At 41.1% G+C, this 144,179-nt stretch overlaps 3 protein-coding genes across 7 annotated transcripts in view; 1 reads left to right on the forward strand and 2 right to left on the reverse strand.

The window, feature by feature from the left end:
• The window catches only part of srm (spermidine synthase), a 16,765-nt gene extending 3,800 nt beyond the window's left edge, over positions 1–12,965 (reverse strand). Inside the window, exons 1-26 of one of the 3 annotated variants that reach the window (XM_087781823.1) lie at positions 12,810–12,965; positions 11,886–12,022; positions 11,341–11,464; positions 11,152–11,256; positions 10,858–11,017; positions 10,672–10,780; positions 9,843–9,918; positions 9,670–9,780; positions 9,461–9,604; positions 8,912–9,102; positions 8,692–8,848; positions 7,828–7,976; positions 7,692–7,742; positions 7,504–7,615; positions 7,193–7,240; positions 6,567–6,639; positions 6,399–6,502; positions 6,241–6,333; positions 6,107–6,175; positions 5,937–6,042; positions 5,791–5,864; positions 5,351–5,519; positions 5,217–5,281; positions 5,002–5,096; positions 3,606–3,726; positions 1–25 (exon numbers count right to left, since the gene is read on the reverse strand). The exon at positions 1–25 is cut by the window's left edge and continues 68 nt beyond it. In XM_087781823.1, coding sequence (XP_087637949.1) covers positions 1–25; positions 3,606–3,726; positions 5,002–5,096; positions 5,217–5,281; positions 5,351–5,519; positions 5,791–5,864; positions 5,937–6,042; positions 6,107–6,175; positions 6,241–6,333; positions 6,399–6,502; positions 6,567–6,639; positions 7,193–7,240; positions 7,504–7,615; positions 7,692–7,742; positions 7,828–7,976; positions 8,692–8,848; positions 8,912–9,102; positions 9,461–9,604; positions 9,670–9,780; positions 9,843–9,918; positions 10,672–10,780; positions 10,858–11,017; positions 11,152–11,256; positions 11,341–11,464; positions 11,886–12,022; positions 12,810–12,932 — 2,791 coding nt within the window. In that variant the 5' untranslated portion in view covers positions 12,933–12,965. Of the gene's footprint in view, positions 26–3,605; positions 3,727–4,051; positions 4,245–4,753; positions 4,935–5,001; positions 5,097–5,216; positions 5,282–5,350; positions 5,520–5,790; positions 5,865–5,936; positions 6,043–6,106; positions 6,176–6,240; positions 6,334–6,398; positions 6,503–6,566; positions 6,640–7,192; positions 7,241–7,503; positions 7,616–7,691; positions 7,743–7,827; positions 7,977–8,691; positions 8,849–8,911; positions 9,103–9,460; positions 9,605–9,669; positions 9,781–9,842; positions 9,919–10,671; positions 10,781–10,857; positions 11,018–11,151; positions 11,257–11,340; positions 11,465–11,885; positions 12,023–12,809 lie in introns of those variants that run through there. The other 2 variants (XM_087781821.1, XM_087781822.1) reach the window with 2 other exon arrangements.
• Positions 12,966–20,181: 7,216 nt separating this feature from the next.
• Positions 20,182–77,915, reverse strand: cntn3a.2 (contactin 3a, tandem duplicate 2). The gene is made up of 23 exons (XM_087781398.1): positions 77,698–77,915; positions 64,111–64,215; positions 62,618–62,753; positions 53,201–53,376; positions 52,104–52,199; positions 51,596–51,799; positions 50,431–50,533; positions 49,907–50,091; positions 44,550–44,686; positions 42,889–43,018; positions 41,777–41,927; positions 41,458–41,585; positions 38,852–39,021; positions 36,701–36,818; positions 28,795–28,953; positions 27,549–27,698; positions 27,053–27,123; positions 26,447–26,681; positions 25,191–25,300; positions 24,581–24,767; positions 24,069–24,181; positions 23,728–23,896; positions 20,182–20,654 (listed from the first exon to the last, which is right to left on the reverse strand). Exons 2-23 carry the CDS (start codon positions 64,163–64,165, stop codon positions 20,557–20,559), a joined length of 3,081 nt encoding a protein of 1,026 aa, XP_087637524.1. The 5' UTR covers positions 64,166–64,215; positions 77,698–77,915; the 3' UTR covers positions 20,182–20,556.
• A 42,201-nt stretch (positions 77,916–120,116) lies between these two features.
• chl1a (cell adhesion molecule L1-like a) overlaps positions 120,117–144,179 on the forward strand; it is a 39,155-nt gene continuing 15,092 nt past the window's right edge. For 2 of the 3 annotated variants that reach the window (XM_087780646.1, XM_087780647.1), the window contains exons 1-23: positions 120,117–120,232; positions 123,445–123,587; positions 124,160–124,268; positions 124,337–124,524; positions 124,588–124,710; positions 128,408–128,578; positions 128,787–128,816; positions 129,301–129,409; positions 130,792–130,973; positions 131,031–131,165; positions 131,238–131,378; positions 132,249–132,360; positions 132,523–132,689; positions 132,940–133,105; positions 133,513–133,637; positions 133,699–133,803; positions 134,278–134,475; positions 134,766–134,836; positions 134,901–135,123; positions 136,295–136,410; positions 136,477–136,681; positions 137,073–137,195; positions 139,363–139,545. In XM_087780646.1, coding sequence (XP_087636772.1) covers positions 123,518–123,587; positions 124,160–124,268; positions 124,337–124,524; positions 124,588–124,710; positions 128,408–128,578; positions 128,787–128,816; positions 129,301–129,409; positions 130,792–130,973; positions 131,031–131,165; positions 131,238–131,378; positions 132,249–132,360; positions 132,523–132,689; positions 132,940–133,105; positions 133,513–133,637; positions 133,699–133,803; positions 134,278–134,475; positions 134,766–134,836; positions 134,901–135,123; positions 136,295–136,410; positions 136,477–136,681; positions 137,073–137,195; positions 139,363–139,545 — 3,052 coding nt within the window. In that variant the 5' untranslated portion in view covers positions 120,117–120,232; positions 123,445–123,517. Of the gene's footprint in view, positions 120,233–123,444; positions 123,588–124,159; positions 124,269–124,336; positions 124,525–124,587; positions 124,711–128,407; positions 128,579–128,786; positions 128,817–129,300; positions 129,410–130,791; positions 130,974–131,030; positions 131,166–131,237; positions 131,379–132,248; positions 132,361–132,522; positions 132,690–132,939; positions 133,106–133,512; positions 133,638–133,698; positions 133,804–134,277; positions 134,476–134,765; positions 134,837–134,900; positions 135,124–136,294; positions 136,411–136,476; positions 136,682–137,072; positions 137,196–139,362; positions 139,546–144,036; positions 144,076–144,179 lie in introns of all 3 variants that reach the window. The other variant, XM_087780648.1, reaches the window with a different exon arrangement.

A 144,179-nucleotide genomic window follows, 5' to 3' on the forward strand; every position in this document is an offset into this window, starting at 1 on the left:
CGTCGCCACCGCCGATGATCAACACCTGTGGACACAGTTTAGGACAGTGATGGCTACACAAAGGTGTGTGTGTGTGTGTGTGTGTGTGTGTGTGTGTGTGTGCCTTCTTAGGACAGTGATGGCTACACAAAGGTGCGTGTGTGTGTGTGTGTGTGTGTGTGTGTGTGTGTGTGTACCTTCTTAGGACAGTGATGGCTACACAAAGGTGTGTGTGTGTGTGTGTACCTTCTTAGGACAGTGATGGCTACACAAAGGTGTGTGTGTGTGTGTGTGTGTGTGTGTGTACCTTCTTAGGACAGTGATGGCTACACAAAGGTGTGTGTGTGTGTGTGTGTGTGTGTGTGTGTGTACCTTCTTAGGACAGTGATGGCTACACAAAGGTGTGTGTGTGTGTGTGTGTGTGTGTACCTTCTTAGGACAGTGATGGCTACACAAAGGTGTGTGTGTGTGTGTGTGTGTGTGTGTACCTTCTTAGGACAGTGATGGCTACACAAAGGTGTGTGTGTGTGTTTGTGTGTACCTTCTTAGGACATTGACGGCTACACAAAGGTGTGTGTGTGTGTGTGTGTACCTTCTTAGGACAGTGATGGCTACACAAAGGTGTGTGTGTGTGTACCTTCTTAGGACAGTGATGGCTACACAAAGGTGTGTGTGTGTGTGTGTGTGTACCTTCTTAGGACAGTGATGGCTACACAAAGGTGTGTGTGTGTTTGTGTGTACCTTCTTAGGACAGTGATGGCTACACAAAGGTGTGTGTGTGTGTGTGTGTGTGTGTGTGTGTGTGTGTGTGTGTGTACCTTCTTAGGACAGTGATGGCTACACAGAGGTGTGTGTGTGTGTGTGTACCTTCTTAGGACAGTGATGGCTACACAGAGGTGTGTGTGTGTGTGTGTGTGTGTACCTTCTTAGGACAGTGATGGCTACACAGAGGTGTGTGTGTGTGTGTACCTTCTTAGGACAGTGATGGCTACACAGAGGTGTGTGTGTGTGTGTACCTTCTTAGGACAGTGATGGCTACACAGAGGTGTGTGTTTGTGTGTACCTTCTTAGGACAGTGATGGCTACACAAAGGTGTGTGTGTGTGTGTGTGTGTGTGTACCTTCTTAGGACAGTGATGGCTACACAGAGGTGTGTGTGTGTGTGTGTACCTTCTTAGGACAGTGATGGCTACACAGAGGTGTGTGTGTGTGTGTGTGTGTGTGTGTGTGTGTGTACCTTCTTAGGACAGTGATGGCTACACAGAGGTGTGTGTGTGTGTGTGTGTGTGTGTGTGTGCGTGTACCTTCTTAGGACAGTGATGGCTACACAGAGGTGTGTGTGTGTGTATGTGTGTGTACCTTCTTAGGACAGTGATGGCTACACAGAGGTGTGTGTGTGTGTGTACCTTCTTAGGACAGTGATGGCTACACAGAGGTGTGTGTGTGTGTGTACCTTCTTAGGACAGTGATGGCTACACAGAGGTGTGTGTGTGTGTGTGTGTGTGTACCTTCTTAGGACAGTGATGGCTACACAGAGGTGTGTGTGTGTGTGTACCTTCTTAGGACAGTGATGGCTACACAGAGGTGTGTGTGTGTGTGTGTACCTTCTTAGGACAGTGATGGCTACACAGAGGTGTGTGTGTGTGTGTGTACCTTCTTAGGACAGTGATGGCTACACAAAGGTGTGTGTGTGTGTGTGTGTGTACCTTCTTAGGACAGTGATGGCTACACAGAGGTGTGTGTGTGTGTGTGTGTGTGTACCTTCTTAGGACAGTGATGGCTACACAGAGGTGTGTGTGTGTGTGTGTGTTTGTGTGTACCTTCTTAGGACAGTGATGGCTACACAAAGGTGTGTGTGTGTGTGTTTGTGTGTACCTTCTTAGGACAGTGATGGCTACACAAAGGTGTGTGTGTGTGTTTGTGTGTACCTTCTTAGGACAGTGATGGCTACACAAAGGTGTGTGTGTGTGTGTGTGTGTGTATGTGTGTGTACCTTCTTAGGACAGTGATGGCTACACAAAGGTGTGTGTGTGTGTTTGTGTGTACCTTCTTAGGACAGTGATGGCTACACAAAGGTGTGTGTGTGTGTGTTTGTGTGTACCTTCTTAGGACAGTGATGGCTACACAAAGGTGTGTGTGTGTGTTTGTGTGTACCTTCTTAGGACAGTGATGGCTACACAAAGGTGTGTATGTGTTTGTGTGTACCTTCTTAGGACAGTGATGGCTACACAGAGGTGTGTGTGTGTGTATGTGTGTACCTTCTTAGGACAGTGATGGCTACACAGAGGTGTGTGTGTGTGTGTGTACCTTCTTAGGACAGTGAAAGCTACACAAAGGTGTGTGTGTGTGTGTGTGTACCTTCTTAGGACAGTGATGGCTACACAGAGGTGTGTGTGTGTGTGTGTGTACCTTCTTAGGACAGTGATGGCTACACAGAGGTGTGTGTGTGTGTGTGTGTACCTTCTTAGGACAGTGATGGCTACACAGAGGTGTGTGTGTGTGTACCTTCTTAGGACAGTGATGGCTACACAGAGGTGTGTGTGTGTGTGTGTGTGTGTGTACCTTCTTAGGACAGTGATGGCTACACAGAGGTGTGTGTGTGTGTGTGTGTGTGTGTACCTTCTTAGGACAGTGATGGCTACACAGAGGTGTGTGTGTGTGTGTGTGTACCTTCTTAGGACAGTGATGGCTACACAGAGGTGTGTGTGTGTGTGTGTGTACCTTCTTAGGACAGTGATGGCTACACAGAGGTGTGTGTGTGTGTGTGTGTACCTTCTTAGGACAGTGATGGCTACACAGAGGTGTGTGTGTGTGTGTGTGTGTACCTTCTTAGGACAGTGATGGCTACACAGCGGTGTGTGTGTGTGTGTGTGTGTACCTTCTTAGGACAGTGATGGCTACACAGAGGTGTGTGTGTGTGTGTGTTTGTGTGTACCTTCTTAGGACAGTGATGGCTACACAGAGGTGTGTGTGTGTGTGTACCTTCTTAGGACAGTGATGGCTACACAGAGGTGTGTGTGTGTGTACCTTCTTAGGACAGTGATGGCTGCACAGAGGTGTGTGTGTGTGTGTGTGTACCTTCTTAGGACAGTGATGGCTACACAGAGGTGTGTGTGTGTGTGTACCTTCTTAGGACAGTGATGGCTACACAGAGGTGTGTGTGTGTGTACCTTCTTAGGACAGTGATGGCTGCACAGAGGTGTGTGTGTGTGTTTGTGTGTACCTTCTTAGGACAGTGATGGCTGCACAGAGGTGTGTGTGTGTGTGTGTGTGTGTACCTTCTTAGGACAGTGATGGCTACACAAAGGTGTGTGTGTGTGTTTGTGTGTACCTTCTTAGGACAGTGATGGCTGCACAGAGGTGTGTGTGTGTGTGTACCTTCTTAGGACAGTGATGGCTACACAGAGGTGTGTGTGTGTGTGTGTGTGTACCTTCTTAGGACAGTGATGGCTACACAGAGGTGTGTGTGTGTGTGTACCTTCTTAGGACAGTGATGGCTACACAGAGGTGTGTGTGTGTGTGTGTACCTTCTTAGGACAGTGATGGCTACACAGAGGTGTGTGTGTGTGTGTGTACCTTCTTAGGACAGTGATGGCTACACAGAGGTGTGTGTGTGTGTGTGTGTACCTTCTTAGGACAGTGATGGCTACACAAAGGCAGGTTAGCGATCATCTCCTGATAAGCGAACTCGTCTCTCTCTGTGCACTGGATCACTCCGTCCAGAACCAACACGTTCCCGTAAGTTTTACTGGAAAACAACAACATCTTAAAACAACTCACGTCAGACTTGTGTCGTGAAATAATAATAATAATATAACAATAATAAGCAGAAGTGACAACAGTTTAAAGAGTTTCTAACAACAGTGATAATAAAAACATATTTACTTTACAACATTAATAACATTCAATAACAGAAGTTCTGTTGCTTCAGCGCAGGATGACTGACATCAAGTTACGAACCTCTTGATAGAAAAGTTGACATGTTTGAGAAGATAATCTTTATTTATCAACATAATAAAAGAAACTCCATCAGTGACACTAGCGTTAGCATGCTAGCCACGTTAGCTCCTCACCTCTTGAAAACCAGAACGTCCTGAAACTTGGACTTCTTGTGGTGAAGAACCTGCTCGACCTGCAGACTGATGGCTTGTCCCGGCCACAGCGTGCAGGTCTCCGTGAACCATCCGTCCTTGATGTTGTCCATCTTGACTTCACGTCTTCCTCAGCGTGACGAGCGTCACTCACACATGCTGCTCTCAGGGGCGGCACGTCACTCGACCGCCGGCCAATCACAAGGCAGGGTTTCATCGCCTACCGAGTAGTTTGTTTGACGCGACACTTAAGCTCCGCCCACCGGGCAGCTCTGGAGCCCAAGCCGGTAGGACACTGCGCATGCGCAACAGGCGTGTTTGTGTTGAGAGATTAATGAAAACAAATATGGAATTAAATAAATTCCTGGGAATATTTGAGGCAAAGAAAATGTGTTATTTTTACTCTTCGTTAGTGAAACAGCGAGAAAATCTGAATATATGGAGAAATTGATCAATCCTTTTATTAGTTGAGAAGACATGTTTTAACTTAAATTAACTCAAATCAACTGATCAGGTGTAAGTTACCTGATAGAGCAGGAAACACACAACGTGTCACTGACATGAGCTTCTCACACCAGGTTTAAAACTTATTACATGAACACAATAGTGATCAAAGTGATCTCCACGTAAACTCCACCGTAATCTTTTTGGATAAATGAAAAAAATAAATCACGACCAGAAGCAACCAGTACAAATGTTTACTGCGAGTTGCATATTTACACGTGTAAAATCGACAACATGATGAAAACATTCTGGGTTTTGACACACTTTAAAAAATAAAAATAATATCTTCACTTTCACTCGAAGGACAAAAAAGTGACGTCGTTTCATCTTTTATCTTTTGGGCCAGTTGTGCCGAAACCCTCTGCAGAGAACAAAACATGATCATTGTAAGAGACTGAAGACATTTCAACTAAATATAATCAACGTACCTTTCAGATTTCCCAGGGAGGTACGACATGCTTCGATTCCCTGATGCTTGACCCGTCCTCTGACCTCTGGAACCTCTGGAACCTCTGGATCCTCTCTGACCACACAAACAAACCAGTGAAACCATGACCTCTAGCGGCACGTTTGGAGTTTGCAGCCGTTATAATACTGACAAGTCATGACTAAACCATGAAAACAGAAGCATCGAGTCAAATACCTTATTCTTAAATCCATGGCTTTGTCGATAAGGATCAAAGTGTGTGTCGTCGCTTGATTTGTTACCTTAGAAAGCAAAATAAAGTTTGTAGATATTATCAAAAAGTTGTTTTCAACGAGGCCGAGCGAACTCACCGGCGAAGACTTTCAGGTCAGACTGAGTGTAGTCGAACGGCTTGAACTCCTCCTGTGAGGTCGTCTCAGGTTCCTCCGAGGTCTTCTTCGGCTTCTTGATTGGTTTGGGGGTGGACTCTCCGGCCTCGCTGGGGATCCGTTCCCTCTTCTTCTCTTTGTCTCTGGACTCCTGCAGATATGGACGGGTCAGAGGGTCACTGGACTTCCCTGCTGTACGCGAGTCCGAACCCTTAATAAAGAATCCACCATCGATCTCAGCAGGAAGATAAAGAGCCTGTGGTTTTAGACTCTTTGACACAACAACAAGTGTAGCATCAAGAGTTCATGTTTCAACCTCACACTGGAGTCCTTCACTGCCAGACATGAAACTATGACCTCCACGTTCACTCAACTAGACACTCTGAGCATCACAAACAAACGCTCGAAGCGAGATTACAAACCACTGCCTGCTGGCGGACGGTCGGGACGTTCTGCAGCGACTCCTGGTACGTCTTCTTTGCCTTCTTCCTCTCCTCTGTGAAGAACAGTCAGTCAAGGAAGGGAATAATATCGTCTCTGCATCGATCGTTCAAGTTCAAATCATGACCTGCAGCTTTCTTTGCCTGAAGTTTTGCTTCTTCCTTTGCCTTCTGCTTGGACTCCAGCTCCTGCTGCTGCTGCTCCATCGTCTGCAGCTTCCACCTCTTGCTGATCTGGAGCGAGAAGATTGAAAAGATTGTTCGGTATAGACGCATAAAAAAGAGTCGTTTCACTCACCTCAAATATTTTAGAAGTAGGGTCAAACTTTGCATTCTTGCTGATGTGCACGTCTTTGGGTGGAAGATACTGATGAGAGAAGAACATTTGAATCATTAAAGTTGCGACGAGTTGATGGTGAGATCTTGACGAACCATTCTGAACGGGTTCTCAAAAGACTCGTTGATGCGTCGGGCTTTTGTTTGTGTCACAGAGAAAGAGTCTTCGTCGTCTTGCACTTCTGGCTCCTGCGAAAACAAAAGTCAAACATTGACACAAGTTCAAAACACGAATCAAATCCAAACAACTTCACCTCGAACACGGAGATCTTTGCTGCGGCGACGAGACAACTCCAAACAGTCGCCTCAGGTTTGTGCTCGTCGTCAGCGAAGAGCGTGGCTTGTTTGACGGGCATTTCTGGACACAAACGTGTGTGTTGTTCAATAAAGTTATGAGGCTGAGAGCGGCGAGTGCGTTTTACCGTCAGCCGAGAAGGAGAGGTTTTCCGTGGAGACTCTGGATGTATCGTGAGGGCCGAACAGAAACGTCTCGGGCTGGAAAAGAACACCTGGACTTAGACCATCATAAAGAACTAATCCTCATCCATCTATCAATCAATCATCTGATATAGAGCTGAACCATTTCCTATATTATTTTTTTTAATCGATAATGGTTTTGTAAATCATATGCACTTTTATACAATACAACACTTCCCCGTAGGTCAGGCCTGCATATTATGGACAATAAGATTTATTGATTCATTCATACATTTATTAAATAAAATATCTTTTAACTTTTGAAGTGTAAAAATTAAAACCTTAGTTAACACATCCCTGCACACGTTGAAGGGACAGAAAAGCCAATAATTATAAATATCAAACAAAGTGCAAACATCTATAAATTGGCTACAGAAACTTAAATAATGTCAACCTATGTTTTCACTTATTAATAAACACAAAAGAGAAAAAGAAAATCACTGTGAAAAGGCTGTTTATCCCAGTTTGCCTTTCTTTCTGTAGCGTGAGCTTCTAACTTTTTTTCATTCCATTAAATCTCGACGTCGATTTGAATTTGACAGAAACATTGATTTGATGGAGGAGCACAAACCCTTTTGATCGGCGTCAGTCCCTTTGTCTTCTGAACAACAACTTCCGCCTGCGCGAGGAGGGAGAAGAAAAAACATTGAAAAACATTTTTAAAGTTTAATTTGCAGCAGAAGGTCGAAGTTGAATCAGTTTCACGTCAATTTAACTCCAGATAGTTTTCACTGCTTTCAAATCAAACAAGAGCTCTTACATGGTTGCAACTTGATATGAATATTTCATGACTTGTAATGTGGACGAAGCGCCAGAAGCAGCGAACAAATGAGTTTCATTAAAGTGGAATCATTGGCAACAGCTGGTTTGTGTCGGCCTCACCTTGAGCAGAGGGATCTCTCTGGCCTCCTTCACCAGCAAATGAAGCTCGTTGACCTGCTGCCGCACCAGCGGGGGGACGGGGTTGCAGCAGGCGATGATGCCCTGAGGCTCTCTGGGTGGTTCAGGGAACAGCGAGATCATGAATAAAACAAACTCGCGGCTCCGTGGAGGAGATCCGGTGAACTCACTTTGGCAGCTCCTCGGATACTTTGCTCATCATGTGAGTGGGCAGCACATATCTGCACACACCAGAACACAAGCGGTCGAGAAGTGAAACTACGGCAGAAAGGAAAAGTCTCCCGGAGCAGCTGACATGTTCCATACCCGGTGCTTTCATCTTCCTGCCGGGCCAGTTTGTCCCTCCAGGCGAACAGAAGTCTGAAGGCAGCGAGCTGCTGCGTGTTGAAGGTTCTCTTCTGTTTCCTCAGCAGCTCCAAGTGAGACTCCTCGGTGAATATTGGCTTCACGTATTTCTGTGGAGATACATTTGAAAAGTAGCAACAAAGACCACGAATGATTCAATCATTATTTATAACAAGATGACTGACATTGTATAATGTGGACAAAAGTGCAGTTATGTGGACATTATAGAAATAAACTTCAGTTTAATGCATATTTTTAATGTTTATTCTTTTTCTATTCAACTATAAGAAACTGAAGAATTTTAAGGAAACCTGTGGACCAGAGGAGAGAAATCCTTCCAGACTGTTGCTCCTAAGCTTTGGAACGATCTTCTCTCTCTTTGCGCTTGATGGATCTACTGACTCCTTTAAGAAACATCTTAAGACGTTTCTATTTGTTCAGGCTTTTCCTTGAATTTCTCGAACTCCTGTGTTGTTCTCAGTTTTATCTTGATCTTTAAAGTATGTACTTTTTTGAGTATTGTTTTGATTGTTTAAGCGCTTTGTGACCCTGGTCTCGAAAAGCGCTATATAAATAAATATTACTTACTTACTAACTTACTATAATATGCTTTATTTCAATATATAATTTTTTTTAAACTCACAAATGGAACAAATAAGAGTCGTTAAAGAACTTTAACAAGTCAAAGTTAGAAGTTCAAGTTGTAAAGATCACATTTTCTTTACATTCCTCTACTGAGAACCTTGATCTACGGACAATTGACTTTATAATGAATCAAATCTCTCAGAGTCTATGAATGCTTAACAACTCAAAACTCTGCTTTACCTTCAGCGCAATGTCTCTGCTTTTGTTCCACACACTCTGCAGCAGAGCCGGCTGTCCGTGGTTGAAGTCCAGCAGCTGCGCTCGCATGCAGTCGTAGATGTACAGCAGGTAGTGCGTGTCTGAGCGGGCGTACTGCACCATCTCCTCCGGCAGAGGTCTGCAGGGTCAAAGGTCACGTTAGCCACACATTTGTAATCGTCCTCATCCTTCAGCCTCGTACCGGACCCTCCAGTCGGCCAGCTGATAGCGCTTGTCCGTGTCTGTGCTGCAGTAATTCTTCATCAGGTGGTCCAGCGAGTGACGAGCCAGGTTCAGCGCTCGGCTGGCCTGGTGGGTGTCGAACATGTTGACCACGTACAAACCCAGGTCTCTCTGGAGCCACTCCACGTCGGAGTCGGCTCCGTGAAACACCTGTCGTGGGCAAGAGGGAGAGCGATGAGTACGCAAGGAGCGCAGGAGATGAGAAACACTGATAATTGAAGTTTTCAGACGGTTCACCATCTTCCAGCAGCTCAAACCCACACGGCACCATTATTCACCGGCACCCTGCTGTGAGTTCGACACCAGAAGCTTCCCACATATCCAACACACCCACCGAGCTAATGACACGTTTGAAATCAAAACTGAAAAACTGGCAGTTTAAGCAAAAGAAAAAACTAAAAAGTTATTATTCCCACATCTGAACTTCAACGTGACTCGTTTCTTAATTTTTGAGGATATATTCTCACATGGGTGGAAGCGAACTCTTGATAAAGGATTTCTTGCTCACTTTAACGATGCTCGAGTCGGTGAAAGACTCGTTCAGGATGTACATCTCGCTGCGGAGCTCCAGCGTGTCGATGATGAAGTCTTCTTCTCTGGTGGAGATCTGCATCAAACAGGTGATTCCCAGGAAGCTCCTGTAGGAATGATGCTGTGGAGGGAGAAACACAGGTTAGAGATTCAATATTCAGACAAAGATGTTTTTTTGAGATTCACCTCCAGATCCACAGCAAACTCCGGCAACTTGCAGAGCTTCTCGTTGAGAGACACCAGGTCCTCCAGCGTGTCGATCAAGCTGCAGCTGGTCTCATCCACGGACTTGTACATCTGAAGATGAGCCAGGAGAAGTTCAGTGGAAGTCACGGCATGTGTGCGAAGTCTTTTCCCACCTGAGGCTCTTGTTTGCACAAAAGGTTTTCGGGAGTCGTCAGGTGATCCAGTTCGTACTGGTACGGATGTGCGAACCTGCCGACATCAAAGGAAAGATTAAACAAAAGATTGATGTATAGCTGAAATTTTAACAGTGGTTTTCTTATCAAACTCTTAAATAGTGGTCGGAGGAGAGAAAACATCTTTCAAGTCAGTTTCCTGCTGCTGCACCGACGCATCATGAGTTTCTGATGCATTTCCCCCAAAATAACAAACATAAAACAGTGATTTGCAAAGTTTTCCGTTTACACACAAATGTTTGTCCATCACGCGGTGCGGCCCGGGGGTCAACATGTGGCCCTCAAGTTCATTTACAAATGTTTCCGACAAATACATTCTTAATAATCATTTATTCCATCATTCATTCCTAGTTTAATTCAAATTTACAAATTAATTAATTTATGAAATAAAATAACAATCTTAGCTGATTTTCATGAACTAAATTGCTAAGTTATATTTAAGCTAATAATGTATTAATTTGACGTTAGGTTAGGTAGAACTTTATTGATCCGTCAGGATGTGTTATTCTGGAAATTGTATTAATGTATGCATGTATGTATTCTAATGTATTCCTTGTTATTCGAGTCTATTGTAAAGTATATGACAATAGCCCAGTACTGTTCTACAGAGTTTTCTTTGTTATTTCAAGTGAAAAAAACCACATTAGCATTTTACTAGGTTAGAATAATTGCATTATTGCATAATTAAACCGGTTATAAAGTTTTATTGTTAAAAACTAGCAACATTTCCGCATGAAGTCATTGGTTGGGAGGTGTTACCCAGACGTACATGTCTTCCACGGGCTCCTGCGTTCGCTGCTGGTGGATGAAGTCAGCCAGTGCCACAGGGACGCCTTGATCCTCTGGTTTCTCTCTGCGACTTTGTTTGCTGGCAAAATCTACCGAGAGAAGGATGAAGATTAAACACGTTTATTTAATCAGAAGAGAAAGCATCAGAGCGGAGCGCGACTCTTACACGAGGGAAGAGGTTTCCCTGCGTTTGGCTTCACGAAGATCTTGGGAATAAACGGGGTGTTGCTGTTGTCAACTTTCTCCTTGAATCTCAGCTGAGGCCTCTGAATGTTCTTCGCGTGGAGAAGCTTGAACGTCTCAGAACGGCTCCCGGGACTTGAGCCCTGATCAAGAGAAACAAGAAAATACTTACACGCATCAGGGATTACAAACCTTCAGTGGCTTGACGCCAATGTTGGCAGAGGCAACTTGAACACAACCCAAGTCAGAGACGAGCAGGTGAGCCGGAAAAACCAACCTTGCGGTTCCAGCTGGAAACAACGATGGTGGGAGGCTGGAAGCCTGCAGGCATGACAGGCTGCTGGCTCCGGTTGATGCCATCAGCTTCATCGAGGAGGATCCCCTGGAGACGTGAGAGCAGAGGTGAAGATGAAGTTCTACCTAACCTAAGATCTTCAGCGTCGGGTCTGCAAACATCCACACGTACCACTTTCTCAAGGATGACGTCGTTGGAGTCGACCACCAGGTCGAATCTCTCTTCCAGGCCGGAAATCTTGTTGCGGTCTCTCATGTGGGATCTGCAGTTGTGATGCACCATGATCTGACTCATGCTGAGGACAAGAGGAGACACTCTTGAGAAATTCGGCTTTAAAATATTCACCAATGGTTCAAATTAATAAGAAAACGAAACAGCAGCTCAAACTGAAAGTTGCCCGAATAGACCATAAACTTATTTTTTTGCATTTTACACAACAATTAAACTTTGATAAGATACAAGTTAATACATTCAGTACAATATAGTTAATAATCACTCTTTTAGGCAGAAGTTTGGATTCAAATTCAAAGAAACTCCCAGAACATCTGGTTGAAACATAACTTAATGAAACACTTTAACAACACTTTAAAAACATTACACTTGTGTTATTAGGAGCTCCAGCAAACTTTCACAACAGTTACATCTTTGCATTGACTGCCTTAAAACTTTGAATTGAGAGGTAGTTGTACTGGTAACAATCTTTCAAATCCACCCACCAGTTCAGGAGTTTATCTCCCTGGCTCTCACAGAACTCACGGAATCCCGGAAAGCTTCGATAAAAATCGAACTCATCTCCAGGCTGAGGCAGACCAGCTGAGGCTTTGGTGGCCGACAACACCGCAGAGAATCCATGCTGCAGAGATCAAGAAGTTAGTATCAAAACAAGAATGTTTTTTACAGATGGTTGTACTCTGGTGGCTACACACCAATGGTTACACACTAATGGCTACACACCAATGGTTACATTCTCAAACTCCTGTGTTGTTCTCAGTATTATCTTGATCTTTAAAGTATGTACTTTTTTGAGTATTGTTTTGATTGTCTAAGCGCTTTGTGACCCTGGTCTCGAAAAACGCTATATAAATAAATATTACTTACTTACTTACACTAATGGTTACACACTAATGGTGACTGTATGCATGATTTAGAAAAGAATCACTATGTTAACCTGTATTTTCTATATATTAATGCGTGTAACAATTAGAACATAAATACATATTAAAAAGGTAAAACACACCAAAACATGATGCAATATTAACTTCACATCACATCTCTAATGCAATAACCAAAACACTTTCAGAACTAAGAAAGTTAAGTAAATTCAACGCTCTATATAAATCTGTTTAGTGATTAAATGATCATCATTCATTGAGAACTTAAGATAGTACATTTAAACATCATTTGTTATCGTTGTTTATTTAAAAATAAAAAGATGAGCGATTCTACAATCAGATCTGCTACTTAGCTTAGCATATGACAAACGAGCTAATGCAACACATGAACTATAAACGAAGCTCATGTTGTTTAACAATAAAACAATGTTGATAATATTGTTGTTGGCGTTTTATGAACATATTTGAGCTACAAACTCATCCACGTTGACGAAATGACTGAATAAACTGAACAAGAATCTGACTTACTTTAACAAAACTGTCGACGTCCTTAAAACCAGGACATAGTTCTATGTTTTCCTCCTGGTTCTTGTCAACAATATTCTGTGCAGGAAGAGATTTTGAGGAGTTTTGATCTTTCTTAGAATCCATCTCTTCAGTGTGTACACATGTGAGCGTCCTCTCTTCTTCGGATGCCTTTCCTGTCGCTCGCCGAGAAATAGCAGCAACAGCGACACCAATCGACGTGGATGTGAAGGTGCAGCACAATGTCGTGATAAATAATATTCAGAATAAACATAAATAGTTAAAACTCGTGATACATGAGACATCATGATATATAGGAATGTTTTGTTTATTCTTATTAAAAAAACTATATTAGTTATTTTAAATATTGTCAGTTTTAATCTTCTCTAAATTCACGTAGGAATTATTTGTTCGTCTGATTAAAATAAAGAATAATGTCAAATTATTGATCTACTGTATCTTCATCGCATAATTTCTTTAAAACGATAAAACTAAAAGAGAAACAAAGTTTAAACCAACAGAATCAATTTCATAATATAATATAATATAATATAATATAATATAATATAATATAATATAATACAAAATAATATAATGTAATGTAATATCATATAACACAAAATAATATAATATAATATAATATAATGTGATATAATAATTAATAAATAGTTGACTATGGACTTTAGTGAAATCTGCATTATAAGACATAAATAAATGTGTATGTATGATAAATAGACATAAATGTATGGTTTATATCAAATTAAAAATGATAAAAAATAAATAAATGTTTAAATAACATTGAATAGTGTTGGTTTCAAGCTAACATCATTTGTTTTAAATAATAATATTTGTGGGAAATAATAGAAAGTATTGTTCAGTTCCTCATTCTCACCACTGCGCGGCAGTATTTGCAAACATGCTGACGTGTGTTGGTCACATGACGTGATGAATGTACGAGAGAAACCAGAGAAGAAGTGATCAAACATGTTGTTTCTTAAAGCTGTGATTCATGGTTGAAGCGTCATCAGACGCTGTTGAAGAAAAGCTCTTCCTCCTCGTATCGATCTCAGGTCTCTCTTCCTCTGATTATCTTAAAAGCATCAGCAACACTCGCGATCAATACTTCACAGTATCTGTCGTTTCTCAAAGTATCTTCACAGTGTTCGCTCCGTTGAAGCAGATCAATGGATGTCTTCACGAGTCTCACGTGTCTCTTCGAACCTCCTGACGCGACACAACAGACGACGACAGCAAGTCACTGGTTTTTATTAACCTGGTTTAAAAAACACAAATGCACCAAACCAAACATGCACAGCGTCAGCAGATCCAAGATCAGCTGATGACGTTTCAACGTGAAAACTTTGCTGCCACGATCTCACAGAGATCAGCGGACGACGAGGTCCGGTCACGACAGCCAAGCGTTGTCGGGTCGCGTCACCATTTGAAAGAGAGTCGTGTCCGTCACGAGGAGATCCGATCTTTTTCGGGGGTTCAGGTGGAAACTCAGTGGGGGGCAGAGAACACATGCTGGGTGTTTGTTCTTCAACACTTCTGCTCAGAACATCTATGGAAGAGTTTTCACTTTGATGAGATTCTTAACAACAAAGTATTTGACGATGATGCTTTGAATTCGTGGACCCGAGTCTTCTGGCTCAGCTCGTTTTACACCGAAGACACTGACATTCTGCCATATTACACATGAATTGAACAATAAACACCAAAAGAAGAATTAATGATCGACCGTTCAAACGTGGAGGTGCTGATGCTCATCTCTCGTCTAAAGTGTACAAACTTGAATCAAACATTTCCAGTCAAGAGTAACCGCTTCAGGAATACTTCAGGTAGCATTAGCATAGTAGCTTCATGATGTTTTCATTTGACTCGTAGAAACACGTTTGAATAAAACAACACGACGTGAGCCTCTTGAACGCAACACTTGACCTCTCGTGACCTCGTCAAAGGATCAACATCGTTAGACATGAAAGAAACACAAGCTCTTCAAACATCTCCACAGTCACTGATACTTCACCAAACAAAGGTTGAGACGCGTCGACACACGAGAGGAGTGAGTGAACCTATGATCACATGAGAATGAAGGGATGAACGGAGGTCAGAGAGAAGATACCTCTGATCACATGATAATGAAGGGATGAATGGAGGTCAGTGAGAAGATACCTCTGATCACATGAGAATGAAGGGATGAACGGAGGTCAGTGAGAAGATACCTCTGATCACATGAGAATGAAGGGATGAACGGAGGTCAGTGAGAAGATACCTCTGATCACATGAGAATGAAGGGATGAACGGAGGTCAGTGAGAAGATGAACCTATGACCACATGAGAATGAAGGGATGAACGGAGGTCAGAGAGAAGATACCTCTGATCACATGAGAATGAAGGGATGAACGGAGGTCAGTGAGAAGATACCTCTGATCACATGAGAATGAAGGGATGAACTGAGGTCAGTGAGAAGATACCTCTGACCACATGAGAATGAAGGGATGAACGGAGGTCAGTGAGAAGATACCTCTGATCACATGAGAATGAAGGGATGAACGGAGGTCAGTGAGAAGATACCTCTGACCACATGAGAATGAAGGGATGAACGGAGGTCAGTGAGAAGATACCTCTGACCACATGAGAATGAAGGGATGAACGGAGGTCAGTGAGAAGATACCTCTGATCGCATGAGAATGAAGGGATGAACGGAGGTCAGTGAGAAGATACCTCTGATCACATGAGAATGAAGGGATGAACAGAGGTCAGTGAGAAGATACCTCTGATCACATGAGAATGAAGGGATGAACGGAGGTCAGTGAGAAGATACCTCTGATCGCATGAGAATGAAGGGATGAACGGAGGTCAGTGAGAAGATACCTCTGACCACATGAGAATGAAGGGATGAATGGAGGTCAGTGAGAAGATACCTCTGACCACATGAGAATGAAGGGATGAACGGAGGTCAGAGAGAAGATACCTCTGATCACATGAGAATGAAGGGATGAACGGAGGTCAGAGAGAAGATACCTCTGATCACATGAGAATGAAGGGATGAATGGAGGTCAGTGAGAAGATACCTCTGACCACATGAGAATGAAGGGATGAACGGAGGTCAGAGAGAAGATACCTCTGATCACATGAGAATGAAGGGATGAACGGAGGTCAGAGAGAAGATACCTCTGATCACATGAGAATGAAGGGATGAACGGAGGTCAGTGAGAAGATACCTCTGATCGCATGAGAATGAAGGGATGAACGGAGGTCAGTGAGAAGATACCTCTGATCACATGAGAATGAAGGGATGAACGGAGGTCAGTGAGAAGATACCTCTGATCGCATGAGAATGAAGGGATGAACGGAGGTCAGTGAGAAGATACCTCTGACCACATGAGAATGAAGGGATGAACGGAGGTCAGTGAGAAGATACCTCTGATCACATGAGAATGAAGGGATGAACGGAGGTCAGTTAGAAGATACCTCTGATCACATGAGAATGAAGGGATGAATGGAGGTCAGTGAGAAGATACCTCTGACCACATGAGAATGAAGGGATGAACGGAGGTCAGTGAGAAGATACCTCTGATCACATGAGAATGAAGGGATGAACGGAGGTCGGTGAGAAGATACCTCTGACCACATGAGAATGAAGGGATGAATGGAGGTCAGAGAGAAGATACCTCTGACCACATGAGAATGAAGGGATGAACGGAGGTCAGTGAGAAGATGAACCTATGACCACATGAGAATGAAGGGATGAACGGAGGTCAGTGAGAAGGTGAACCTATGATCGCATGAGAATGAAGGGATGAACGGAGGTCAGTGAGAAGATACCTCTGATCACATGAGAATGAAGGGATGAACGGAGGTCAGTGAGAAGATGAACCTATGACCACATGAGAATGAAGGGATGAACGGAGGTCAGTGAGAAGGTGAACCTATGATCGCATGAGAATGAAGGGATGAACGGAGGTCAGTGAGAAGATACCTCTGATCACATGAGAATGAAGGGATGAACGGAGGTCAGTGAGAAGATACCTCTGACCACATGAGAATGAAGGGATGAATGGAGGTCAGTGAGAAGATACCTCTGATCACATGAGAATGAAGGGATGAACGGAGGTCAGTGAGAAGATACCTCTGATCACATGAGAATGAAGGGATGAACGGAGGTCAGTGAGAAGATACCTCTGACCACATGAGAATGAAGGGATGAACGGAGGTCAGTGAGAAGATACCTCTGATCACATGAGAATGAAGGGATGAACGGAGGTCAGTGAGAACAGACACAAAAACAAACAGCTCTTTACTTACTTCAATTTAAATGATGAATTGCTGGTGATTAAGTAAGAAAATATAAAGAGTAACTTTTAGTTTCTTCAAAACTACATTTGAGTCAAATTATGAGTCGCCTTGTGTTCAGTATGGAACGCCATCATTGTTGAAAATTGATGGGAAAAGAGAAATAGGAGAAAACATTGAAGTGTGTTTACATGGATATAAATACATATGGCTAAGAGCGTGAACACACACACATGTGTATTTTGTGTTTTTACCAATAAGCCTTTGGAAATGTGTAAATGAATTAGAAACACACATTTCCTCTCATTTCTCTGTGTATTTATTTCCACTTTGCTCTATAAATGAATGTATTTCTATCCATTTAAACCTGTTTTCAATCTTCTTCTCTACGCCTCCATTTCCAATGACTTCTTCCCTAATTATGGCACTTCTGGCTTCCATACTGTGTGTGAGACGAGCTCAGGTCGGATGACGACAGCACGAGTAAGGAACACACACACCAGCGACTCCTGGTTCAGACCCTCCTGGATCCAGAAATATGGCTCTTGTGCGAGTGTCGTCGTGCTCGACGCCCTTCAGGCTCTTCTCATTTATTCCAGAGTGTAAATGTCTGTCAAGTCTTGGCATCGTTTCCGCCTCCGTTCAGGCTGTGAAGCTCCAGCGACAGATATGGTCGCTGAGGAACCTGAGGCTGCTGAGATACACGAGGACGTGGAGAGAAGCTCTTAGAGGAGGACAGAAGACTGACCACACCAGAGGCTCCAGTGATCAGACGCAGATGGCTGTGGTTCGACGCCTCCTCGCGGTGACTGATGATGAGCGAGCAGCTCGGGAACACTGTGTCTCCGACTCTCCTGCTGCTCTTTCAAACTTCCTTCTCACTCAAACATGTCCTCTCAGGAGCCATCCAACCAAAACCTTCACCTGCACTGAGATGTTCAACACGTGTCTAACAATTGGATCGTGACCCGTCCATCAAACCCTTGGTCCCGCCCCTTCCTGTCTCACAGCACCTTCAAAGAAGTCGTATCCAAACAATCGTTTCATGTGTCGTGGGATCAGTGAAGGGATGTTGATGTTGACACTCGTCTGTCGCTGAGTTGGTCGAGCAGCAAAATCAATGAAGTAACAAGTGATTTATGAGTCAATGTGTCGTTAAATATTCTTCCTCAAAAGTTCAACACATAGAAAACACAAGTCACTTCCTGAGACGAAGCATCTTTTCTTCTGATTCTCTTTACATTCATTCACTTTCCTACAAACTCAACACAGAGCTTCTCATCTTTCTTTAAACCCTTTTCCTTGTCTAGTGCTGTGTCTCGAATCACACACTTCTCTCAGTGCACTGGTTAGTATCATCAGGATAGTGTACGTACTTCTCTTAGTATACTAGAAGTTAGTATCATCAGGATAGTGTACGTACTTCTCTTAGTATACTAGAAGTTAGTATCATCAGGATAGTGTACGTACTTCTCTTAGTATACTAGAAGTTAGTATCATCAGGATAGTGTACGTACTTCTCTTAGTATACTAGAAGTTAGTATCATCAGGATAGTGTACGTACTTCTCTTAGTATACTAGAAGTTAGTATCATCAGGATAGTGTACGTACTTCTCTTAGTATACTAGAAGTTAGTATCATCAGGATAGTGTACGTACTTCTCTTAGTATACTAGAAGTTAGTATCATCAGGATAGTGTACGTACTAACTAGTAACTAATCCTCCACAGATAGTATGTCTCAAATCAAACTCTGCTGCTACACACTAACAGGAAATGACGCAACAGCTTCTTCTTCTACTACTATTTAAGGATGATTTCAACGAGCTGTAGGAACACTAGCGACACCTGCTGGCAGCACGTTTGGTTTCAAGAAATATGAGAAATATTGACGAAATATTTAAGCTGGTATCAGCAGTGAAGACGTGTCGTCCTCGTACTGCTGCTGAAAATACACCTGTATGTATATGAATATAAATATATATATATATATATATATATATATATATATATATATGTTGTAACTTCCATTTACAATGTCGACGTCACTAAGATTGAGTCGTTTAGTGTAGATGTTGTCCATCGATCCATACTTTAAGACGCACTTATGCACTAAAAATACTAAGTTTAAGTACAAGTATGTGATTTGAGACACAGCTATAGTTTGGATTATTGTCTGGATTTCTCGTCTTCCTATTTTTTTTATCTCTGCTCCTGGTTGCCCCGCCCCCTTCTCGTCCGTGTCCACCTGATTCCCGGTCGTCCCTGCGCACCTGCTGTCACTCTCACTCTGACCCGCTCTGATCTTAAACCTCTTCTGTGTCTCGTCTCGTCTCAGTCGGTCGCTCTCGAGGAGATCCAGGAGTAACTGGTGACGATTATGGATTGAAAGCATCAGGTTTGAGACTCTGGAGCTCAAGGTGTGAAATAAAGCTAATAAAAGTAGATGAGATGTTGCTGCTCGACCATCCGGCGCTCCTGCAGCTCATATCTCTCTCCAGCAGAGTGAATCTGTGATTAGTGTAAGCTCTGGAAATGCTTGTAAGTTCCTCTGCATATCAAAAATGTCAAAATCTTTTATCACAGATTTTCGTATCTCAGCTGTTATTTAGTGGCGAAAAGGAAAAAGCGCCGACAGCAGGAGTTTGAAGATGCTCGTAGCTCTGCATGTTCGGGAGTCGCGTCAGCGTTTCCCCTTTTTTAAAGATGTAATCCGACATGGCAGGAAACGTTATTGTAGTGGTGTGTGTGTGTCGGTTGGATGACGAGCAGAGTGTGTGTGAAGCCATGTGACGGATGAGTGTCACGCAGGTGAAGAGCCACCATGAGTTTGAGACCCACTTCTTCTTCCATTCTCCCTCGCTTCCAAAGCTCTTCCCGTCAATGAAGTGATTATTGCGGCAGAATCAAAGTCAAGCGCTGAAGCCCGGCAGACGTAATGTTCACCAACGTGCCGTTAAATCCCATCCATCACACGGAATGTGGCAATAACTGCTGTGGAACATTCAGAAGCCTGCGCGAGACATTCATCTCTATAATCAAAGCATGAAAGGTAAATGGCCGACGCTGCTGCTCGAGCTCTTTTATGGGTTTTAATCTGATCTGGAACGCAACCAAACCTTTAATGGAGCCGCAGTTGGTTCTAAAAACACCATCGATCACTCACTTGTGTCAATAAGTGACGTTGGTACAATAATCAGCGAAGGCACGGGTGAAGAACCCTCCTGGTCTGATGACCAAACATCCTGGTGTCCAGCAGGTGCAAACACACCTTCCACGATCAGAGCGATAGAAAAGAACGGCGGCGGCGTTTGTAACGTTTACGACAAGAAGACTACTTTGGCACATGGATGGAAGTAAGGCATCTCATTCTCCAGTCTAGAAACGTGGCTCGTGTGCGGCCTCGAACCCGCAACCCACAGCCAACCAACAGAAAACACTGATATTCTGGCGTCACAACGTTGACCTGAAGGTAGACGCTGCCGCGGCGAGGAGGAGGGCGAGGGGCGGCGAGATGCTGCTGCAGCCGCGGGAGCCTCGGGCGCTCATACCTGCAACACAGGAGACACATGAGGAGGGACACCCGGGACACACCCGTCGCAGACCCTACTGATGGACAGGGGGAGGAAAGTGGAGCACTCTGGGAACTGACATTACATGGAATTAAAATAAAGAGTCGTGAAGGTTTTTAGAACTTTGTCAACGGCGACCGATCAACGACATATTTCTGTTGATGTGACGATCGTTGACAAACATCCTGCTCGTCTGTAACGTCCGTCTTGTATTGACGCCTCCAAACGTTCCAGAAACATAAGTAACATAACACTAACATGTGCTCGTGTGAGATCCACCCTGATTCAAAGAATCCAAACCTTTACTCGACATGTGAGTGTGAATCTCTTTCACCTCCTCGTGCATTTGTTTTAAGATAAAGTTTACAACGAATGGACAGAACAAATGAAACGTCAAAACATTCACAGGTTTCTTTTGACGATGTTTGCATCGACAACATGAGTGAAATGATTCAATAACATGTAGAAGTTGAAACAAACTCTGTCTCTTAGAAGAAACTCCAAACTAGAGCAGCTTTGTGATGAAATATTTCATATATTTTCATCGTAACAATCACTCAGCTGCAGCGCTGCGTTCACTGGGAGGGAGTGAGTCTGGCTATTGGAGAGTGAGTTGTGTTTATTATTAGAAAGTGATTCTATAAATGAAGTATCTAGTTAGTCTTGTTTCATGTTTCTAATGTGAGCCGATGGTGAGAAAGACCAGTCAGGCCGCTCAGTCCAGGAAACCCCTGGACGTGTCTCGAGTACATCCACAAAATCACCATTTTTTTCTCACCATGTTGTAAAGTTTTTGGAAACACAGGTGTGGAAAATGTCGTCGACACAACACATCTTTAACAACTCTACAGCAACACAATGCTTGAAGTCTAACGTTGTGTTTTCAAATGTTGAAAAGAGAGAAAGTACGAAGCTTCTATTGTTGGATCAGTCGCTGTTTGAATCTCAAGATCTCCGCTGGGGTTGGTTAATTCTGGATACAAAACCAAGACAGCAGTTGAAATGCTATTTCCCGTGGAGAGGCGGAGAAGAAAGCGAGCACCTTTAAGATCATCTTTTAAGAAAAGCTTCCAGTAAATAAACTCAATAGCATCGCTGCGTCTCCTGCTGACTTTAATTAGCTGTTAAAAATAGCTTCTATTCCGACTCAAAGGTGCACAAACAGGAGTGAGTTTTATCTCGCGCTCCTGATGTTTTCGGGGATTCAACATGGAGTATCAGCAATTCAAATGAGCGGTTAAAGATGTGCAACAGTAGCGCCGGAGTCCCTCAGGACAGCAGCGGCGCGGACGCAAAATGAAGAAGGAATTCAACCTGCAACACTCACGACGAGGGCCACATATTCCGTCTCCGAAGCTCCGGGGAGGGAGCGGTCGGGACACCGAGCAACGCGAGTCAACAGAGGACAAAACGTCCCTGTCAGGCTTTCAATGTGTTCCGTGACTTTATTTACAAGCGCGGCGGATGAGGGGAGATAGCAGAGGAGGTTGGGTCGGCGAGATTGAGGCTCCTGTTAATCCACATGTCAAATTTCATCCTGCGGAACATGTCGGCGTCAGCAGGTTTGTGGCTCAAGACCTGGAAATCATTGTCGTCGCCCCAGAGACTCAGAAAACAACAACAAATGCTTGATGTTTGCTTGAGCTTTGAGTCTGTGATGAACTTCGTCATGTAAAGATTCAAGTCCTTGTTTGTTGAATCATTACCATTTAAAAAAAAATAATCCAATTATTTTCCTGGTTCTTTTTTTGAAAATATATGAATCAATGTTTATTAATCCTTGTGTAAATCTTGAAGCAGATTTATGACATTATTATCTGTGATATAATGTAAATACTTTGGCCTTTTGTTGCTAAACTATAACTGCACACTTTTATTTTCTTATTTATCTTCCTCTCTTTTTTATGTCAATGATTTCTTAATGGGATACAACATACAAATGTATCATTTTTAATGATTTAATTAAAGATTAATTCATGGATATGATTTCATATTTTATATTATTATCAATCTCTATAAACTATTTATTTACTTGAAACAGGTGAATGTTAATGGTGACTCACATTATCCACGGATGTGAGTCACTTTGAGTCGCTACACCTCACAGGTGCGTCAAGATGCTGACTAGATGTTGTCGACAGACGCGCCACAATGAAAGGAAAGATGAGCACTTTTATCTCACAACAAAGTGACACAGTTGTCGTCTTTTTGAGTGCGTTTCTGTCACTAAGACTGCAGGAATATGCAGCAGAAATGTTGAATGAAAGTTTCACTTCATCATCATCAGATGACATCTGAGTCGCGCCCGAGTCACGCCTGAGCCTCATCAACCTCTCGATGTTCCACACCTGTGAGAGGTGGGAAGATTTGGAAACATCATTCGCGATTTTGACCTTTTTTATGCGAAGAGAAAGTCTTTTCAGAATCAGTTCAGGTAATTAAAGAAATGAGAATCGTAGGATTTATTTATATGTTATAATATTAGAATCAGTGGAAGAAAAAACGTTATCATCAAAACTCTTGGAATGTTTACGTTAAAGATTCTCACTTTAACCTCAATAGTCTCACTTAACATGTAAAGTATGTCAATATTTTTGGTTGTAAAGGTGTTGGTTTCGTGTTAAAAGCTCATCGATTCATGACAAAAGAATCTGATCAAAGCTCCAGGATGTGACGTCAACATCCATGGACTATTGTTTTCTGCTACGACGGAATGTTGTTCTTTGTTCCTCTTGGTGGATCAGTCTAAACCTCGACTGATAAGTTATACTTCAATATTAAATATATTTAATTTATCTGTGATCAATTCTTCTCCAGTGGAGCTTCAATAACAGACGTTACACACGAGCAGTCTGAAGGTGTTTGGATGTTTTTAAGCATTTTTGGACGAAGATGAAGAAAACTGAGCTCCAGTCGCTACATTAAAATGAACAAACATGTTTGTTTCTATGAAGAAGAGATTCGGTGATTGATGTCTGAACTTTGGTTGAACTATCAAGTGAACAGTTGCACCTACTATTGTAAACATGGACGTGTCTGCGGTGATTCTTACTCTGCTGGTGGATGCGGACGGCGCTGGACGCTGGACCCAGACCTCCCTCGCTCAGCGTCTGGATGTGGATGATGTAGTCGTCGTCGTCCGCCGACAGATTCAACACCAACGTTGTGTTGAACGTTGTGACCGTGTTGACTTCCTTGTGTTTGCTTCTCTTGAACGACAGCTGCGAGAGGATGGACGCGAGGAAGAGAAACATGAGGTTATCGCGGGTCAGACCCACGCGTTCACACCTTGAAATAAATCCTAGTCGTTAATAAGTGTTTGAACTGGTGCTCGTGACCGAAGACACTTCAGATCCTTCCACTTCATCCCCGGAACAAAAGAGGTCGACTCACTTGGTACCCTGTGACTTCTGACTCCGACTCCATCGACACCACCGGCTCCCAGAACAAGGAGAGGTGAGATCCAATTAGAGTCCATTCAACATTCATCGGCGGCTGCGAAGGCGCTGGAGGAGAAATAATTATAGTTAATTAAGAACACATGTCCTTTAACTTCCATAAGTGTGGACCATCCTTGGATCATGTGCATGTCAGGAGGATCGTGGAAGGATGGAGAAAACAAATGGAGAAAAGTGGAAATAAATAAGGAAAAACTGTAGGAAAACTGGATAAAAAAACAAGTTTAAAAAGCGATACTCCATAAAATATATAGTTAAAAGATCAAGATAAGACTGAGACAAACACAAGAGTCTCAGAGAATCAGGAAAAGTCTGAACAAATAAAAGTGTGTTGAGATCTTTCTTGAAGGAGTCAGTAGATGAAACACATCAACACTCTTGGTGATCATTATTTAACACACATCATGGATAAGATCACACAGATCCATATGTTTCCATAGAACTCACGCGGCTTCCTGGTGGTGACGTTGATGGCGGGGAGGAACGGGCCGGTGCCGGCCGTGTTGAAGGCGCTGACCGTCAGGAAGTACTGAGTGTTTCCTGTCAGGCCTCTGACGGTGACCGAGGTCTGGTTCCACGGGACCCTCATCTTGCCCATGGTCTCTGGCTTGGTGTCGTCCTCCCAGTAAACCACCTGAAGAACATCGTTGATCACGTCGTTTTAACTTGATCTTCTTGCTGATAAATCTGTGTTTCATTTCAACTTTTCAACTTTTTCTTTATTAATTCGCCTCATAAAATGTTTCCAAGAGTCGCTGCTTATGAGTGAAAGTCGCTCTGAGGCTCAGGAATTAAAGTTAAATCTATTTCAGGTCTTACAACATCTAAATGGACATTTATTGCATACTTGAGTGTGTTTTATGTGCTGAAAACAATTCTGTAAAAGCAGCTTTTATTCGTTCCTCGAGGTGCTGAAGTATTTACTGACACAAAAAACTATACAATTAGGTTTAAATTGAAACCTCTGTTTCCATGGCAACGCGATGGGAGGCGAGTGTCCGCGAGGCACAATGACAAGTGTGGTGAATCGTGTTCCATTTATACCAGCAAAGTATACCTCGTAGCCCAGGACCCTTTCAGGGGTGAAGGAGAGAGGCTGCCAATTCACCTCAATCTCCCCGGCCGAGACACTTCTGGCCCAGACTCCCACCGGCGTCCCACTCGGCTCTGAAAGTGGACAAATGGAACGCTGCAGCATTTTTCAAAGGGGAGAGCGACGCGTGAAAACAAATCTCTTCCATCTCCTCACGAGCACCATCGGTGTGGACGAGCCGGACCGTCACACACGAGTGCGGCGGGTGAACTCGCCTGCACATCACACAGACCTCCGTCACAAACAACACGGATCTAAATGCCAAACGAGTCCCAGAGACTCGGACGGAGCTGGAATCTGATCCTCGTCTCTGGAGATGATGAGTCGCCCCGCTGAGCTAATAATGGAGTTTAACGATCTGTCATCACAGCGCCGCACTCTGTCATCACTTGTCAGTGATGATGTAACCGATGAGGCTTTTGTGTTCAAATGTCACACAAGTGGTGTCGGTGCATCAGTGTCAGCGGAATACTACCCACAAATGAATACAACATACATAATAAACATTTATGATGTTTTCAAATACATTTGTATCAAAATGTTGTTTTTTAACCATTTAGAAAAATGTTAGTAATATAATTCTTCTATATTGAGTGGTCAATTATATATAAATGTATGTATTTGTATTCAAAGATGACTTGAATACTTTCAAAAATAATAATTTTTATATTGTAATTTCAATAATACCAAAAACTATTTTCTAAATTCAATATATTTTTTTTACTTCTAGTGTTTTAAATTAAATATACAATTGTATATATATATATATATATATATATATATATATGTATAATAGTGTCACCAGACAATAACAAAAGAAAACTGAGTTTCTGGATCAAACTTGTAGAAGACGTAGAAGCAAACGAAGAAGTATTACTAATAAAGTATTGTTTGTTCATTTAATCTTGTTTTCTGCCTCGAGTCCTGACAAAAAAAACAACAAAACCTTAAAAAAAAATCTAATAAATTGTTTTTCTTTTTCCTTTTGGCTACAATTTAATTAATAGAACCAAACAACAGGTTCAAACTACAAATAATTGAATTATAAAAAATTCAATTATTTAAAGAAATCATTAAATGTTTGAAAACAACTAAATAAATTAAAAAATGAAGGATTCCAACATTTGAAACGTTAAATTCTACCAAGAAATCTCCTGATGTCACAGATTTACCTTCACATTTAATCCAGTGACTGACGGTTGACTGAAGCAGGGACTCACCCGTCTCTGCCGAGTAGATGGTGACCACGGCGCTGAAGGGTCCCTGACCTTTGCTGTTGTAAGTGCCGACCTTGACGTGGAACGGCGAGAAGGGCGCGATGCTTTCGTTGCGGTAAACGTAGCGAGCCGCCCCGGGGCTGGACGTGGCCACGTGGGTCCAGCTCAGCTCCCCGAACGCCCGGAAAGCGATGATGTAGCCGAAGCTCTCGCCGTTCTGCAGTTCTTCAGGGACAGGCTGAGAGTGAAACACAAAACTATAGTGATATTAAAACATATACAAACGTCTCACGTTCACCACGCCGCCGCCGGGCTCGCGCAACCACTCTCGCCTGATTATGACCCCAAAATTGCTTTTGTGACCCACCTGATGAAATAAAACCAATAAAATCAACGCCGGTGAGAAAACCCGCGTCGGAAAATGAAAAGTGATTTCCGCTCATGGAATGAAACGGGATAACTTGAGCTTCCTCGGGATCCAGGTCTGCCTGGCGGGCGTGAACGGGTCCAGCTGTTAGGTTTGTGTATTAGACTCATGCAGGTCGGACACAATCGACAGCGACTGATGCTTCCTGTGGAGCTCGTGGGGAAAGACGATCAATGATTTACCTCCCAGGTGATGACGAGCTCAGACCTGCTTCCACCTCCTCCTGCGATCTCACCCGGGGCTGCATCTGGGACTGAACAAACCAAATCTGTTTGTTTGAAACACTGTGATGAAGACTGAACGTGTATCAGTGCCATCAGAATATTTACACCATATTTACAATAGAATTTTACATTTAAATCTTGAAATGTTAAAATTTAAAAAATGTTTCTCCAGAATTTGATTTTCATTAATACTTCAATTTAATTCTTTATATATTAACAGGGCAGGTATGTCTTTAAAATCATTAAATCACAAAAAACGTAACTCGTCTCTTACTGACGCTGTTGTGTCAGTGAAACAAGACAAAAGTCTTTTTTCTCTTTCAGTTCTTGTTTGATTTGTGTTTACAATGGAAAATTAAGTTGTTCAAACTATATTTACTACTACTATATACTATACTACTATAATACCTTACAAAGAAATCAATAGAGAAGATAAGAGAGTCCAGGGATTCACCTGCGTCTTCTGTTCGGGTCTTGACAGAAACCGGGCTGGGTTCTCCTACTCCCACGCTGTTCCGGGCCAACACCCGGAACTCGTACTCCACCCATGCGTTGAGATCCACCACCGTGGCCGTGCGAGTGTTGCCCTCCATGATCTCTGGAACTACAGGACGCCGCGTGTGAGTCAACGAACGCTGCAGTAATGACTGCTGGTGTTTCAGCACCACGGACAGCTCCCGCTCTCGGTTCCACACCATGAGTTCGTTTCCCAGTTGTGACCAGAAAGTTCTTTCTTCTGCTGCTGAGGTGATAATTGGCCTCACGTCCCCGAACATCCTGCCTTTGATCTTGTTAGACGATGAAAACATTTATTATCATCGCACCTTCACCTGCACTCTACTTTAACAGCTGCTCCAATTTTTCAGGGTCATGAATTTGAAGTGGTTTATTCTATTTTTACGACGCCGGAGAGACAAGAGATTCAAATGAGCCTTCAGAGGATTGATCCAGTTGTTCCGCCGACGAGAGCTGCAAATTAATACTTTAGAAACAAAGTTGGGACTGAAGCTGCTGCAGATGTTCATGAGTGTAGCTTGAATTTAACATTAACATGTTTTTCTTGTACTTTAATCATTAAATTATACATATTTTTTTATTATTTTTAAATTGAAAGGTTATAAAATATATGTAAAACATTACGTTTTATTTTCAAAGTTGTAATGTTTGAATATTTATCAATTCATTGTCTTTTAAATTCAAGATAACATGCTATATAAATAGAGATTATTATTATTATTATTATTATTATAATGTGTCACCAGACGAAACCAACAGAAGACTGAGCCACTCGGTTCTTTTGAAGTTTTATATTGAATTTAAAAGACTAAGAACCAGATTTATTTAACTAAATTTTTTTTTATCTTTCCATATAGAAATGATTGAACTCAATGACTAAAAGAAGACGTGAAGGTTCAAGACGATCCTCTGATGAACTTCATCTGCTGCAGATGTTTGATCAACGGTTGACGTCAGAGGCGGTAAAAACGGCAGGTGAGTTTGAAGCTCATTAAAACCTCGACATCGCATTAAAACCCCGTGACCTGCAGCACTCTTGAGCAAGGCACTAAATCCACCTGCTCCCCTCCTGATTCCACCGGCGACCCTGACCTCCCCGCCGATCGAAGACACAAGTGAGAGATTCCTCCCGCGGGGGATCCGGGTGCGATCACATGATCAGATTTATCTCGGCCGCCGCCCACCTGTGTTGACCCTCTGCCAGCCCACGGTGAAGGCAGTCCTGGTCTGGATGATGTAATTGGTGATGGGGCTGCCGTGGTCTCGGCCTGGACTCCACGCGAGCTGAGCGGTGCTGTCGGTCACCTCCTCCACAGTCACGGTGTCTGGGGGGCCGGGGGGACCTGGGGCCACGAGCACAAGCAGACGGAGAGATAATTCCAGCAGACACCAGATGATTTCATCAGATTATCTCCACATCTCAGCTCTGTTAACCCCTGCACTCCCACACACAATAGATTTCATACGTCTGGAGAGCGTTACTCTAGGACTTCATCACAGAACCTTTGGAGCAGGAAATGTAGGATAATCTGGTGATAATTAATGAAAACCATCAATTTCTGAACACAAGTATTACCTCTGCCAAGGAGGTTATGTTAGTATTTATCTGACTTTCAACCAAATATCTCAAAAATAGATGAACGTCATGGCAGGAGGAAATCTGAGGATTCGTTAGGATCTATGACGGTAATGAAGGATTCATCCTCGACTTGTATGGCCTCAAACCGCTTCAGACTTTTTAATACACAACATACAATAAAATGACTTGAATAAATGATCAACTCTCAACTCCACAACAATTGATTGAACAACAAATATATTTTAATCATGAACCATTTCTATCATGAACCGTTTTAATCCTGCAGTGATTAATATTAATTAAAATTTAAATCTTAATGTTTCAGGGGCTCGTAAGCTTCTCAATAGCAGGAGAAAGAACTCGCTGGTGGAGCTTCTGACCCTCGTGGAAGCTCTCGTTCAGTCAAGGACGCTTCACAGAACTGCTCTTATGAAAAGTGTTTCTCTGAACCAGAGACATTCAAGGACAGGAAACAGTGTAGGTTAAGTTAAGAAGTGCCACAGTAAGTGTAAGTTAAGTTAAGAAGTGCCACAGTAAGTGTAGGTTAAGTTAAGAAGTGCCACAGTAAGTGTAGGCTAAGTTAGAAGTGCCACAGTAAGTGTAGGTTAAGTTAAGAAGTGCCACAGTAAGTGTAGGCTAAGTTAGAAGTGCCACAGTAAGTGTAGGCCAAGTTAGAAGTGCCACAGTAAGTGTAAGTTAAGTTAAGAAGTGCCACAGTAAGTGTAGGCCAAGTTAGAAGTGCCACAGTAAGTGTAAGTTCATTTAAGAAGTGCCACAGTAAGTGTAGGTTAAGTTAAGGAGTGCCACAATAAGTTAAGTTAAGAAGTGCCACAGTAAGTGTAGGTTAAGTTAAGGAGTGCCACAATAAGTTAAGTTAAGAAGTGCCACAGTAAGTGTAGGTTAAGTTAAGAAGTGCCACAGTAAGTGTAGGTTAAGTTAAGGAGTGCCACAATAAGTTAAGTTAAGAAGTGCCACAGTAAGTGTAGGTTAAGTTAAGGAGTGCCACAGTAAGTGTAGGTTAAGTTAAGGAGTGCCACAGTAAGTGTAGGTTAAGTTAAGGAGTGCCACAATAAGTTAAGTTAAGAAGTGCCACAGTAAGTCAAGCCTGCTCCACCATCTCTACTCTCCTTCAAACAGGTTCCACTAAAACAATTCACTGCAGGGATTCAAACTCTCAACTCCTTGCTAAGCACGTGTTTCTTGAAACATAAGTGAACTTTAAATCCGACTGGTTTAAGAAAAGAGACTTTTATCATTTGTGTCTGTGATCAGTTGAGCAGCGTGTCGTTCTCCTCTCACTCCATGTTTCCTCCCTAATGAAGGCTCATCCGACTAATGCTGGACTGGAGCGACAGACGCTGAGGACGAGGCGCTCGCTCTGCTGCACCAGCGCCTTCTAATCAGCAGAACAACATTAGTGTTGGAAAACAAACAGACTTATCTCTCGTGACGCATCAACGTAGAAGACTTGATGCTTGGTTTGGAACCTGCAGAGCTTCACACACATCGATCCGTGGAAACCTCATTAGCACCTCCGGGTAAAATAACAAACTAAATCTAATACTCCGGCCTCATTAATACATATTAATGGAGCACATAATCAAGGATCAATAGCTGATCCTCTTCATTATATTTCATCTGCTGCTGCGTCTCCAGAGGTTCGATGATCTGCTTCCAACACACTTGACCTCAGCAGATTAAAAACAGCAGCAACATAGTTCCACGAGTATCTGACAGAATATATAACAGCAAATATGTCTCATGATCCACACGGAACAAGGTCATTAACAGGTTTAAGATAAGGTAAGGGACAGATTATCACTGTCAACATGTAAATAGATACAATAACGAAGGTCTGATGTATATTCAATACTTCCTGTTAAAGACAGTTAAATATTCATATAAGAAATAGAACGAGCACTTAAGTCACATGATTTAATTTATTCATCAGAGAAACAGCATTTTACTTATTTTTACACAAGTTTGACTTTTTATTTTATTTGAACAATATGTAACTTACTGTGAAATATAATTATAATAATAAGTTAAATTATTTCTGTCAGTGAAACATGACAAAAAAACATAAAAAAAGTATAAATTAAAAGCCCGATGTGTGTTTTTTTAAATATTGTTACTGGCGTCGGAATAATGCAATATTATTATATATTATGCAATATCTTTAATTTGAAGTATTGTCGTTAGTGATTTCCTGATCATCAATCAAGACTCATTTTATCTTCTCGGTGACCTTGGAAAACCCACTCATTTAAAGCACCGTTCGGTAGTGAAGAATATTTTGAAATAAAAGATTAAGAATATCAATCTTTACTATATATATATATACATATATATATATATATATATATAAATATATATACAGTATATATATGATATAAATAATGACATCAAAATGTTAGATCTTGTGTCAGAAAAACAGTTACAATAAACATTTAGCACTTAAACATTTTCTTTTCTTCTGCCCCAGTCCGGTGAAAATAAAGATATGAAGGTTAAACAGTAAGAGAAGGAGCTCGACGCCTCAGCGACTCCCTGACACTTGATTGACAGATTGATGGAGCAGGTTATTGATCCCGGGGGTGAACTGCAGTGTTGCAGAAGTCATTTCTATAAATCAAAGTCTCACCGCAGCTCTGCTATTTACAGGAAACACAGTGTGGAACATCTCTTTGTAGCCTTTGACGCCAAGAACATGCTTTTGTTCTGGTGTTTAACCGGTTTTGATTGTTGACAAACAACTAGTAACTCTTCTATGAAGTCACTCCAGACAAGTTGCTCCTCAAACACCGCCTTCTTCTGACCTGACGCTCTTGGAAATGAACGGACGTGTGAGACCTGCTCCTCCGTGGTGTCCTCGCTGCCCAAGAGACAAACAATCACAGGAACCTGTTCCAGCAGCTTCTGAGCAGTGGCTACTGATGGAGAAGAAATAGACGACAAAGACTCAAGTCATCGCCGTAACAGTCGGACGTCTGCTTCGTACCGTCGGACGTGAATCCAACAGTCTTTGTGCTGCAGCTCCATCTTCAGCAGGGGTCTCTCACTCAACCGGCCGGGGGTCACCAGAGGTCAAGTCTTTTCTGCTGATTCAAAGTCTTTGATTCAAATTTCACTTCTTTTCTGGGTTTTGAGGATTTTTTTTTTTGTGGTTTCACTTTGAAATTGAGACGTTTATCTTATTATGTCATTAAACATCAACTAGTATCAACTCTGGTGTCATTAAACATCAACTAGTATCAACTCTGGTGTCATTAAACATCAACTAGTATCAACTCTGGTGTCACTAAACATCAACTAGTATCAACTCTGGTGTCATTAAACATCAACTAGTATCAACTCTGGTGTCATTAAACATCAACTAGTATCAACTCTGGTGTCATTAAACATCAACTAGTATCAACTCTGGTGTCATTAAACATCAACTAGTATCAACTCTGGTGTCATTAAACATCAACTAGTATCAACTCTGGTGTCATTAAACATCAACTAGTATCAACTCTGGTGTCATTAAACATCAACTAGTATCAACTCTGGTGTCATTAAACATCAACTAGTATCAACTCTGTATCATGTAGTGAATGTTCTTCAAGACGCAGTAACTTCTCATCATGACCATGTTTTAAACTTATTACTTTATAAAGTTGCTCTGAAATCTGGACAAACGAGAGGTTACGAGAGTCCATATATAAATAGAGATTATTATTATTATTATTATTATGACGTAATAATGGCTTCATTCCTCCTCCAGCTGTATTCACGCTTTGTTTATACAACGAGTCCCTTAGAGATGTAGACCATTGATGACGCGTGGTGACAAACCTCCATGCTCGCCCAATCACAGCAGAGCAGGTGCTATAAGACCAGAACCTTCGTAAGATTGTCTTCTTCTCTTGTTTCTCTCACAGCTTGATGTGAAATCTTAACTGCACGACTCCAGAGGTCAAGTCTTTTCTGCTGATTCAAAGTCTTTGATTCAAATTTCACTTCTTTTCTGGGTTTTTAGGATTTTTTTTTTGTGGTTTCACTTTGAAATTGAGACGTTTATCTTATTATGGCGTCACTGATCGATGACTTATGATCACGTTGATCAAATGACAAATAGAAGCTTTTTTTTAGATCAAACTGTTTGTAAAAAATCCTTTAAATACATTGTGATGTCGATAAAACAAAACAGATTTTATAAAAGAGTTATGTATTCTTTGTTATTTTGTTTCCTTTAAATGTTTTTATTTTTTTATAGGTTTGTGTGATCAAAACAATAAAAGAGTGACTTCTGTGTTTCATAGAAAATACAATAAAATCAATAATCTGTGTCAATAATAAGGTGAAATGTTAACAAACATCTCAAGAAGATGTTGTTTTCTGCTCTGACGAGGATGTGAACCAAGCACTTGACCGTTGATCTTCTCGCCACAGTGTCCGTGAAGAGCTTCACAAACCTCTTGAAAACAGAAGTAAAGAATAATCACTTCAGTGTCGCCGCGTCACGAGTGATTGAAGCTGACCTTGAGAGCGAGCAGGAAGTAGACGTGATCGCAGCGAACACCAGAACAGAGAAGCACGGAACTATTCCGAGGAAATCCTCACCGTGAGGAGACGTTACAGGTTGTTTTCCTCAGACTTGGCTGACGGGCATTTTTATGACTTTTATTTTCTTCTTCTTGGCTCGTTCTCAAAGCAAATGAGTGGTTAGTGGTTCTGAGTTGAAATGACGAGACTTTGAATTGTCTCTTTCTCTGCCAACTATCCTCACATAATCCCCATTTGTCTTCTTGTCTCTGAGTTTTCACCTCATGAATCCATTAATCCTCCGATGTTCACGACTTAATCCCGTGTTTACCGTCAACACTTTCACTGAAACCAATCATGGGTTCGTTCACCGTGTTGTTGACTGAAGAGAAACTGCTTCTTGCTGAAGATACACTAATGTTGTACCGAGAAAGATGACAATTTTAACAGCAGTCTGCAGTGGTCAGTACCACACAATGATGGTCGTGTTGTTCTTTCACAGAGAAAGAGAAAAGAAGATGATCTTGAAAGATCTACTCATGATCAACTCTGGTGTCATTAAACATCAACTAGTATCAACTCTGGTGTCATTAAACATCAACTCATGATCAACTCTGGTGTCATTAAACATCAACTAGTATCAACTCTGGTGTCATTAAACATCAACTCATGATCAACTCTGGTGTCATTAAACATCAACTAGTATCAACTCTGGTGTCATTAAACATCAACTAGTATCAACTCTGGTGTCATTAAACATCAACTCATGATCAACTCTGGTGTCATTAAACATCAACTAGTATCAACTCTGGTGTCATTAAACATCAACTAGTATCAACTCTGGTGTCATTAAACATCAACTAGTATCAACTCTGGTGTCATTAAACATCAACCCGTATCAACTCTGGTGTCATTAAACATCAACTAGTATCAACTCTGGTGTCATTAAACATCAACTAGTATCAACTCTGGTGTCATTAAACATCAACTAGTATCAACTCTGGTGTCATTAAACATCAACTAGTATCAACTCTGGTGTCATTAAACATCAACTAGTATCAACTCTGGTGTCATTAAACATCAACTAGTATCAACTCTGGTGATATTAAACATCAACTAGTATCAACTCTGGTGTCATTAAACATCAACTAGTATCAACTCTGGTGTCATTAAACATCAACTAGTATCAACTCTGGTGTCATTAAACATCAACTAGTATCAACTCTGGTGATATTAAACATCAACTAGTATCAACTCTGGTGTCATTAAACATCAACTAGTATCAACTCTGTATCATGTAGTGAATGTTCTTCAAGACGCAGTAACTTCTCATCATGACCATGTTTTAAACTTATTACTTTATAAAGTTGCTCTGAAATCTGGACAAACGAGAGGTTACGAGAGTCCATATATAAATAGAGATTATTATTATTATTATTATTATGACGTAATAATGGCTTCATTCCTCCTCCAGCTGTATTCACGCTTTGTTTATACAACGAGTCCCTTAGAGATGTAGACCATTGATGACGCGTGGTGACAAACCTCCATGCTCGACCAATCACAGCAGAGCAGGTGCTATAAGACCAGAACCTTCGTAAGATTGTCTTCTTCTCTTGTTTCTCTCACAGCTTGATGTGAAATCTTAACTGCACGACTGCCATGGACATGTGGCTTCTCTGTGTTTCTTGGAACAATTTGACGGTCGCTGAACTAATTCTTCTCTCATCCTGCTTTTCTTACCATTTCCACCAGTTTCCAATTTTCAGAATCCATTTGATCCGAGCCACGACAGCTGCCGTTAATAATTCACAATCTGAGTTTGCTCTCACTTCATTGGGTCGAGGACATCCTCCTGGTCTTTCCCAGATCTAGATTCAACCTTTTCAAATCCTGACAACAAACCAACGCGTTCTGACATTCAACACATTCACGTGGCGTCCGTTTGTCGAGTTATTCAGCGAGTCGATGGACTCAGAAGCTGCTGGGACGCGTCGAAACCAAACTTTTTATTACTTCAATATTTTCCTGGTAATTGTGTCTCTACAGAGCCACATATATATATTTATTTACAAATATACTGCATGAGCAGACACAGACGCGTAAACATCATCCTGGCTGTGAAAACAACAACCTTTCAAAAACACTGCAACTCTTCTATCATTGGAAACTTTTCAGGAAAAACATAAACCAGAAAAACATCAACATGTGAAGGTTGCAGGGAAGCAACGAGAAGTTAACCCTTGACTGACCGGAGACAACATTTGATTTTCTGACTGAAAGTGAAAACATCTGAAGGAAGAGCCAGAAGGAGATGTAAAGGTTTGGTTGACAAACACATGAGGTTAAAGGTCAGTTATATATTATATTATATAGTGTTGATTCACATCTGAGTGTCACTCAAAACCATCCCTGAATTAAAGTTTCAGTTTCTCTAAAGTCTTTACCAGCAAAAAATACATGTTGCAATAATCACGTCCCAGAAACAAACAGTTCAAATCTCAGTTTGTCAAACAATTCTTTCTTTTTCTTATATCTGCCACGAAGGTGTTAAACATGATCCTTGAAAAACTAAATAAAAATACCAATAAATGGAAATTGAAAAGAAAACTGGAAGAAGAGTGAGTTTAGTGTCTTTAAAGAAGATGAATTAATTTTTTCTGCTAACAGCTTTACGCAACCTTCACTGAACCTCCTTGGCAGATGTAATTAATCTTCATTAGACAAGGTTGCTGAAGGAATATCGGCTCGTTGCTTTCACCTGGACAGGTGAGACGACTGACCTTTCATTTATAAAACATGTCGACAACTCGGTGTGGCCGACATTTGCAGCAAACACAAGCACAAATAAAAAACGTGAGATAGAAACCCTCTGGTTCAGGTGAGATCAGAACAAATTCACATCTCCAGGTAATTACGGGTCGATTCTTCTAATGGTGACAATAAACCGTGGATATGTTGAAGATCAGAGCGTCTCTTCTCACCTTTGACGACCAGCACGCCCACAGCTGACAGACTCTCCACGTCCGTGTCCACCACGCAGATGTACTTCCCGGCGTGGAAGAGCTGGATGTTCCTGATCATCAGATCTCCGGCCCCTCGCTGGCGAGAGAGAGACGCCTCGTGAGAGACAGTGGAGCGAGTGACAGCTTATCAAAGCAGGTGCTGGAGCGTAGGAAAGGTAAACAGTCAACCAAGTGCCACTCTGGATGAAACCGGTTTTTAAAAAAACACATCCTGAGAGACGATGAGTGACGGAGATGAATCAGGACCATCATTGCTGGAGATTCTCCCGCGGAGGAAACGTTTCTGAGTTTGACAAGGCTGCTACAAAACGACCGCCAAGACCTGCTACAAGGAATTAGCGAAATAAGCTCCTTCTATTGAGTTCAGCAGATGGGTTTTGCTCGATTGAAGAGAGAAAAGATTCTCTTCTGCGAACACGCCCAAGAGCAGCAAATGGTAAATTAGTGCTGAAACTTTCTCTTGGCATCAGCAGAGGAACTTGGCAGCAACGTGCTTTAATTATGGAAATTAAATTCCTTGAAGCAACACAAGTTAAGTTGATAATCTCTTTGGACCGGGAACACCGGAACAATTCCGGGGAAAGCGTTTGTTTTTTCTCTTTCTTTCCTCAAACAGCGTCAGTCAGACAGGCTGGTCTGGAGGGTGTGAGGTCGCGGCAGTTTGTCGCCCGGAGATCCTTCCCTTCCGTCTGATGACATCTTAAAGAACGCGGAGAGAACGACCGGCGACAGCATTAATGGTTTCACTGAGAGGAAGTTAAAACGCCGATCTGTCTCAATGGCTGAACAACTGTCACATTAGGCTTGATTTCCATGTGAGAAGAGCTTCTGACTCCAACGCTCCATTTCTTTTCATAAAAGCTAAATGATGGCTGAGCATCTCAGGAGTGTGAAGGAGGAGAGCTGCACATGTTCTGGGGCGGAACGTCATAGAAAGTTCCGTGTGATCTTCTAACTTCTATCTCACCCGGATATACGGAGCTGGAACGAGCATTGATCTGTTTCCTGTGACGATGATTTGGAAACATGTCTCAGTTCTTCTGCAGATCATGAGGAAACGAATGCAGTGACTTCACTGTCCATACATTTGACACAGTTGTGAAACAAAAACATGTTCTTCTGATCAGGGGCTGCTAACCTTGTGTGTATTCAAGTGACTCGTCTCATGTTAGGAATGAAGATAATGGTTGAATAAAGTGATAACTGTCACGTGTTTATTATCGTGGCTTTAGTTGCTGTTGTTCTTGAGAAGGACCTTTTGTTTTGTTGCTTCCACTCAATAAAGGTCGATGTTCTTCAGAATGTTTAAAACGACTTAGAGAAGAAATAACTTTAACAGTTAGTAGTCATGTGACATGTTTCAAGTCATTGACTCTAATCTACGGAGGGAAAAACAATTAAACGAGATTCAAAGATATAATTTAAGAACAAAACTCAGGTAAAATTCTACAGATTTTGAAACGATTGTCTTGTTTGATCAATACAAACGTTATTTTCATCCACTTAAGATAAGATTGGATTAACTTGACCAATATGGACGTGTTCGATTGTTGTTTTCTGTAGCACTGTTATATCAGCAGATCAGCCAATCTCTGACAAGAAATGGTTGCCTAGCAACAGAATGACTACAGGATGCGCCCTGTAATACCTCAACGTACACATCAATGCTTCTGACTCATTCTGATGATGTTTTTCTTTCATTTTTAACTGTGAGTTGATTCTTCAGCCACAGAATTTATTTCTTAAATTCTTGTGTTTTTATAAAGACATGTCAAATGAATACTTTGGCAGAGGTATGCACTGTCACAGTGCTTTTCAAGTTATTATACAAAACAGGTTTGTACTTTTTTGAAATGCCAAATATAGAATCATTTGACGAAACAAATCTTCACCACGAAACGATTGAAGGTCCAACAACAGGCCGCCGAGCCCAGAATCCCCAAGTTGGATTTTCCCAAGAGAGATAATCATTTTTTCCAATTTCGACTGAAGAACCTTTGGTTCGGCATCACGAGGGATGAGAGAATCAGGACTCGTGTCAGAGATGAAGCGACGAGGAGGTGTCATCTCCCCATTCTCGCCTCCTAAAGTGGTTTGCAGGTCACTCACCCCTCCCACTGGCTCAAAGTGACCGTCACCCTGGGCGATGAGCTGTCCGTTGAAGGCCCAGGAGAAGGAAACGTCAAGAACCGGGTCGCTGGTGACCTGACAGGGTAACACGATGCTCTCGCCCACGATGATTTCCATGTCCGCCGGCCCCTGCGTGACTCTGGTGGGATCTGAGGGACGGAAGAGCAGCAGGTTTCAAGAAAGACTTTCCGAACCTGACCGGAGCGTATCTATCACCAGCGACACCATCTCCGGCGCCCTGGAGTCAATGGAATGTCTAATAATGGCAAACGAAGCTCCACGGATCTTGATAACAATTACAATTCACCAGGGATCAGATAAAAAGTCATGTAAGTCTGCGGCGTGCAGCCCGAACAAATGAGGGGGCACTGCTTCAAAGTCTGTTGTCGCCACCATGTGATAAGACTGCTCCGCTTCAAAAGTCCCGATAATGAATCTCCCCAATCAAACCGTGTAGAACACGAGCACAGAAAGAGCTGCTGCATATTTTAACGCAGCGGTTGATCGCGGCCATTTAGAGCAAGTGTTTGGAGCAGGTGTTGTGGCTCTGAGCTGGTTTTTGAAGAATAGTCGACAATAACGAGCTCCTGCAGCGAGCGTGACACGGCAACATCCAACGCATAAGTTAATAAAACACTTCATAATGAAGCGTCTGCAGACAAGCGTTAACAAAAACACCATTTGTTACACCTTTTCCTTTTCACTGGGCTCGCGCCCCGAGATGATTCTTACAAACACATACGTTTGGCGGCAGTTTCTCAATAAAAGGCACGATTCTGGCTCACATGACCATCACGACGGTATCTTCTCATCGCTTCAAAATATCCTTCTTTTCCCACTGATGACAAATAAAACACCCACGGATGCATAAGTTGTCACTGGATACAAAGACTGTCAGTGCATGCTTTGAGGATTTAAACTCTTTTAGTTTTATTTTCTTGCAGAATTGTTCAAAGATGTTATGAGTGAGTTTCGAGTTTTTGTCCCTTTTTTTGACAGAAAAACAAAGATATCTGACTTTTATTATTTAAAGAAAATATGACTGTTGCTTCACATTTTATACTAAATCCAAGGGAACCAAAACAGGTGATGAATTTGAACTTTAAACTTAAGGACATGACAACTTTACTGTAATCAATCATCTAGATTTAACACACATTTCAAATAATCACTTGATTAACTGATAATCTTTCATATTAGATACATATTAAATAATCATTGCCTTGCTATTCAATCCATGTGCTCAGCTATTCTTCATGTCAAGTCAACACTCACACTGAGAGATTCACAACAATCTGAAGAGGATGCAAGTCTGGTTCTAACAAGGACAAGGACAGACATCTGCGTAAGTCAACTGATGAACAGATTCTCTCTAGAAGATCAAACTGTGGTAACTTTCCACACCTAACACGTGAGACAACCATCTTAGAAGACAAGAGTATCTGACCAATCATACACGCACAAATGACTAGAGGCGTTACCGGAATATTCATACTATAAAAGATCCGTCATATCCGACGGGCATTTTCTCTTAAACTCATTCGTGTGTCTGTCCTTCTTCACCTCCACGTATCAAGACTGAGGAGATGTTGGTTCATCGAACTAAACCTACAAACTATTATTATACAGCGGCTGAGAAAACATTGTCGGCGGACATGTTTGCTGACGGACCGGCTGACTGAAGCAAAACCTTTGAATAATAACGTTATTATATTAAATATTGAGGATTAATGACGGTGACAATTGACCGATTTGATCGTTTCTCAAATTCTTTTCTCTTCAGTGCGTCAGCAATATGTTTCCCCTCGAGTCAGATCTAATGTTGCTAAATGTTGGTGTTGTGAGCTCTGCGGGCCACCGTCACTCACTGTGTTTACAACAGCAAACACTGGAGGTCTGTCACGACAGATGAAGATGAAAGTGACACCTGAGTTGGTTGATGTTTGGTTTTGAGTGAGACTCAGGAATGTCAAACTACAATCCCAAAATAGTATTTCAGCAAAAATAAAAACCATATGACTCATTTTCCAACGTTATAAAACATGAAAACTCTCATAGTCTCACTTGTCAGTGGATGGTCTTGAATCATACTAGTGGTCTTGTACATACGTGTAAAGTCAAGCAGGTTATAACCAACAGTATATTTTGTCTGTACAATTGATTTTATTTATTTGGTCTCCATCTCGAAAAGTCCTTCACTGGAGACTTGGTGTTCGTACTTGAAGTTTGCATTCAAGTTCGACTCTCAAGTGTGTTTTATACTTTATCGTGTGCGTGACTCTTGATGCATGTGCAGGTGAATCTGGTCTGTGTTTGCAGATGTTCAGTAAATACAAGTGTGTCAGGAAGTTGAATTCTGTCAGATCAACCAACATTAGATTCAATCAAAGGTTTTCAGGAAGTACATGGGTTTGATTTTAAAGCTACAATGAAAACTCCAGAGATATGTGATGTGTCTTCATATTGTTCGGCTTCAATGTTACGTCAATAAGTCCAAAATACACCAGCGCGCCTGGAGTTTGAACAAGTCTACCAGATATGGACGTGAACTCTGGTCCTCGTGAGGATCTACTGCACGAACTCACCGGTCACGAGGAGCCTCCCCGTCGTGCTCGACATGCCGAATCGATTCCTGGCGAAACAAGTGTAGCTTCCTGCGTCAGACTTGCTCACGTTGGCAACTCGTAAGGTTCCGTCAGGAGAGAGCGTGATCCTGTGGAAGCAGAGAACACGTATGTAACACGCGTGTGGTTTCTCTTCGTCCTGATGATCTACAGGAGAAATGTTAGTGTTGCACTTTCATCCGTCTTGAATCCGCGCTCTGGCATTTATAGAGTCCTGCATCCTCTCTTGGAGAGCGTCCAGCTGCGAGAAGTGTTCCGGGGCTTTGTGTCCAATGATTACCTGTCAGAGGTGTGGATGGGAAGGTTTCCTTTCTTCCACAGAATGCTGGCGATGGGATAGGCCTGAGGTTTACACTCCAGGGTCACCGTGGTTCCGGCTTTGGCTTTGAGCAATGCTCGGAGGACGTTCCCAGTGAAGTCTGGCGGAGAAGCTGATGGGAAAGAAGAGAAGGACGTTAGCTCAAGACCCGGCAACTCTCGAGGGCGACGAGGAAAGAGAATCAATTCTTTATCACTTGTTACTGTTAACTCTGAGACGACTTCCATGATTTAGGTGAATTCAAGTCTATTATCGCGGAGGGATTTGTGAAAATCATGTATATTTATAGATATATTAAGAAACCATTTAAAGTGATGACTTTGGAGGCATTTAATTATTAATAATAATATTTTATATTCTAATAAAAACTGTGAGAAAAAAACATCTACACATTTATCTTGTATTAATAGGCTTTTATTTTGGAAAAAAAAACACCAGATGTAACTCTTGACAAGATGTTTTCATTCCATTTACCTCCAATTAACCTGCAAACGATTCAGTGAGATGTATTTTTCATGGACTTTTTTTTTCAGTCATGCAGACTTTTTTTTCTGTTTTAATGTAAAACTATGTATAAAATAATATGATGAATTAAAAATCTTCATTAAGTTCTTAATGATATAAAATATATATATATATTTTTTAATGAAATTCACAAATTCGCCATAAAAGCAAAGAGTTTACATGAATTGAACCATGTAAATGTTTTTATATATATATATTAAGTAAAAAAGAATTATATGAGAATAATTTTCTTATCAAACAAGTAAATATATATATATATATATATATATATATATATATATATATATATTCTCCTCACACATCTGTCACTATTTTTCTTTCCCATATAAGAACAGAATACGTTTCTGGTTGAGCCGTCACGCTCTCCACATAAAAGCAAATGTGAATATGTGGATTGCGTCTCATCCCTTTGACCCCCGAGAACGCACTTTAAATGACCCCGATATCTGCTAATCCAGGCGACCTTTCCGAATGACAGTAAGACGACCTTTAAGATTCCTGGGCAACAATGATTGGAGGATTTGTGGCGCAGATAAATGCCAGCCTACCTAAAACCATTAGTTCAGCCGCAAAATATATAACACTGTGCTTGTTCTCGGCCACACACTGGTACATTCCCGCGTCAGATGTGGTCAACACAGACACCGTCAGGACGCCGTCCTCCACGTGGATCCTGTCCTGTGAAGAAAGGGATGAAAGAACGCAATTATTGCTCAGGATTCAGCTTTCATGACGCTCCCTGCAAGATCCAAGCGTCTGATGTTGAGGCGATGAAATCAACTGTAGCGGACAAACGTTTCTCAACCTCCTTCTATTCTCCAGCATAATAAATGTTTCTTCTGGTGTAACGTCGTCCACACGAGCGCCAACACATTTAAGATCATTTCATCCAGAAGATCCTAAGAAAACGTTTTCACAAGTTTTTATAATTATGTTCAGTAACTCTGTACACAAGAGGACGGACTTTGTGTCGTGAAAACATGTTTTTCAATGACTTTTAATTTACATTAAAGTCGATTTTTGCTGCTTCAACCTTAAGGTCATGACGGGGTTACAAGATTCAAGTGAAGGATTCATTTAGTTTGTTATTATTGTTCATTTATTTTGTGTTTCATCATCTGAAGAAAATGTCAGTGACGTGTAAACAAATGTTTGTCCTGGTTTATTAAATACTTGTTTACTCAGTGTTATGTCTTAAATTAAGTATTTTTGTTCCTACTTTTGAATTTGAGATGTTTGGAGGAGTTTCTTATAAAACATAGACTCTGATTTTCTTTGTTTGTTCTGGAATATTTAATTGAATTTAATTAATTGTCTGATGTAGTTTCTCAGCTCAATTTCAGATTATATTTAAACAATTTTAAACATCTTAATAAATAGAAAAAAATGTTCGTTACATTGAAGTCATCATTAAATAAAGTGATTAATTATAATATATTATTGAGAACAAACTCATAGTGATTATAAAGAGTTTTTGTCAAGCCAGTGGTATCCATGACAACAGTAATAAGTTAAAAGTGAATATGCAAAGAAGATTGAGTTTAAACCAGGAAAATAAATCCTATATAACTTGATAAGTTCGACTGCAATCTTGCATTGAAGCACAAGATAAAAAAGGTGTTTTAAAAAAATCAATTTCTTCATCATCCTTCATACTTTCTGTGGTGTTTTTAATGTCTTCACGTAAATCTCGCGTTCGCACGTTTATGCAAAAATGTGACGGGAACCGATGGTCCCTGTTCAGCCCATGTGATGATTCATGCGATAAAGTTCCTAAAGTTTAATGAAACCATCATCTCTAAACGACTTGTTAATAAAAACATCAGGTGGAATTTACAGGCCAGTTGTGAGACCTGAGCGGATGTAATTGCCGGAGAGGCTGGGAGCGATCGCAGACGCACAACATTACTCCGGTGGTCTCGCAGCCACGAGTGCCGCACTTTCCGGCGTATTTCACACTAGATTAGGCTCATTGTCCCTAAATCAGTAGGAGCTTAAATATGCAGCATGAATAATGAAACCGGCGCCAGCGAATCCATTCATAAGAAATGCAGCAATCTCTCAGGGGCGACGCTGATCCTCCCTCTAAGACGCTGTAATCTGCGGAGGTGACGCCGAGACCGTCCACGTGTCTGGCGCCGCCATGTTGACACGAGCGCCTGCTCAGTCGTGACCACGACCACGATGGGATCTGTGACGGCAGGATTACCCCGGAGAGCAGCACTTGGCCGTTCCTCAGCCACGTGTAGGACGGTCGAGGTTTCCCGTTGGCGCGACACTCCCAGTGCAGTCGGTCCTCGATGGCCAGAGCCGTGTCCTTCATGGTCTGAACCCACTGAGGCTTCGCTGAGGGAGGAACACAGCAGAGTCAAGCGGGGACGAGCTTTATCCTGAGTTTCTATCAAGTCTTTCTTCCGTTTGTGTTTGGGCTAAACTCGCCCTCACAACAGTCACAGAGATCATTGTTTCACTTTCATAACGTTTGATTCCTCGACTCAAAATACACTTTAATAAAGAGGATAATAGATGAAAATAATTATATCAATACACTTGATATTTTAGATAAACAGTTTTCATATGTGTCACTTCCGGCCTCTAGATGGCAGCAGTCATTACGTCCGCCACAGCTAAAGGAAGAATGATGACTGAGGACGAGAGGATACAGTGAGTCCAGCAGCTTTTAAAGCTGATGTTTGGACATATTTTGGTTTGAAAACAAATGAAAGTAGTTACGACTTGAAGAGTCATGTGGTCTGTAAATACTACAACACCAGAGTCAAGTACTGGACAATACTACACATATATACTTGTTACTACACTATCACAACACCAGAGTCATGTACTGGACAATACTACACATATATACTTGTTACTACACTATCACAACACCAGAGTCAAGTACTGGACAATACTACACATATATACTTGTTACTACACTATCACAACACCAGAGTCAAGTACTGGACAATACTACACATATATACTTGTTACTACACTATCACAACACCAGAGTCAAGTACTGGACAATACTACACGTATATACTTGTTACTACACTATCATAACACCAGAGTCAAGTACTGAACAATACTACACATATATACTTGTTACTATACTATCACAACACCAGAGTCAAGTACTGGACAATACTACACATATATACTTGTTACTACACTATCACAACACCAGAGTCAAGTAGTGGACAATACTACACATATATACTTGTTACTACACAATCACAACACCAGAGTCAAGTACTGGACAATACTACACATATATACTTGTTACTACACTATCACAACACCAGAGTCAAGTACTGGACAATACTACACATATATACTTGTTACTACACTATCACAACACCAGAGTCAAGTACTGGACAATACTACACATATATACTTGTTACTACACTATCCCAACACCAGAGTCAAGTAGTGGACAATACTACACATATATACTTGTTACTACACTATCACAACACCAGAGTCAAGTACTGGACAATACTACACATATATACTTGTTACTACACTATCACAACACCAGAGTCAAGTACTGGACAATACTACACATATATACTTGTTACTACACTATCACAACACCAGAGTCAAGTACTGGACAATACTACACATATATATACTTGTTACTACACTATCACAACACCAGAGTCAAGTACTGGACAATACTACACATTTGTGACCCTGGTCTAGAAAGGCACTATATAAATAGAGATTATTATTATTATTATTATTATTATATATACTTGTTACTACACTATCACAACACCAGAGTCAAGTACTGGACAATACTACACATATATACTTGTTACTACACTATCACTATATATTGTTGTATCGTGATACGTATCAACACACTCTAGACTACACACTCTCCTAATAATGAACCTAAATATAAAATAAATCACTTTATGTATTTTATATTTGCGTTAAAAATGTAGATTAGTTTTAATTCTCGTCTTAATCTTAGAATTGTTCATGGAGTTCTAAGCAAGTACTCAGAACTCAAAGAGAAACTTCATCCGACATATTTTACAGTCAAAGCTCCTCAAACTCCGACTTTATAGACTTCCATGATTAATGAACTTCTGTTTACAGCCTGAGTGGCTGGACGTCAGCGACACTCATCACGATACGCTGACATGTTGACTTTGAACAACCATCGTAACGTTCCGTCCTATAAAAGACGCTGAAAGCTTTCGTCGCACCTTTACTTAACGTCTGACATTTGTTGCCACGTTTTCACACGAGCAGGTATTTACAGAAAATCACATCCCGCAGGCGCAGGTAATGTGTTGCCAGGTTGGTTTTGTCCAATTATGATCCTTTTAAACAAGTTGGGATGAAAATAATGTTGGTATTGTGTCCAGATAATGGAGTTGTGTTTTGGCTCGTGTTTGTTCCGTCGGGCAGGTTTAATGTGGATCGTGGGCTGGATCTGGCAACCCTTCTTAAGAGGGAACGCTGCACATTCAAACTGTGTTTCTCCTCACGCTGAGCATCTCAAAGGCTTTTTCTCCCCGTTCACATGGAAACACATGCGTGGACCGAACCCATAGAAACATTTGTCTGAAGGTTTGGCGTAATTTAAACGTGTTTTTACCTGTTTTAATGAATTAGAAAAGGAAGCATTTTGCAGTTTAACAAACTCACGTTTCTAACTCGGCGCGGGGGACCAATTATACTCAACAATTTAAGATGTTAATGCAACACAAAGCATTTACACAACAACAGACACAACACAGAGTTTGTGTTGCTTATATAATTCTTCAGATGAAATATTTATGAACTGATAAACACGATAAAAAACTGTCACTGTAGTGAAGCTGAGAAAGTCTCAGGTCTCATGTGTTAAATGTGTCAGCAGCAAATGGCAAGTCAGGATTAGCACCACACACTTCACTTCACACACACACACACACACACACAACTTCTTACCATTCTCCTTCCAACACCAAGTGTCTCAAGCTAAACACCAGCGCGAGCCCGTGAGACGCGATGCTGGAAACACTAGAATGCGACACTGTTTGTTTTTAACAGCCTCATTATTGCAGCATTTTCAAGTGGAGATTGTTGTTGCCAGTATCTTTCACAGGTCCTGGACTAACTGTCGATCGCATATTCACAAGAGACGCGTCTGCCACACAAACCCAATTTCTAAAGACAGATTTGAGAAGCTATGCTGGAGAAGTTCTTGGAGTTCAATGAGTGACGAGAGAGTCAAGTACTGGACAATACTACACATATATACTTGTTACTACACTATCACAACACCAGAGTCAAGTACTGGACAATACTACACATATATATACTTGTTACTACACTATCACAACACCAGAGTCAAGTACTGGACAATACTACACATATATACTTGTTACTACACTATCACAACACCAGAGTCAAGTACTGGACAATACTACACATATATATACTTGTTACTACACTATCACAACACCAGAGTCAAGTACTGGACAATACTACACATATATACTTGTTACTACACTATCACAACACCAGAGTCAAGTACTGGACAATACTACACATATATACTTGTTACTACAGTATCACAACACCAGAGTCAAGTACTGGACAATACTACACATATATACTTGTTACTACACTATCACAACACCAGAGTCAAGTACTGGACAATACTACACATATATACTTGTTACTACAGTATCACAACACCAGAGTCAAGTACTGGACAATACTACACATATATACTTGTTACTACACTATCACAACACCAGAGTCAAGTACTGGACAATACTACACATATATACTTGTTACTACAGTATCACAACACCAGAGTCAAGTACTGGACAATACTACACATATATACACTTGTTACTACACTATCACAACACCAGAGTCTAGTACTGGACAATACTACACATATATACACTTGTTACTACACTATCACAACACCAGAGTCTAGTACTGGACAATACTACACATATATACTTGTTACTACACTATCACAACACCAGAGTCTAGTACTGGACAATACTACACAATTTCTAAAGACAGATTTCAGAAGCTACGCTGGAGAAGTTCTTGGAGTTCAATGAGTGACGAGAGAAGGATGAATGGACGCTTCAGCTCTTCACTGATCCTTCTCTCTGTTCCACCACGAGGTCTGGTTCTGAATATCTGATCATCTAAACAAGAGAAGAAAGGTCCAGCCATGGAGGAGGAAGGGCTTGTTCTGTGTCTTTACTGATTGTTTGGCGCTGAAAGCAAGAGCAGAACTTCCATAATTGCTCCTTCTGATCTCCTGTGAGGCACTGCCTCTCGCTGGAGGACGACGGCTGCGAACGTTCGCCACTTTGTTGTGCAACATCCTCCGAACACCAGGGGCGAGACCGAACAAGTCTGTTTCTGCATCTTCAATCCTCGAGACTGGATGGACTCGCTCGTGCTTCAAACACACGCTCGTGGATAAGAAGTGAATCCTCGGCTTTAATTAATTTATGTTAATGTACCTGCTCCGTACATTATATCAGGCTCCAATTGAAGTGAAAATGGAAAGCGGTTCAGCTTTAATGTCTTTTATTGTGTTCCGGGTCGATAGTGTGGACGGAGCTCAGGACGCCGGGAAGAGACTGACGTCGTCTTTGTTCCACGAATATCATGTTTTAGCTTTGATCGTTAAAGTTGACTGACCGTCCACACCTTCTACTGTTTGAATCCTTGAATAAAGTTGTTTTTATCCACGAAACACTGTTTTAAGATCATATTTGTTTCTTTTTCATTTTCACAATCACTAACTAGATTTAGTCCTAATTTAACTTGAAGAGTGTTTCAAGGGCTGCGAGTTTAATTCTTCTCTTGTTTGACAGTTAATGACTGACTGAGGTGGAACTTATCCAGCTCATCATAAGCCTCTCAGTTCCAGCACCGTGTGTCGGATCAACTACACTCCGGTTCATGGTGTGTTTTATAGTGTTTTTTCTCTTGTTTTCTTTCTTGGTTTTTATTTCTTCCATGTCATGGTTCGCTTCATGTGACATCTTTGTCTTTTTTGAGTCCAGCTACTTGTGTTTCCCTCACAATAAACATGGAAACATAGTTTCTCTCACGAGTCGAGAAGATCGACGCAAACAAATGAACGACAAAAGGTTGATAGAGGAGGAAGAAAAGAATCAAATGTATTTAAATTCCATTAACCTTTAGTTCCTGTTGTCAAATTAAAGGCATCTTAAGACGTGAAAACACTAAATGTGTCACAAAATTGATATTCTCTGGTGCAGAGATGAATCATCTGCTCGATGGAGAAACTTCGCTGCGTCTCAATGAAAACATCAAATCAGAATTCATGCCTGAGGTGGAAAATATTTTACAGGTCAAATGAGACTCAGAATGTCTTTCCCTTGATAATTCTTTTAAAAGTGGTTTCACGAGAAGGTCTCGAGCAAGACTGTAGTTTCAAGGATGTTTTTGACGTTCACCACAGGCGTGACATCGACGAGACGCTCACAGACTCAACGCTGGTATTCTGGGGAGAAGTTTGTCTGACGACACCTGAACGATGTGAAAGAAAGATCTTACCGAAGAACGCCAGTCGCCCCGTGGCTGTGTTTCTGCCCATCTTGTTCTCGGCCACACACTCGTAGCCGCCGGTGTCGTCCTGTTGGAAGCTGGGAATCTCCAGCACAGCGTTGGCGTACTTCATCTTCACTTTACTGGGGAACGGAACTCCGTTGGCTCTCTTCCACGTGATCTCTGGGACTGGGCTGTGGGAGCAGAACAATGAACGAAGGAGCAGCGAGAAGTGATTGTGTTGAGTTTGTTTTATGTGCGACTTAATACGTTTGTGATAGAGCAGCGAAGAGTTGCAACAAACAATCAGGAGAAGGAGAATGTGGGCTCTTTAAGGTTATAACACACAACAGAAAGATCTAGTCTTGGAAGAGCGGGTTTAAATTCCAACAACAATAAAGAGTGTGATTCTCGCGGCGATCCCTTCCAAGGCTCTTCACTGCGAGCGAGGCTCAGTTGTAAAAGCCCAGGTCTTCATATGGAACGTAAGGAGGCAGATGATTGAAAAACATGCTTCAAGGATTCCAACTTACTTCCCGAGAGCGAAACACTCCAGTGTGACTGTTGATCCTTTAGAGGCGGGTATATTGTCTGGGAAATTAACTTCTATTTTGGGCTCGTACTCGCCCATCACTCCTGTGAAGAGGAAGGACGAGTCAGTCGTCCATTATTCATGGTAACATGCACTCGACGACACACGGCAGATCTGCTCTCTTTATGTTGGAAGAACAGGGACAATTTAAAAGTCATCTGATGCAGCACTTAAGACCAGAGTTATCGTAAAGCTGGAGCATCTTCAGCGACTCTGCCTTCCTCACCACTCCGAGCTGACAAGATCACACCAGTGTGTGATGTTAAATGAATGCAGCTACACAAACACAACACTGAGTGTGAACTAACTGCTGCTGCCGCACAACATCCACTGTAATGCTTCATGTTTAATTCATGGTCCATTCTCTCTTTCCATGAAAGACCAGAGACGCCCGTGAATCCATGTGAGGCTTTTAAAGAGAGTCGTACGAGAGTCGAGTCAGCAGAGACGACATCGGACGCTTTGTTTGCTGGACGACACTGAGCAACAACTCTTGACTCCACGAGCGTCAGCACTCTTGACTCCAGCGTGGAAGGAAACCAGTTCATCTTTACAGTCATTTAACATGGATTTTTCTCTCTCACTAACATTTTGCTTTTTTAAGCATCTTATCTAATTATTTTTTAAATTATTTAATTCAATCAATTTACATTGACATGTACAAATGTTTTTTCTTTTGAAAAAAATGTAATTAAATAGAGAAGAAAATATTTTAGCGTCAGTTATTAAACAATAATAACTGATTAAACAATAATAACTGACACGTCAATTGATTGGTTTATTCCAAAGTGAAGCTTTTATCTGGAGTCACTTTTATACCAACATTATTATATTTCATTTAAAAGGCTATGAATTAAAAAACATAGAACCATTATTTTGGAATTATTTTAAAAATAACATCAAACTATGCGTAAAAGAAGAAATCCTTCATTAGAGAATATTCACATTTTAAATCAAATATTCAATAAAATCAAATTAAACTATTAAATATAGAAATAATGGAATTCAATCATTGCAAAAAATACCATCGATTCATAGAAAAAAAAAATATTAAAGTGAAAAGAAACTAATTCTGATGACACTGGAATGAAAGCTGGTTTTCCTACCGTCCGTCCTGAGGATCAGGGACGTGGGTGAACTCTGAACTTTGCCCTTGGTGATGCTGTTCATCACCACACACGTGTAGTTGCCCACGTCAGACGGCTCCACCTTGGCGAAGTAAAGGTTTCCCGTCTGTTGAGAGACGAAGCGACGATTGTCCTGCTGAACAAAGTAGGGGTACTCGTTGAAGACCCAGGCGTACGTGAGGTCTGGAAGGAAAAGACAAACTTGAGGTTAGAATGAAAAAGAAACACTCATCGATCTCTAACATGTTCTCGTGATAATAGTGTTATTTTTAAATGTATTTAGTTGAGAACAAAACAAATGGAAAAAAAGACAGTGATTCAATCATTGATAAAATCCATCAAACGAGACGATAAACAAATGATCCTCCTGACGACGAGTCGCTCGTGTTCAGAGCTTCTTCGTCAAATGGGTCGATGTTTCAATTATTCCTTCAGTTACTCCGGGACGGGAAGTCTAACCCGGAGCTGGGAATAATGAGATCTTTACCTCCTGAGGAAGTGGGTGTTCCACAAAGCAACACGACTCCTTGTCCCTCTCGCACTGACACGGCGCTTCTGGTGTGGACTTTAAAATGATCCAAGTCTGAGGAGATGAAGAGAAGAATCAGGAGGACGAGCTGCAGGCTCCACGCTCGGGAAAACATCGACGAGACGAAGAAATGTTGAGAGTAATTTCGATTCAAACAATCTCTGGACGTTAATGTTTGTTTAGACAAACTAAACTCAGGACATGTTGAAGCTACATCGTCCTCCAGAGCAGCGTATCAACCAGAAGCTGTTGGATTCAATCTGCTAGGATTATAAAAGTCTTCTCTGTCTCATGTTCTTCACATGTATCTCGTGTTCACCGGCGTCACACAGTTGAAACTAAGAGCTTCAGAGAAATGATTCACACAGAATATAAATGTGTGATATTAACTCTCACTAAATGTCAAGTTTAAATCTTTATAAACACTTTTAGCTTTTTCATTAAAGAAGCTTCAAGTGTTGAAATGAAAAAGTACAAAGTAAAAAGTATTTGATTGTTTTCCCATTTTTCATATTAAGATGTTTCTTTGTTTCTTTTTTTAAAAGCTATATTTCCAACAAGATGTTGTTCAAGTGATGATCTCTAAGGTGATGTTGACCTCGTGTCAGTATCTTTGGACAGAAGGTTCAGTCGTGTGGAGATCCTTCAAATGTACGTTAAGGAGCACAAGCTCCGTGTATTTCAAAGAAATAAATCTCCAAACATGTTCAAGGGAAAGTCTTCATTTCTCAGGAGAGGTTCTCGTCCCTGCTCTTGTGTTTCAAGCACGATTTCTTTATTCGTCTCTTCAAGGCCAGTGAGAGCAACACCAGCCTCTTCTTCTCTGGATTCTTTCTTATTTCTAAACTCAAGACGTGGTGGAACATGTTTGGTCTCTTCAGCCTCACAATAAAACCTCGGAGGCTTTTCTCTGCTGCTTCTCAGCTTCTTCAGATCCGTGAGAAGAGAATAAGATCAACACACGTGAGGTGATCACCAGGAGTTGAAGAACAGTGAAGAACATCAGGATCAAAGTGCTCCTCACACCGATGGTCACACTCTCACGTTGAACTCACAGGCGAACTGCAGGCCGGCTCTCCTGCTGAGCACGGCGCCCGCGCTGTTGTACGCCATGCACTGGTAGACGCCCACGTCCTGGTCCCGGTCCAGGCTGCTGATGATGAGGTTTCCCCCGGACAGACGCCGCCGTGGATCCTGGGCCAGATTGATGAGCGTCTCGTTCAAGAGCCATCTGTGGAGAGAGAGAGGGTCGCCACCAACGCCATCAGTCTCTGGAAACACCTCCTTCTCGCAGAAGAACACGCTGGTCCAGGATCAGGTCCAGAGCTGCTGCTGACTCAGTGTTTGTTGAGATGTTTCATGACTTCATGAGGTTTTATCTGCTGCTTTTATCTGGAGGTCAGTGAACATAACGTCCAATAAATAAACGTTAAATATTAAAGATTCATGATTGAAACTGTTTATAACATATATTAGGGTTTGATTCATGTGTTTATTAAAAATAAATCTATATTTTGTGTATATTTGATGGAAGTTAAGGCAGAGTAATGTATACATTTATATTTATATTTATTTCATGCACTTTTTATTCTTCTCAGTTTTTAAGACGGGCTCAAGGAAAGGTTTAACGAGTCCAAAGTGTAAAAAGAAAATCCCTGATTTGAAAAGAATCACATTTTCAAAACTTGAAAAAGATATTCATACAAATGTATTGAAGATGATGCCATTGAAGAAACGTGTTTATATTGATCAGAATGTAAATGAAGGATGATTTTAGTTGATTATTTACAAGTATTTTTTGTTGGTGTTGCTTCTTGACATGATTATCTCCATACAATCGTGCTGGTGTCACCAGAACTGGTGTCGACAGAACTGGTGTAACCAGAACTGGTGTCGACAGAACTGGTGACACCAGAACTGGTGTCGACAGAACTGGTGACAACAGAACTGGTGACAACAGAACTGGTGACAACAGAACTGGTGTCGACAGAACTGGTGACACCAGAACTGGTGACAACAGAACTGGTGACAACAGAACTGGTGACACCAGAACTGGTGACACCAGAACTGGTGACAACAGAACTGGTGTCGACAGAACTGGTGACAACAGAACTGGTGTCGACAGAACTGGTGTCGACAGAACTGGTGACACCAGAACTGGTGACAACAGAACTGGTGACAACAGAACTGGTGACAACAGAACTGGTGACACCAGAACTGGTGACACCAGAACTGGTGACAACAGAACTGGTGTCGACAGAACTGGTGACAACAGAACTGGTGACAACAGAACTGGTGACAACAGAACTGGTGTCGACAGAACTGGTGACACCAGAACTGGTGACAACAGAACTGGTGACAACAGAACTGGTGACAACAGAACTGGTGACACCAGAACTGGTGACACCAGAACTGGTGACAACAGAACTGGTGTCGACAGAACTGGTGACAACAGAACTGGTGTCGACAGAACTGGTGTCGACAGAACTGGTGACACCAGAACTGGTGACAACAGAACTGGTGTCGACAGAACTGGTGACAACAGAACTGGTGACAACAGAACTGGTGTCGACAGAACTGGTGACACCAGAACTGGTGACAACAGAACTGGTGTCGACAGAACTGGTGACAACAGAACTGGTGTCGACAGAACTGGTGTCGACAGAACTGGTGTCGACAGAACTGGTGTCGACAGAACTGGTGTCGACAGAACTGGTGACACCAGAACTGGTGTCGCCAGAACTGGTGTCGACAGAACTGGTGTCGACAGAACTGGTGTCGACAGAACTGGTGACACCAGAACTGGTGTCGACAGAACTGGTGACACCAGAACTGGTGTCGACAGAACTGGTGACACCAGAACTGGTGTCGCCAGAACTGGTGTCGACAGAACTGGTGTCGACAGAACTGGTGTCGACAAAACTGGTGTCGACAGAACTGGTGTCGACAGAACTGGTGACAACAGAACTGGTGTCCACAGAACTGGTGTCCACAAAACTGGTGTCCACAGAACTGGTGACAACAGAACTGGTGTAGACAGAACTGGTGTCGACAGAACTGGTGTCGACAGAACTAGTGTCGACAGAACTGGTGAAAACAGAACTGGTGTCCACAGAACTGGTGTCCACAAAACTGGTGTCCACAGAACTGGTGACAACAGAACTGGTGTAGACAGAACTGGTGTCGACAGAACTGGTGTCGACAGAACTGGTGACAACAGAACTGGTGTCCACAGAACTGGTGTAGACAGAACTGGTGTCGACAGAACTGGTGTCGACAGAACTGGTGACAACAGAACTGGTGTCCACAGAACTGGTGTCCACAGAACTGGTGTAGACAGAACTGGTGTCGCCAGAACTGGTGTCCACAGAACTGGTGTAGACAGAACTGGTGTCCACAGAACTGGTGTCCACAGAACTGGTGTAGACAGAACTGGTGTCGCCAGAACTGGTGTCCACAGAACTGGTGTCCACAGAACTGGTGACAACAGAACTGGTGTCCACAGAACTGGTGTCGACAGAACTGGTGACAACAGAACTGGTGTCCACAGAACTGGTGTCCACAGAACTGGTGACAACAGAACTGTCGACAGGTTCATCCATGATGTGCAGACGCGTCGACTCTCACAGCTCAGGTCAGGTCTGTCGTTCTTGGCAAACATTATAAAAGTCGTTTGAATTCGAAGCATGTTTTTTAAGAGCAGTAATAAAAAAACATCTTCAGCGCCTGTGAGCAGAAGATCTTCATCTCCATCATCTCTCCAGCAGAACCACATCCTCACTGTCTCGTTACATCAAACTAATGTTCTGCTGCTCCTGCATCTGATGAGACTCCAGCGTTTAGCAACACTGAGATCTTTCATCGCCTGCAACACCAACATCAAACCACAAGATTTGCTCCATCGCTTTGTTCTTTTTCTCTCCAACCAAGAAACACTTTTGAAAACCTGTGGTCGATTCAAACTCAAGAATCTTGTTCTCTCGCATTAAAGCCCTTAAAACAAACCACTGACCACTTCATGGACGGTTTTCATCATTTTCTTCTGAGAGCGAACAAGTCTTTCCTTCCAACAGTCGACTTTCAAGTCAAGTGTGGTTGAAGGACTGCTGGGAAATGTTGAGTTCCTCCTCCAGACCAGAGGCGTGTCCAGGTCTTTGAGAGTCATGGCGTCTTGACCTCTGTGTGACCTCTGTGTGACCTCTGTGTGACCTCTGCAGATGGATGAACAACCAGTGGGTTCATGAGCTCGACGAGCGCCGGAGCTGCTGAGGAGTCAGACCGAGGTGAGTACAGTCGGTTTCACTCCTGGATGCAGAGTTTCATCACCTCCAGTGCGTCAAAGTACAGTCAGACTCACAACTACACAACGTTCAACAATTCAATTAGCAGCAGAAACACAAACGCTTTTGTTTTCACTTGTGCAGGAAAATCATTGATATGATTCAGATCAGCTGTCAATCATTCATCACTGATGGGTTCAGAGAAATTCAAGTTTAAGTGAAAGACATGGTTTAATAAATTGTTTCAATATCTGCCATTAAAAGTACAGATTTCACAAGAATAATGAATAAACATTACATCAAGTATCATGTTTCATGAAACAGCTGATGTTTTAATGAAACAGCTGATGAAGTTTCATGAAACAGCTGATGAGGTTTCATGATACAGTTGATGAGGTTTCATGAAACAGTTGATGAGGTTTTAAGGAAACAGTTGATGAGGTTTCATGAAACAGCTGATGAGGTTTCATGAAACAGCTGATGAGGTTTCATGATACAGTTGATGACGTTTCATGAAACAGTTGATGAGGTTTTAAGGAAACAGTTGATGAGGTTTCATGAAACAGCTGATGTTTTAATGAAACAGCTGATGAGGATTAATGAAACAGCTGATGAAGTTACATTAAACAGCTGATGAAGTTTCATGCAACAGCTGATGAGGTTTCATGATACAGTTGATGAGGTTTCATGAAACAGTTGATGAGGTTTTAAGGGAACAGTTGATGAGGTTTCATGAAACAGCTGATGTTTTAATGAAACAGCTGATGAGGATTAATGAAACAGCTGATGAAGTTACATTAAACAGCTGATGAAGTTTCATGAAACAGCTGATGAAGTTACATTAAACAGCTGATGAGGGTTTTTCAACAGTGGCCTCTAGTGGCCTCTGAGGCTCACAACACTGTGTCATGACACATCATGAGCTGCTGATGTTTTCTTGTGGACACGTTTTCGACTCTCGCGTCTGATTCATCTTCTTATAAAACACTTCATCAGTTTGATCCTCAATCATCCTCTTCTTCTCTCGCCTGATTTTACTGAAGCTTCGAGTCACTTTGATTTCAATCAAACTGAGCCAAGATTCGTCTCGATGTGAACCACGAGTCAGGAAACATCGCTACACTTAGATATCGCTTTATTTTGATGTCGATTTTTAAAAGCACAGAATTGATTTTTTTTTCTTTTGCCTTGAAATCATATTTGATTTTCTATCGTCGACCTTTGATGGTTACACTGATGCTTTGATGGTTAGACTATTGAAGTACAATTTAAGTGCAGATATTTGAGGAGTTTCAGGTTCATTAGATGTCATTACGACAATGAAATCCTGTGAGATCCCGGCGATGACTGAGGACGAGAGGATACAGTGAGTCCAGCAGCTTTTAAAGCTGATGTTTGGACATATTTTAGTTTGAAAACAAATGAAAGCAGTTACGACTTCAAGAGTCATGTGGTCTGTAAATACTACAACACCAGAGTCAAGTACTGGACAATACTACACATATATACTTGTTACTACACTATCACAACATCAGAGTCAAGTACTGGACAATACTACACATATATACTTGTTACTTCACTATCACAACACCAGAGTCAAGTACTGGACAATACTACACATATATACTTGTTACTACACTATCACAACATCAGAGTCAAGTACTGGACAATACTACACATATATACTTGTTACTACACTATCACAACATCAGAGTCAAGTACTGGACAATACTACACATATATACTTGTTACTCCACTATCACAACACCAGAGTCAAGTTCTCAACAATACTACACATATATACTTGTTACTACACTATCACAACACCAGAGTCAAGTACTGGACAATACTACACATATATACTTGTTACTACACTATCACAACACCAGGGTCAAGTACTGGACAATACTACACATATATACTTGTTACTACACTATCACAACACCAGAGTCAAGTACTGGACAATACTACACATATATACTTGTTACTACACTATCACAACACCAGAGTCAAGTACTGGACAATACTACACATATATACCTGTTACTACACTATCACAACACCAGAGTCAAGTACTGGACAATACTACACATATATACTTGTTACTACACTATCACAACACCAGAGTCAAGTACTGGACAATACTACACATATATACTTGTTACTACACTATCACAACACCAGGGTCAAGTACTGGACAATACTACACATATATACTTGTTACTACACTATCACAACACCAGAGTCAAGTACTGGACAATACTACACATATATACTTGTTACTACACTATCACAACACCAGAGTCAAGTACTGGACAATACTACACATATATACTTGTTACTACACTATCACAACACCAGAGTCAAGTACTGGACAATACTACACATATATACTTGTTACTCCACTATCACAACACCAGAGTCAAGTTCTCAACAATACTACACATATATACTTGTTACTACACTATCACAACACCAGAGTCAAGTACTGGACAATACTACACATATATACTTGTTACTACACTATCACAACACCAGGGTCAAGTACTGGACAATACTACACATATATACTTGTTACTACACTATCACAACACCAGAGTCAAGTACTGGACAATACTACACATATATACTTGTTACTACACTATCACAACACCAGAGTCAAGTACTGGACAATACTACACATATATACCTGTTACTACACTATCACAACACCAGAGTCAAGTACTGGACAATACTACACATATATACTTGTTACTACACTATCACAACACCAGAGTCAAGTACTGGACAATACTACACATATATACTTGTTACTACACTATCACAACACCAGAGTCAAGTACTGGACAATACTACACATATATACTTGTTACTACACTATCACAACACCAGAGTCAAGTACTGGACAATACTACACATATATACTTGTTACTACACTATCACAACACCAGAGTCAAGTACTGGACAATACTACACATATATACTTGTTACTACACTATCACAACACCAGAGTCAAGTACTGGACAATACTACACATATATACTTGTTACTACACTATCACACCAGAGTCAAGTACTGGACAATACTACACATATATACTTGTTACTACACTATCACAACACCAGAGTCAAGTACTGGACAATACTACACATATATACTTGTTACTACACTATCACAACACCAGAGTCAAGTACTCAACAATACTACACATATATACTTGTTACTACACTATCACAACACCAGAGTCAAGTACTGGACAATACTACACATATATACTTGTTACTACACTATCACAACACCAGAGTCAAGTACTCAACAATACTACACATATATACTTGTTACTACACTATCACAACACCAGAGTCAAGTACTGGACAATACTACACATATATACTTGTTACTACACTATCACAACACCAGAGTCAAGTAGTGGACAATAATACACATATATACTTGTTACTACACTATCACAACACCAGAGTCAAGTAGTGGACAATAATACACATGTATACTTGTTACTACACTATCACAACACCAGAGTCAAGTAGTGGACAATAATACACATATATACTTGTTACTACACTATCACAACACCAGAGTCAAGTACTGGACAATACTACACATATATACTTGTTACTACACTATCATAACACCAGAGTCAAGTACTGGACAATACTACACATATATACTTGTTACTACACTATCACAACACCAGAGGCAAGTACTGGACAATACTACACATATATACTTGTTACTACACTATCACAACACCAGAGGCAAGTACTGGACAATACTACACATATATACTTGTTACTACACTATCACAACACCAGAGTCAAGTACTGGACAATACTACACATATATACTTGTTACTACACTATCACAACACCAGAGTCAAGTACTGGACAATACTACACATATATACTTGTTACTACACTATCACAACACCAGAGTCAAGTACTGGACAATACTACACATATATACTTGTTACTACACTATCACAACACCAGAGTCAAGTACTCAACAATACTACACATATATACTTGTTACTACACTATCACAACACCAGAGTCAATTACTCAACAATACTACACATATATACTTGTTACTACACTATCACAACACCAGAGTCAAGTACTCAACAATACTACACATATATACTTGTTACTGCACTATCACAACACCAGAGTCAAGTACTCAACAATACTACACATATATACTAAACGCGTCTATTAAACACCTTCTCTGCTGCACATCATGGGTTCGAGGCAACATTAGAAGCTGCAGGTTCAGTGTAAAGAGCAGGTTGTCGGGTTGAATCCGCCTCAGTGAGCAGACTGTGTTCATCTCCTTCCATCAATGACAGAAGTAGTAGAAGAAAGAAAACAGGAAGGAGGAGAAAAAGGGGGAGGGAGTCTCACATTTACACTTCAAGAGAGGAGAGCCCGGGGCGGACGCAGACTCCACCGGCTCATCTCACCTTTAATCACAACACGTTGATACCTGGTCCGAGCCGGCGCAGGTGAATAATGAAGCGAGTCGTCGCTCGAGTCATTTCATGGAGTCATAATCAGACGAGTCGTCCTGCTCATGGATCATTAAGATGCTGGACGTGTTCCTCACAGATACGATCAGCAGAGACCAGACAGCGATCGCGGCGTGTTCGTCAATACGAATTAGCGGCGGCTAATGGCGTCGCTGTTGGTGTCGGTGTGCAGACGCCGTGTTTACCTTCGCGGCTCAAACCATAACGATCCGAGCAAACTTTGGGCTTTTAATCTGTGGTCAGTATCGACTCGGAAGAAAAGAAGGTTTTCATCAAATATTAACGATTGTTATTGTTATTAACGTGTTCTTTTCCTTCAGATCCAAACCTAGAGAGTAAATATATACTTTATGTAGTACAAGGACTTTTATATACATTCAGTGTAAAGAAGTACTTGAGATTTTATTATTATTTTTGAATTCTGACATTTCTTTAGAACGGACAGGATTTAACAATTGAGAATAATTTGTTAAACCTTCAAGAAAACAAGTTGATAAACGTTTCTTCAGACCAGAGGATCAGTTACGAGGAGAGAAGTCAGGATTTAAAATCGATATCATCCAAAAACACATGAAACCAAATGAAGTCTCGGTGATTCACGGGAACAGGAAAGTTGAACTTTAAATTCCTATAATTCTAATTTATTTCCTCTTCTTCCTCGTCTTACTTTCACCTGCATTTCTCTCCTCAACAGACGAACTGAAGATGTTTGTTGTTCAGGTTCAGTTTCTTCAGCGACTAATAAAAGAGTGAAAACAAACAATTATTACCTTCAGTCTTTTATTCAGACACGTTTGTTTTATTTCTTCTTCTTACACCAAACGATTCTCCTCAATATTCTCCTCACGTTTGAATTGACACTTTGAATGAAGCAGTGGTTGAAGTTGGCCTCGACCCAAGGTTTCCACCCACTGAGAAGAACCTGTGAGATCTTTTCCATGAAGATTATACAAGCCTGGTCGCAGCGGTGCGTTCAGGGGCAGTCGGGAACTTTCTGTGAATGAACTCTGACAGGATTGAAGTCAAAGTAAGAAGGTAAAAGATGTCGTGACTTCTCTAGTCTGTGTTAGTTAAACCACATCACAGATCAACCTGGAGATGGTTCTAGTCAATTATATTATTACTTATTAACTTATTACTAGTTTTATTCCAAACACACTCAATTAAAGTTAATGTTTTTCTTCAAAAAATCATTTTAAAATAAGAAAATAATCCTTTTTTTATTACTTGAGAGTGATTTTTTCAACGATAAAACTGCTCATTTTAATGATTACACAATATATGTTTATATAATAGTCAGATGACAGCTGCCTGTCAATCACACGACCTTGACTTCCAACACTAACCTGTAAAATGTTCAACAGACACAATTGATGATTTTCAAAATAAACTACGTTGAGTTTCCTTCATTTTACTTCACAACAAGTGAGAAAAGTGCTGACATCAGCAACACTGGCTCTGTCTGTTTGTTCTTATTTGTGTTTTATCACCTTTTGAGTGACAAGTTCAGTCTCGTCCTCCTGTGACTACGACAGGTTGAAGGTCAAACGCACATCCATGTGACAACAATGGCACGTCATGAGTCATGAGACATGAGTCATGAGTCATGAGTCCGATGCGAGATGGTGTAAGAAAAGCTTGCGCACCTGTACTGAGGAGCAGGTGAGCCGCGGGCGTCACAGGTCAGCGTGGCCTCCTCCTCCATGGAGTCCACTGGGATGAACAAGTCTCCTGGTTCCATCCTCCATCGTGGGCCGTGGAAGGATCCGCCGTCCAGACTCTCTGTCAGGACGAAGATCCGAGGAATGAAGCGTCTGAGCCGTAACTTGGAGTCACTTGACATGTTCTCACAGAAGAACCGTGAGGAGAACTTCACCAGACAAACCACAGAGAGGACTTCACCAGACAAACCACAGAGAGAACTTCACCAGACAAACCACAGAGAGAACTTCACCAGACAAACCACAGAGAGAACTTCACCAGACAAACCACAGAGAGAACTTCACCAGACAAACCACAGAGAGAACTTCACCAGACAAACCACAGAGAGAACTTCACCAGACAAACCACAGAGAGGACTTCACCAGACAAACCACAGAGAGAACTTCACCAGACAAACCACAGAGAGAACTTCACCAGACAAACCACAGAGAGAACTTCACCAGACAAACCACAGAGAGAACTTCACCAGACAAACCACGGATCTTCAATCAAAGCTCGTGGGATCACGACCTTCATGTTGACCTTGTTTAACATCAGACTCAGGATCTTTGAACTGCTTGGTTCTGACCCGCACGTCTGTGTGAGTCTCTCTTCAGAAATCATCTCTGAGACCATGAGTCGCTGCAGGAGATGTTGAAGATTCTGAAGGAAAATGTTTTTAAATCCATAATGAAACGAGCAGGAAGTGAAGGATCGTCTCCAGGTCGTGAAGCTAAAATAATTCTTCACGTTCACTTCTTTAACCAACGAGGAAGTTGAATCTTCTGCTGAGAGTTGAACTCACAGACGTGTTGACCAGGATCATCTGATGAAACTTCACTCCAGGACTTTCATCCAGAGCTGGAGAAACCAGTCAGGAGGTCCAGATATGATGGAGTTTGTCAGTGACCACGTCTCTACCGGACTGTTTGTGACCTGCAGGGGGCAGTAGCTCTCACTTGAAACATCTGTTCAGAGGGCACGAGGTCAGGGGTCAGACGAGACGTGACCCCTGACCTGTCGTTTGGACGACACGACTACTTGAACAACTGCTCGTGGAAAGTTCTTGAACTTCCAGAGTCAAGAGGCAGAAGATATGGAGATGATTTAGGGACGTTTTCTGAAGAAAGATCTTTAGTTGTGTGAGGAAATTCAAGAGTTCAAAGGTCATAACAGGTGCTGGTCATGTGTTCTATGAACCAGAGAAGATTACAGAGCAGGCCCCTCGATCAGGCGAACTAAGTGGGGGCCGATCTATGGAGTCAGAGCCTGAGGATCAGGTCCACGTACAACTGTTGTCAAGACAAGAGGGTGACCCGGGTCGAGTCCGTCATCGCTGCCCTCACATCATCATCATCATCATCATCATCATCATCACATCAACACATCATCTATCGTTCCACACCTGCAGGAGTCGTTACGTTGAAGAGTGTCTCACCTGCCAGACAGTCGATGATTGACAACAGGAGAAGCTGTTTCCATGGCAACGTCATCGTTTACAGCCGAGGGCGACGAGACTCTTATGACACTTGAGAAGATCGACCTGTGAGGAGCAGAAGAGACATGATGGATGAAGATCAAGATGTTTGTCTCTGACGCCGTTATTGATGAGAAGATAATCAATATATTGATGATAAGATAATCAATATACTGATGATAACACTAATCAATATATTGATGATCAGATAATCAATATATTGATGATAAGATAATCAATATATTGGTGATAACACTAATCAATATATTGGTGATAACACTAATCAATATATTGACGATAAGATAATCAATATACTGATGATAACAATAATCAATATATTTATGTTAAGATAATCAATATATTGATGATAAGATAATCAATATATTGACGATAACAATAATCAATATATTGATGATAAGATAATCAATATATTGATGATAACAATAATCAATATATTGATGATAAGATAATCAATATATAGATGATAACACTAATCAATATATTTATGATAAGATAATCAATATATTGATGATAACAGTAATCAATATATTGATGATAAGATAATCAATATATAGATGATAACAATAATCAATATATTGATGATAAGATAATCAATATATAGATGATAACACTAATCAATATATTTATGATAAGATAATCAATATATTGATCACTGACACAACAACGTTATATTCAATGAGTCGTTTCTTAAATATTCTGATTCAAAAGTTTCTCTATGAAAAGATTGAATTAAGTGTTTTTAAATTCATACGTTTGAATACTTTCAAAATGTTACATGAATTTATCCAATAATTTATGAATAAATTCAATGTTTGTCCTTTTAATTGATCATCGTCATCGTGTGATCGTCAGATGACAATATTAACAACATCTTCATGCTACAATATGATACTGCTTTAATACTACACATATTTACTTGTTACTACACTATCACAACACCAGAGTCAAGTACTGGACAATACTACACATATTTACTTGTTACTACACTATCACAACACCAGAGTCAAGTACTGGACAATACTACACATATTTACTTGTTACTACACTATCACAACACCAGAGTCAAGTACTGGACAATACTACACATATTTACTTGTTACTACACTATCACAACACCAGAGTCAAGTACTGGACAATACTACACATATATACTTGTTACTAGACTATCACAACACCAGAGTCAAGTACTGGACAATACTACACATATATACTTGTTACTACACTATCACAACACCAGAGTCAAGTACTGGACAATACTACACATATATACTTGTTACTACACTATCACAACACCAGAGTCAAGTACTGGACAATACTACACATATATACTTGTTACTACACTATAACAACACCAGAGTCAAGTACTGGACAATACTACACATACAGTATATACTTGTTACTACACTATCACAACACCAGAGTCAAGTACTGGACAATACTACACATACAGTATATACTTGTTACTACACTATCACAACACCAGAGTCAAGTACTGGACAATACTACACATACAGTATATACTTGTTACTACACTATCACAACACCAGAGTCAAGTACTGGACAATACTACACATATATACTTGTTACTACACTATCACAACACCAGAGTCAAGTACTGGACAATACTACACATATATACTTGTTACTACACTATCACAACACCAGAGTCAAGTACTGGACAATACTACACATATATACTTGTTACTACACTATCACAACACCAGAGTCAAGTACTGGACAATACTACACATATATACTTGTTACTACACTATCACAACACCAGAGTCAAGTACTGGACAATACTACACATATATACTTGTTACTACACTATCACAACACCAGAGTCAAGTACTGGACAATACTACACATACAGTATATACTTGTTACTACACTATAACAACACCAGAGTCAAGTACTGGACATTACTACACATATATACTTGTTACTACACTATCACAACACCAGAGTCAAGTACTGGACAATACTACACATATATACTTGTTACTACACTATCACAACACCAGAGTCAAGTACTGGACAATACTACACATATATACTTGTTACTACACTATCACAACACCAGAGTCAAGTACTGGACAATACTACACATATATACTTGTTACTACACTATCACAACACCAGAGTCAAGTCCTGGACAATACTACACATATATACTTGTTACTACACTATCACAACACCAGAGTCAAGTACTGGACAATACTACACATATATACTTGTTACTACACTATCACGACAACAGAGTCAAGTACTGGACAATACTACACATATATACTTGTTACTACACTATCACAACACCAGAGTCAAGTACTGGACAATACTACATATATATACTTGTTACTACACTATCATAACACCAGAGTCAAGTACTGGACAATACTACACATATATACTTGTTACTACACTATCACAACACCAGAGTCAAGTACTGGACAATACTACACATATATACTTGTTACTACACTATCACAACACCAGAGTCAAGTCCTGGACAATACTACACATATATACTTGTTACTACACTATCACAACACCAGAGTCAAGTACTGGACAATACTACACATATATACTTGTTACTACACTATCACGACAACAGAGTCAAGTACTGGACAATACTACACATATATACTTGTTACTACACTATCACAACACCAGAGTCAAGTACTGGACAATACTACATATATATACTTGTTACTACACTATCATAACACCAGAGTCAAGTACTGGACAATACTACACATATATACTTGTTACTACACTATCACAACACCAGAGTCAAGTACTGGACAATACTACACATATATACTTGTTACTACACTATCACAACACCAGAGTCAAGTACTGGACAATACTACATATATATACTTGTTACTACACTATCACAACACCAGAGTCAAGTACTGGACAATACTACACATATGTACTTGTTACTACACTATCACAACACCAGAGTCAAGTACTGGACAATACTACACATATATACTTGTTACTACACTATCACAACACCAGAGTCAAGTACTGGACAATACTACACATATATACTTGTTACTACACTATCACAACACCAGAGTCAAGTACTGGACAATACTACACATATATACTTGTTACTACACTATCACAACACCAGAGTCAAGTACTGTAGCAACACGTTTATTATTCTTTATATTTTTTAATAGTTCTATAGTTGCTTAAAAACATCCTGTTCAGGAAATAAAATGAGTTTTTTAACAATATTTTCATATTCATTTGAAGAATGTTCAAGGATGTTGTGAACAATAACGACAAAAAAACGTCAGAGACACGACGTAGAAAAACATTTCTCTAAGAGTGTGTGAGATAAGATCCCCGGAGAGATAATGGTTTAATCTGTTAAATGTCACACACACACCTACACACACACACACACACCTACGCAACAAAACACTTTCATCTCATATAACAGCCTGCCTCCACACACACACACACACACACACACACCTACACACACACGCACACACCTACACACACACGCGCACACACCTACACACACACATACACACACACACCGACACACACACATGTACTCACACACACGCACACACACACACACATGCACTCACTTTCCATTTAGAAGACATAAGCCGTGATGTGAGGCTCATGAGTTCTAATCCCAGAGTGGCTTCACAGATACTTGTGCACTTTCTAATTGTTTGTCAGTCGCTGGACGTCAAATCAGACATGATTCTGTCTTTCTTTCTTTTTCTCTTTCTTTCTTTTTTCTTTTTTCTCTTTCTTTCTCTTTCTTTTTTTGTCCCTTCCTTCCTTCCTTCCTTCCTTCCTTCCTTCCTTCCTTCCTTCCTTCCTTCCTTCCTTCCTTCCTTCCTTCCTTCCTTCCTTCCTTCTACTCTTCCTCTCATAGAAAGTCCTGCATGCCACTGCTCAGTGATAGCAGAGTATGTGTGTGTGCGCGTGTGTGTGTGTGTGTGTGTGTGTGTGTGTGTACGTTTGCGTGTCTCTGTGTGTGTGAGTGAGAGAGGGATTGTTTGTGCGTACAGTGTGTGTTACATTAGTGTCGACTCGGGGAATGTATTGTGTCGTGGTGGAGGAAGTGAGGAATCAAACCTACACGAGATTCTTCATTTAAAATTCAACTGTAATAAATAATTCACATAAAACTGTGATCCTGTCATGTACATGTACTCACATGTACTCACATGTACTCACATGTACTCACAAGTACTCACATGTACTCACATGTACTCACAAGTACTCAAATGTACTCACATGTACTCACATGTACTCATAAGTACTCACATGTACTCACATGTACTCACATTTACTCACATGTACTCACATTTACTCACAAGTACTCACATGTACTCACATGTACTCACATGTACTCACAAGTACTCACATGTACTCATATGTACTCACATGTACTCACATGTACTCACATGTACTCACAAGTACTCACATGTACTCACATGTACTCACATGTACTCACATGTACTCACATGTACTCACAAGTACTCACATGTACTCATATGTACTCACATGTACTCACATGTACTCACATGTACTCATATGTACTCACATGTACTCACAAGTACTCACATGTACTCACATGTACTCACATGTACTCACAAGTACTCAGAAGTACTCACAAGTACTCAGAAGTACTCACATGTACTCACATGTACTCACATGTACTCACAAGTACTCAGAAGTACTCACATGTACTCACATGTACTCACATGTACTCACAAGTACTCACATGTACTCACATGTACTCACATGTACTCACAAGTACTCACATGTACTCACATGTACTCACATGTACTCACATGTACTCACAAGTACTCACATGTACTCACATGTACTCACATGTACTCACATGTACTCACAAGTACTCACATGTACTCACATGTACTCACATGTACTCACATGTACTCACATGTACTCACAAGTACTCACATGTACTCACAAGTACTCACATGTACTCACATGTACTCACAAGTACTCACATGTACTCACATGTACTCACAAGTACTCACATGTACTCACATGTACTCACATGTACTCACATGTACTCACATGTACTCACATGTACTCACAAGTACTCACATGTACTCACATGTACTCACATGTACTCACAAGTACTCACATGTACTCACATGTACTCACATGTACTCACATGTACTCACAAGTACTCACATGTACTCACATGTACTCACATGTACTCACAAGTACTCACATGTACTCACATGTACTCACATGTACTCACATGTACTCACAAGTACTCACATGTACTCACATGTACTCATATGTACTCACATGTACTCACATGTACTCACATGTACTCACAAGTACTCACATGTACTCACATGTACTCACATGTACTCACATGTACTCACATGTACTCACAAGTACTCACATGTACTCACATGTACTCACATGTACTCACATGTACTCACATGTACTCACAAGTACTCACATGTACTCACAAGTACTCACATGTACTCACATGTACTCACAAGTACTCACATGTACTCACATGTACTCACAAGTACTCACATGTACTCACATGTACTCACATGTACTCACATGTACTCACATGTACTCACATGTACTCACAAGTACTCACATGTACTCACATGTACTCACATGTACTCACAAGTACTCACATGTACTCACATGTACTCACATGTACTCACATGTACTCACAAGTACTCACATGTACTCACATGTACTCACATGTACTCACAAGTACTCACATGTACTCACATGTACTCACATGTACTCACATGTACTCACAAGTACTCACATGTACTCACATGTACTCATATGTACTCACATGTACTCACATGTACTCACATGTACTCAGATGTGTTATGTCTCGTCTTCTCGTGCACCAACTGTTTGTCAAAGTGTGAGTTTCATGTCCGTACGTCTCATTCCTCGGTTACATCACGAGCCCAGGTAGAATCTCTATGGATCCTGCCAAGGTACCTTTACACAGTCTCACTTCTGAGTCACAACCCTTCCAGGGGTCCCCGGCTGCCAAGGAGGCATTCCGGGGGCTCAAGCGCCGCTTTACCTCTGGCCCCCTTCTCCGGCAACCTGATTCCTGTCTCCACTTCCTGGTCCAGGTTGACGCTTCCAGCACTGGTCTGGGCGCGGTCCTGACCCAGAGATGCTGCAGATGGCAAGACTCACCCCTTTGCCTTCTTGTCCCACAAGCTCACTACCGCTTATCGTCCATGGTCCCATATCTCTAAGGACTTCGTCACCGGACTGCCGGCCTCGGAGGGCATGACTGCGGTGTCGTCGACAGGTTTTCTAAGATGGCCCACTTTGTCCTGCTGCCTAAACTACCGGACGCCCGAGACACAGCCGAGGCGGTCCTGACTCATCTGTTCCGTCTCCACAGCCTCCCCTGGGACATAGTCTCGGACGCTTTTGGGCGGAGTTTTGCCGACTCATCGGAGCCCAGCCCAGCCCCAGGCCAATGGCCAAACGGAGAGGGTCAACCAAGACCTAGAGACCTCTCTCCGTTGCCTGGTCTCCGGCGCCCCCACCACCTGGGTCAAGGCTCTACCGTGTGGCTCAGCACTAAGGACCTCCAGCTCCACCTTCCCTCTCGTAAGCTCGCCCCCCCTATTCATGGGACCCTATGCCATCGCCAAGGTGGTGAACCCTGTCGCGGTCCGCCTACGCCTTCCCAAGGAGATGCGCATTCACCCCACTTTTCACGTGTCAAAGGTTAAACCCGCTCGGGTGTCCCCACTGGTTCCGGCCTCTAAACCTCCTCCCCCTCCTAGGCTGGTTGAGGGTACGCAAGATCCTCGACTCTCGACGGGTTGGTCGGGGCTACCAGTACCTGTTAGATTGGCAGGGTTTCGGGCCTGTCTTCACCTGGTCTTGTGTTCTCCTGCCGATTGTTATTGTCTTCACCTGGTCTTGTGTTCTCCTGCCGATTGTTATTGTCTTCATCTGGTCTTGTGTTCTCCTGCTGATTGTTATTGTCTTCACCTGGTCTTGTGTTCTCCTGCCGATTGTTATTGTCTTCACCTGGTCTTGTGTTCTCCTGCTGATTGTTATTGTCTTCACCTGGTCTTGTGTTCTCCTGCCGATTGTTATTGTCTTCACCTGGTCTTGTGTTCTCCTGCCGATTGTTATTGTCTTCACCTGGTCTTGTGTTCTCCTGCTGATTGTTATTGTCTTCACCTGGTCTTGTGTTCTCCTGCTGATTGTTATTGTCTTCACCTGGTCTTGTGTTCTCCTGCTGATTGTTATTGTCTTCACCTGGTCTTGTGTTCTCCTGCTGATTGTTATTGTCTTCACCTGGTCTTGTGTTCTCCTGCTGATTGTTATTGTCTTCACCTGGTCTTGTGTTCTCCTGCCGATTGTTATTGTCTTCACCTGGTCTTGTGTTCTCCTGCCGATTGTTATTGTCTTCACCTGGTCTTGTGTTCTCCTGCCGATTGTTATTGTCTTCACCTGGTCTTGTGTTCTCCTGCTGATTGTTATTGTCTTCACCTGGTCTTGTGTTCTCCTGCCGATTGTTATTGTCTTCACCTGGTCTTGTGTTCTCCTGCTGATTGTTATTGTCTTCTCCTGGTCTTGTGTTCTCCTGCCGATTGTTATTGTCTTCTCCTGGTCTTGTGTTCTCCTGCCGATTGTTATTGTCTTCACCTGGTCTTGTGTTCTCCTGTTGATTGTTATTGTCTTCACCTGGTCTTGTGTTCTCCTGCTGATTGTTATTGTCTTCACCTGGTCTTGTGTTCTCCTGCCGATTGTTATTGTCTTCACCTGGTCTTGTGTTCTCCTGCCGATTGTTATTGTCTTCACCTGGTCTTGTGTTCTCCTGCTGATTGTTATTGTCTTCACCTGGTCTTGTGTTCTCCTGCCGATTGTTATTGTCTTCACCTGGTCTTGTGTTCTCCTGCCGATTGTTATTGTCTTCACCTGGTCTTGTCTTCTCCTGCTGATTGTTATTGTCTTCACCTGGTCTTGTGTTCTCCTGCCGATTGTTATTGTCTTCACCTGGTCTTGTCTTCTCCTGCTGATTGTTATCGTCTTCACCTGGTCTTGTCTTCTCCTGCTGATTGTTATTGTCTTCACCTGGTCTTGTGTTCTCCTGCCGATTGTTATTGTCTTCACCTGGTCTTGTCTTCTCCTGCTGATTGTTATCGTCTTCACCTGGTCTTGTCTTCTCCTGCTGATTGTTATTGTCTTCACCTGGTCTTGTGTTCTCCTGCCGATTGTTATCGTCTTCACCTGGTCTTGTCTTCTCCTGCTGATTGTTATTGTCTTCACCTGGTCTTGTGTTCTCCTGCTGATTGTTATTGTCTTCACTTGGTCTTGTGTTCTCCTGCTGATTGTTATTGTCTTCACCTGGTCTTGTCTTCTCCTGCTGATTGTTATTGTCTTCACCTGGTCTTGTGTTCTCCTGCTGATTGTTATTGTCTTCACTTGGTCTTGTGTTCTCCTGCTGATTGTTATTGTCTTCACCTGGTCTTGTCTTCTCCTGCTGATTGTTATTGTCTTCACCTGGTCTTGTCTTCTCCTGCTGATTGTTATTGTCTTCACCTGGTCTTGTCTTCTCCTGCTGATTGTTATTGTCTTCACCTGGTCTTGTGTTCTACTGTTGATTGTTATTGTCTTCACCTGGTCTTGTGTTCTCCTGCTTCACAGCTGACATTGATTGATGGCAGTTCTTATACTATTTATATATCTATATAATATACTACTCTTCTTATACTATGTATATATCTATATAATATACTACTCTTCTTATACTATGTATATATCTATATAATATACTACTCTTCTTATACTATGTATATATCTATATAATATACTACTCTTCTTATACTATGTATATATCTATATAATATACTACTCTTCTTATACTATGTATATATCTATATAATATACTACTCTTCTTATACTATGTATATATCTATATAATATACTACTCTTCTTATACTATGTATATATCTATATAATATACTACTCTTCTTATACTATTTATATATCTATATAATATACTACTCTTCTTATACTATTTATATATCTATATAATATACTACTCTTCTTATACTATTTATATATCTATATAATATACTACTCTTCTTATACTATGTATATATCTATATAATATACTACTCTTCTTATACTATGTATATATCTATATAATATACTACTCTTCTTATACTATTTATATATCTATATAATATACTACTATTCTTATACTATTTATATATCTATATAATATTCTACTCTTCTTATACTATTTATATATCTATATAATATACTACTATTCTTATACTATTTATATATCTATATAATATACTACTCTTCTTATACTATTTATATATCTATATAATATACTACTATTCTTATACTATTTATATATCTATATAATATACTACTCTTCTTATACTATTTATATATCTATATAATATACTACTATTCTTATACTATTTATATATCTATATAATATTCTACTCTTCTTATACTATTTATATATCTATATAATATACTACTCTTCTTATACTATGTATATATCTATATAATATACTATTCTTCTCCTTCAGTCATTGTCTGTTCGTCTCACTCGTGTCTAGTGTGTGTTTCACGTTAAAACTCCTGATTCGAGATTTTTTTGTCTTCCCGTTTTTTTGACTCTGGTTGGTTTTCTCTTCTTCCTTCTCTGTGACTCTGACCTGTTTTTGGATCTCGTTCCTGTTTGTTGTTTTTTGCCTGAACTGATTCTGACGATCCGTCCTTTGAATAAAACTGTCAAACTTTGACAAACAGACACTTTCTGCTCCTGGGTTTCCTTCCGCATCCTGACAATATGTACACATAATAATAATAATGTCTATTTATATAGCGTCTTTCTAGACCAGGGTCACAAAGCGCTTTGACAGCCATTCACACACACTGATGGGAGTAGGCTGTAGGCTGCAACACATGGCGCCAGCTCTGCCATCAGGAGCAATCAGGGTGAAGTGTCTTTAGGGACACAACGACACAAGCTTGTCTGGAGCTGGGATTGAACCTGCAACCTTTTGGACTGCAGGCAACCACTGTCTGAGCTATGACACCCAACAGAGTGAACACACATGTACACACATGTACACATATGTACTCATATGTACTCACATGAACACACATGTACTCATATGTACTCACATGTACACACATGTACACATATGTACACACATGTACACATATGTACTCATATGTAATCACATGAACACACGTGTACACACATGTATTCACATGAACACACATGAACACACATGTACACACATGTACATGCATTTACTCACATGAACACACATGTGCTCACATGAACACACATGTACTCATATGTACACACATGTACACAGATGTACACACATGTACACACATGTACTCACATGTACACACATGTACTCACATGAACACACATGTACTCATATGTACACACATGTACACACATGTACTCACATGAACACACATGTACTCACATGAACACACATGTACTCACATGAACACACATGTACACACATGTACTCACATGTACTCATATTTACACACATGTACTCAGATGTACACACATGTACACACATGAACACACATGTACACACGTGTACTCACATGTACTCATATTTACACACATGTACTCAGATGTACACACATGTACACACATGTACTCATATTTACACACATGTACACACATGTACTCACATGTACTCACATGTACTCATATTTACACACATGTACTCAGATGTACACACATGTACACACATGTACTCATATTTACACACATGTACACACATGTACTCACATGTACTCACATGTACTCATATTTACACACATGTACTCAGATGTACACACATGAACACACATGTATTCACATGTACTCACATGAACACACATGAACACACATGTACACACATGAACACACATGTACACACATGTACACACATGTACACACATGTACTCACATGAACACACATGTACTCATATGTACTCACATGTACTCACATGTACTCACATGTACTCATATTTACACACATGTACACACATGTACTCACATGTACTCATATTTACACACATGTACTCAGATGTACACACATGTACACACATGTACTCATATTTACACACATGTACACACATGTCCTCACATGTACTCACATGTACTCATATTTACACACATGTACTCAGATGTACACACATGAACACACATGTATTCACATGTACTCACATGAACACACATGAACACACATGTACACACATGTACACACATGTACACACATGTACTCACATGAACACACACCTACACACACGTGTCCACAGGTGTCTCAGCACAATAGACCAGGAGACGCTGACGAAGACAAACAGTCGAACACAATCCACGGTAAATGAATCATGGGATCAGATCTCAGGGATACGAGGACATCATGATTCATGACCAGACTTTAGGTCCAGAAGATAAACCTTGTTGGAACAAACCTGGAGCCTCGTCTTCTGCTTCTTCACTTCACTAACTAATGAAAGGTTTCATTGAAAGGATAGAAAAGCATTTTGCGAGCGTCTCTTATTCAAAGTGGCCTGAAGAGGAAGAAGCTCTGAGCCAGCGGTTCAGTCCAGACACACCTGGGAACGTTTGAGAGACTGATGAGCTCTGGCTGGAGGAGCCGATCCTAATAGAGGAGAGAATTCTTTCCTTCTCGCTCCCAATCATCTCGTCCTCCAGATATATTTACACCAAAAGCTCTTTCGTTTCTCTGCGTTCTGGAGTAAATCAGAGGGACGTGCCTGGATGATCAATGGATCAATGATTTGACTCGCCTGGATCTCCTGGATCTCCTGGATCTCCTGGATCTCCTGGATCTTTGAGTCTCTTGAGTCTCCACTGCTGCACCAGGTCTGAGTCTCAAGGATGCAAAGACAGTTGGTTCTGTTTTGACATTTCTCTTGAATCCACTGATTTAATGGTAACATTTGAGGAAGTTCAAATCTTCATCTAATGCTATGTGTTGGTGATAAATGTTGATATTGTGGATATAACCATCTGGGTTCACTAATCTCTTGAGGAATTTGTCAAGTCTGAGTCTGTCGCGTGAAGTTCAAGAATTCTTCGATGATGTTTCAAAATGACGTGAAGAAATCGTGGCGACGACACGCGATTGTTGAAGAGCAGCTTGGCAGAGGTCTGCGCTCTCAAAGTGCTTCTCTAGTGATTGTTAACACGAAGGAACATCAAACTTCAACAACACAACTACAAAATCATGCCGGAGCGACAAACGGCACAAAGTGTCGACAACATTGTTGTGTGTCGCACATGGAGCCGACGTCGCTGTGGACCCTGGACCTCGTTAGAAAACACTCGGGTTTGAGGAGAGAATCTAGCGACGCCTCCTCTGACAGCGACACGACGTCGTCACCACCGATGGAAACATCTTTCATTTTCAACACACCTGAACTTTACTGAACTAGTTCCACTTCAGCGCGGAGGCTTCCAAGACATTCTCATGCCAGAGAGACGTTAAAATACGTGACACCAGTTTCAAGAAAAATGATTTCAGAGACTCAAACACTCTCCTGTGAGAACCACTGTCTCAACCTGCGGGTGAACATTTTGACTTGATTACAGCAGGTGAAGAGAAAATATAGAAAATATCAAGAACAAGAAACAAACAACATATGAATCCCGAAGGATATTTCGTTTTTGTATCTTTTTTGTTTCATTTTTCTCCCAAACGAGTCCAGCCTGTCAATTAACGATCTATTTGTGTTTCTATTCTTTAAGGCTGTGTTTGAGACAGTGGTGCCCAGTGGAAGGTCAGAGAAGTAGGTTTAGGATCTTCTGGTTTTTCTTCTTTGTCGTGAAGGTTCGTTTGAAACCAACACTTCTTAGAAATATGTTTAAACGTCGAAGCGTGTTAAAGCCCCAACGTGTTAGTTTGAGAGGAGCGTTCTGTCGCCCCCCAGTGTCGTAACAGTGCAATTGCATTGTTTTGGTTCTTCATTTCTAATTCCCTTCATGTTTACTTTTTTACAACTACAACTACAATAATACTAGTCACTCATGAATACATACACACTCTGGTACACAACACAACATTTGAGAGTCTAATGTTTTTAACAAATTCAAACTCTTTGACTCACACTTTCACTCTCAGATGTTCAGATGATTCCGTAGAAACGACAGAAACTTCAAGAGTTCTTCAAAATTCCTCGACACTCAAATGATTCCATGAAATCCCTGAAGCTCGTGAACGAGGCTCGTGTTCGTCAGACATCACGCACGATGACAGACAAACGAACTTTCATCTCCAGAGAGTCACAGACTGAGGCGGATCAGAGCAGCAGGGATGGTCTGCGGATGAGACGCGTCACGTTGTTGGTCCAGCTTCAGGCAAACATTGTCATCAGGTGCGTGGCCCGCGCGTGCACGCGCCAACACGGGCTCGTGGCCGCGCCGACCAACATTTGATCTGATACCAGCTGTCAATCATCCGCACTCACCTGGGTCTGGTCAGAACCAGCGAGGTTCTGCTCGCAGGTGCTGCTGAGCCGCGGGTGTCTCCTCCATGGACGCAGGACAAGGTCGATGGTTGGTCCTCAGATCCTTCAGATCCTTCAGATCCTGGGCTCGACACACGCTCCGGCGCGCGCACACGCACGACACCCACGTTGTTGTGCGGCGAATAGATCTCGTCCACGCGTGGAAATGTGATGGAAGCGCGGAGAGCAGCCGATGGTGCGGGTGTGGAGCGGAGGAGGAGAAGCAGAGGATGAAGAAGTGGCAGCAGAAGAAGAAGAGATGGAGCTTCAGGGCTGGGGAGGTGCGCACCTGCTGGAGAAACGCGCCTCCTAGCGGCGACACGTGGAACTGACACACACAGTCTATTGATCCGCAGTTGTTTCTCGACAGATCTGCTTTATTTCACATAAAACTCATTTCAACCTCAGAGATATTATCTCAAACTGAGACTCCTCGATACATATTCAACAACACATTGACTTGTATTCAAAGTTTGTATATTTTTTAAATAAAACACATTTGTTCTGTTTCTTAAATATAATATTTGTCTTATATTACTTCACATTCGTTCACAAATCAATACTGCGTAAAGATTTTTTCATATAAATAATTATATTAATCAATGATTTTTATTGTTGTTGAATACAAGGTACAAGGTATTAAAAAGGTCACTTGTGTCAGAAAACAAGGAGAATCTTCTGTTTTAAAACTTTAAGTGTAACCATTTGTAAACTTTCACTTGATTTGTCTTTAAAATAAGAAACTTTAACCTGATTTGTCTTTAAAATAAGAAACTTTAACCTGATTTGTCTTAAAAATGAGAAACTTTCACCTGATTTGTCTTAAAAATGAGAAACTTTCACCTGATTTGTCTTGAAAATAAGAAACTTTAACCTGATTTGTCTTTAAAATAAGAAACTTTAACCTGATTTGTCTTGAAAATGAGAAACTTTACCTTATTTGTCTTGAAAATAAGAAACTTTAACTTGATTTGTCTTTAAAATAAGAAACTTTAACCTGGTTTGTCTTTAAAATAAGAAACTTTAACCTGATTTGTCTTGAAAATAAGAAACTTTAACCTGATTTGTCTTTAAAATAAGAAACTTTAACTTGATTAGTCTTGAAAATAAGAAACTTTCACTTGATTAGTCTTGAAAATGAGAAACTGTAAACGATCCGTGGTAACATTAACAGAATAGTAATAAAGGTGGTGAGAGGACATTCATTATGTAACTCTTTCTTTTCATCCTCTGTGGCTGAAACTTGCCAAAAGCAGGGTCACTGTGGGCCGCGGCCAATCCACTGGGCTGTGCTGCCAGTATCACTGCAGGACCAGCACAAATGAACCGACTGGCACCAGTTCAGGCCCACATTCAAGCCCACGGAGCATTTCCAGTCAACAGCCTGCAGAGCTCTGGACTCTGAGGAGAAACAAGTGAGTTTGAGCAGAAGAATGTTCATCTATTTCTCTTTAAAGTTCCTTAATGAACACTTTTACTGACTCAATCCTTCCAAACGTTTGTTCCAAACTCTCAGGTTTTGTTTTAAGAGGAACGTTGCTAAGGAACGAGAGGTTTGGATGAGACGAGTGATTGGAAGGATGTTATGGATGAAGTTCTTGTCATCAACGAGAAGATCTTCACGTCTTCACTGTCCAGAGCGAGAGGAGGAGAAGAAATGGAATGGTTGAGCCGGTGATAAAAAGAGGGATCACAGATGAGTGAGAGGAACGAAGGTGTGGAGTCAAAGGGAATGGCTGAGAAGAAGCACACGAGGAAAGGAAGGAGATGAAAAGATGGTCAGTGACAAAGAGCGAGAAGGTTTGACAGTCGTGGAGATCAGTGATGAAATATTTACACTCGCACTTGTTTGTATTCACTTTGTTCACTCAGTCTATACATTTGATTTCACCCTGAGAGAGGAAGGAACGACACGAGTGTTGCTTTATCATCAGCTGCTGAATCTTAAACTTAATGTGTTTGTAAAGTTGCTTTATTTAGAAAATACCTTGAACGATACAAGTTGTTTTATTTATTATATGATAATGTTATGATAATAATAATATGTTAAAATCCTTTGCTGGATCCGGTGACTGTAGCTCATCTTAAAGTCTCAATTAAGACATAAAGTTGTGTAAATGTATTAAAGCGTGTTCAGTTGTCTGAGGTCGCGGGGGCAGCAGCTGCAGCAAAGAGGGGGTCACGTGACCTCGTCATGTGACACATTATCGGATAAGATTTACATTAAAGATGAACCTTCTGACCCCTCCTCAGAGAAGGAGTCGTCGTGAAAGGAAACTGCCTTGAAAATAAAAAATAGATTAGTTATTTTAGAATTGATAAAAAACATGAAGTATGAAGACATCTTTCATAAAAGTGAAGAGAAACCTTTTCACCTCATCTTTGTCTAGATTCCTTTTCAAGAAGTTGAAGAGAACGTGTGGTTTGATCCGGCAACAGGAAACATGAGTCCGTGCAGAAAAACATACAAAAAGGATTTCTTTATTTCTGCTGATACAATTGAACCTCAGGAGCGTCTGAAGATTGATTTTCTAAGACTAGAGGAACATTCTTGGTGCAGAGAAGCTCCTGAGATCTTATGGATGTTCAACACTTTTGTCAATACTGTCCAGAACATGATGATGCTTCAGTTCAAACTTCATTCATCGCCGGAGATCTTTAGACCACCAGAGATGGTCGGCAGCAGGGATGTGAGGAGGATGAAGGAAATGTAAATGAAAAGAGGAATGTGAGAGGAGAGGGGGGAGGGGAGTCCCAGGAAAGGATGACGACACTAATGAGACGAACGGCTGCTGGTGTCAGACGGAATAAGTGAGACAGAATGATTTGAGTGAGTTTAAAAAAAAAGTTCAGACATTCAGCTTCATCTCAAGACTCAACCAGACTATGACGTTTTTTTGAATGACTGTACAATAGAAGAAAAACACAAATACATAATAATAATAAAAATAATAATTCGAAATATGAATTTGTTTCACACCCGAGACTCTCCAGCTCAAGCATCTTGGCTCCAATGTCTTTAATATTTAAAGTGACTACGAAAATTCTTCTTCAAATTGTATTTTTAGAATGTTGGAGCTTCTTAAAGCGCCAATATGTTGGTTTGAAAGTATCGTTCTGGCTCCCCCCAGTGTTAGAACAGTACAATTGCAATGTCACAGCTTCTTCATTTCTAGTTTTCTGCGTGTTTAAATGTTATGTTTTAGTATTTTTGCATCTGGTCACTTCAGAAAGTCTCAGTGAAATCATCGTTGGTCCCGGAGGTTCGGCTGTAGTGACCGGATGTCACCAGGAGGAGGCGCTGCAGGAAGAACATCTGCTGAAATCTCACTTAGAAATGGTGCTTCAACCGTGAACAGGTCTCAGCTGGAAGCCAGATTGGCCGTTAGAAATCAAGCAATCACAGTCGACATGTTGTTAAGACACAACATTTAGACGTCAAGCTGATCAGCGCAGATGAAAACCTCTCACACATCAGCGTGTTTCAGTCCAGATGCTCAACTTTAATTGGAATCAAACTGAAACACAAGCACTTCAATGACTTCTAAAATCCATGTTTCTTGATTTCAACGGAAGCTCATCTTGGACCAGCAGAGACTTAAATACTTAGGATTTCATTTGAACTCACGTCTCCAGTGCCATGACTTATTGAAGAGGAACACATGAAGCTCGGTCAAAACAGCACTCATGAGACGAGTGGAAATGAAACTGTTGAAGATGATCATGTTCCTCGTAAAACACAATATTGAATAATTGATGTGAGAGATTTTAAGAACACAGACCGTGAACCGTCTCCGAGGGAAACAATCCAAGGGTTGATTTGACAAAAGATGTTGCATGATAACATTAGAGAGAGAAAATATGAACATCGATAAAACATGTATTTATGAAAGATTAATGAAGGTAATAGTTTATTCACAACTTTTATGCTTATTTATTTATTTGGGTTTATTTTGTCTTTATCTGAGATGAATCACGTTTAATGAAATATCAGTGAACTTTCAGGAAACAAGGAACAGATGTTTCTTTTACAGGTGTTTCCATCAGATTAATTTTATGTTCGATATGTTTCATCATTCGTTTGTGTGGCTTCTAACCACCGCTGCTCTGTTAAAGCAACAATATGGACGTTTTGAAAGATTGTTTCTGGCGCCCTCTGCTGTCAGAAAGTGTAAAAGGCATGACATAGAAACTCTGTTGAGTCAAAAGCAGATCCAGGAAGAACATTTCAAAACCATACAAAGACTCTTGTTGTGTCAGTCTCTCGTCATCATGGGAGTCAGTAGAAACGAGCTCCTTGGCAAAGGTATTGCTTGTCCCGGTGCTTTCCTAGTTCGTCTCCCATGTTGCCAGATGACACGTCATGAATTTAGTAGGAAAAGAAATACACAAAGAGTTCCAAGTGTGGACTAAAGAGAAGGACACGGAGGGTCTCCGGGCCAAACACTGAAGTGACCCAATTAGTGGTGAGAGAGACCAGACAGCTGCCCAAAGGAAAAGTCCCACAGAGATTAGAGAGTCCTGCTCCGCCAGAAGGAGGAAGACATTTGCAGCAAGAGTCCCACAGACACCCCGAGAAATAAAGCATGTTTGGAACTGTACGAGTTCTGCCTGAGACTGAAGGAAATCAAACTAGCAACTGTATAACGAGCCACAATAGAACCTTCATTCAACTTAAAACAGAAGAAAAAGAAGTAAATCAAACAACAAACTTGAATTATGTCAATAACTAACATAGAATAGATAAGATACTTTGATTATATATCTTGTTATTTTATGTACTATTGTATTATCAAATCAACAATGTGAGGATATTTGTTTCACATTCGGAGTGTATTGGACGATAAAAAGTATATTTAAATAATGAATAATCAGTGAATCACATCTACATGTCAACATGAAACATCACACAACCTGCTAATGTATCAACAAATCAATGTTGATAAAGACCTTTTCCTGTGGACCAGTATCTGAACACAAAAGTGTTTCATCTCCTGAAGAAACTGGAGTCGACAGCATGTGTTGCTCAGTCAGAGTCTGAGAGACACAGAGTCTGCTGCGAAGAATCACCTCATGCTCTCAGAAGATCCTCTATTCATCTCACACTCAGCGTCAATACGAGTGGTGCGCCTCAGAGAGTCGTCTCAACATTGATCGTCGTCTTCAGGCTCTGGATTCTTTAGGTCGGCTGTTGTTAATATCACTTGTGTCTGACACCTCCTTTAATTATGCCGCTAATTTATTCATGCACTTGATCCTTGTTGTGAGACTCCTGGATGATTTGATCCTCGTCCTCCCGGGGCTCGCAGATTAAAGCATCTTAATAGCATCTCCAGAAGGTACCGCTCTCGTCCCTCAGAGGCAGAGAGGAAATCAGCTTCGTGTCTTTGAAGGCACGGAGAAGTCCAGACGTATTATCCTGCGACGCTCGTGGTCGACTCACCTGCTGAGAGGAGAACGTGTTGAAAGAGTCCAGGAACAAAAGAACATATTCACGTATCAAGGAATGTTATTACAAATATATCAATTGAGCTAAAATATCACAGGAATGAATTCAAAAGTATTTTTAGGGTTTTTGTTAGGATGAACCGACCCTTCCCCAGTCTTGATAAAGGTGGTAAAGAAGGACAGAGTGCAGAGTTTGAATGAAAATAACGGATCTTTTATCGTATAAATATTCAGCTAAACGCCTCTAGTCATTTGTGCGTGTATGATTGGTCAGATACTCTAAACACTTGACTTCTAAGATGGTCGTCCCACGTGTTAGGTGTGGAAATTTAACGAAGTTTGATCTTCTAGAGAGAATATGTTTTTCAGTTGACTTACGCAGATGTCTGCCCTTGTCCTTGACTGGCCGGCACCATCCAGAGATTGTTTGGTGTCTCTCAGTGTGAGTGTCGCCCTGACCTGTAGCTGAGTATGTCGACTTTAATGCTATGATTATTTAATGTGAATTAAATATGACAGATTATCAGTTAATCAAGAGATTATTTCAAATGTGTGTTAAATCTGTTGTGGTCACAGCAGCCTGCTGTGTTCCCCTCCCCCTGGTCTGCCACTCCTCCTGTCGCCTCACCTCACACCTGGTCCTCATCACCAATCACACTCACCTGTTCCTGATCCCCAATCAACCCCCTTCATCTACCCTTGGATTCCCTGCGGTCGGCGCCAGATCGTACTCTACTCTACCGTGGTAACTATACGTGACTGGCTCAGTTTATGTGTTACCTCGTTCTCGTATTGAAGTCTCTCGTTGTTTTTTCGGACCTCAGCTAACTTTTGTTCCTCTGCCTGCAGTAACTCGGATCCCTCACTCCAGCTCGCCGACCTCGCTCTCCCTCCGGCTTCCCCTTCAACTACCTGCTTCCCCTTCGTTCAATAAACCCCTTTTTTTACTCTCTGGAACTTCGCCTCTGTCTGCTCTTGGGTTCAGCATCGCAGAACGTAACAAAATCTAAATGATAGATTACAGTAAAGTTGTCATATCCTTACATTATTAAGATTTAAGATGAGATGTTATGCTATAGACTGTCTTTAAAAATACCTGTATAAACACATTGAGAAAAAATTGTGTTTTAATGAAATTATGAAGTAGTGAAGATGAAATATAACAAGTGTGTTACAAATGGATGTTTGTTGAACTAATGAAGGGTTTTGGAATGAAATTATCTTTTTTGTTTTTATTGTATGAATGTTCCATGTCGTCACACATGTTCAATGATTGTTTTAAAATAACAACCATACAATAAAATATTATTTATAACACGACGACACCTTTAAACTATTTAAACATCTTGTCATGTGAAGATGAATCAATCTGTGGACAACGACAGAATCAATTGATTTATTATTGTATTATTAACGTTAGAAAAAGTACAATAATTCACTCTTTTAGGTCAAACAAAAACAACATATTTACAAGCACAGTATTGATTGTAAATATAGTCGTTCTAAGACATAAAGTTCTATTTGACTCTAGATTGACGTTCAAACCAGCAGGAACACAAACAGTCGCACACGTAAAAACTGCTTCAGTATTTCAAACATGAATGAGATCGATCTCACACACTCACACACTCACACACACACACTCTCACACACACACACACACACTCACACACACACACCAACATGAAATAATAAAGTGTGTAGACGGCTGTATCGACTTAAACTGGCTGTGTCAGGGTTGCTATGGCAACAACAGTCCTGTCAATCTGCATATTGTAAATCCCGCTAACCTAAAAACAAGTGAGATGTTTTGTCTTCAGGCGAGAGAAGCTGCTCCAGAGGACCTGAGGATATTTACTCTGCACTTCCTGTGTTGCTTCATTAACACTATCATGGAAGACTAATGGCTGACATGGCTTTTATTGCTGCTCCACTTGTGTGAGCGAGGAGCTCCATTACTCCTCCACACCTCCTGTTCACTCCCTCGCTCCGGACCAAGACTTGCTGCAGCTCTGGATGGAAATCTTCTCGGAGACAGATCCTGGTCCTGCAGCAGAGAAACCTGCCTGAGAGAGCGAGCGCTCAGCAGGGAGTCTCTTCTCATCTCTTTAACAAGCTCACATTTTAGGGACCGAAAGTGGAAAATCCATGACGTTCCATTTGATTGAGCTCAGTCTTTAACTCCATGAGTGAGAGAGAGCAGCAGCAGCAGGAGGAGGTTGTGGGTTCAAACGCTGCTGATGAAGAAGATCCTAGAGTGGGAGTGAAGACGAAGAACGTCTTTTCACAAACATATTCACGAAGCACAAAGTTACTCATCAGTTACTCATCAGTTACTCATCAGTTACTCATCAGTTACTCATCAGTTAATTATCCGAGGATTTACACAAGTTCCTCATCATGACCATGTTTTAAACGTATTACTTTATAAAGTTGCTCTGAAATCTGGACGAACGAGAGGTTACGAGAGTCCATTATAACGAAACAATGGCTTCACTCCTCCTCCAGCTGTAATCACGCTTTGTTTATACAACGAGTGCCTTGGAGGTGGAGATCATTGATGACGCGCGGTGACAAACCTCCATGCTTGACACATCCCAACAACACACACATTTATGATACAATAGAGTCACACATCACAACAACTCACATTAACACACACACGCACGCACTTAAACACACGCCGAAACACACTTTAACACACATACACATAAACACTATAATACACACACATGCACACACTTTAACACACTTTAACACACACACACATACACACTTTAACACACACACGCACATACACACTTTAACACACACACGCACATACACACACACACACATACACACTTTAACACACACATTCATACACACTTTAACACACACACACATACACACTTTAACACACACATTCATACACACTTTAACACACACATACATACACACTTTAACACAGACATTCATACACACTTTAACACACACATTCATACACACTTTAACACACACACGCACATACACACACACACATACACACTTTAACCCACACATTCATACACACTTTAACACACACATTCATACACACTTTAACTCACACACATACACACTTTAACACACACATTCATACACACTTTAACACACACATACATACACACTTTAACACACACATACATACACACTTTAACACACACATTCAAACACACTTTAACACACACATACATACACACTTTAACACACACATTCATACACACTTCAACACACACACACATACACACTTTAACACACACATACATACGCACTTTAACACACACATTCATACACACTTCAACACACACACACATACAAACTTTAGCACACACATACATACACAAATAAATTGGTAAAATAATAAAACATGTTATTTGCCTAAACTATGCAGTTTGACGGTTGCCATGGCAACGGTATCTCTCCATTTGCATCCAGTAAACCCAGTAGTGATGGAGCAGCAGCTCCGAGAAGGTCCAGGTATAAATGTCATCACTTCTCAACCTCCAGTTAAACACTGTTGTCTTCAGCCTCCGGTGCTCCGTGAGTTTGTGGGAGAAAGAAAATCATTGATTTATCTTGCATCGATTATTCATGTCTGACAGTGTTTTAAGATTTTCTCCGAGGTCACATGACCCTTGACACGGTTCAAGAGTCGACTCGGATCATAACCAGGTCAACTAGTATCGAGTCATGTGTAGTCGAGGAGAAACCACTTCAACGCTCACAACGTTTGTTTTCTTGATGAACCTTTGATCGAAGATGTTTTTATCTTCTCAGAGCAACAAACTGATGAAGACACTTCTTCTTCTCACTTCCTTGATCTTCCTGCATGACTATTGTGCCTTCTGGCTCAGCTCGCTCTTCCCCAGAGAAGACATGGAAACATATTTCCTCCCAAACTCCCCTCACTCGTGAAGAAAACCCTTGGATTCCTGATTGTTCAACACAAAGAGACGAAGCGATTGAAAAACTGTGAAGAACTTCAACATCGAGATAGAAACTAAAGAACATGTGAAGCTTCTGCTCGACTCGAGATCGTCGGAATCATTCAAACCATGTTGTCATCATCGTCCTAAATCAATCCACACGACCTTTAAATCCAAACACAACTGCAGAGAGTGAAGACAATACACACAGCTTCAGCTTGAAGGTCAGTGTGTCCGAGGGTCTCTTCACTGGAGTGTGTGTTGTGTTGGACCCTCGTAACATCTACTCCACGACCGTGAAGAATCTTCACTTGAATGTCGTTGTCGCTTCATCGACTCGACCGATGTGTGTCCGGCGCTCACCAGAAGTGCGTCCACTACACACTTGTGTTGTTACCTTGATTCGACCTCGCGAGCGTCAACACAACGCGTTTGATGTTCCAGAGTCTGCTGTGGTTTCCTTCAGGAGGTCAGACCCGATCCAACCTCCTCAGGCTCCCGGACTCCAGACATCCTCGACCTGATCTGTGGACGGAGTCTTAGTATGTGAATGTAGTACTCCATGTACACTAAAATACTAACACACCCACAAAACTGAGTATTGATCGATGGACACTTTCTACCCTGAACGACTCCATCTTAGTGACGTAAATATATACATATATATATATATGTGAATATTCATATACTTCCAGGTGTATTTTGAGCAGCAGTACGAGGACGACATGTCTTCACTGCTGATACCAGCTTAAATATTTCGCCAATATTTCTCATATTTCTTGAAACCAAACGTGCTGCCAGCAGGTGTCGCTAGTGTTCCTACAGCTGGTTGAAATCATCCTTAAATAGTAGTAGAAGAAGAAGCTGTCGCGTCATTTCCTGTTAGTTTGTAGCAGCAGAGTTTGATTTGAGACATCCTATCTGTGGAGGATTAGTTACTAGTTAGTACGTACACTATCCTGATGATACTAACTTCTAGTATACTAAGAGAAGTATGTTTGAGACATACTATCTGTGGAGGATTAGTTACTAGTTAGTACGTACACTATCCTGATGATACTAACTTCTAGTATACTAAGAGAAGTATGTTTGAGACATACTATCTGTGGAGGATTAGTTACTAGTTAGTACGTACACTATCCTGATGATACTAACTTCTAGTATACTAAGAGAAGTATGTTTGAGACATACTATCTGTGGAGGATTAGTTACTAGTTAGTACGTACACTATCCTGATGATACTAACTTCTAGTATACTAAGAGAAGTATGTTTGAGACATACTATCTGTGGAGGATTAGTTACTAGTTAGTACGTACACTATCCTGATGATACTAACTTCTAGTATACTAAGAGAAGTATGTTTGAGACATACTATCTGTGGAGGATTAGTTACTAGTTAGTATTTACACTATCCTGATGATACTAACTTCTAGTATACTAAGAGAAGTATGTTTGAGACATACTATCTGTGGAGAATTAGTTACTAGTTAGTACGTACACTATCCTGATGATACTAACTTCTAGTATACTAAGAGAAGTATGTGTGAGACATACTATCTGTGGAGGATTAGTTACTAGTTAGTATGTACACTATCCTGATGCATACTTACTTCTAGTATACTAAGAGAAGTATGTCTGAGACATACTATCTGTGGAGAATTAGTTACTAGTTAGTACGTACACTATCCTGATGATACTAACTTCTAGTATACTAAGAGAAGTATGTGTGAGACATACTATCTGTGGAGGATTAGTTACTAGTTAGTACGTACACTATCCTGATGATACTAACTTCTTGTATACTAAGAGAAGTATGTACACTATCCTGATGATACTAACTTCTTGTATACTAAGAGAAGTATGTACACTATCCTGATGATACTAACTTCTAGTATACTAAGAGAAGTACGTACACTATCCTGATGATACTAACTTCTAGTATACTAAGAGAAGTACGTACACTATCCTGATGATACTAACTTCTTGTATACTAAGAGAAGTATGTACACTATCCTGATGATACTAACTTCTAGTATACTAAGAGAAGTATGTACACTATCCTGATGATACTAACTTCTAGTGCACTAAGAGAAGTATGTACACTATCCTGATGATACTAACCAGTGCACTGAGAGAAGTATGTACACTATCCTGATGATACTAACTTCTAGTATACTAAGAGAAGTATGTACACTATCCTGATGATACTAACTTCTTGTATACTAAGAGAAGTATGTACACTATCCTGATGATACTAACTTCTAGTATACTAAGAGAAGTATGTACACTATCCTGATGATACTAACTTCTAGTATACTAAGAGAAGTATGTACACTATCCTGATGATACTAACTTCTAGTATACTAAGAGAAGTATGTACACTATCCTGATGATACTAAATTCTTGTATACTAAGAGAAGTATGTACACTATCCTGATGATACTAACTTCTAGTATACTAAGAGAAGTATGTATACTATCCTGATGATACTAACTTCTAGTGCACTAAGAGAAGTATGTACACTATCCTGATGATACTAACTTCTAGTGCACTAAGAGAAGTATGTACACTATCCTGATGATACTAACTTCTAGTATACTAAGAGAAGTACGTACACTATCCTGATGATACTAACTTCTAGTATACTAAGAGAAGTATGTACACTATCCTGATGATACTAACTTCTAGTATACTAAGAGAAGTATGTACACTATCCTGATGATACTAACCAGTGCACTGAGAGAAGTATGTGGTTTGAGAAACAGCACATGTGTTGTTATCTTTCCGAACCAAACAATCCAGTTCATTCCTGATTTGAAACGAAGGTGTGTTTGTGTTTGTTCTGGTTCAGACTCGAACAATGTTTGTGTCTTTTCTTGTTTCTCAGAAAGAAAATCATTTTTTTCCTAACATTTCTACTAAAACTGTCTTCATTACTACATTGGCACGTTTTGTATAAAACTGTAGACTTTGTTCATATTATTATTTTATATTTCTCATGATTTACGATGGGCTGGACCAGCTGCTGTACAAGTCTTCTGCTGACATTCCTCAGAGCTGCTGTCACTCACTGTCGCTCACATTGTTTCTTGTGAAAACAAAGGTGTCATCAGGTGGTTCAAGGTCACGCTGACACTAAAATGTATATAACAAACATTCATTGATATGATAAACTTTCACTTCTCTCTCAATCACAGGTTTTATTCAAAACTTGAACTTCCTTCTTGACGACCTTGTGTTCCATCGAAGCAGTAAATGAACTGAATCCACATGTTGTTTATTTGTGTAGCTCCTCAGTGTGTAGTTTGCAGAGAAGTTGTCACTAATTAAATGTGAATCAAACACTTTTGGAAGACGCTGCGCAAAAGTTCCTTCGATCTGTTGCTGAACTTTCGTGATTTTCTGTTTTTTACTGATTTTCTCAGCAGGTTGTCAAATCCAGTCAGAAGATTCACAAACTGGCTGAAGTTTCCTGGTGAGTCTGTTTTGCTATCGTTTATTTGGGAGCAGTTGTTGATTTGTGCTTTTCGTGCGTTTCTTTTCTTTGTTCGCATTAAAGTCTGTTCGAATGTTTGACAGTTTTATACACGAATTCATGACTTGACTCCGGCTGTTCATCCTCTTCCTTTAGAGAACGACTTTGAATTATTTTAGTTTGACTTCTCAACATCTTCTTTTTTACATTATTATTATTATTATTATTATTATTATTATTATTATTATTATTATTATTTAATCGTTATTATTATTGTTATTATTATTATTATTATTTTTAATATTATAATCATTATTATTATTGTTATTATTATTATTATTTTAATCGTTATTATTATTATTATTGTTATTGTTATTAATATTATTTTTAATATTATAATCATTATTATTATTGTTATTATTATTTTAATCATTATTATTATCATCATCATCATCATTCTCCTCAGAGCTGCTCACGTTAATAATAATAATTATTATTATTGTTAATGATATTAATAATAATTATTATTATTGTTAATGATTGTTTCTCCTCAGAGCTGCTCACGTTAATAATAATAATAATAATTAATATTATTGTTAATGATTGTTTCTCCTCAGAGCTGCTCACGTTAATAATAATAATAATAATTAATATTACTGTTAATGATTGTATCTCCTCAGAGCTGCTCACGTTAATAATAATAATAATAATAAATATTATTGTTAATGATTGTTTCTCCTCAGAGCTGCTCACGTTAATAATAATAATAATAATTAATATTATTGTTAATGATTGTTTCTCCTCAGAGCTGCTCACGTTAATAATAATAATAATAATAATAAATATTATTGTTAATGATTGTTTCTCCTCAGAGCTGCTCACGTTAATAATAATAATAATAATTAATATTATTGTTAAAAGCGTCGCTACAGTGCAGCAAACACAAGGTTTCTCTTCATGAACACATGAGTCGAGCTTCGGATCCATGTGAAGTGATTTCTGTCTCCAGGTCTCAGGTTCAGACCAGCTCATGGATTTCCAATAGTCTCGTCCTAATGAATGTTTTCGCTCTTTTCCTGTCGATGACAGAACGATTCCTCGTAACTAAAAGCTGCGAGAGAATTAGCGAACACACAAACATCAGAGCTTTTAATTTTCATCCACGTTTGGACCAATGAGACGTCGGCGTCGACACAAACCAGATCCTCCTCCGACAGCTGCTTCGTCTGAGCGGCTCCTCTGTGTTTCCTCGGAGGTGACGAGTGACGTTGTGAAGGAGAAGGAAAATGTCTCTCATTAGCGAAGCACAACATGAGATTCTTGCTGATGAAGACGTTAAACACATCTTTATCTTGTCGAACACATGAATAATTCACACGTCTTCATTAACATAAGCGATTCTTCAACATGCTGACATGTGTGAACACATGAGTCTAGCACTGTAAGCTCACCACTAGTTAAGACATTCAACTGTTTATCTGTGTTCTCTAGTTGATACTTGTGTATATTTGTATATTTAAACACATAAACCTGTTATAACTGCTTTATATTTAGAAAATTAAAGGTTTAACTTTGACTGACATTCATTTTCATCCGTCTGAGAGTGAGTCCGGAAACAAAATGGTTCCCCTTTGGTAACGTTTTATTTTGTGTTCATTTGCACTTGTCCAGGTGGTCCATGGTTGAGGTGGTCCATGGTTGAGGTGGTCCATGGTTGAGGTGGTCCATGGTTCAGGTGGTCCATGGTTCAGGTGGTCCATGGTTCAGGTGGTCCATGGTTCAGGTGGTCCATGGTTCAGGTGGTCCATGGTTCAGGTGGTCCATGGTCCAGGTGGTCCATGGTTCAGGTGGTCCATGGTTCAGGTGGTCCATGGTTCAGGTGGTCCATGGTTCAGGTGGTCCATGGTTGAGGTGGTCCATGGTTCAGGTGGTCCATGGTCCAGGTGGTCCATGGTTCAGGTGGTCCATGGTTCAGGTGGTCCATGGTTCAGGTGGTCCATGGTTCAGGTGGTCCATGGTTGAGGTGGTCCATGGTTGAGGTGGTCCATGGTTCAGGTGGTCCATGGTTGAGGTGGTCCATAGTTGAGGTGGTCCATGGTTCAGGTGGTCCATGGTTCAGGTGGTCCATGGTTCAGGTGGTCCATGGTTGAGGTGGTCCATGGTTCAGGTGGTCCATGGTTCAGGTGGTCCATGGTTCAGGTGGTCCATGGTTCAGGTGGTCCATGGTTCAGGTGGTCCATGGTTCAGGTGGTTTTGTGAGACGTCCTAACAATCAGAGCAGAATCAAACACGCCAGATGAACAGGGACCCGGCGTCGGCTCGTCCTCGCCTCTGCCTGTCGCCTCTGTGACGTTGACAATCCCTCGTTTATGTTTGGATCCTCTAGACTTTCTGGAATAACTTCATTTATTTCTTGCTCTTTTTTCCTTTTTGTCCTTGTTCCTCTACTTTTGATGATTAACTTTTCTCTTCTTTGTTTCCTCTTTTAGGGGTGAGTGTGTGTCTGACCCTCACCCTGTGCTGGATTTGTTTGTTTGGACCATTGATATATTGGACAAGGACTGAGAGAAATGACTCTAATATTGTTTGTCGCCATCTTGTGGTTCCTTTTAATATCACTTCAACTGCATTTGATCGTTTGACCTCCTGTTTCCTGTATTGTCTTCGGCTCCGGGGCCTCCTTGTGAACCTTTAATGACAACAAACAATCAAATATGATAAATAAACCGTGACATTAAATACTATTAATGATATGATTCTAATCAGCCATCAACTGTTTTTGCATCACAGCATCAAAGGGAATTGTATCATGTAATGCAAGGGAAACCCTGGAAAGCTTGCCAGGATTCCAGGTCCATGTATTTAATAGTTGTGTATTTTCCACTAGTGATTGTGGTAAAAGGTGTAAAAAGATTCAGAAGAAAGTTTTAAAAAACAAAAAAGGAGAAATCAACAACAAATCAATAGAGAACAAAATAAAACATTTTAAATGTATATAGAAGTCATGGGTGTGTATGAGAGGAAAATAATGAAAAGAGATAATAATCCAATGAAAGAGAAACTGAATGTTGATTCAACAGGTGATATTTATTTATAGTTTTATTTAAGTAGTGAGGGATGAAAATAATTGAACTACATGAAGATGAGGAAGTATTGAAGCCTCTGTAAGCAAAGTAAATTGTAAGTGTGTAAGTGTGTAAGTGTGTAAGTGTGTAAGTGTGTAAATGTGTAAGTGTGTAAATGTGTAAGTGTGTAAGTGTGTAAGTGTGTAAGTGTGTAAATGTGTAAGTGTGTACGTGTGTAAGTGTGTAAGTGTGTATGTGTGTACGTGTGTAAGTGTGTACGTGTGTAAGTGTGTAAGTGTGTAAGTGTGTACGTGTGTACGTGTGTACGAGTGTAAGTGTGTACGAGTGTAAGTGTGTAAGTGTGTATGTGTGTAAGTGTGTAAGTGTGTACGTGTGTAAGTGTGTACGAGTGTAAGTGTGTACGAGTGTAAGTGTGTAAGTGTGTATGTGTGTAAGTGTGTAAGTGTGTACGTGTGTAAGTGTGTAAGTGTGTAAGTGTGTAAATGTGTAAGTGTGTAAGTGTGTAAGTGTGTAAATGTGTAAGTGTGTACGAGTGTAAGTGTGTACGAGTGTACGTGTGTAAGTGTGTACGTGTGTAAGTGTGTAAGTGTGTACGTGTGTACGTGTGTAAGTGTGTAAGTGTGTACGAGTGTAAGTGTGTAAGTGTGTACATGTGTAAGTGTGTAAGTGTGTACGTGTGTAAGTGTGTACGAGTATAAGTGTGTAAGTGTGTACGTGTGTAAGTTTGTACGAGTGTAAGTGTGTACAAGTATAAGTGTGTATGTGTGTACGTGTGTACGAGTATAAGTGTGTACGTGTGTAAGTGTGTACGAGTGTAAGTGTGTAAGTGTGTAAGTGTGTAAGTGTGTACGAGTGTAAGTGTGTACGAGTGTAAGTGTGTAAGTGTGTACGAAGTGTGTAATTGTAAGGAGAGCTGGTGATTACGTCTTCAAAAGAGTCTGATGTCACTGAAGTTTATTCTTCATCTGTCATAAAGTCAAAGTGTGTTATTGTCAGTCGCGGTTCAAACACTGGATACCGAGTGAGTTTGTGTCTCTCCTGCAGGAACTTCATATATTGTGCGTTCGCAGTGATGGTCTGGATTCCAACAAGTCACCTTAAATCAGCGACGGCACCTGAGAGTGTCGTTTGCAACTTGATGTCATTTAAAGTGTTGCTGGTTCCAAGTATTGGGATATTGAGTGGGGACCGAGCTCACCAGCGGTATCACATAAACGCCACGTTTTATCACCAAGTCTAATCATTCGCCGTCCGCCCAGGGTTCGCTCGGCTCTATAAATGACTCACACGTGCCCCATTTTCATAAGCAGCTGCCTGTGTTTGCCTTTTCCAGGCCGGCTCGGAACAGAACCCGCGGCTGACGCTGATGCCAGAGTCTTGGCTTATTGATTTGTTTTGTCGCAGTCTGGACGATCGCATCTGACAGTTATGTATTAAAGTCGCCGTCCACAATTATCCAGCCAGACTTGTTTCAATGGGATCAGATCTTATGAGCTTCTGAACGTGACTCTAATTGTCGCCGGTGTCTGAGCTCAGGCCACAGCAGCTTTAATAACAGTCACTTTATTGAAGCGTCTCAGCAGCGTCGCCTCATCCGTCGATAACAGAAGAAAATAATAGAAGCTCAAATGCATCTGCAGACCAGGACTTGTTTACGAGCATTAAAACATTGTCGGGAGGAAACAGAAAGTAAATATATATGAACTGCAAATAAATGAACATGAAGATCAAATAATGTGCTTTTTACTACTTATGATCACAAAACACATATGTTAGGTAGAACTTTATTGATCTCAGGAGGTCTCCTTCAGGAAATAGTTTTTTTCCAATTAGCCACAGCAATACAGCAATTAATCATAAAATAAATACAAATAAAATATGTGTTTAAACACATGTTTGAACTTAATATTTGACAGATCTATGACCAGCTTTTTCACGCCTCAATAGAAAAGATTTCACTCGTTATTTACTCTTTTCTTTTCTGCGGAATAATTGTCTTTTTAACTATTTTAATGTTTGGTTTTTGTATCGAAAAATTAAATCAATGAACGAACATTGAAAAAAAGAACTCATGACTTAAAAATGTTTGTTTTAAATAGTGAATAAAAGTGTGATATAGTTAGTGAATCATGTTGTCAAACAGGAATTTCTCCACCATGTGATCTCGTGATGTTCTAACGAAGCATCATTTCTAAACCGGTGGCGCCACCTACTGGCCTCTGAACAACATGGCACTGCTTCATGAAGCTCCGTCACTAGTTTTTCCTTCTGCAGTTTTCCGGTGAAAACACTTTTCCTCCGCGGCTCATTAAAAGAGTTTCAATTGTAAGATCAACACATCTTTGCTGAATCAGCGAAACAAACATCTTTGAACATCTTCACCTCGCAGGAGCTCAGAGGTTCAATTCCCACCGGAGCAACGTTCCACTTCTGGAGCTGAGAACCAAACTCAGTTTGTTTGTTTGTGTGGAGGTAAATCAGTTTTTTGGTTTGTTTTTTAAAAATCATTTGAATCGTTGAATTCAATACGTTCTAAATTGAAATGTCAATTATTTTTTATTGAATATTTAAATACAATCATTTGTTTATTAAATGTTTGATTTTTTTTTTTTGTGAAATGACTAAATATAAAATCCAATATTTATCAAACAAATGAGTCTGATGTTCTAATTCCAATAATTAAAAAAACAAATATTATATATATTATATTAAATTCCAACAGAGCTACTTCTACTTCTATGTCGTCACATGATCTTCTGAGCCTTTCATGATTGGCTGAAGGTCGGATGGAAGTAGCTCAGGACGTTCTGGTGATTATTGGAATTAGAATAAAATAAATAAAAACAAAACAAAATAAATCTTTTTATATATATATATTTAGATTGAATTATTAAAAAAAAAAAGAAGTTAATAAATTATTGTATTAAAATATCCAATAAATATTTGATTCTTCAAAATATAAATAATAATAATTCAATAAAAAAAAAACTCCAAGTTTCAACATTTTAAATTCAATCATTTCATATTCTGATGACAAATATAATAAAGAAAATAAACTATAGCAAGAAACTATTTAAGACAGTGAGTCACAACATGCAGGATCTAAGAGACTGGAATCATGAAACTTAATTTAGAACAGCACAGGTAAGAACATATGAGGTGTGAAGTAGGAGGAGCCTAGAAGAGCCTCCTCATGTCTCCTCGAGTCCCTCAACGTTTGGATCTCTATCCTGGTCCCAGTAACCAGAAACCAGGTTATCTATCTATCTATCCTGGTCCAAGTAACCAGAAACCAGGTTATCTATCTATCTATCCTGGTCCCAGTAACCAGAAACCAGGTTATCTATCTATCTATCCTGGTCCCAGTAACCAGAAACCAGGTTATCTATCTATCTATCCTGGTCCCAGTAACCAGAAACCAGGTTATCTATCTATCTATCCTAGTCCCAGTAACCAGAAACCAGGTTATCTATCTATCTATCTATCTATCCTGGTCCAAGTAACCAGAAACCAGGTTATCTATCTATCTATCCTGGTCCCAGTAACCAGAAACCAGGTTATCTATCTATCTATCCTGGTCCCAGTAACCAGAAACCAGGTTATCTATCTATCTATCCTGGTCCCAGTAACCAGAAACCAGGTTATCTATCTATCTATCCTGGTCCCAGTAACCAGAAACCAGGTTATCTATCTATCTATCCTAGTCCCAGTAACCAGAAACCAGGTTATCTATCTATCTATCTATCTATCCTAGTCCCAGTAACCAGAAACCAGGTTATCTATCTATCTATCCTGGTCCCAGTAACCAGAAACCAGGTTATCTATCTATCTATCCTGGTCCCAGTAACCAGAAACCAGGTTATCTATCTATCTATCCTGGTCCCAGTAACCAGAAACCAGGTTATCTATCTATCTATCTATCCTGGTCCCAGTAACCAGTAACCAGGTTATCTATCTATCTATCCTGGTCCCAGTAACCAGAAACAAGGTTATCTATCTATCTATCCTGGTCCCAGTAACCAGAAACCAGGTTATCTATCTATCTATCCTGGTCCCAGTAACCAGTAACCAGGTTATCTATCTATCTATCCTGGTCCCAGTAACCAGAAACCAGGTTATCTATCTATCTATCCTGGTCCCAGTAACCAGAAACCAGGTTATCTATCTATCTATCCTGGTCCCAGTTACCAGAAACCAGGTTATCTATCTATCTATCCTGGTCCCAGTAACCAGTAACCAGGTTATCTATCTATCTATCCTGGTCCCAGTAACCAGAAACCAGGTTATCTATCTATCTATCCTGGTCCCAGTAACCAGAAACCAGGTTATCTATCTATCTATCCTGGTCCTAGTAACCAGAAACCAGGTTATCTATCTATCTATCCTGGTCCCAGTAACCAGAAACCAGGTTATCTATCTATCTATCCTGGTCCCAGTAACCAGAAACCAGGTTATCTATCTATCTATCCTGGTCCCAGTAACCAGTAACCAGGTTATCTATCTATCTATCCTGGTCCCAGTAACCAGAAACCAGGTTATCTATCTATCTATCCTGGTCCCAGTAACCAGAAACCAGGTTATCTATCTATCTATCCTGGTCCCAGTAACCAGTAACCAGGTTATCTATCTATCTATCTATCCTGGTCCCAGTAACCAGTAACCAGGTTATCTATCTATCTATCCTGGTCCCAGTAACCAGTAACCAGGTTATCTATCTATCTATCCTGGTCCCAGTAACCAGTAACCAGGTTATCTATCTATCTATCCTGGTCCCAGTAACCAGAAACCAGGTTATCTATCTATCTATCCTGGTCCCAGTAACCAGAAACCAGGTTATCTATCTATCTATCCTGGTCCCAGTAACCAGAAACCAGGTTATCAATCTATCTATCCTGGTCCCAGTAACCAGAAACCAGGTTATCTATCTATCTATCCTGGTCCCAGTAACCAGAAACCAGGTTATCTATCTATCTATCCTGGTCCCAGTAACCAGAAACCAGGTTATCTATCTATCTATCCTGGTCCCAGTAACCAGAAACCAGGTTATCTATCTATCTATCCTGGTCCCAGTAACCAGTAACCAGGTTATCTATCTATCCTGGTCCCAGTAACCAGTAACCAGGTTATCTATCTATCTATCTATCCTGGTCCCAGTAACCAGTAACCAGGTTATCTATCTATCCTGGTCCCAGTAACCAGGTTATCTATCTATCCTGGTCCCAGTAACCAGAAACCAGGTTATCTATCTATCCTGGTCCCAGTAACCAGTAACCAGGTTATCTATCTATCTATCTATCTATCCTGGTCCCAGTAACCAGAAATCAGGTTATCTATCTATCTATCCTGGTCCCAGTAACCAGAAACCAGGTTATCTATCTATCTATCCTGGTCCCAGTAACCAGAAACCAGGTTATCTATCTATCTATCCTGGTCCCAGTAACCAGAAACCAGGTTATCTATCTATCTATCCTGGTCCCAGTAACCAGTAACCAGGTTATCTATCTATCCTGGTCCCAGTAACCAGTAACCAGGTTATCTATCTATCTATCTATCCTGGTCCCATTAACCAGTAACCAGGTTATCTATCTATCCTGGTCCCAGTAACCAGTAACCAGGTTATCTATCTATCTATCTATCCTGGTCCCAGTAACCAGTAACCAGGTTATCTATCTATCCTGGTCCCAGTAACCAGTAACCAGGTTATCTATCTATCTATCTATCTATCTATCTATCTATCTATCTATCTATCTATCTATCTATCTATCCTGGTCCCAGTAACCAGAAACCAGGTTATCTATCTATCTATCCTGGTCCCAGTAACCAGAAACCAGGTTATCTATCTATCTATCCTGGTCCCAGTAACCAGTAACCAGGTTATCTATCTATCCTGGTCCCAGTAACCAGTAACCAGGTTATCTATCTATCTATCTATCCTGGTCCCAGTAACCAGTAACCAGGTTATCTATCTATCCTGGTCCCAGTAACCAGTAACCAGGTTATCTATCTATCTATCTATCCTGGTCCCAGTAACCAGTAACCAGGTTATCTATCTATCCTGGTCCCAGTAACCAGTAACCAGGTTATCTATCTATCTATCTATCTATCCTGGTCCCAGTAACCAGAAACCAGGTTATCTATCTATCTATCCTGGTCCCAGTAACCAGAAACCAGGTTATCTATCTATCTATCCTGGTCCCAGTAACCAGAAACCAGGTTATCTATCTATCTATCCTGGTCCCAGTAACCAGAAACCAAGACATTATAGTTGAATTTATTTCTTTGCTTTAACATCACAGCATCTCCTGCAGCTTCAGTCCTTCATAGATCCAAGTTTTCTGCAACATTTCTTCACATGATTTTAATGGTCGACAGGTTTGAGCAACATGATGGTTTCACAAATCTCTCATTAGCTTCATTATTCCAGAAGAACTGAAGGTCACAAAGACTGTGTAGATCTTGAGTTCCTGGAGAAGAAGTGAGTCTTGTTTGCTCCGGTGACAGATGGAAGTGGAGCTCAGGGACGAGCCCCCGTGGACCATGATGTTTGCTGATGACATATTGATCTGTGCTCAGGAGGAGCAGAATAAAGTGTCAACACCAGCTCAGGAGCAGAAGAAGCTCTGGACACCTTCAAGAACAGCTGAGACGAGAAGACAACACGAGACATGCTTTGATGTTTGAGCACGTTATGAACGTACGGCAACATCATGAAGCTCCAGCCGTGATGAAGAAGAAAAACAATCGTATGAAGAGTACGAAGAAGGAAGTGATTGTGTGTGGAAACATCTCTTATAGGTTTAAAACATCTTATTTTCATGTCATTCCTCTGAGAACATCCATGGCAGTGGTCAGTTGTCAGTCTGTGGTCATGCCAGGTGTCACTAGAGGGCATCGTTAGACCACCAGAGGGAAGACCTGCAGCTCAGGATCATCTGTGTCCAGGAAACCTTCACAACGTGAGGCTCATATATGTTGCTTATGAGATTCATAGCTGGACCCCCGGGGTCAGGAGGTCGCAGGTCGCATGTGGCGAGAGGTTCTGTCCAGACGTGTGATGAACTCACACCTGTGGACACCTGTGGACACCTGTGGACACTTGTGGACACCTGTGGACACCTGTGGACACCTGTGGACACCTGTGCACACCTGTGCACACCTGTGGACACCTGTGCACACCTGTGCACACCTGTGGACACCTGTGGACACCTGTGCACACCTGTGGACACCTGTGGACACCTGTGCACACCTGTGGACACCTGTGCACACCTGTGGACACCTGTGGACACCTGTGCACACCTGTGGACACCTGTGGACACCTGTGGACACCTGTGCACACCTGTGGACACCTGTGCACACCTGTGGACACCTGTGCACACCTGTGCACACCTGTGGACACCTGTGCACACCTGTGGACACCTGTGGACACCTGTGCACACCTGTGCACACCTGTGGACACCTGTGCACACCTGTGGACACCTGTGGACACCTGTGGACACCTGTGCACACCTGTGGACACCTGTGGACACCTGTGCACACCTGTGGACACCTGTGGACACCTGTGCACACCTGTGCACACCTGTGGACACCTGTGGACACCTGTGCACACCTGTGCACACCTGTGGACACCTGTGCACACCTGTGGACACCTGTGCACACCTGTGGACACCTGTGGACACCTGTGGACACCTGTGGACACCTGTGGACACCTGTGCATACCTGTGGACACCTGTGCACACCTGTGCACACGCACAGGACGTGCTGCCGAAGCCGCTCGTCACACTTAGAAGCAGCAAAGTGCTTCACGACGAGGACCAACCCGAGCAGAGGTCAAGATCGCAGGTCGCCGGAGCTCGACACACGTAATGGGTGAAGATCCTCAGGCTGGATCCGAGGGGTCGAGGGTCAAGGGTTGCGTTCGCTGCTGCTGCTGATTGAAAGTCGAGTGTCTTTCAGTCGAGATCAGAGTCGAGACCTCGTGGGAGTGAAGCAGAAGTTGTTGTGCGTCGGTGAGCGACACAGTCTCGTGAGATGTTGATCCACGAGGTCTTCTCCAGTGATGAAGGTCAAAGTGTGAGAACATGTTCCTTCATAAACGGTTTCTCAAGGATAAGAAGTTGTTCATTCAAGGCCAGGACGTGGACAACATGTTTTTATGAGACGCAGGTTCAGGTTCAGGTTCACTGAAGAGTCGTTTTATTCAACTTCTGTTCCAGGTTTGATTCATGACTGAACGACACAAACAACATCCTGGCATCGGTTCATGGGTTCATGGGTTCATGGGTTCATGGGTTCAGTTCTCCAGCTTCTGTGAGAAGATAAACAATGTTCGTGTCCATCTTGAAGATCACCTGGTTTTATGGATAAACATCTAAAGATCAAGACATGTGTGTTTCTTTCTTCACAAGATAAACTACATTTAAAGTAGTTTTAATTCTTATCATTTCAGTAAATCTGTCTCTTAACCGAGAATGTTTTCATCAGATCATCCGATCCATCGATCAGAAGAAGCAGCTGTTGCTCCTGCTGTCACTCGCTGTGTGTTGTGCAGGCGAGTTCCAGACTGAGTTCAGTCATTTTTCAAACGCTAAACAAGGATCCCAATAGCATAAATAAATACATGTTAATTAAAAAGCAGTATCTATTATTTTATGTGGAAACATATGAAGATATTAATGAACAGTTATGAGATCAATACTTATTGATCCAAAGCATATCTCAGACTTCAGAAGGTCACAGGTTCAAATCCAGCTCAACATTCATGGTTTTATTCACAAACATACAGTTCATTTCTTTAAAATTAACAAAATATATTTGTTTGAATAAGGTTTATTTTTAGGTTCTGGATTTATTCCTTTTTTTCTGCCCTTCCCAGCCACCGTAGAAGAGTAGAGCGCGTTTGTAAATGAGAAGATAATTAATTAATTAATATTTATAGATAATAACGTCAATAAAACATGATTCAACATAAGATCAGGATCTATTTTCTTAAATCATCTTCAAAATAAAACATTAAATACGTCATTATGATTTCAACAGGGATGATGACGTCATCGTTTGATTGACAAGCCTTTGGCCTCACGTGCACGCTGTGCCGAGAATAGCGCATGACAGGCGCGCGCACGCGCGCACACACGTGAACACACGAGCAGCGTCTTCAGTGAACTTTGACCTCCGAGCTTCCGAAATAGACGAACGACCTCGTGCGGTTGTTGACGCACACGCACACGCACACACGCACACACACGCCTCTACAGCGTGAAAATGTGACGTTTTGTGTACGTTCCCCTCACGTGACGTCACACTCGTGGACTGACGCAAGACTCACCTGTTGCTGCTGAGACGTCACAGAAGCAACAGGTGAGAAGCGCGTGTCAGTGTCGAACAAACATACACACGCACACACACACACATTCACTTTGACAAGTGAGTCAAGCATGTGGTGCGTGTGCGTGTGCGTGTGTGTAGGTTGTGACTTACTTTAAATCAGGCTCAACCGAAAAACTTCTGATGATTTAAGTCAATATTAAAGTTAGTTGAGGATCTAGTTTGAAGTTAATAATGAGGTGAAAACTGATAAATACAAACGTGAAAAACATGTTTGAATTAATTAAGTTTATTTTCCATGATTTAAATCATGTACATTTATATTGTTTAACATTATGACATGATCTATTTGCTCATTTTTACCTTCTGGAAGAATCACTTTTCACCACTTTTATTACCATTATTATTTGTATTATTATTATTATTATTATTTTACATTATTATTAGTAGTATAAGTATTAGTAGAAGTTTAAATATTTACAGAAGCAGAAATAATTTAAACTGTTTTAACACAAAAATAAATAAATGCAGATTTTTTGTAGATCTGTTTGTTAAACTGTAATAAATGTCAATATAGTTTTTTTATTATCATTGAAAGAGTAAAAGTACTACTGAGTATTTCTAGTTCCTGTTCTATTAACTGAGTGTGTGTTTGTTTTGATGTTCATTGAAATGTGAAGTTTTGTTCATATTTGTTTGATTCACTGAACGGATCATTTCAAGATACGTTTGTCGTTTTAATGGTTTGTTCACAGTTTGATTTTAATGCTTGAGATTTTGGCTCAAATCTGTTCGATCAATACGATCTTTGTTTTTCTACAAGTGTCACTTTTTCTTTCCAAGTAAATCTTTAGGTGAACATGTTTAAAAACTCTTCACAGTATTACTGACATATTTCTTCTCCATGTATTGAATATGTTACTTTCCAAGTTTACTTTTCTAACAAGTTTTTCTTTTTCTTTTCAGTCTTTCATTTTTCTTTGTCGAGTCTTTTCATCTTCAACACGTTTTACTACATTTTCAACTGATTTATGTTCTTTGTTGATACTAGTTTGAACCAGATGATGTTTTTTTTAATCACTTTATTCCAAAAAACTTAAAAATCCATGAAACAAAATCGAATGTGTTTGAAGAGATTAAAACATGATTTGATTCCCAGTTTGATTGAGTTTTGTGTAGTTTTTATTGTGGTTTGAGTTTCCAACTCTGTGTGTTTATTAAAAAGATTGTGTTTTTATCTCCTGGTTTGTGTTCCTGTTGTCGTCACAAGTGTGCGATCAGAGTGAGATTGTGATGTTGTGTAGTTCATACGTGAGGACGTCAGACGAGAAGATCATGAAGATCATGAAGATCATGAAGATCATGAAGATCATGAAGATCATGAAGATCATGAAGATCATGAAGATCATGAAGATGTTTGTGGAGAATAACTTCAGACCAGAGATGAAGATGGTGTGTCTGACGTGAAGAGATTCTTCGACACGCGTTCGTCCGGCGGTTGCTGCTCGTCTTCTGCTTGTAAACGTCGGCGTGAGAGTGAGACGAGTCTCCACATGTGTCTCCACATGTCAGGCATGTTGTCTCCACAGATGAGGCGTGTGTCTCCACCTCTTCACAGATAATGACGCGTCTGACGAGTCAAACCTTAGAACCAGAACGATGGTCTCGCCTTGTTGTCGAGAGATTCCATGAGTGCAGACCTGCTCAGACTGTCGGCTCTGATCCAGTCCTAGTCCCGAGGTTCAGCAGTGTCAGGTCTGAAGAGCGCCACCTGCTGAAACATGCTGCACCTGCAGGTGTGTCCAACAAACGGATAATAGATCACGAGTGGAAACAGATGGTCATGGTCTTCAAATCATAAACTTTTAGAAAAACACACACATCTTTAAACACATTTTTGTTTTCTCTGCTCCTCGTTTATTTCTCACTAATTGATATTTTTCCTGCCAGTGACGTGAAGCTGCCGTCGACCAATCAGGCGTGAGTGTTTGGGTCATGTGATCCAAGACTGTGGCGTCGATAAAGTTTGACGACTCACAGGTTTTAATGACGGATCGTTAGAGACGAGAACAACAATTGTGTTCACACACGTGTTAGTACTTGAACAGGCTTGTAAATGTTGGATCCATATAATAAAACTGCAGCTTTAGAAGTGAAATACTTCAGATACTTTTGAACGACGTGTATCAGTTCAATCTGATCCAGGTGTGGAACCAGAATGAATTCATCTTCTGTGGAACACTTGGAACACTGCATTAGAGTCAGACACAAAGATGAATCTGTTGTGTTACACAGTTGAACAACAACAACACATGGTTGTGTGTCGACTGCTGTGAGAGTAAAGAAATATCAGATTCAACTGAGAAGATCCTCAGGAGGTCACATGGTTCACGTGGTTCAAACTAGAGGTCCTGAAACTTGGAGAAGTGTCCAGAATCACCAGATGAACAAGTGTGTTTGTGTCTTGATGGACGTCTCTGTGCTCACAGTGAAGTAGAGTTTGATTCTCCATCGATGGTGACAGAATGTTTATCTGCTGTCAGGTCTGAGCGGCTCCTCGTTATCCTGCAGGAAGCTGCGTAAGAGTCTTAGCGTGCGGGGGGGAGCCTCTTAATCTGGGGTACGTTTGAGCCTCACTGAGACTCTGTAGCTTCACTTCAACATCAAGTACTTTTGTTTCATAATGTCTTGAACATGTTCTTCAGGAGCAAAGGTTCAAAAATCATGTGTTTAATGTGTTCCTTTAGGAGTAAGTTCTGGGTTCGTTGTTCTGGTCGAATATTGAGTTTAGTTTCGTCAAATACTTGATGAATTACAGTAACATCTTCATATTGTTGTTTTCATACTTGACTTTACGAGCAGCTCATGTTGATTTTCTAAAGACAAAAGAAGGCTAAATGGATATAAATGACTTTATGAACCGACTATTTGATATCAATCTTTAATCTTATTTTGAAATGAATGAAACTTAAATTGAAGTTTGTATTGAATTTTTTTAGATGAGATTAAAATAATGAAATAAGAGTTAATTCGAGGTCATAATTCATCTATTTTCTATACCGATATTGTGGTGTAACTTAACTTAATAATGTTGTCTGTGACTGAAGCCAGAGGCTGAAGGGGCTCGTTCTGGGGTCTCTTGATAATCTGGATCAATGGTTCCACAAACATAAGCTTTGCTTCGCTTTAATCCAGCAGATTCTTCTGAGTAGATCAGTGAACCATTGATTTTTACTCATTGATTTGCTGACACACAATCCTCACAACGCTGCTGCTCATCCCAGCTACACAGGGTCGGACGCTCTGGATGCTCTCAGTCCAATACTTTTAACTTAAAGTGAAAATATATATTTTTTCCAAATGGGTTTGAATTCTATTCAGAGCAAAAACACATAAACACATCAAGATAATGATGATAATAGTTGAGGATGAACTTGTTGAAGCAGAAAACAATCTTCACTAATAAAATAAAACACGAGGATCTTTCAGAGACAATGTTCAGTCTCGACTCACCTGAGCTCATGTTTCATTCATCCGTTCATCTTCCAACACTTATCTGGAGGTCACAGGTCAACGAGGGCTGGAGTCGGTCCAGAGAGGACGGGAATGATCTTCTTGACTTGAAGACACGAACGAGACTATCGAGAGCAGGACCCGGAACAAGAGTCTGAGACTCAGAAAGTAGTTCATACACGACATCTTGCTTTGGGTGAAGAACATCAGCAACATATCGGGCTAAACTTTGAAGACTTTCTTCGCTGACCTTTGACCTCTGTGAGTGAAGTGTCCCGACCTTTGTGTCATCGTGTCATTGACGAAACTCGTCTCAGCCCTGCTCGCCTCGACTCTTCCCTCTATCATTTTTTAAATAAGAAAACAGATTGTAGTGGAAAAGAACAGAATAATTAAACTCAAGATTTGAACTAAGTATAATTGACCTTTTGTTAAATGTATCTAATAAATTGGAACTCGTGTCAGTCACTGGTTCGTCTCCCAACACAAGAAACCGTGAGAAAAAGTCCAATATGACTATTGTCTGTGGACGAGGTCCAGCTAAGACCTAGAGAAGATCAAGTCCATCACGCTTGGACACATGTTTGTTGGAGCAGATCTCCTGATGGATCACGCGATGGATCTCTGCACCTCCGTCCAGGGCTTCCATCACACGTCACCTTCCGACGGAGCTAATTCAAATTAATTGATAAAATTAGAGTAGATGAGAGATTCTAATGCGATAAACAACGGCAGGTGGCCCCGGAGTGTTGTTTCCCAAGCTCCCCCCTGCCGTGTCCATTATCTGCTGCAGCATCCGAGCAGCACCAGGACGCGCCGGGATCCTCTTCCTGAAACATTTAATGACCCCCGGTTCTGCTTTAATTGGAGGCTCGGGGGGGGAAAGTGGGCGAGTGCTGATGCCTGTAGTTTCTGCTGGAATTTATTGTGTCGATTTGGGAATGCTTGTGAAATATCTGCCGGAGTCATTCACACATGGAGCACAGTTAACACGCTGGTCTAAAATAGAGAGGTCACTGTCTCTGAGTGACGTGTCACCGGTGTGTCCTCGACGTATAAACACGGCCTCCTGGAACATAAATCATTTGAAATATATCGATAATAGTATGAAATGTTGAATTCATTCAATATTCTGATGAAACACTTCCATAACTTTCCCTCATCCAGGGTCTCTGTCCTTGAAATCCAGAACATGTTTGAGTTCTAGTCATGTTGTCTGGGTCTCTGCTCAGCGCTGCTGGTTCCTAACAACCGAGGTCAAAGGTCAGGACCGCTGCAGCCGACAACTGCTGACTGAAGTCAAACTCAGGACGGGGGGTACGAATAACTGCTCATGCAGGCTGTGGTGGAGGTTCAGCCACCTATGATGGCGCCGTCACCCTAGAGCGAATGAAAGGAAACATTCCTGCTGAAGCGAGAGCAACATGGTTCGCTGCCACTTGAAGAGGTTCTTCACAGCGTTCTTCACAACAGTCACCGTCCAAACACTCTCTTCTGTTCACGTCGAGATCCAAGAAAGACACGAGCGACACGTCCTGGTCTCTCCTCCATGCTGCCCCCCCGCTGACCTGTGGTCGTGTTGGTCCTGCACTTGTTACACAGGTATGTGGAGAGTCTGTCCATAGAGATAAGAAACCCTCCATGACGTGGATCTGAGTGTGGATCAGCTGCTACAAGTGCTTGAAACACGACTGCAGGGAAAGTGAATCAAATCAAATCTGATCTGGTTCATTCCTGCTGACAAACCTGATCCTGGATCTGATCCTGTCGAACATGACGATCGTAATAGACGATTATGACGGACTGATTATGTGTTTGTACAGAAGTGAAGTTATCTTAAGGTTTGAAGCATAAGCACCTTTGTGTTGGATCGTGGTGGTTCTGGTGTTGAACTGAGGTTTCATGAAACAGTTGATGAGGTTTCATGAAACGGTTGATGAGGTTTATATGAAACAGTTGATGAGGTTTTAATGACACAGTTGATGAAGTTTCATGAAACAGTTGATAAAGTTTAATGAAACAGTTGATGAAGTTTCATGAAACAGTTGATGAGGTTTATATGAAACAGTTGATGAGGTTTTAATGAGACAGTTGATGAAGTTTCATGAAACAGTTGATGAAGTTTTATAAAACGGTTGATGAGGTTTCATGATACAGTTGATGAGGTTTTAATGAAACAGTTTATGAGGTTTCATGAAACAGTTGATGAGGTTTCATTAAACACTTGATGAGGTTTCATGAAACAGTTGATGAGGTATCATGATACAGTTGTATCAGTTCCATGATATAGTTGATGAGGTTTCATGATATAGTTGATAAAGTTTTAATGAAACGGTTTATGTAGTTTCATGATACAGTTGATGAGGTTTCATGATACAGTTGATGAGGTTTCATGAAACAGTTGATGAGGTTTTAATTAAACAGTTGATGAGGTTTCATGATACAGTTGATGAGGTTTTAATGAAACAGTTGATGAGGTTTCATGAAACAGTTGATGAGTGTTCATGATAAAGTTGATGAAGTTTCATGAAACAGTTGATGAGGTTTTAATTAATCAGTTGATGAGGTTTCATGATACAGTTGATGACGTTTTAATGAAACAATTGATGAGGTTTCATGAAACAGTTGATGAGGTTTCATGAAACAGTTGATGAGGTTTTAGTTAAACAGTTGATGAGGTTTCATGATCCAGTTGATGAGGTTTTAATGAAACAGTTGATAAGGTTTCATGAAACAGTTGATGAAGTTTCATGATACAGTTGATGATGTGTCTATCTGGTGTATCATGAAACCTCATCGACCCATCACGACTGAGTCGTAAGATAAACTCATTAATGGTAAGATTAACGGTTCGTTCACTGATCAGCAACAATGACTATGTATAAGGTATTGATGGGTCAAGCTTGTCACCTCAGGCTGAAGCCACACGATGAAATCTTCTGCTAAACGACAGTAATGGATGCTTCCTCTTGTAGCTCCGAGTGACACTGGAGTTCTGCTCCATGTTTGCCTGCATCAACATGATCTCAGGGTCATTGTGTTTATCATCAAACCAGAATAAATGCTGATCATGCGTGAGGATCTTCAGTTCTTGTTCAAGCTTGTTTGCATCAAACTCTCAATGAAGCTCCTCTTTTAAAGCATGTTTTCTTCTTCAGTACAAAGCTCTGCAGCACCAGCTGACCAGAACCTGCTTTTACTGACCGTCAGTCAAACCATCACAGATCTTCTCTCCACAACTCTGAACGTCCTTCACTGGAATTCCATTCATATGTTAATGAGGCAGATTCCCATGATGTATCAGATATTACCCATCAACCCCCTCTTTGCCCTGGTTTTCTTTTCTCTCTTTCTGACCCGATCATGAAACACGTCGTCATTGTGGTGAAGATGCTGCTCATGAGTGAACCTGGTGAGGAGCAGAGTCTTAACAACTGACCAAAGTTAAATCCTAGTTTAGTTACTGAACCATTGATGTCCTACTTTAATGATATATATTTATTATTAATTCAGGTCAAAGTTCTTCTCACTGCTTCTCTGGTGGTGCTTTTCCAGCCCCTGCTCCAGTCCTACTTGACTGTTGTGTTTCCACTGGCCCTGATCTTCGTGGTGTGTGGTCGTCATGACACTGGTCCTCTGAACTCTGAGGCCACAGTAGACTTGTCGGACACAAGAAGGTCTGGAGCCCGTAACAACTTTTCAAACTGACAGACCACACAATTCCTCGCAGGGTGTTTAGAAAAGTTGGTTCTTGTGTTGAGACTCACGCCGGAAATAGATTCTGTTTTAGTACCGGCTCAACTGGCTTGGGTGTAGAGTAGAGTTCATAAGACAAGGGTAGAGTAGAATAGAATAGAGTAGAGAAGGGTAGGGCAGAGTAAATATAAGTAGAGTAGAGTTAATTAGAGTATAGTAAAGAAGGGTAGAGTACATACAAGTAGAGTAGAGTTCATTAGAGTAGAGTAAAGATATACATGGATGCTGTGTTTAAATTCTACAAAGTACTTTAGTTTTCTTAACGATGTCTATTTTATTGAAGGTGTTTCTTTCCGACTGAGTTTATTTCTCTCGTCCTATCATGTCTTTGTTGAGAATCATCTGGAATCGAACAGGTTGTCTCTCACGTCTGCTCTAGGAAATCTTGGGGTTCTTCTTCCAGAGTGCATCCTAAAGCTCACTTCCTCTGAACAGTTGTTGAGTCGGGTCCAGCTGGAAGACGACCCTCGAGCAGAACCAGGACCATGTTGGAACATTTCTCCTCTGGCCTGTTGAGCGACGAGCTGAGCCAAGACGGAACAAAAGCAGGGAATCCTTGAGGAATACGAACAAGTCTTTGGAAGAATGAATGTGAATTATGATGGCAGTACTTTCACTCATCACTTTTTTCTTCTGCCAACATCTCACTGATGATCAGTTCCTTCCTTCGCACCTTGTTTTGTACAGCAGCTCCAAACTTCCGACCCAGCAGAGAGGAACCTCTAAAACACTGTTTAATGGACCCTTTCAAACGAGCACCTAGACCAGAACAAACACGTCCATTCATGCTGGTCCAGAAATGCAAATGAAGCAGCGCCCTGGTACTTTCACAGGGGTCCCCCCGACATGTCCCCACGCCTGCCCCCATCACACCGGGCCTTGTACCGATGTTCGCTGTCCCATAAGCGTAATTTAGATCTCGGAGCTGACGAGTCTCCAGCGACGTTGGCCTCCAGCCACGGACCTGACGCGAGGATGAAGAGCAAACCAGGTTCAAAGCAGCCGAGGTCGTCGTGTTTCCGGCTTCACATCTGTCGTGACCCTCAATAACTCTTTTATAGCGTCGCCATCTTCTCACTTTTATCAAGTGGAAGAGGGAGAGACGTTTTTATGGTGTGAGGAATTAAAGATGAGTTATGGAAGATTCATTGCAGTAAAATACTATAAAAACTTGATTCACTCAGAGGTCGAGCGTCACTACAGACGTTCAGATTAGCTTTAATGTTTCATGAATAACAGACTTTGGATGACATGACGGTGTGTTTACTCTTCTGGTAGATCTCCAGGCCAGTCTTAGGACCACGTGTTCATGGTCTTCGTCTCTCTTTGTTTGAGGCACAAATACTGCTTCGTTTATGTTTCCTCTCCGTTAATGAAGCAAAAACAATGAACGTTACCACAGAGATCGATTGACAAGAATGTCTGTCACGATCCACTTCTGTTTTGTTTTATTTTGCCAAAATACTTCTTACGCCATTAAGTTTTTCTTTGACAGTTGATGGGCTCGGTTCCTGAGTCACACGGCTGGTGATCAGTCAATCAGCGCTGACTAATATAAGGGGCTGATCTGCAGCCAGCAGTTGTCAGCTCGTTTCCAGGTTTCTCACCTGGTAATATTTTGACTCTGCTACCTTCTACCTGCTTGCTGTTCCAACTTTGTTCCTCGGACATTGTTGTTCCTGAGGTTTTCCCAGTCAGTGTTTTTTGTGACTCTGTTTTTGGTGTTTGATTTGACTTTTATTCTTTCCCCCTCATCGGATTGTGCGTCTTGCTGCCCTTTCAGAATCTACCCCCATATTTTCTTTAGACTGTTTTTTGAGAGGAAGGACTCTGGACTTGATTTTTATTTTTGGAAAATACTGTTTTGGACATTGTTGCCATCCTGTGGACATTCTGGTGTTATTGTGTTGATTAAATTGTTTTTTTTTTTAACTTTTCTCCTGTCTGCTGTTTATTGTCTTCCGCTTGTGGCTCACATTGTTAAGTGATCATGACAGTGTCTTCTCGATCCACTGCTATGTGTCGATAATGTTCTTCACCTCTAGCAAGTTGTTGTGTACATGCTGTGTGTACTTCAGTTTAGATCTAGCTCAGGAAATGGCCGAAGATTTGAAGGAAAAAAACCCACTATTTTTAAATAGCAAAGGAAATGTTTGCATCCTGCGTACGACTGTAACAATACACGGAATAATCAAGTCTCAAAACAACACGTCTCAGAACCTGATGAACGATTTTATTGTTTAAAGAAGAAATGCATGAAAAAGGATATTAAATTGTTTAGATCGCATTATTGGTTCAGCCCTAGTCTGTCTGGGTCATGGTAGTGATGGAATAGTATTCCTTGTGTGAACATATCAGATCATGATGTATACACTAATAAATGAAGTACTTCTGAGGTGCAGCAGAAGTAAATGTTATAATACCTGGTCAGGTAGTCAAACTAAGGTAAATTCAAGATATCTAGGTAAACATCCTTCTTTCCTAAATACTCTCCCATTGTAGGCAGGAAACGATGAGCTCAACTGTTGCAGTGCATCATGGCATTTAAAGGTGATCTTGAGTTCAATCGCCTCTTTTACACGAGAAATGACAACTTTTGTAAGAGAAGGATAAACGACTGGAACATGTCATTTCATGCTGAAGATAAAATCAAGAGACTGTGATCATGTCTCACGATTCTTTACTTTCCTGACGTGTTTTAACAAATACATCATGAGTCACTGAAGTGTTTTTGTTGATCAGAACAAGATGGTTTCAGCTTGACTGGTTCAGTGAATCAGATGCTGGAGAAAAAGTATGTTCTCTGAAAATCTTCGACAATCTGTCATCGTTCATCTTTTGTTGTCTCGGGTCTTACAGATGAGACACGATTGTTCCTGGTGTTTGTGTTGGGGGAGCATCATGTGTGCTAACAATGCTCGGCTACATGACCGGGCAGGTGTAGTGAGGCCTCGTCGCGGTGCGTCTGGACCCTCTGGACCTGAATGTTAATCCTGCAGATCAAGGACCGGCTGTTACTTCATGAAGTGGAATTTTCACAACTTGTCGCTGCACATGAAAGGAGGCGCGACGTTCACTTTTGTCACGTGGAGACGACGAGGTCTTCGAAGCAGCAGAGGAAACTGACGCAGCTGTTGGGATCCAGATAACAAGATGGACGACAGGAGGTTCAGAACCGTCGCTCAGGTTCTCCAAGAACCTCTGGTGTTTACCTACAACGTGATGATGGTCATGAGTTCTCTGGTGTTTTTCTCTTTGTACAGTTCTAAGGACTTTATACGCCTAAAACAATGCAAGTTAACAGTTTTCTCAAATTCTTCATTTTAAGTTTAACTGATAGAAGAGAAAAGCATTGAAAAGTTAAACAATAACTACAGGATGTGACATCATCACTAGGCGCTGGTCACCAGCTCCAGTCATGGTTCGATTCCTCACAGGAACTCTTTATTATTTCTGCATGTTTGTACAACAATTGAAATCAATTAGCAGCGATTAAAATATATTATGAATATTTGATTGTCATGTGACTAAAAATATGTAATGAAAATTACATCTGTTTGATGGAGATGAGATAAACAATATCCACATATTATCTACAGTTAAAGTACAAAAATAATAATCTAATCTAATCAATAGAAATATAAGGTCAATATTTCTTCTGTCCATGTTATGTTTCAATGATCCTCAGAAAACATTTCGTTTTATTCTTGCTTTTCTCGTCTATTCCTCACTTTTCATGAGTTCAGTGACAAGTCAATTTTAAAAGATACTTTTCCTTCTTAAGGTACATCTCAAGTACTATTGTTAGTAGACATTTATCATGGTCAGACCTCGATAAAGCTTCAGTAATAATAATAAAAAAATCATTATTTTTCCATTTTATTTGATTGAATTCGTTCATGCGAGAAGTAAAAGGATTTAAACGACGTGGAAACATCACAGAGTCCAACATGTTCATATATGGAATCAGATCCTGGCTCAGTATTTATAGCAACTCTTCCAGAGAAACTGTCAAAGTCGTTACTTATGAAGAAATAATGACGTGAATACCAAACACATGAGACGGTTTCTATTGTTAATGAGGTTTAACATACTTTACATTCACAACATCTGGTTGAACGAGGTTCTCCTGATTCCATGTGGTTTGATACCAGATCAAGACTCGGCTGGTGTTTGTTTGTCAGACGAGCGTCAAGTATTTGACTGATGGCCAGATCAAGTCACTTCATTGATGTTTCAAGTTTCTCCGCACTTCGTTCCAGGAAAGAAACCAGTTACAAGTTTCAACCTTTGAACTGTCGTGGGCGTTGAAGGCGCAGGTCTGGTCCACGTGACTCCATCCTATCAACAGGAGCAGGAGATGATCTTGTATCAAAGTTGCTTCTGTGGGATTTAAAGCATAAATACGAGGAAAACAATTTGAGATCTTTTAAATCAAAACATACTACATATGTGTTGAACTACACACTCGTTTACATAATTCACCTCGTGCTGTGAACGAACTGTTAATTGTGTACAAGTTACTGCATCATTTCTTCAGAAGGTTTAAACACACACTTGTTCGTATCAACTCTTCTTCATCCCTGGATTCTTCATTAAAACATCTTATAGATCTTCACTCACACCTTCCTTTACTGTCCTCGGCTGTGGTTCCTGTATAGAAATATATAAATATAAATATAAGCTCATGACTGTTTGACGTAGAAGATGATATTTGTCTTATTTACACAACATACGAGCGACATGTGTGTTTACTATAGCATGCAGTTGCGGGTGTGAGTCCGGCCTCTGTACATAATACTGGAAGCACAGGTTTGATGTGTCACTGAAGTGTTTGTGTAGATTCCAGTCATGATTACTAGTGTGTTGAAACGCTCGGGGGACAAACGCACAACACTGTGTTGATGACAACACGACGTGACCTGAGGGATCAGGTGAGTCTTTTCATGTTTTTTAAGTTTTCCCGTCAACACTTTGACGTCTGCGATCGTTGCTGTGAACGAACGTTCTTTTGTTGGAGCTTCAGAACAAACCGACGCACAATCTTCACATGAAACATTGCTTTTGTTGCGACTGTTTGAAAAGACCAGGGATTACAGTTGGACTTTTGGAAGATGTTAGAGCAGCTCTGGGTAGCTTTGTGTGCCTTAATATTTTTGTACTAGAATAACTAGTGATGACACATCAACGTAAAACTAGTTGAATGACTTAAATACTGAGACTTGATGTGTTTTGTGTGATTTTTATTTTCACTGTAAAAGTTGGTTTGAACATGATACATATCTACTGGTTGTGTGTGTGTGTGTGTGTGGGGGGGGGGGGGGGGGTGAAGTACGGTACAAGAACCAAGTTAAAGTTATGTTATTTACAAACAAGAACCAAGTTAAAGTTAAGTTATTTACAATCTAAAACAAAGTCAAAGTTACTGTATGTTATTTACAAACAAAAAACAAGATACAGTTAAGTTATTTACAAACAAAAACCAAGTTAAAGTTATGTTATTTAAAAAGCCGTCATATCATATTTAATTCTCCACAATCGGATTCATTACCTCATCAGCGTCATCCTTCATTCATCAATAAAGGTCTGGAAACATTTGTCCAACTGCTGCAAACCTGGACATGGAAACTTTTACAAGCTAAACTCCACTGGCGTCGCTTGACTAGAATTGCTTCAAACAAATAATTAAAAAAACAACATTATTTTCCTAATTTCAAGGCAGAAACCTTCAAAGAACAGATGAAGTGGTAGCGTCTGATTATTTGTCATAAATCTGCTGACGAGAACCAACGTGGAGAAGGTCCACTTATAGTGTCAGCTGTCTGCGGTGGAGCTGGTGAAATAGTTGCTGGTTAAATCTGAAACATGAGACTCTGACCATCAACTTCTATAGTGGAGACACTTTTCTTTCATGTCGTCTGTTGATGCTTCGTTCTTGTTATCTAAACAAATAAAACTTCACCATAACAGACAATAAACACTTTTTAATATCATAAATATCTTATTCCTATATTTGACTTTCATATATTTAGATTGTCTATGTCTGGTGTTTGTCTCCTTTATAATATTATGATCATTTTTTATGTATTTTTGTTACATTTAATTAAATTGAACAACTTAACACCACAAATTCATTTTTTATTTATTCTTTTTATTTTATAATAGTTTCTTAAGGGTGAATTTGTGTTGTATTTTTCCCACATAAAACTAATTCAGTCTGTTTCTCCAGGCATTTAAAATGTGATTTAGTTTAAAGTTGTATGTATTGAAACATTTCTTAACATCGACAGAAGAGCCTTTATTAAAGTAAAGTTTCACCTTCTTTTAAGAGCCTTATTGAGTTCTTTGTTAAACCATGTTCAAGCCTATAAGTACAATGAAGTGGAAGAACCTGCAACACTGAGCCTGGACAGATGGTCGTGGTCATCTGAACCCTCTTACGTCAGTTTTAGAAGCAGCCACGATGACGTCCCTGTCATCAGGTCCGTCTATTCTAAAGAAAGAATATTAAAGAATATTCAACGGGTGACTCGTGTGTGAGTCACACGAGAAGGTGTGTCGTCCTGTGTGTGTGTTTACTGCCCGAGCAAACATTGTCTTCTAACTATTATCCTGCTCTCGTCAAATCTTGATACTGTTTTCCTCGGAATGTCGTGCGTGTTGGAGTTTCGTGTCAGACTTGTAATTATGAAACGCCAGAGACGAAGAATACTTCGAGGAAGTGTGTCGTGGAGTAGAAATGTCGCCGTGCAGGAGTTTGACGGCAGAAGAGAAGTGTTGTGGTTTGTATTGGATCAGATTTAAGATCATTACAAAGAACCTGGTGATGAATGTGTCGAGGACTTGGATTATATCGAATGTTTTCATCATGTGGTTATTTTTACATAAATCTTTCTTCTGAATTAAACTTAACATGAGCCTTAAAACACCGACTACAGTTTGGTTCATGTGTTGACGCAGCATAAAGTAAAACGACACACTTTATAATATGTGTATTTGGAGTATTTTAGACGTGAGCAGATTCTGTAGATCCACGTGGATTCAGGAAGACTGTGAACGGTTTCTTCTTTGACTTGTAATACCTTAAATATAATATAATGTCTTCTCCATGACAAATCATATTTGACCTGATAGAATCTTTCTGTAGCAAAAAAATATTAACTTGTCGTTATTTATTAAAATATTTTGGGTAAAAAAAACCACGTTCACCCTTAGATGGAAGAATTATCAGCAATTAAACAAAGAAACTCTTGATCTGTTCCTTCTTTAATGTCCAGCAAACTGAAAAGTCTTATTCCCTCCAGAACCCTTGAAGCAGTTGTTTCCAGTTTGTGTCTTTGGATCAAATGTTTTTTAAATAAAACAACAACCTGTGGCTGTAAAGAAAAATATTGACTATAATGAGTCCAACCGTTTGTTTGTGAGCACAGTGACGTTGTGTGTTTGCGTGGGTTTACTCAGGGCACTCCGGTTTCCTCCCACAGTTTAAAAGCATAGAAATGATGGAGAATCTAATCAGTCCTCAGGTGTGTCTGAGTTCAGTGTCTCTTCTTCTTCTTCTTCTTCTTCTCTAACGAACAAACGCTAGAAAATGTTTCTTATTCATATTTGACTTCATGATTGATGTCTATCGTGCCTGGAAATGAAAGACAGCTATTGTTAGACTCTATTAAACAGTCGATACGTGAGTCAAATGTTGCAAATTTTCCGCCTCGTCCTGCGTTGGCAGCAAATCACGAAGTCATCTCAGGCTTTATTGTGGCTTGTTAGTGAAACTCACGCCTCTTCATTTATATCTCGTCTGGATGCGAGAAGAAAACACTTGATCATGATTCTCTGGATCAATAAAAAAACTGTGGATTGACTTTTCAGTGATGAATATTTTCTGTTGTTGGTGTAAAGTATTTAGTGAATGAAAACATGGACACACGTTTGTTGGCTTTAAACACATGAAGTGAGATGTTTGACGTTGTTATGAACCTTCATCTCAATGGATCCACACTCTGGTAGAAAGAGGTTGAGCTCCAACACTATATTCATCTGCGACGCACATGCTCTCGTGTCTGTTGTGCATTGAAGGCTCGACGGTTGTTCTGCCTTCAGGTCTTTTCTCTTAATCTCTTGAGCCTGTTTGAAGTGACGCCACCATTAACTTAAAGGAATAACTGACACTATTGTGTAATTATGACTCGTGTGGAGACGGTTTCAACTCTCACCTCGTGTGACGTTTACTCAAATGTATTTCATTTGTTTAGAAACATTCATGCTTTTAAATACATGATCAAAGCCTGATAGCGTCATGTTCACGATTGTATGTTTCCTTTCTTAGTACTTATTATTTTAAGTACATTGAAAATAATCTGTCATCTTGTGTAGTTTTCTGTGTGAGATCTTGTGTAGTTTCTCTGTGTGAGATATTGTGTAGTTTCTCTGTGTGAGATCTTGTGTAGTTTCTCTGTGTGAGATCTTGTGTAGTTTTCTGTGTGAGATCTTGTGTAGTTTTCTGTGTGAGATTTTATGTAGTTTCTCTGTGTGAGATCTTGTGTAGTTTTCTGTGTGAGATCTTGTGTAGTTTTCTGTGTGAGATATTGTGTAGTTTCTCTGTGTGAGATCTTGTGTAGTTTTCTATGTGAGATCTTGTGTAGTTTTCTGTGTGAGATATTGTGTAGTTTTCTGTGTGAGATCTTGTGTAGTTTTCTGTGTGAGATCTTGTGTAGTTTTCTGTGTGAGATCTTGTGTAGTTTTCAGTGTGAGATCTTGTGTAGTTTTCTGTGTGAGATATTGTGTAGTTTTCTGTGTGAGATCATGTGTAGTTTTCTGTGTGATATCTTGTGTAGTTTTCTGTGTGAGATCTTGTGTAGTTTCTCTGTGTGAGATCTTGTGTAGTTTTCTGTGTAACAGTCTCAGCAGAATGTGATTTATGTTTAAATATCATCTTCTAAACATTTGTGAATCTTTTGAAAAGCAGGATTAAATCGAAGTAAAAACATCTTAATTAAAGCCACAATTCATTCAATTGTTTAATGTCTGGTAATTAAACCTGTTTGTTGAGGATAAATATCCCCTGAATGTTTTTAATTGTATTTTCCTGGACTTGTGTATCCTTGTACTGTTTGTTTAGTCCTTGTATTTATTATTTGCTGGATATAAACTGCCTTCTTCGACTCAGACATTCGTGCAGCAGCTGCGTCGTTGTCACTCTCGGCAAACACAAATGCGACCTCTTGACACGAGATTCATCGTCGTCTTGTTTCGCCGCCGGACGAGAGCAGATCATCGGATGATACCAGGAAATTCATTTTTCTCGCTCCCTGAAGTGTGTTTTCAACTGCCTCCAGTCGGTCCCGGGCAGGTTCTCTCTTGAGCCCGTCTGTCAATACCCTGCAGGGGTGTGTGTGAGTGTGTGTGTGAGAGTGTGTGTGAGTGAAAACACACTCGCTCACATGCTTCAGGAGAAGATGACTCTCTTCTATGGAGAAACTGTCATTCAAACGACGGTGAAAATGTGGCAGGCGTCGTCTGTGGAAGGCGGGATGGTCACGACTAATGGGGGGAGAAGAGAAAGAGAGGGAAAGAGAGGGAAAGAGAAAGAAAGAGAGGGAAAAAGAGGGAGATATTCTTCTTCTTCTCCTCCTGATGCTGCCGGGTCGCCCTGCAGTGCTGCCTTTGTCTGCTTATTGTCAGCGGCTCAGAGCGTCTTTGCCGAGCGAGAGGCTTTGGCAACATATGTCACTTCAGTGAGTCTCCTGGAGTGTGTGTGTGTGTGCGAGTGTGTGTGGGTGTGTGTGGGGGGCCGGGCAAGGGGGCGTGGACCACGAGCCGGGGCGGGACTGGAAGGACATGTCAGAGGTTCTAGTGAACAGACGCTCGTAAGAATGATCTCCTGATGGGACCAAACTTTTCTCAATGGATTTGTAGTGACGCTGCTGCTCTCTGTAGAATGAAACCTGTGAGTATTGAAGCCAGAAAGTTTGAGTTAATTTAAGTTAAGTTCATTTAAACTTAAGTATAAATAAACTCAGTACTTGTATTTATACATGTCATGCTTTCATTTAATCATAAATTGTTCCTCTTGGTTCAAAGTTATTTCCTGATAGAAGAAGTTCTAGTTGAAATAAGAGGTGTGTGTGTGTTTGGGTGTGTTTGTGTGTGTGGGTGTGTTTGTGTGTGTGGGTGTGTGGAGTGTGTACTATGTCAACAAGGATTAGGTCTGTAGTGGTCACACTTTTCATGTATTGGCTTAGTAAACTCAATCCCTGTGGATTTGTGCCGACAACCTGCCATGTGTTGCGGTAAAAGATCTTTTAATTCTCACCAACAAACCTTGGCGTTTCCTCTCAACTGTTCCTGGAGTTCCTGACTTGGTTCTGCGTGTTCCAGCAAGTTGTTGAGAGTGACGTGAATAAAAGCTGCTGATTGGACAAACAAACAAGGTGTTGGGATCGACGCTCGCAGTCGAGATGAAACGAAAGACAACAAGTGATTCAAACTGTCAACACTGGTTGAGAAAATGGAGCTGAGCCAGAAGGCTGTATCTGTCCAAACACGCTGGTTAATGTCTGAAAAGATTGTTCCAAAGTCAAGGCTCCTCGACAAGAAGTGCTCGAGGACGCTTGACATGTTTATATATAATATAACAATAATTAAAACACATGATTATCTGTGTATTATTAACATTTATTTACTGAGGTGTAAAAACTTCAGTACACATCGTGTCAACATGACAGTTGAATTAAACTGAACCATTAGAAACAATTAAAGTTTTGAGATATTGAACATTTTTTACTCTTAAATGATCGACAGTTCTCTGCTTCTATCACTTTCCTCCTGTGATTTAAATTAAACCATGTTTGCAAGAAGATAAAAACTGTTATTACTCCAGTATTTACAGTCTGACTTCACCGCGGTTTGACCTGAAGAGTGAACGTGTCTTAATCTGTTGACTTCTAGTCGAGTGAGACGAGTTCTGCTCGTGCAAAAGCTACGTTGGTGTGTTTAATGTGTAGCCATTAGTTCACTATAACAAACAAGACGTTCATTTGTTTCTGCAGGTTTGTTGATACTTAGTTTATTTGATGTTTTTCAGTGTGTAAAAGTGTGTGATCCATTTGTTGTGGTGGCAGAGGTGAAGGTGTTGAGCATGTCATCTATTAAACAGAGGGTTGGCAGTTCAAGTCCTTGTCTCAGAGCCCTTGAGCAAGACCTTCCTGTAGTGAACACGGTGGTCCGAGGTTGTCAGTGGCAACAACACTCGTGTCAGTCCAGGTAGAAACATTGACCATCGGTGAAGAAGTCTGAGATAAAGTTGACATTCTTTCAATGACATACTGTCTCGAGGTCTTTGATCAGCAGGACATGACATCATAGGTTCTATCAACTGTTGACGGACAGCTGCCGGAGCGTGTTGTTGACGTGTGTCATCTCTGCTCAGTCGTGACTCTCGTGCTTCACTTGTTTCTTGTGATCGTGTCCATCGGTCGGACGAGCGTCCACGCAGAATCCAGATCACAGTCAGATGGAACCTTGTTTGCAGTTGCGTGAAAGAATGATCAAGCGAGTGTAATAGCATCAGACTAAGGGGATAAAGAAGCTTGTGTCTCTATAACGCAGCAAAATGTCGGTTAACTCTGCAGGAACAAACCAGTCAGCTTTGTTAACCATTTAATCCAGCAGAGATAATCACAATAAAGACCCTAATGCAGATTCCACTCTCCACAATCTCTCCATTTGTTTAATTGATTGCAACTTGAAGCAGATTACGTTGGAATGTAGTCTTCAACAATTACATGTCTCCATAAGAAGCCTGGTGTCCTGGGAAGACCTCCGAGTGAGGAGCTGGTCCTCGGATTAGCACGAGGGCGAACCCTCCTGGCAGAGACTGGCCGTCGCTGCGAGGACTGAGCCGTGAAACACTGATGGGTTCGGGCCAACTTATCGTGAGCCATCCTGGAGCAGCGACTCCATGTGCGCCAGTGGTCTCGCTGTAGACCCGCCAGCATCCACGGGTCACAGGAAGATCTCCAGACAATGTTCTACGTCAACTGTTAGAAACCACTGACACCGAGTCGCTGAAGTCAGTCGGAAATAACGCATGAATGAAAGTGAGAAGTCAAGCCACTGGTTTCCTGAAGTCTTTAGAGAAACTTTGTGACTCCGGATGAATCCTGGTGAACTAAGAACATTAAAGATGTAACTTTGCATCGACAGTCGAGCTACGATGAACGTTGGATGTTGCATCACTAGTTATTCTAAGTTATATACCAGTGGAAGAAACCACTGCGTTATTTCAATAGATTTGTTCCTCCATGTCTGGACCTCGTTTCTCAACCGACTGTCCTGACAATCTCAAAACATATGTATCCATGTTTAAGATGAAACATTTCTCTCTATTAAATAAGTCAAATGTATATTTTTATATCCATCTGATTGGAAAAAATAGAAATAAAAAAAACTCTCTTATTCTGCATTTTTACTTTATAACGCGTAAAAACATTTACAACAACTTGCAACAGTTGGTGATTTATAATCAAATTAAACTGCAATATAGTAAAGATTGCTTATTTTTATGTATTTATTTATTCATTTCCTGGGTCTGTGTGGCTCCTTCACCAGAATACACAGTTGATAACATCTGGAAATTAAAGGTCAGATCTGAAGAACCTTTAAGAAATGTATGGAAATCCTTCACTTCACATTCCAGCCTCGTATTTTTAAACGTGTTGGACTTGAAGAAGGTTTTTCTGTTGAACATTTCTTTGCATAACATTTCCATGACTGTCTTCACTCCTCCAGCCTTGAACGTTGCAAATTCTCCTCCACGTCTGTCGCTATAGTTCGTTCACTGTTGACGCCTTCAAAATAAAATTAATGTTTTTTTTAATTCAAGCTTCCGAAACATCAGTTTAATGTCTTAGTATTAGTTTGAACTGTTACAGTTAATCTGTCAAACAAAAGTCAATGATGTTTTTAAATGTTCTCAAGGTTACTCTTGAAGAAACCTCATAGAAATCCTCGCATACATGATGATTTAGTTTCTCTCTCTGGTTATGTCTGGGCGTCTTTTGAAGGTGTGACTATCTTAGGATTTAACTCTGTATTAAATCTTACCTGATGTTCCAGGATGTGGTCTTGTCCTCACTGTTTGTTTATTCGTGGCCTCAGGTCGTGTGCGCCTCACAAACTGACACCAGTTGAGCATCAGAACATTCCCTGGTCTGCACGTCCAGAGAGTGGAATGAGGTTAACGCTCGCTCTGCTCGTGGCCTTGAGCGCCGCCGTCTCAGGACTGGAGATTCCACTGGAAGGTGAGTCGCCGCCGTGATACATAAACACAATATATCTCTCATCAGCGTCGGATCACAGGATCCAGGTCGATTTAGCCACGATTGTGTTCGAGAAAAGTTATTCTCAGCCACTGATGTGTCGTGAGCATCAACACAACTGTTGTGTTTGTCAATCAGTGATTGTCTCGCTGGCGTCCGCGAGTCCGTCCTCGCTGTGACTCCATCAGTGGGAAGTCAACCGGTGTTTGGAATCAAGACTGTTGGTGGAAACATGCACTGAAAGATAACACAGAACACGAGACAGTGCAAGTTTGTGTGTTGTTGTGTGTTGTTACTTCACACACGGTTCTGGAGACTTCATTTGTCCGTGATTTGTGTGAACAAACAAGACATGATAATTGAACATTTCATGTTTGTTTTTGTGTCTTAATAATCTTACAAAACACACTCGTTACACAACAACGTCGAAGTCAAACTGTGTCTTTTTAAATTGGTCTCATATGTTTTCGCACCAACGTTGATAGAAACTCTGATGGAATCTCTGAGAGGAGAAACTATTTCTTGATTAATTTTTAACTCTGTTCTTCTCACAGTGGAGCAGCTTCCGACCATCTTCTCACACACATCAGGTCCAATCGTTGCCCTTCCTTACGACAGCACTGTTACCATCCAATGTAAAGCCAAAGGCAATCCTCCTCCACAGTGAGTTCTTTGGAAAAAAACAACCTTTTCTTGCTCAAAAACACTGATTTTCTTCCACGATCCTGCAGGTACAAGTGGACAAAAGACGGCCTGGACTTTGTACCTCCTCACCTGACGTCTTTCACAGCCGAGCAAACCGATGGTGACCTCGTGCTTTCTGACAAGAAACTGGCTCAGTTCCAGGGCAAATATCGATGCTTCGCCTTCAACTACTTAGGAACAGCGGTGACGGAGGAGATCGAAGTAGTCGTGACCAGTGAGTTCAACGCTTGTCTTCACGAACCTGCGTCGACCTTCATCAACTCTTCTCTCACCACAGAAGCGCCCAAGTTTCCCAAGGAGCTCAAAGAACCGTTGGTGGTGGAGGTGGGTCAGCCCTTCGTGCTCCACTGTAACCCTCCGGTCGGCGTCGCTCCCAGAAAGATCCACTGGATGTCTATGGGTGAGTCCGGAGATGTTCAGAACCTCCAGCTCGTGACACACGTCCGTGACACCAGTCATTATCAACTTTCCTGACACAGAAAATCTAACAATTCAAATCTAAAAACGGACTCTTCGGGAGAGAAGATGTTTCTCCAGAGTCTCTGAGACTTTCTTCTGCGAGCTCCTGATATTTTCCAATTCCTTCTTCGCTGCTCGAGACTGAACTGTGACAAAGTCTTTCATCTGTCGTTTGTCTTTGATCATGATGTTCGCTCGATCGTCCATCACCACGTGGTCGGTTCTTATCAGGAGGTCCAACAGGATCTTCGCCGGGTCATTCCCGGGTGTTCCCCCTCTTGACCTCGGGGTCTCCAGATTGTATTCTGATTTTTTCTTTTACAAACCATTAAATTCTATATTTTATAATAATCATTAAAATGATTTATTTCATGATAATTGTCCGTGAACCTCAGATTCAACGAACACAAAATGGAAATCATTGTTTGGATGATTTTAAGAACCGGCTTCAAAGGAGTTTCTTAACTTCTCTGGAGTTGAACTCGGTCGTGCTCGGCGGTGCATGAATGTTGATGCGTCGAGTGCGAAGGATGAAACGCATTCCTTGGCGAGCGAGAGGCGCAGGAGGTCGGAACCAAACTTGCTAAATAAGGAAATCTGACGAGGAGGAGTTTTTATGGTGGAATGACCTCATCGTTGGCGATTCATGTCTGGATTATTACGAGAGTAATGTGCTTGTGATCAAAACGTTTGGAAACATGACGGCAACGTTTACTCGTTCATTGGGTTGAACAAACAGAATCATGGCTTCTTCATTTATGAGTTTCTCATCATCTCAGGAGGTCGTAAAAGTGTCTTCGCTGTAAGTGAGAAGAAACAAGACGATCTCAGAGAAACCGAGTCGACCTGAGACTTAATTAATGGTTCGGCGTGAACCAAACAAGTTCTGCTCGTGGCTCCAGGAAGTCTAGAGTTTGTCGACCAATCGTCGCTGACGCTGCGAACTGAGGCTTGTTTGACGTTTGAACATCTGAAACTGGATGTTCTGCTCTTGAGCTGGTGAAGAACGTTGAAGCTGCGACAGTGTTAATGGGCTGCAGACGTGGACGATGCAGGAGGTCACTGAGATCTGGTTTTAATGATCTTTTAAAAGCGCTGGCGTGTCACGTTGAGCTTTTAAAGCTCCGTCTGGAGTATCAACAAAATGTCTCTGTCATCGCGTAACATGAGCTCCGGCAGCACCAGATCTGAGCTGTCAATCATTCAGGAGAATGTGTTTTGTTTCTTTTCACATTTTTCCTGAGAGTTGTTACTGTTGACGTCGACGCAAATCACACGTTTCCTGCTTCAGATAATCCTTCGAGGAACACTTTTCATTATGTTCTGGAATGTGATGAAAGAACCATCTTTGCAAAGTCAGTGAGCCAATGAGAGAGCAGCCTCGGTGCACATGCTTGCATGAAACAACAAACATCAACAAATACTTTTGCTCCGTCGTTGAGACATTTATGAAGATCGCGTTTGATGTTATGGACTCAAGTAAGTAAGTAAGTAATATTTATTTATATAGCACTTTTCGAGACCAGGGTCACAAAGCGCTTAGACAATCAAAACAATACTCAAAAAAGTACATACTTTAAAGATCAAGATAATACTGAGAACAACACATGAGTTCGAGAAATTCAAGGAAAAGCCTGAACAAATAGAAACGTCTTAAGATGTTTCTTAAAGGAGTCAGTAGATCATCAAGCGCAAAGAGAGAGAAGATCGTTCCAAAGCTTAGGAGCAACAGCCTGAAAAGATTTCTCTCCTCTGGTCCTGAAGTAGTGGAGATAATTGCGATATTCGATATTGGTTTCTTGAATTGCGATATCGATATTAATGCGATATTTTTTTCTTTCACCTAAAAATGCAGCCACGTGCACGTGTGAGTACTGTAGTGAAGGTCTGGGGGTTTATAGAAGGAAAACGATGATATTTCGTTTATTTCCGCGCTTCAGTGTCAACATGATGGTAGAAAAATATCACTTCTAACGCTCAGTCTTGTGGGACTTGCATCGGTTTCCCGCCAAACTGAGCGACATCAGAGAGGAGCCGCCGGCGCGTCGTGATATCACCAAATCAATAATTAATCCACCTCCTTGTACACGCACACATAACACTTTATAAATGACGCTAACAACTTAGCTCGTTAGCATACGGTGAAGACAGACAGGTTTGTTTGTAAGTTCACCATCTTCTAAGAAAACAACTGAGACGAGATGAAAAGTTCTTACAATATGTTGCTTTAACAAAGGAGGTTGAAAGAGACGAGTGACTGGATCACTAGTGTTTGACTAGATCATAAGTTAGTATTACTTCTGTGGATCACTAGTGTTTGACTAGATCATAAGTTAGTATTACTTCACTGGATCACTAGTGTTTGACTAGATCATAAGTTAGTATTACTTCACTGGATCACTAGTGTTTGACTAGATCATAAGTTAGTATTACTTCACTGGATCACTAGTGTTTGACTAGATCACAAGTTAGTATTACTTCACTGGATCACTAGTGTTTGACTAGATCATAAGTTAGTATTACTTCACTGGATCACTAGTGTTTGACTAGATCATAAGTTAGTATTACTTCACTGGATCACTAGTGTTTGACTAGATCATAAGTTAGTATTACTTCACTGGATCACTAGTGTTTGACTAGATCAAAAGTTAGTATTACTTCACTGGATCACTAGTGTTTGACTAGATCATAAGTTAGTATTACTTCACTGGATCACTAGTGTTTGACTAGATCAGAAGTTAGTATTACTTCACTGGATCACTAGTGTTTGGCTAGATCATAAGTTAGTATTACTTCACTGGATCACTAGTGTTTGACTAGATCATAAGTTAGTATTACTTCACTGGATCACTAGTGTTTGACTAGATCAGAAGTTAGTATTACTTCACTGGATCACTAGTGTTTGACTAGATCATAAGTTAGTATTACTTCACTGGATCACTAGTGTTTGACTAGATCATAAGTTAGTATTACTTCACTGGATCACTAGTGTTTGACTAGATCATAAGTTAGTATTACTTCTGTGTATATACTAAGCTAATTCAGCGCCGCAAGACAGGTCGCCATAGCAACCGAGCCTAGCAAGCGGCGCCGCACAGTTCACAGACGGACGGAGACGTAAACGACAACGAGACATAGAAGTACAAACTGAAACTTTACAGAACGTAAAACTGGTTCGTCAAAGTGTGCGTTTAAAAATGCTTGATTTATACAATAAAAAATTAATTCTCACATGTTTTTTAAAGCATATATCCTGCATCTTTAGAGTAAAGCACTAAATCAGGACTAAACTGACATAAAACTTGACATTTGTTTTGGTTCGTGACGAGTCGCTGAGTCTTCTTCAAACAGCAGACGAGGTTTAAACGATGACCTCAATCTCTGCTCCATCATATCAAACCACTAGTTGACTGAAAGAGCGCCACCTACTGAGCGCTGATGACAGTGTATCATGAAACTGAATCATGAAGCATCATTAACCCAGAGCTGCTCTTTGATAGGCTGATAATTGCTGTGTTATTGACCCACGTATGACTAAAAACTCAGATAATAACTCCAGTAAATGAATCATCTCTGCAGTAGATTGACAGAAATGAAAACATGAACCTCAGGATGTTGACATAAAGATTTCCTCGCAGGTCTGCAGCACATCACGCAGGACGAGCGAGTTTCCATGGGCACTAATGGGAACCTGTACTTCTCCAACGCTCTACCTAAGGACAGTCGCCATGACTACTGCTGCTTCGCCGACTTCCCCAGAATACGCACCATCGTGCACAAGTCGGCGATGGCTGTCGTGGTCAAGACACGTGAGTCCAGACTGATCCGTGACAAGTTGCTCGTGTTGGATCATCTGAAGGATGATGGTTTTCTTGGTGAACAAGTTAGAATCTTCTTCTCTCCACCGACACGTTCATCTCTTGCATTCCAAGTCTGCGGGCCTGTCGGGTCACGTTACAGTTTACGGAAGTTGAACAGAGATTAAAGAAAAGATGTTTGTTTTTGTCGCCCTGACAGCTGGGAATGAGTCTGACGGCGGCAGATCCTGTAAGTGACCATGTTTAACATGTTTTATCTGAATTAAAAGTGTTTTTTAATCATGATTTGATATGAAACAATCAAACAAATGTGAAATGACATCATGAAAGTGTCGGGAAGCAGAAAAGTTTCACAATTAAAAGTATATTTATTGTATTTTATCCTGTAACTTTCCCTCCATTTACTCGTAAGAATATAACGTTTGCTCATCACTGCAGAAAAAAACGTCCTAAATGATTATTAAAACTGGAAACAATCTTCATGTAATGATGCAGTTAATTATAATGTAATGACTCATTGGTTTGTCCTGAAAATCCATTTATTATCGTAAATATCATAGGAATGAACTAAAACATCCACGTTTTCACTGACATTTATAACATTCTTCACTGTGATAACCAAAGATATTATTCTTTTGTTCTTTATAAATTAAAGTTTCTGTTAAAATGTATTTGTTTAAACGAGTCTCGACTAAGAATCTTCTCTTCATTAGATTTACCTGAGATGAGAAAACCGCAGTTTCTGCTGCCCTCTGGTGTTCAGACGGCGAAGGTGCTGCAGAAGGGAGAAGAGCTGCAGCTCGAGTGTTTGCCTGAAGGATTGTAGGTGTCAAGACATCTGTCCCTCATGCTGTCCTTCATTCTGTCCCTCATTCTGTCCTTCATTCTGTCCCTCATTCTGTCCTTCATTCTGTCCTTCATTCTGTCCCTCATTCTGTCCCCTATTCTGTCCTTCATTCTGTCCTTCATTCTGTCCTTCATTCTGTCCCTCATTCTGTCCTTCATTCTGTCCCTCATTCTGTCCCTCATTCTGTCCTTCATTCTGTCCCTCATTCTGTCCTTCATTCTGTCCCTCATTCTGTCCCTCATTCTGTCCTTCATTCTGTCCTTCATTCTGTCCCTCATTCTGTCCTTCATTCTGTCCTTCATTCTGTCCCTCATTCTGTCCTTCATTCTGTCCCTCATTCTGTCCCCTATTCTGTCCTTCATTCTGTCCATCATTCTGTCCTTCATTCTGTCCTTCATTCTGTCCTTCATTCTGTCCATCATTCTGTCCTTCATTCTGTCCATCATTCTGTCCTTCATTCTGTCCTTCATTCTGTCCTTCATTCTGTCCTTCATTCTGTCCATCATTCTGTCCCTCATTCTGTCCCTCATTTTGTCCTTCATTCTGTCCTTCATTCTGTCCTTCATTCTGTCCTTCATTCTGTCCCTCATTCTGTCCATCATTCTGTCCTTCATTCTGTCCTTCATCCTGTCCTTCATCCTGTCCTTCATTCTGTCCTTCATTCTGTCCCCTATTCTGTCCTTCATTCTGTCCTTCATTCTGTCCCTCATTCTGTCCCTCATTCTGTCCTTCATTCTGTCCCTCATTCTGTCCTTCATTCCGTCCTTCATTCTGTCCTTCATTCCGTCCTTCATTCTGTCCTTCATTCTGTCCCTCATTCTGTCCCCTATTCTGTCCTTCATTCTGTCCTTCATTCTGTCCATCATTCTGTCCTTCATTCTGTCCTTCATTCTGTCCCTCATTCTGTCCATCATTCTGTCTTTCATTATGTCCTTCATTCTGTCCTTCATTCTGTCCCTCATTCTGTCCCCTATTCTGTCCTTCATTCTGTCCATCATTCTGTCCCTCATTCTGTCCTTCATTCTGTCCCTCATTCTGTCCCCTATTCTGTCCTTCATTCTGTCCTTCATTCTGTCCTTCATTCTGTCCCTCATTCTGTCCCCTATTCTGTCCTTCATTCTGTCCTTCATCCTGTCCTTCATTCTGTCCCTCATTCTGTCCTTCATTCTGTCCTTCATTCTGTCCCTCATTCTGTCCCCTATTCTGTCCTTCATTCTGTCCTTCATTCTGTCCATCATTCTGTCCCTCATTCTGTCCTTCATTCTGTCCTTCATCCTGTCCTTCATTCTGTCTTCTACTCTGTCTTTTACATTGTCCTCAACTCTTCTCATCTGTCTTCTCTCCCGTCTGTCTTCAGTCCAACTCCTCGGGTGGAGTGGATGAGATTCGGCGAACAAATGAATCCGAAGGCAAACTTCAGCAACTTCAACAAGATGCTGACGATCCCTGCGGTGGAGGACAAGGATCAAGGGAAGTACATGTGTTTCGCCAACAGCTCTGCTGGTAAAGAAGTTCACTACTTCGACGTCATCGTTGAAGGTGAGTGACGACGTCTCCTCCGTCCAGACATGGATCCGTCATGAGTTTGTTCTCCAGAACCTCCTCGTTGGATCTCAGGACCTCCTCAGAGTCAGCTGACCGTCATCGGCTCCGATGTCACCATCAAGTGTTCGGTCAGTGGAACTCCAGCGCCGGCCATCGTGTGGAGGAGGAACGGAGACATCTTGGAAGGTGAACCTTCTTGTGGAGCTCATGTTCGTAGACTGAATGTTTCTCTTACGGTTTAAACCTTCAAATCTCCAGACGAGCCTCTGAGCAACAGGCGAGTGCTGGAGGACACGGTGGTCATTCACAACACCGTCCCTGAGGACAACGCCGTCTTCCAGTGCGAGGCGTCCAACAGACACGGGACCATCATGGCCAACATCAACATCGTGGTCATGAGTGAGTCCAACATCGTGCTAGTGAAGCTTCAGGAGGTTTCAGTGAAACACAGAATTGTTTCTTCTTTGAAAATGAAAACATTGTATTATGAAAGTTTCATAATATTCACCAAGAGATGGTTGAAAGTTTCATAATACTGCATCACAATACTTCATCAGCTGTGTCACGATACTTCATCAGCTGTGTCATGATACTTCATCAGCTGTGTCACGATACTTTATCAGCTGTGTCATGATACTTCATCAGCTGTGTCATGATACTTCATCAGCTGTGTCACGATACTTCATCAGCTGTATCATGATACTTCATCAGCTGTGTCACGATACTTCATCAGCTGTGTCATGATACTTCATCAGCTGTGTCACGATACTTCATCAGCTGTGTCACGATACTTCATCAGCTGTGTCATGATACTTCATCAGCTGTGTCACGATACTTCATCAGCTGTGTCACAATACTTTATCATCTGTTTCACGATACTTCATCAGCTGTTTCATGAAACTTCATCAGCTGTTTCATAAAACTTTCATGACGCTTCAGCTGTTTCATGAAACTTTCATGACACTTCAGATGTTTGATGAAACCTCATCAACTTTTTCATGAAACATCATCAACTGTTTTAATGAAACTTTAATTAAACATCATCAACTGTTTCATGAAACTTTCATGAAACTTAATCAGATATTTCATGAAACACCATCAGCTGTTTCATGAAACATCATCAGCTGTTTCATGAGACTTCATCAGCTGTTTCATGAAACATCATCAGCTGTTTCATGAGACTTCATCAGCTGTTTCATGAAACTTCATCAGCTGTTTCGTGAAGCCTCATCGACGCGGGTATAATGCGATGTTTTTCCCACATTCCAGATCTGGCTCCTATGATGCTGACCAAAGACTACCACGACTACACTGTGATTGAAGGAGGAAACATCACCATGAACTGCAGCGTCTTCGGTTCTCCACCAGCAACCATCTCCTGGTGAGTGAGATCTCATGGAGGAACATCAGCTTCAAAGGTCGGTCGTCCTGAAGAGACTCGGAGTAGAGCTGTCCATCCCACACATGGAAGAACACCAGTTGTTTTACTGAACGTTTATTTGTTATCTTCAAAAATGAAAGATCCTTCTGTGTCGTCCTCCAGGTCCACGGATGAAAACCCGGAGATAAAGGACCAGGAGCGTTTTTCTCTGCTCAAGAACGGGTCGTTGCAGGTCCAGGCGGTGGAGAAGGACGACAGCCAGGAATACTTGTGTGGCGCTGCTAACTCGGAGGGCAAGTCGGCCATCACGGCCGTGCTCAGTGTCAAAGGTGAAGAACCAGAGAAGCCGTTAGAGCTGGACTGAGATCAGTTCTCTCAGGGATCACATGACTGCAGCTCTCAGGCTTTATTTCTTCTTCTTGTCTTCACTACATGTGGACATTTAAACCCTTTTTAATCAGATTAATCTTTCCTTCTGTTTATTATTCAACAATATTGAACGTTTTTCTTACTTTTCAAGAGTTATTCGATTCGTATTTCAAGCGATTGTTTGTCACACGAGTGCGTTTGTGTTTCCAGACGCGACGAGGATCGTGGCGGCGCCTCAGAGCGCTGAGGTCACCAGCGGCTCCACGGCCCAGTTCACCTGCCAGGCCCGGTACGACCGGAGCCTGCAGGGGAGCTTCCAGCTGCTGTGGACGAAAGACGGAACGTCCATCCCTCCGTCCTCCGATCACACCTCCAGGTACTTTCATGGTCTTCACGTGTTCGAGAGAGAAAAGAAAAGTCATTATTTCTTCGTCATCATCGCAGCTTCAGGTGGATTTAACTTCCTCTCGTCTCCTCCGAGATCAAACCAACATTTACTTCTTGGTGTTTGTTTTGAACACGTTCTCGGGTTTAATGCAGATGTTCAGGAGATTAAGATTAAACATGATTTGATGAATTAAAGTAACATCCAGGGAAGAAGACACTCGTTTAAAAAAAGGTCAAAATAGAATCGTGGGAAGTGACGAGGGAACAAAAGTGTGTGTGAAAATGTCAACGATGGTTCAGGTGAGTCTCAGGATCATCTGATCCAAAGCCTTGTGTTCTGGGTAACCATCAAAAAAGTCTAGACTAAAAAAGCGTGATGACCTGATGTCTCCACAGACGCCTGCAGGAAGGAAACCTGCTGCTGATCATGAACGTGGACTCCAGTGACGAGGGCGTCTACACCTGCTCGGCCCGGACCGCTCTGGACCAGGACCGAGCCTCCGCCGTGCTCACGGTTCTGGGTGAGTCCAGGTGTGACGCCGACAAACGAAGTGTCACCTTTGATTGACGCCGTGTTCGTAGACGTTCCCGACGCTCCCACAAAGTTACAGATCAAAGAAGTGGACGGTCCGAGGAACGTCAGCCTGTCCTGGGCCCCCGGGAGCGACCACAACAGCTCTGTGTCGGGTGAGTGTGTGTCTTGTGTTCAGATTAAATACACAACTGCTCAGTGAATAACAACTACAACCAATACAACAGACAATAAATACAATGAATTATTTGTGGTTGTTTTACATTTTTATTCCCATTTTATTGATTGAATTATATTTATTTAATTCATAATTAGTATTTTTTGTTTTTGTGTGCTTTTGTCGAGACAAAAACTGCATTTTATCACAAATCTCTGTCAACAATAATTTTAAGAATAACAATAATGGTAGAAAACATAATTAATGAACATCATTACATATTAATAATATTAATCTAGTTAATTATGGCAATATATAGAAATATTGATGTCTAATTTAAGGACAAATTATGTTTTTATCAATGAGTCTCTGTAAGAGTCTTGTTGGTCTTGGATCTCAAGTGTGTTTGTGCAACATTTGCCGCAGCAGAGTGTGTAGTTGTGGTTTGTGACGGAATGTTGTGCGAGCGCAGAGTTCCTGGTGGAGTACGAGGAGAGCCAGTGGGAGCCCGGTCGATGGAAGGAGCTTCAAAAGGTTCCCGGTAACCAGGCAACAGCCGAGCTGCTGCTGCACGGACACCTCGACTACCAGTTCAGGGTTTACGCCGTCAACGCCGTCGGGCCCGGACCCCCCAGCGAGACCACCGGGAGACACAAGACGCCCCCTGCTGGTGAGTCTGATCCACTTTGATGAAGGTTCACGTGGACGACAGGAGAAGAACAAAGAGTTTAGATCATCACATCATCGTCAGACATCAGATCATCTTGTTTCGTTCAAGTTTGAAAACAAGTGAAGTCACGACGTCGAACTTTCGTGTTCCAGTGATTGAGTTCTTCAAAGCAGCACCAGGTCAAAGGTCAAACCAAGAAACAAACCAGTTCAGAACAAGCAACAGAAAGAAACGCATCTTAAAAAAGTTTCTTGTTGTGATTTAAACGTTTTTTTCATTTTTCTCTGAAGCTCCCGATAAAAACCCCGAGAACATCAAGATTCAAGGTCATCTGCCGGGTCAGCTGGACATCAGCTGGGAGGTGAGAGAAGACCTGGACGTGACCTCAGGAAACACTTTATTCATCTCATGTCTTCTCTCTGCAGCCGATTCTGCCGGTGGAGCACAACGGGCCGGGCCTGGAGTACAAGGTGAGCTACCGTCAGCTGGCCGTGGAGGACGCCTGGAAGGAGCACCTGGTCAAACGGCACTCCTTCGTGCTGAAGAACACGTCCATCTTCATCCCCTACGAGGTGAAGATCCAGAGCAGGAACAGCCACGGCTGGGGCCCGGAGCCCCGGGTGGTCACGGGTTACTCCGGAGGAGACGGTGAGTGGAGCACCTCTGCTGGTCTCTTCACCTCCATGATCATGTCTTCACGTCGCTCTGTCTTCAGTCGTCTCGTGGCATTGTCTGCGGGAGAATGTGTCAGGTTCAGTTCTTTCTTTCTCCTCCTGCGTCTGGTGTCGTCGTTGTCAAGAACCTTCTAGAGTGTGAGACGTCCTTGAGACGGTGTTTGACGAGGATCACCAGACATGTGTAGATAGTTGGAGAGCTTCAAGTTTAGAGCTGCACGATGACAGGAAGTGATCATGAACATAAACCATTGTTTTGATGTTTAATCCAGTCTTTTATATTCTTTAAATAAATAAATAATACAATAAATATTACAATGGTTGTAACACAACGTAGAACAAAAGTATCACTTATTTTTGAAACTAAGAAACATGTATAAGATCGAAACTTTTTTTTAAATTAATTTTCATGTTTATCCCATATTTTTCTTCCTTTGACTAAAATGTTTGATGAAAAACTGAATCTTGAATTATATTAAATTTGTTCATTTGGTGTTAAAGACGAAACGATTATTCATTCGTTCACTGGCCGACAAACACATTTATTTAAATTTCATCAAATGTTTTTGTGAAGTAATAAAATTACACGGAAACTAATTCCATATTTCAAGAGACATTTAATCGATTAGTTTCGTTGAAGAATTGTAGTGAAATATCTTTTTGAAATGTTTGCTTTATTGTTGTTATTTGCTCCGCCCCTCCTCAAGGGGGCGCACGGTCCACTTTGTAAGTAAGTAAGTAAGTAATATTTATTTATATAGACCAGGGTCACAAAGCGCTTAAACAATCAAAACAATACTCAAAAAAGTACATATTGTGAACCAACTTCAGTCATTGTACTTGATTAATAACAAATATTAGACTTTTATCATTTGAAAAACGAGACTGATTTATTTCCAGTGAAGTTACAAGATGTTGTCTTCGGCTGCTAAAGAGAAAAGGATTACTTTCCAGGGACTCCACTTGAGACACCCTGGACCAGCCACTCACACACGTACACAGAAGAAACGACACAATTAGTCTTGGTTGTTTGAACCTCATTGAATTCCTTGTAAAAGTCACTTTATGAGGTGATGGTTCACTCGTCGTGCAGCTCTAAAGCCTCCAGACCCTCCAGACCCTCCAGTGACATCTTCTGTCTTCAGTTCCGTCGGCGGCTCCTCGGGACGTGGCCGTGGAGGTGATGAACAGCAGCGTCCTGAGGGTGAGCTGGACCCCGGTTCCTCCCGCCACCCTCAGGGGTCACCTGCGAGGGTACCAGGTGGGTCCAGACTCCACGGGAGCATCCGACCGGTTTCTCTCTGACGCCGCTGACCGTCTCTCGCAGGTCCACTGGGTCCGGACCCGGAGTCTGATGAGTCCAGAGAAGCTTCTGAACGAGCGACGGTCCTTGTCCTTCGCGGGGAAGAGGGACCACGGGTTCGTTCCGGGCCTGGAAGCGTTCTCAGAGTATCGACTGACGGTCAACGTCTTCAACAAGAAAGGAAACGGACCCAACAGTGACCCGGTCCACTTCAACACCACAGAAGGAGGTGAAGAGAGTCTTGAGCTGTCAGAAGATCATCTTAAGGATATTTATTATACATGTTTAGTCTCATTTAGTCTTAGATTACGTTTATTAATCGTATCTAAAGTTTTATTTGACACATTATCAGAGTCATTGATGTGTTTTTAAATGTTTATGATCAATGTATTACAATTTTTTTAATCACTTGTACATTTAAATTGATGGTTTATTATTTAAAACTACTTATTTATATTCATTATTAATTCAATTACAATGAATAAGATTGTTTCACTTAAAAAAACATGTTCTCTTCCCTGAAAATAATAAAATAATTCATAAAAAATTAACTATTTATATGTCGGTTCAGTGGTTGATGAAATATATAGAAATATATACTGATGAAGTTTATGTTATAGTTCCAGATCCAGTGCCCGTCCTGACGGCGTCTAACGCCCAGAGAGACTCCATCCTGCTGGTCTGGGGTCCTCCAGTGAAGACCAACGGGGTCTTGACTGGTTATTGGCTTCAATATCAACGAAGTGAGTTTGAAATCCTGTGTCACACCGTGTTATGTCTCACACCAGCCGCTAGATGGCAGTGTTGGCGGCCTGTGTTGTTGTTTCCTCTGTGTGTTGAAAAAATGAAGATGAAGTGAAGAAGAAGTGAGAGAGAAATGATTGACAACATGTTCCTGATCTTCTTCACCTCTGGTCATCAAACATGTCTAATGAACACGCCTGACACACGCCAGCCGAGCTCTGACTTTATTATGATCTTTATTATGATCTTTATTATGATCTTTATTATGATCTTTATTACATTTATTTACACTTTTGTTCGTCATCGTTTTTAATCCTGAACTAGAAACAAAAAAAAACAAAAGTGTAAAAACAAGAATTGAGTCGTGAAGTCGTTCCATCGTCAGATGTTTGTTTAAAAAACATGTCAATAAAACGGAGGAAAATGTTATTTATGGTAGAATCTCAGGAACCGAACCTTCACTGCGGCTCAGAACCTTCAGGCTCGAACCAAAGACCTTCAGATGTCAGGAAGTGTCGTCCAGGTCGACCTCTGACCTGAATTCTTCATTTAACGTTTTTGTGTCGACCTTCAAAATAAGAGCGTGTGTTCTGTGAGGACTTCCTGCTGACCTCTGATGGAACATCTGACCTTCTGTCCTCGTTCTGTCGTCACAGTCACACCTTTCTTCTCCTGACTTCCATCTTCTCTCAGGATCACATCATGGGTTCATCTTCTCTGTTGACCCTCGTTAACATGTTTCACGAGTCGTTACATGACACACCTGACCTCCATACCTGACCCCCACACACCTGACCCCCCACACCTGACCTCCACACCTGACCCTCCACACCTGACCCCCACACACCTGACCCCCCACACCTGACCCCCACACACCTGACCCTCCACACCTGACCCTCCACACCTGACCCTCCACACCTGACCCCCACACACCTGACCCCCCACACCTGACCCCCACACACCTGACCCTCCACACCTGACCCTCCACACCTGACCCCCCACACCTGACCCTCCACACCTGACCCTCCACACCTGACCCCCACACACCTGACCCCCCACACCTGACCCCCACACACCTGACCCCCCACACACCTGACCCCCACACACCTGACCCTCCACACCTGACCCCCACACCTGACCCCACACACCTGACCCCACACACCTGACCCTCCACACCTGACCCCCACACCTGACCCCCACACACCTGACCCTCCACACCTGACCCCCACACCTGACCCCCACACAACTGACCTCCACACCTGACCCCCACACACCTGACCCCCCACACACCTGACCCCCCACACCTGACCTCCACACCTGACCCCCCACACACCTGACCCCCACACACCTGACCCTCCACACCTGACCCCCACACACCTGACCCCCACACACCTGACCCTCCACACCTGACCCCCACACCTGACCCCCACACAACTGACCTCCACACCTGACCCCCACACACCTGACCCCCCACACACCTGACCCCCCACACCTGACCTCCACACCTGACCCCCCACACACCTGACCCCCACACACCTGACCCTCCACACCTGACCCCCACACACCTGACCCTCCACACCTGACCCCCACACCTGACCCCCACACAACTGACCTCCACACCTGACCCCCACACACCTGACCTCCACACCTGACCCCCCACACACCTGACCCCCACACACCTGACCCTCCACACCTGACCCCCACACACCTGACCCTCCACACCTGACCCCCACACCTGACCCCCACACAACTGACCTCCACACCTGACCCCCACACACCTGACCCCCCACACACCTGACCCCCCACACCTGACCTCCACACCTGACCCCCCACACACCTGACCCCCACACACCTGACCCTCCACACCTGACCCCCACACACCTGACCCCCACACACCTGACCCTCCACACCTGACCCCCACACCTGACCCCCACACAACTGACCCTCCACACCTGACCCCCACACACCTGACCCCCCACAGCTGACCCCCACACCTGACCCCCCCACACCTGAGCCCCACACACCTGACCCTCCACACCTGACCCCCCACACCTGACCCCCCACACCTGACCTCCACACCTGACCTCCACACCTGACCCCCCACACCTGACCCCCCACACCTGACCCTCCACACCTGACCCTCATGTGTCTCCTCTGTCTCCTCAGTCAACGACTCTTCTCTGGAGGTTCAGGATTCCCGGGAGACAAACATTTCCGGAGCCGAGGTCACAAACTGGAAGCTTCAGGATCTTCAGGACGACAGTCTTTATCGCTTCCTGCTCAGAGCCTGTACTGGCAGTGGATGTGGAGACGCTCGAGTGCAGGAGAGTCGGACGGTTACGCTAGAACGTGAGTGGATGAACTTATGACACGTGTTCATGTTCATGTTGTCACACACACATGTTCATGTTGTCACACACACACATGTTCATGTTGTCACACACACACATGTTCATGTTGTCACTCACACACACATGTTCATGTTGTCACACACACATGTTCATGTTGTCATACACACACATGTTCATGTTGTCACACACACACACACACATGTTCATGTTGTCACACACACATGTTCATGTTGTCATACACACACATGTTCATGTTGTCACTCACACACACATGTTCATGTTGTCACACACACACACACATGTTCATGTTGTCACACACACACACACATGTTCATGTTGTCACACACACATGTTCATGTTGTCACTCACACACACACACATGTTGTCACTCACACACACATGTTCATTTTTGTCACACACACAAGTTCATGTTGTCACTCACACACACACATTCATGTTGTCACACACACATTCATGTTGTCACACACACACATTAATGTTGTCACTCACACACACACACACACACACATTCATGTTGTCACACACACACACATTCATGTTGTCACACACACATTCATGTTGTCACTCACACACACACACATTAATGTTGTCACTCACACACACACACATGTTCATGTTGTCACTCACACACACATGTTCATGTTGTCACACACACACACACACACATTCATGTTGTCACTCACACACACACACATTCATGTTGTCACACACACACACACACGTTCATGTTGTCACTCACACACACACACATTCATGTTGTCACTCACACACACACACATGTTCATGTTGTCACTCACACACACACACATTCATGTTGTCACACACACACACACGTTCATGTTGTCACACACACACACACGTTCATGTTGTCACTCACACACACACACATTCATGTTGTCACTCACACACACACACATGTTCATGTTGTCACTCACACACACACACATTCATGTTGTCACACACTCACACACACACACATTCATGTTGTCACACACTCACACACACACACACACATTCATGTTGTCACACACACTCAGTCTAGTTCAATAACATGTTTGAAGTCACAGGAAGTGAAGTAAAAGTTAAACTAGATTCTTGGAAACTAAACTCCTAACTTTTCTATATTTTACTACAAATATTGTTTATCAAGTTGAGATTATTTCCAGTTCATTTGAAGCTGAAATAAACAAACATCAAGATGTTGTTATTTTAACGTCTATTTTTATCCGTCAGTCACGAGACGAATCTGAGACTTAATTCTCTGAGGATGATCCATGTTTACATGCAGCTGAGCATGCTGGGTAAATGAGGCTTGTTGGCGTGGACGTCCCACGCACACGTCACGCGTGAAGCTGTCAATCATCCACAGATAGACTCGTGTAAATCTTCTTCTCTGATGTCGAGTCTTTGTTCTGCTGCAGAGAATCATGTGTTCATCATTATATTAACATGAGATGAAAAATAGAAATATTTGACTTCAGCTCAAGGTCGGGAAATTCAATTAAAAAAAATCCTTGAATTGATTATGTTTTGTGACAAATAAGACATTTTTTCATTAAAATATCTTCAATAATAATCATTAAAAACGATTTGAAATGACATCAAAGATAAAATCCTGAAATGAAAGAAGATGAAAAATATGAAGATTTGTTTTTTGACATTTGACTAAAAATGAAAAATGTTACAAAACAGACATTAGTTTAAGATTTTCCTCTCGTTTAAAGTTTGACTTTAGTTTGTTATATATTAATATATATATAAATAAATATAATATTATATATTCTTGTATAAAAGATACATTATTCTGTAAAGTTTAAAAATCCAAAATAAATGTTCTTCAACAAAACTAGAATCAAAGACAAAAACATGATTTTTATTCTCAGTCATAGGTTTGAATACCATAAATGTCGACGTTCCTGAGCTTTTGTTGTTTTTAATGAAAGACGACAGAAACTTGTTCATCAAATGAAAGTAAATGAAGGAAAACGAAGCGATCATGAAAGCGTGAACCTAAAGGGACGTAAATACTTTGTCGTGGGATTCGAACCCGGAGTTGAATCGTAAGAATGAACGAGACCAAGAAGTTTAAACCTCTTGAGTCTCTCGTGGATCGACGTCTTCTCTGGATCCTCAGATTCAAAAGTGATCGTTTATCGTTTGTTCCTCAATCACTCGGGAATGTTTACAAAGAAGATATGATAAAGAAAAGTGAGATTTTCTCGCCGATCAAGAATCAATCATCAGTTCAACGATGGACTGACGAACAATGACAGCCTTTAGATGATAAACCTTTAATGTTTGATAAAAATAAAATGAATATTAAATATTACACAGTCCTGGAATGAAAATGTTTTTCAAATGATCCTCAATAGAAATCATTAAACAACAGTTTTTTATTGTTACTATTATGTGGTTTGAGAAGTAATACTCAAATAATACTTGACTTTCGATGTAGAATATTTACTTGAATAAATAAATAACAATAAAAGAATATTTCCCATCAGTGATCGTAAGATTTGACGTAGAATTCATCGTAACAAAGACGTAAAAAAACATCAGTTCTTCCAAACACTGAAAACTCTAGACTCCTGTGCTGTGTCTCAAATCGCATACTAATCTTAGTATACTAGAAGTTAGTATGCATCAGTTTAGTATGCATACTAACTAGTACGCAAATTCTCCACAGATAGTTTGTCTCAAATCAAACTCTGCTGCTACACACTAACCGGAAATCACATGACAGCTTCTTCTTCTACTTCTATTTAACGATGTTTCAAGCAGCTGTTTGAACGCTATCGCCACCTGCTGGCAGCACGTATTGCAACCTTGGAAAAAGAAATAAAGAAAAAATATGAGAATCTAAATAATCGCGAGATATTTAAGCTGGTATCAGCAGCGAAGACGTGTTTATCCTCGTACTGCTGCTGAAAATACACATTTAAGTATATGAATATATATGCATTTATATATGTAAGTAACTTCCGTTTAAAACGTCACTAAAATGGCGGCTGTTTAGTATGGTTAGTGTCCATCGAACCATACTAGTTTTGTGGGCGTGTTAGTACGCCACTGTAGTGTGCATGGCGCACTAAATTTCGCATACTAAGAATTGAGACACACTAACGTACTAAAAATACTAACTTTTAGTACGCTAGTATGTGATTTGAGACACAGCACTGGCTTGTTTTCTAACTTTGACCTTTGACCTGAGACGTTCAGGATCAAAGGTCGAAACCATGGTTTCCAGCGACCGGTCGCAATAAAAGACAGTAGAAGCAGAAACATCTGAAGAGAAAGGAGCGCCAGAGTTAATGAACGTGGCCGACGCAGATAAAACTCTTGCTCTCGCAGGAGTCGCACGTGAAGCAAACACACAAAAGCATGAAACCAACGTCACACAACAATGAGCAGCGTCTCTGGAGAATAGATTCGCTTTCTAGTGACGAACACCTCGTTCTCTGCAGCGCGAGCCAGCTTTTAAATATCATTAACAGCAGACACACAACCAACACAACAACACACACACAAGTTACACACACAGAAGTCACACAAACAGAAGTTACACAAACAGAAGTAACAACAACAGAGGTAACACAAACAGAAGTGACAAAAACAGAAGTAACACAAACAGAAGTGACACAAACAGAAGTAACAACAAAAGAAGTCACACAAACAGAAGTTACACAAACAGAAGTGACACCAACAGAAGTCACACAAACAGAAGTGACACAAACAGAAGTCACACAAACAGAAGTCACACAAACAGAAGTAACACAAACAGAAGTAACACAAACAGAAGTGACCCAAACAGAAGTAACACAAACAGAAGTCACACAAACAGAAGTGACACAAACAGAAGTAACAACAACAGAAGTTACACAAACAGAAGTAACACCAACAGAAGTTACACAAACAGAAGTAACACAAACAGAAGTGACACCAACAGAAGTCACACAAACAGAAGTCACACAAACAGAAGTCACACAAACAGAAGTCACACAAACAGAAGTAACACAAACAGAAGTAACACAAACAGAAGTGACCCAAACAGAAGTAACACAAACAGAAGTGACACAAACAGAAGTGACACAAACAGAAGTAACAACAACAGAAGTCACACAAACAGAAGTGACACAAACAGAAGTAACAACAAAAGAAGTCACACAAACAGAAGTGACACAAACAGAAGTAACAACAACAGAATTAACACAAACAGAAGTAACACAAACAGAAGTTACACAAACAGAAGTCACACAAACAGAAGTATGAGAGTAAAGTAGGAACATCCGTCACTAGACCAAGGATGGAAAATAAAGAAAAGGCTAACAGGGTTTCATGCTGACAGCTGTCCACCTGTGTAAGTGCGTGTGTGTGTGTGAGTGTGTGTGTGTGTGTGTGTGTGTGTGTGCGTGTGTGTGTCTCGTACTCATTGAAAAATTCTTCTTTTTCATTTTCAATCTCTCTGAAGATTCATCCACGACTCCAGCTGCGCCTTCTGTTCACAGCAGTACGTATCTCTACAAGTACAAGTGCAAGTAGAATTACAAGTAGAAGTGCAAGTATAGCAGTAGAAATACAAGTACAAGTGCAAGTAGAATTACAAGTAGAAGT

This window comes from Callionymus lyra, chromosome 19 (assembly GCF_982586985.1).
Source record: "Callionymus lyra chromosome 19, fCalLyr1.hap1.1, whole genome shotgun sequence".
Taxonomy (NCBI): Eukaryota; Metazoa; Chordata; class Actinopteri; order Syngnathiformes; family Callionymidae; genus Callionymus; species Callionymus lyra.

Coding starts and splice junctions, on each gene's coding strand:
- cntn3a.2 (XM_087781398.1), bottom strand. CDS start 64,165: ATGACGTTGCCATGGAAACAGCTTCTCCTGTTGTCAATCATCGACTGT. Junction 53,377..62,617: donor TCACCTGCTCCTCAGTACAG/GTGCGCAAGCTT, acceptor CTCTCTCCACAG/ATGGCTCTTGAACGAGACGC. Junction 25,301..26,446: donor CATCTACTCGGCAGAGACGG/GTGAGTCCCTGC, acceptor GTCCACTTTCAG/AGCCGAGTGGGACGCCGGTG.